Consider the following 126087-nt stretch of genomic DNA (forward strand, 5'->3'; position numbering starts at 1 on the left):
TGATATATGCCACTGTGGTGCTGTTGTCGCTCCTAACCATTACATGTCTCCCCTGAATTAAGGGTTTGAAATGCTGGAGGACCAACACTACTGCCCGTAGCTCTAGGAGGTTGCTGTGCCGTGTCTCTGTTAGAGACCAGCGCCCACCTATAGCTCTCCCCAGGCAGGTCCCTCCCCATCCTGTTCCGGATGTGTCCGTAAACACTGTGATGTAGGAGGTCACCCGTCCCAGTGGAGACCCCCTCCGGAGGTGATCCAGGGACCCCCAGAACCGGAGGTTGCCCTCCACTGAGGGGGGGATGGTCACCAGGCGCCGGGGGCCCCAAGGTGAGATGCGCGCGCATTCAGGTAGGCCCGCCTCGGGGCCGGCTACGTCTAGCAAGTCTCAGTGGATGAATGCTTGCATGATAGGATCAAGGGGAGTACCCATAGCGTCCAGTAGAGGGCGGAGCCTGTGAGAGATATAACATACAGTTGTACTGTGTTTTCCACTCAGACAGACTGTAATGAGGTTTACAGCATCTGTTATATGTTAACAGGTTTTATATGCTGTTGCTTTTTGAAAACTGCCAAAATAACTGACAGCATTTTTGACGAGGACAACTACGGAGGATATATATTCGGAATATTCCGAAAAAGAAAAACTCTGTCTGTTTAGCTGTGAGTCTCTAACTGTTCTGTCTGTGGTTTGCTGTTACAGGTAGTGTACTGTGGCATTATAAAATAACAATAGCTCTTAAAAACTGGTTTGGTTATAAGCATTGTGACGACACACTTTGCAGACATAATAAAAACTGATAAGCTAATAGAAACCAAATGAAACTGAAATCAAACCTCCATTGTTGTTTAAAACATCACACTGTTGCACCTCTCTGAAGAACCAGCACCTTACCGTGGTAGAGAGGTTTGTGTGCCCTGATGAACCTGGGGGCTGTGTTGTCTGGAACCTTGTGTTCCTGGTAGGGTCTCCCATGGCAAATTGGTTCAGGCAAGGGGCCAGACTAAGATTGGTTCAAAAGACCTCATGAAAGACGACACAGGAAGTGACGATACCCGGCCCGGAGGAAGCCCGGGGTCCCCTTCTGGAGCCAGGCCCAGAAGGAGGACTCGTCGGCGAGCGTCTGGTGGCCGGGCTTGCCACGGAGCCCGGCCGGGCACAGCCCGAAAAGGCAACATGGGCAACACCTCCGCTTCTCCGTCCCGCGGACCCACCACCTACGGGAAACAGCGATGGGGTCGGGTGCGCTGCCAGAAGGGTGGCAGTGAAAGCAGAGGGTCTCGACGGACCAGACCCGGGCGACAGAAGCTGGCTTTGGGGACGTGGAACGTCACCTATCTGGGGGGGAAGGAGCCGGAGCTTGGATCTGGTTGGGCTCACCTCTACGCACAGCGTCGGCTCTGGAACCTTACTTCTGGATAGGGGTTGGACTCTATTCTTCTCTGGAGTTGCTCAAGGTGTGAGGCGCCGGGCGGGTGTGGGGATACTCACAAGCCCCCGGTTGGGTGCTTCGTTGTTGGAGTTTACCCCAGTGGACGAGAGGGTCGCCTCCCTACGCCTGCGGGTTATGGGGGGGAAAACTTTGACTGTTGTGTGTGCTTATGCACCAAACAGCAGTTCAGAGTATACAGCCTTCTTGGAGACCCTGAAAAGAGTCCTGTATGGGGCTCCTGAAGGGGACTCTTTAATCTTGCTGGGAGACTTCAACGCACATGTGGGCAATGATGGAGACACTTGGAGGTGCGTGATTGGGAGGAACGGCCTCCCTGATCTGAACCGGAGTGGTGGTTTGTTACTGGACTTCTGTGCTAGTCATGGATTGGCCATAACAAACACTGTGTTCGAACATAAGGATGCTCATAAGTGTACGTGGTACCAGAGCACCCTAGGCAGAAGGTCCATGATCGATTTCGTTATCGTATCATCGGACCTGAGGCCGTATGTTTTGGACACTCGGGTAAAGAGAGGGGCGGAGTTGTCAACTGATCACCATCTGGTGGTGAGTTGGGTCGAGTGGCGGGGGAAGCCTCTGGACAGACCTGGTAAGCCCAAACGTGTAGTTTGGGTGAACTGGGAACATCTGGAGGAGGCCCAAGTTCAGGAGGCCTTCAACTCACACCTCCGGCGGAGCTTTTCGGGCATTCCTGTGGAGGTTGGGGACATTGAACCAGAGTGGGCGGTGTTCAAAGCCTCTATTGCCAAAGCCGCGGCGGGGAGCTGTGGTCTCAAGGTCTTAGGTGCCTCAAGGGGCGGTAATCCTCGAACCTCCTGGTGGACACCGGTGGTCAGGGAAGCCGTCCGACTGAAGAAGGAGGCCTTCAGGGATTTGTTATCCCGGGGGACTCCCGAGGCAGTTGCAAGGTACCGACAGGCCCGAAGGGCAGCAGCCTCAGCCGTGGCCGAGGCAAAGCAGCGGGTGTGGGAGAAGTTCGGAGAAGACATGGAAAAGGACTTTCGGGTGGCACCAAAGTTGTTCTGGAAAACTGTCCGACACCTCAGGAGGGGGAAGCAGGGAACCATCCAAGCTGTGTACAGTAAGGATGGGACGTTGTTGACCTCAACTGATGGAGTGTTAGGGCGTTGGAAGGAACACTTTGAGGAACTCCTGAACCCGACAACTTCGCCTTCTATGTTAGAGGCAGAGCTGGAGTATGACGGGGGATCAACACCAATCTCCCGGGGGGAGGTCACTGAGGTCGTCAAACAACTCCACAGTGGCAAAGCCCCGGGGGTGGATGAGATCCGCCCAGAAATGCTGAAGGCTCTGGGTGTTGAGGGACTGTCATGGTTGACACGTCTCATCAACGTTACGTGGAAGTCTGAAACAGTACCGAAGGAGTGGCAGACCGGGGTGGTGGTTCCCCTTTTCAAAAAGGGGGATCAGAGGGTGTGTGCCAATTACAGAGGCATCACACTACTCAGCCTCCCCGGGAAAGTTTACTCTAAGGTACTCGAAAGGAGGGTCAGGCCGATTGTCGAACCTCAGATTGAGGAGGAACAATGCGGATTTCGTCCTGGTCGTGGAACGACGGATCAGCTTTTTACTCTCACAAGGATCCTGGAGGGGGCCTGGGAGTATGCTTATCCGGTCTACATGTGTTTTGTAGACTTGGAGAAGGCGTATGACAGAGTTCCCAGGGAGTTACTGTGGGAGGTGCTGCAGGAGTATGGGGTGAGGGGGTCTCTACTCAGGGCCATCCAATCTCTGTACTCCCAAAGCGAGAGCTGTGTCTGGGTCCTCGGCAGTAAGTCGGACCCATTTCCGGAGAGGGTTGGCCTCCGCCAGGGCTGCGCTTTGTCACCAATCCTGTTTGTAATATACATGGATAGGATTTCGAGGCGTAGTCGTGGGGGAGGGGGTCTGCAGTTTGGTGGACTAAGGATTGCACCACTGCTTTTTGCAGATGATGTGGTTCTAATGGCTTCATCGGTCTGCGACCTTCAGCACTCACTGGATCGGTTCGCAACCGAGTGTGAAGCGGCTGGGATGAGGATCAGCACCTCCAAATCTGAGGCCATGGTTCTCAGCAGGAAACCGATGGACTGTCCATTCCAAGTAGGGAATGAGTCCTTACCCCAAGTGAAGGAGTTCAAGTATCTCGGGGTCTTGTTCTCGAGTGAGGGAACAATGGAGCGTGAGATGGGCCGGAGAATCGGAGCAGCGGGAGCGGTACTGCAGTCGCTTTACCGCACCGTTGTGACGAAAAGAGAGCTGAGCCAGAAGGCAAAGCTCTCTGTCTACCGGGCCATTTTCGTTCCTACCCTCACCTATGGTCATGAAGGATGGGTCATGACCGAAAGAACAAGATCGCGGATACAAGCGGCCGAGATGGGTTTTCTCCGCAGGGTGGCTGGCGTCTCCCTTAGGGATAAGGTGAGAAGTTCAGTCATCCGGGAGGGACTCGGAGTAGAACCGCTCCTCCTTCGCGTCGAAAGGAGCCAGTTGAGCTGGTTCGGGCACCTAGTAAGGATGCCACCTGGGCGCCTCCCTAGAGAGGTGTTCCAGGCACGTCCAGCTGGGAAGAGACCAAGGGGTAGACCTAGGACCAGGTGGAGGGATTATATCTCTTCGCTGGCCTGGGAGCGCCTTGGGATCCCCCAGTCAGAGCTGGTTGATGTGGCCAGGGAAAGGAAAGTTTGGGGCTCTCTGCTGGAACTGCTACCCCCGCGACCCGACCACGGATAAGCGGGAGAAGATGGATGGATGGATGGATGGACTGTTGCACTGGGTGACATGTTGCCTTCATGAACACACACACTGAAGTTTATTCAGACTGAATCAAATGGTCCTCTACCCACTACTAGAGCACCAAATGTGGCATAATCAGCCGCTGAAAATAGTCCCAAACAAATGCACTTTCCTCCTCATTGTTTGATAAACACTATGACAATGAAATTGCATTTGTTGAGCTGAGAGCCATAGACAGGAAGTCAGAGAGGATTTAAAGACAAACTGAAATGTTATTGATTTTGGTCTTTTCATATTTCAAAATTATGAAATAAAATCAGCCTTACCTCAGCCCTATAATGCTTCACGATGGGTGAGGTATCTTCTACCTCTATCCTTGTGAGGCCCCTGGGCTGCAGGAGAAAGAAAAGACAAAACAAATGAGAAACTGCTTCAACACAGAGAGGAAATTGTAATTCTTCATGTGATTTTTCCTTTTTGTTTTGAAACTAAAAAGCAATTTCACAACCATTGTCCACTGAAGAGCCTTTCATCATTGTCTTTTGTCTTCATACGTCCCCTCACAAACACAAAACCAACCAGCTGTACACTCACACTCACAGCTATAAATAGTAGGCTACGTGTTTGTCTTCAGATGCAGATACATAACATTTCTCCTTCTTGTCAGCTCCCTGTTTCTAGCTTTGCTCTCACCTTACGTCTCCTGCTCCAACTCCTCTTTCTTGTCTTTCATTTCCACTCTCAGCCAGAATACTAATATACCTCCTTCTCTTCTCTCAAGTTTTTTATTCTTAAAGAAGCTCATATTTCCTATATATTTTCCCTGCTTGAATTCGTTGTCCTCATCTCTCAGCATGACTCATAGACGTATCCTCCTCCTCCCTTCATCCCCCCATTTCCATCCCTCCTTCACTATTTGAAAAGCATCCGCTGATGCCTGGGTTTTACCTCCTGCTCTGTCTTTGTTTCTTCCCTCTTTTCCCTCTTTATTCTCTTCCATACAGACACATTACTGAAATACACCCGCATGCTCTCCATCTCTTCCCCAACTTTACATTTGAATCACCATTTTAACTTTGATATGTGAGTAAAGTGCTGGATTTGCAACTATTCTTTGAGGCGATGTTATCATGGTGAAGTCTGTCTGTGAATTTAAAGTGTTTGCAGACTCATCACGTGACTGTCTTTATCTGCGATTTGAACATTTTTATTCATAAATAAATCCACCCCCCCACTACATTTATTTTTGTCTCTGAAACCTTAAACTGAAATGACTCATTCCTTTTTGGACAACTGCAGTCCATTGTTGGACTCTGAAAGCAGGTACAGAAAGTGTGATTGCTTAAAAGTTTTAACTCTTCACAGTCTTTGTCAAGTCTTAAAAAAACTTTAAAGACTGCTTGAGATCAGCAACCTAGTATTTATAAAATGTAAATGCTACTTTAAAATAGGCAGTTGGTAACTTTATTCAGATTTTTATTTGCTAAAACTGTCACTTGTTTTCTTAACAGAAAGCTACCAATCAGCAGAGGAATGGCTGCTGGTGAACTCTGTTCAAACTGTCAAACTAGGCAGTGCAAAATTCACTATAAATCAAGATTTTGGTACTGGATTGCTTATTTTCCACCTCTAATGTTGCGGAAACATATTTAAGTGTACTGTGTAGATGGAAAATGAAAACGTTGCTTTATCTGATGCTTGGTTTTGGATCGATTGCTTTCAACATGGCAACCATGGCATGTTCTTATATTTGAGGTACAGTAAACAGTAAACTAAAATGTGTTTCTGGAACATTGAGGAGAGAAAGATGCAATTCAGGAACATAATCTTGCTTCTTATTTGATCATGGCTTCCTATAGTGTGGCAGTTTGATTGAAGTTATTGCAAGGGACAGAGACTTCATTTCCCCCCCAAGATTCTCTATCTCATTCACTACGGTCAGGATATTGTGACAGTTATTTTTTAAATAAAGTAACCAACTGCAGCCCAAATGGTCACGAATAAATAAATATGATGCACAATGGTGTGGGATTACCATTCAATATGAGTGTATATCAACGTTTTAGTTTAGTTGTATGATAAAATCACAAAAAAATGACAAAATCACAACCTAAATCATAAGAACTGTTACAGGATGTGTATTTTTTTTAAATATGTAACTTTTTATTTTTTATTATATTTTTTATTATATCATAACTTAGTACTTTTTTTAATGCATGTCACATATTTAACATACAGTATGTAACATTAAGCTGTCTGTGGCTTTTTTTCCTGCTGTAATTACGCAAATTTCCCCTCCGTGGGACTAATAAAGGTATTCTGATTCTGATTGTGTTATTATTTACAGACAGTCTGCAGTGCAAATAAATACTACTTGATTGAATCACTCAAATTTAGTGTGACTTGAACAAGAAAAACAGGTCAATACACTTAAACATCTATTTAGTTATTTCACAGAACAGACTTCTAAATATAAAGCTGCTATTGTTAATGTATGTGTGCATACGCTTTCTGATTAGATTATCCCCTTTTTGAACAATATAACCTCTACGTGTTTAAAGAAATGGCTGCATTCAATGGAGCAGAAGCAAATGGGTTTTTCTCCTCATCAGATGACGTCAGCGAGGCAGTGGAGACTGTACATCTGTTGAACCTCTCAGACTGTGCTGGTGTGACGACAGATAAGGATGACACATTCACAGTTTGGCACCGCGTGCTGGCGTTAAGGTGAATTATACTGCCTGATCTGATGGGCCAGCTGTAATTAAAAGTCCAGATGAAGAGCTGCCACAGCAACAGGCCGCTTTTAATAAAACCTGAGGGGATGATGCAGCTTTTTACAGACGTGAACTAGTTCAAGGCTGGACACTTTGTTTCAGCTGAATTTAATCTACAAAATGACTTAAAGAACATACAAATAAAAGCAGGATCCAAGTCTTCAGCCATTAACATTATTATTTTTTAGGTCATGTTTACTATTTTTCTAGTAGTGACACAAGTCTCATTCATTACATATGGTATATATGTGAAGGTATATATAAGTGTTATTTTGGGGCTTTTTTGGTTTTATGTTATACTTTCAAATCATAAATCTTCAAAAGTAGTCATTTTAAATGTTTCTGGATAACCTCATGACATCAATGCTCAAAACATTTGACTCAAGGCACATTCATTATAGTTTATTACACAGTTTTTCTCATTCTTCATGGACCTGGCTATAATTTTCATTGAATTATGTGATCACCAAGTTAACTACTGATGTTTAGGAACAGGGAGCCATTGCTAAAAAGAAGACTTGTCGGGTAAAACAGGTTGGATCCAAGTCCTCTAAACTAAAACACAAAACGTGTTTTTCTTATCTCTCATTGGGACCTCATGTCTAGGAACAAAAGCTTATAGATTTGTGAAATCAATCAATCATCATCATTTATTTACTCTGAACTCCTCAAATTCCTTATTCTGTGCTCTAAATAAATATGATTTAGATGTGTTAGCTTTATAACATTCTGTGATATTGCTTTTTGTGTCTTACTCTTTCTTTCATCCTTCGTTATGTTGCGATGTTCCGAGATCTCAATGACCTAAGTGAGAGCAATGACACTATAACAATTTAAATTGAATGTCAAAACTACAAAGCCAATGGCTAATAAATCAGAAATACTCATTATTTGCACATCATGGTTCGCTATGTGCATATTAATATTGTCCTCGCCCCCAAAAAAGACCCTGAAACAACATGCTTAGTGACAAAACTCGAAAATGTATTGCTCTCGTGCAATAGGTCAACATATTGCTTAACGCAAAAACGATCTGCCTTTGACTACTATTTCGTTTCTGTTCCTTCCTGACAGTTAACACTAGATGATTGTTCAATAACCCAGTCATTATTTGAACCAATCCACCATCTTTTCCTAACCTAGTCGTTTTTTGTGCCTTTTTGTACCATTGCAAACCCATATCAGGAAATTGTTTTATGCTTGCAACAGTGATTTGTAACCGTATGGAAGACACACATGTTTAGTTTGTGTTTGGTGTTGTGCTAGAAGGAAATTGAAAATAAAGTGTGCACTGTAATCTGAGTGACATTTTAAGTCTTTCAATATAAAGAGCAGAGGTCTTGTATGCTTTAAACTCTCTAATTTGGTTGTAAAAGCTTTAAAACTGTGCCAGGCTCCAGTCTGCAGTCAATCCGTCTGTGTATTTATGGAGTGTGCAGTTCAGAGTAGAGTTCAGCTCTCCGTCTGAGATGGAGTTAATAGAGTTAAGAGCGCCGCCCTTCCTCGCCTGCACTCCTTAGAGCTGAATCACTGTGTTTTCATATTCATATTGTGTGAGAGAGAGATGGAGGGAGGCAGAGGGGAGGGCGGGCATGTTTGGAGAACAGCTGTAGTTCATTGTTAGAGAGGAAAGCCCAGCTGCAGACCTTAACAGGCTGAACGGTGACACAAATGACATGCATCAGATATCGCTCGCATCAACACTGGTTCGCTTTTACTCAAGCATATAAAACGTTCAAATGATACATTAGACTGTTTATCCGAAGGCCGCTCCTGAGAGGGTATGATGAATAAGGATGTAGGCACTTGGTATATTGAGTAAATGAGGGGATATTCATAAAAAACAACAACATTGACCTCAACTACAACCACAACAGGAAAACTGAAGGTTCAAACGGTCAGATTTTGTTTCAGAACCCTGTAAGAAGTGGGGTAAGTGCACCCCTAGTGGTATATTGTAGTACTGCAGAGGGCAAGTTCGTTTAAACATTTTTTTTTAATAAAAAAAACAGGTAAATGTTATATACCAATTGGCAATGCAATCATTAACTGCCATAAAGTTGAAGTTCTGCAGCAAACGCAATAACGTAACGATTAGGTTTTTTCAGCGTGGCCGGGAAGCTATAGTTTTAATTTGAATGATATACGAAAATCGTGAAAATCGTTGAAATGTAGTAGATTGAAAAGAAAAAAGGGGCCCATTTATCGCAATATTTTGTCAGACTCAAAAAGACATAGTTCAATGCAGCTACAGTATGGCGTGATAGTGACATTGCATAAAGACAACAAAAAGTGTTTGCTATGAACTAGATATAGAAATTTAGCAATGATTTTTGTTACAAGATTGTAGTTGAGTAAATCAGACACTGATGGAAAAGCGCTGAATAGGGTTTATTTCCCAAAAGTTCACTCAGGGAATGCTTGACTGAAACAATTATTGAGGGAACAACATTTTCAAAGTTTTTACTTATACTTATAACTTTTAAATTACAATCTGCAAAATCGTTCAAGAATGCATGTTGTCATTTATCCATACTGTTAACATGCTTTTTGCATTGTAGGCCATAAGATATCTATTTGTACATGTGCATTCGACTCGTTCCACTTAATATTGCAACTGCACAGCAAATTCCCTCTGGATAAATAAAGTTGTATTTGATTACAGGGGCGGAATCCGACCGGCCCACTTCGGCACCGGCCCACCAGGAAAACTCCCGGTATTCCCAATGGCCAGTCCACCACTGTTTGATTATTAAGTAAACTCTCAGTGAGCTCTCAAAGAGCTGTACACTCCACCCAGGTGCTCATGTTATGAGTGCATCTAATCTATATTTGCATTGTGCTCATGCATGTGCGTGTCCAGAGAGAGAGAGAGAGAGAGAGAGAGAGAGAGAGAGAGAGAGAGAGAGAGAGATAGAGAGAGAGAGAGAGAGAGAGAGAGAGAGAGAGAGAGAGAGAGAGAGAGAGAGCGAGAGAGAGAGAGGTAAAGCGACATGGACAATGACTGAGGGGAATCGGTGTGTGTGTGACGGCGGCAGCCAGAGAGAGGAAGCGACGCGGATGACACGCACACACACTCTCTTTCTCACACACACAGGAGAGGACAGCGAAGAAGAAGAAAAAGACACTGAGAGAAGGAGGAGAAGAAGAAGAAGAGGAGGAGAGGGGAAAGCGCAGAGAGACAAAAGAGGAAGAAATCCGGGGAGAAATGCCCGCTGGACGGATGGATTTTATTTTCCCCGAGCTGTACCAGCCTCTGTAAGACAACATGGGCTGCATAGGATCCCGGACCATCAGTAAGCACCCCGCTTTATATTCTGCCATGTGGAGGTAGAGATGGGTAGACATGAAAAGATAGAGGAATGCGTGACCGTGCGTTTGCAGGGTGGAGATGTTGAGGAAATTAAAAAGGTCAGAAGGAGAGAGGAGGCACCGGCAGATATCATACTTTTAGGAAAATTCCTGCAGGGAGTTGCAGCGCTTTTAAATGTAATTCTTTTGCGCTTTTTCTGTAACACCAGGGGTCTTTTTTAGGGTGTGTTGTCTACTGTCTGCTTAGTTTACTGTAGGGATTAGATCTCAGTCTGTGTGTTGAGAGAAGAGGCGGGACAGACAGGGATGTGTGAGCGGAATAAGATGCTGTTTGACGTCCTCGTGTCCACATGGATGACACCGGTGTGTGTGTGTGTGTCTGAGAGAGACCTCCGCCTTGAAATAAAACTAAGGTCATTGCATGCTGGGTGTCTGAGAAAAGTCCCCTCTCCTCCTTCCCCTCCCCCCTCCCCCTCCTCTCCTCTCCCCCTCAGCCCTTCCTTCTTTCTATCCTCCCCTCCATCTTCTCCTCCCTCACCTCTTGTCTCTCGCTACTGTGCGTCATGCAGCGACGTAATAAACTGAAGACGCAGGCAGGCAGTGCACACCGGGTTTCACACACACACACACCCACCCACCCACACACACACACACTGACTGACTCGTGCAGGATGAGTCAGAACCGGGCTCGGTAAACTCAGGTGTCTGAACGCTGTGCACATGTAGGTCAATTTTGCAAAGTCAACGGTGCCGGCAGCCACACACACACACACACACACACACACACACACACACACACACACACACACACACACACACACACACACACACACACACACACACACACACACACACACACACACACACACACACACACACACACACACACACAATTGTGAGGACCGTGTTCACATAATGCATTGACTTAAACCTAGGTCTGTTGTGTTAGCAACCTATGCAACAGGTTTCACTTTCAAAGGGAATATCAAATCCTATATCATTGGTCCACCCAACTGATTATTGTTTTTGTTTTTTTGTGACCAACTTTTTATTCTTTTTTTTGGTTGCCCTCACAGAGGGACTTATATACATAGATACAAATTATATAGACAATAATACAAAAAGACAAAGAAAAAATATAGGGAATCCCTTCCCCACACCACCCCGTCCCTCCCCCTTCCCACCCATCTTGCCATTTCACAGAAAATCCTACCTGATCGTCTGAGTTCATCTATTATATTATATATATTATTTATATTATAGCATTACAATTCATCCACATTTATCCAACTGATTATTGTTGATGTTGTACATTTCAAATTCCAATGTTAGAAGAGAAAATCAACCTTGTATCACACCCATATGGTAAAAACAGCTACGATGTGCATATGACCAGAAAAACATTTGGCAACACCTCTACTTCAAGCGGATACTTCTGGTGCTAAAAAAGTGAAGCCAATGCAATAGTGTAAAAACCTGCAGTTTCTCGAAAAGCGAGTCCCTAAAGTCCTTCAAAATAGCCAACTGTATAGAATGAATAAAGATGTTTACAGCCTGGAACAAATAACGCTTTTGGTATGCTATTGCTAATTTCCCCAATCGTGGTAACTATGTGCTATGATTTTTTTTACAACCATCCGTTTATTTATTTTTTGCTTAAAGTTGTGCATAATAGGAGCTTACAGACAGGTGCCGTCACAGCTGTTAGCCACTGCTTGACTGCGTTACAAGTGCCCACATTAGCCCTAGAGACGATTTACCTCTTATGGCGCGTTTCCACTATACGGCCTCGCTCGGCCCCGCTCGGTATGGCTGGGCCTTGTTAGGACTGGCTCACTTTATGGCGCATTTCCATTACAGTTTAGGAACTGGGGCAGTATCTATAGTAACGCAGTGTAGGCGGAGCCGTGACGTGATCTTCAGAGGACCCCAGAAAAACAACACAGCCGTTAGCTGTTAGCACTCAGAGCTCCTCATATATGTTCAGAAACTAGACAAAAGTTAAACAATTACAAACCACAGACTGCCTGTGTCATGGTGAATACAGTCGCTGCTTTATTTATGTCTGTATAGGCCGTTGTTGTGAGTGTGGACGGTCGGGGCATATACTGCGTTAGCTTAGCCAATCTCCATTTAGAAAACAAGCATTTTAAAAGGTTTTTCCCCTGCCGTCTGTCTGCAGACTTGACAAAGCATTAATTCATGGTTTTTACTAACCGGTATCAGTATGTTGTTACTTCGGCATCATTTTGAAACGTGTATTACAATTAAATCACGGTCAAATATGTCCATCTTGTTGTAGTTGTTGCCCCCTTGCCAGCGACGCTCTCTCTAGTTTAGCATACTCAGCCCGACTCAGCCTCGTTGTCTCTGGCCCTGGCCCCACGATTTTATGAGGCCAGAAAAACTGTGAATTAGGACCCGCCAGCCGGTACTAGGCCAAGTGGAAACGCAACCAAAGACGGGCCGCTGACGTCACAGCCCTCTTAAACCGGGCTGCGGGCTGTAGTGGAAACGCGCCATTAGCTCTTTTTTCAAGGGGTCATCTCTATCAACGACGGCCATTGCAAACCACATTGAGCTTTACAACACTTCTTCAGAAACCCATGGGTGACACGAGGAAGACCAAGCCCATGAGTTGCTCTATCTGCAAATATGTCCCAAAACTGTTTTATCCTGCTATGGAAAATGACTCATGATAGCTGCAGAACCATTATAGTTCATATTATACAGAAAGTGAGAATTAAAATGGTTGTTGAACATTAACCCCCAAAACAATAAGTGTTTCTGATAGGGAAGACCGGAACAAAATGTCCTATCTTTCAAACTATGTCTTTGCTCTCAAGGTCTAAAACTAGTTCTGAAAAAGATGAAAGCACCACAGCACACACACACACACACACGCACACACACAGCTGTTAGTCTTTTACACAAACCTCTTCCCAAGAGACACACTTTAAACTGCTCTGCTGTGTTTCAGGGAAAGCATGGTCACTCCTGTGTGAGCATATCATCATTTGCAATTAAGTGAAGCATGCAGCTGGTCACACACACACACACACACACACACACACACACACACACACACACACACACACACACACACACACACACACACACACACACACACACACACACACACACACACACACACACACACACACACACACACACACACACACACACACACACACACACACACACACACACACACACACACACACACACAATCACCTTCTTCCACTCCATCAAAGCCTCGTCAACTCCTTTATGTGAACAAATAGAGGCTGCTGGGGAATTGCAACAAATAAAAGGGAGGGGACGTTTGACCTTTGATTGTCATTGAGCTGGGCAGGCGGATGGAGAAGGATCAGGGGAGGGATGGAGGTCGTTGCTGAGGAGATAAAGACGGGAAGAGGGCGAAGGGTTTTCTGCTTGCTGTGGTGTGATGAGTTCCAGGGCTTTTTGGTTTCATAAGTGGTTGTGTTCCCCTTTGTGTTCTTCATCTTATCTCTCCTGGCTGTCTGTCCCTCCTTGTCTCTGGTGCTCCTCTCCATTATTTGCAGTGTCAAAAGTAGATCAGAGCATATTACGCTACGTGTGCCGGTCAAGTTATCTCACTCCGGTTGATTTTCTCATTTTTGTAAACGTGTTCTCCAGTGAGCTGAGAGTGAGGTCCACTGAATCGACAGCGACCCTTTAGGTTTTCTTTAAAAAATCACAGGGACACAGCAATTAAGTGCAATACAGTGTTGTTCAAGGAGGGCAAAGTAAGAATACAGGTTGTCGCTAACAATCCTGGACATTGTATGCAAATGTTTGTTGACAGAATCTGCAACTTGATGATGTGATTCAATCTGTTTCTTGTGTTTTCATGTTGTATTTTAAATGTAAAGTTATAAAGAAATTCAAAGGCAGAGGACATCACAGTCCCATCCTAAATGTACGGTTATTTCTTACATCACAACAGCACTTAGGAACAGAGGTGTAGACATAAAACAACTTTTATCGATGGATTGTTATGTGACCTTGATCAGGGACACAGTGGCAGCATTGTTGAGACCAGCGCATAAAGAACTGAAGGAGAACACAGCCGGTTGTAGGTGAAGGCACTGAGGACATCAAAGACAGGAGGGGGAGGAACATGGATATGAACATTGTTAAGATATTTTGAGTGACTTTCTGTCTTAAAGAGAAACCAGGAAACCTACTCACAAAAACCCAGATGATGTTAACCAGTGCATTGGGCTTTCCAGATATAAATAATTGAATAATTGTCCTATTCTGCTGTAATTATGTCTAGGGGGAAATCGGCATTATGGGTAAAGAAACTAACATTGTCTATTGGTAGGAAACGTAGTACGGTACTTTTGAAACCCAATCTCAGGTTGTTTTACATTACATGTTACTTTTAAACAAACTAATGCTTAATATCTCTTACATTTCTTTTTTCATTTATATTTAATATATCTGACTTTAAGCTGTGGCTTTTTTTTAACCTGTAGGATCAATGTCTAGCAGTTTTCCTGTGAGACACATACGGTGGCCGACAGGTGGAAAACGTGCTACACCAGCCCAAATTCACATTGTTTTTTAAACTGCAGTGCGTTTCTCCTAATAGAAAATGTTTAGAGCGGTTGTAAAGCGTTTGCACCTATCGGCCACTCTATACACATCCGCCAATGATGTCACACTAGTGCTCAGTGATCTACAGGTGGTGGTTAGGCGCACAAATATGCATGCATTCACCAGCAAGGGCATACAGGAAGAAGAAGTGCTTTATGGGGAATAAATCATCCCAGTTGCTAGACCCAAAAGATACACACAATTAGTTTGGGGGAAAAACCGTGAATGTAAACATGACATTTCATTCAACATCCAAACTTTTCTTTTGTGCCTCGATAAAACATACTGTTAAAAAAGCACAAGGTCATATATTGGAGCAGAGGGACTAGTTGTTCTCACTAAATGTTTAATACTAGCCTTTAAAGTTGTTGTTTATTTATTGTCATTTGGAGCAAATAAAAATAAATAAACAGGGTTGCTATTCTCCCGTAGCAGATTATCATATTTAAAGTACTTAACGCCTAAGTCAACATTAATAGACCATTCTAGGTAACCGAACCAGAATGTATTTGAATGTTCATAAAATGCCCATAAAAATAAGACGGCAAATAATCAGTAAAACAAAAACAATGATGCAAAGATAGGGCAAAGTGTATTGATACTTCATTCAGAGCACAAACAATGGTTTATATTTAGAAAACAATCAGCACGGAGTAGAGACTAGTACTGTCAGTTTGCAGCCAGCCTTATGAGAAAAATAAATATTGATGGAAACGAACCCGTGCATCAAAACTGACAAGAACGTGGAAGATGTAGAGGGAAGGTGACAGAGCACAACCATCTTGAGCAAGAGGGAGTTGTAAAGTGTGTTTACCAAAATCAATAAGCTGTTTTATCGTTCAATGAAACAGTTAAAGGACCAGAGTGTCCCTCAAAGTCAGATGGAGGTATTGAACAAAAGTGTATCACGGATCAAGAGTGACGTACTGAGTGTCAGAGCCCCATCCCTCCAACTTACTGGCTTCCTGCTGCGTTTCTTGCAAAGAGCGTCTATTCTTATATTTGGCCCGAGCGAGAGCGGCTGCTGCTAAAAATAGATCCGGGGTAAAAGAGGGAGGTCAATTAGAAACGGAGGGAGGAGTGGGAAGAGAAAATGTTACAGTAAATATAGGTCAACAGCTCTCCGTTTATTTTTTTGTCTCTCACTTCTCACCCTTGACTTTGTGCAAGTGAATCAAATGTGTGCATGAATTTCTTATATTTCAGTTGCATTACCTCTGTGATTTTGTCATGGTTAGGGTCCCTCAGTGCTGGTTGGTTTCCCTCAGCTGTGTGTTTCCTGTGGAGTGCAACTTAACCAAAGAATCAGCGCCCGCCATTGCACTCAATTATCCTCCTGTTACAGCAGAGCTGATGTTCAGTAGTCATCAGTCAGACAGCAGGGCAGTGACACAGAGACACTTTCAGGCTGACAGTTGCATCTCCACGATTCACAATCAGGGCTTGAGAGAGCTGACAGAAGCTTACACAAATAAGAACAGTCACAGGAGAAGATGGAGAACTTTGATTGATTGACCTTGGTTTGGTGTGCCCTCTGTGTGACGCCATTCGACTAAATGGTGTTATTCCAGGCTTGAAAGGGGAGCATTAATACAAAGCTCCTCCACATAAGAGAGTCTTAGACATTGGACTGAATTGTGACTGGCTATGACTATAAGAAAACCACAACATCCTGCACATATGCCATTTTATTTACATCATTTAGTTGATCTTGAAAGTGAAAAATGACTAGATTATACCATTTGTGAATGGGCTCATGTTGGTATACTTACTGAATGCAGCTGAGGGTGACGTGAAATTCAGATGAAGCAGCCTTTTGAAGGCAGTCGGAGCAGCCACTGCAGTTTACCTCAGCAGGAGCTAAAGGTAGCTTTCAGGTACGTCAGGTGGCAGGAAAGAGTGGTGTCACCTGTCAAAGGGCTCAGCAGATTCATGACGCCCCCGCCTGAACGTTTTGGCACATATGAATGTGTATTGATAACCATTCTGAAACAGAATTCAGTTTTGACCGTGGTAAAATGTTCATTCGAGGTGCACTTGCTAACTTTTTCTGTGACTTTCAACAGCATTTCTTGGTATTTCCTCAACTGAGAAAACCCAAGAGATACTGTCGAAAGCTTGGATGTTTGTGTCAAACCTGTCATTTTCATTCAGGGTGCAACAGTTTTCTTTCTTTTAAACTAAATTAAGTGTAATTAACCGCCCTGACCACACCACCACCCCATTACCTGGGGGACATTGAAAAATAAATGACACAAACAAAATTACACAATGACATCATCTGACCTTTCCCTGACTCAGTGGGGGTTGAACACAGAATATAGCGATTACTTTTCAATATTGTCTAGTTAAGGAAACGGCTAGATAGTGAAATCAAATCCTATGTTCCAAACAGGATGGACATTTTTATCGTGTCGACATGAAAGGATTTTAAGGAATAACACAAAGGAGGCAATCATTGAATAATAACAATGAGTTTGTGTGAATTTAGCAGCAAATGTTAACCTGCAGGCTAAAGGGAAGGTAGCAGTTTGTTTTTAGCACTGTGAAAAGACTAATGATACCTCTGTGTCACAATAATTCAAAAAGGTTGTTGACATCTCTCTGGAGGGAATAAAGATCATGGATTTGATTTAGCTGTCTCACTCCCTCCACAAGAAGAACTTACAACAACTGTTTTTAGTCCAACAGATCTCCCTCCAAACCCAAGCCAGTGGCAGACAGTGGGAGGAGTGGCGTGGAGGTTGTTTGTGGCTGCTATTCTGTTTACAATTATTGTGCTGATTTAGTAAAGCTGGAGTCTGACGCTGCAAAACAGAATCTCACAGATGAATACGACATTTCATTCAATATCAAAACCTTTTTTTTGTGCTTTAAAAAAAGAGAGGCCTCCATAAAACATACTGTTAAAAAAGCACAAGGTCATACATTGGAGCAGAGGGACTAGTTGTTCTCACTAAATGTTTAATACTTTAAAGTTATTGTTTATTTATTGTCATTTGGAGCAAAGAACAAATACATTAACGGGGTTGCTATTCTCTCGTAGCAGATTATCATATTTAAAGTACTAAACACTTAAAGGTGGGGTAGGTAAGTTTGAGAAACCGGCTCGAGATACACTTTTTGTTATATTCCATGGAATGCTCTTAACATCCCGATAGCAATGAATATCTGAAGTGCTTTGACAAAAAATCCATAACAAAATATCATCTGTGGAAGCTGTAGTACTGTAAAAAGCACGACCAATCATTTTAGCCGGCCCGGCTAAAATAACTGGATGGCCTACCTGCCTGTCAGCCTTCCATCTGTGCACAAACTTATCTCGTGCCCTCATTGGTCATGTGCGTGTTCGCGTGTGTTGGAGGAGGGGCTCTGTAAGGAAGTGGCAGATTTTCTCCGGCTGTGTATTTTCAAATTCTTGCGCACTCGAGCTGGTTTCTCCAAAATTACCTACCCCACCTTTAAGTCTAACATTAATAGACCATTCTAGGTTATATAAGCTATTGGTATGATTTGACTGAGTGAATAACATAACCTATAATTTTAACTACTTTAAGTCAAAAGCACGATTTAGACAGCAGTATTTCTCCCTACAGCTGCTCTAATAAATATTTTTTACATTTACAGTCATTGAAATGACTATGATTAATGTGAAATATGTTTTCCAGTGATGAACCCACAGAAAAGAAAGCGATTAGCTTGTGAACATTGGAGCATTTAGTAGCTAAAAAATAGCTACTAAAAATGAGGTAAACTGTTCTATAAACAGAGGTCACAGTTCACACTGTGTCCTCTATGCGGAGGAAGCCTTTTCTCTATGTGCCTAATAAGTATATTTTTAGTCAAGGCTTTGTGGTTCCCTCTTATTTGGCGTGAGACAGTGTGAGAGTTGTTTTGAGGATGAGACTCACCACTTCACACTCACGATCAGTCGTTACTCTGCCAACTTCTGTCTCGCTCACAACTTACTTAGATATTTATAACAGAAAGAGGGAATGAAAGTCTGAGCCTAATATTTGTGATTTGTTTCCAGTGCACTGATATTTAATGTTTTGTTCAGCTCTACATGTCAGTTAGTCAGCTGTTTCAGTCCTCTTCCTCAAATCGTTTCTTCGTGTTTATGAAAAGACATGAAACAAGAAAAAAAATGTCACTATTGGATTGGCCATATTTGTCCTAGCTAACTATTGTCTGCTCGTACGGCGGATACCACCGATTACGATGTCCCCCAACCCGAAACGCTGTTGCATTGTTCTTGCTGTTAGCATTGTTAGCTTCTAGCGGCCAGATCAGCCATCACCATGTTGAGAACCATGTGGAAGCTATACCGGGACAAGACTCTTAGTAACAGATATATGCACTTCTGGAAAGAGCTTCTTTTAAATAATTACCTGTAAAAAAAATATATATTTTGGAAATCATGAACATTTTGTTAGCTCAAACTGATTTCCTGCTTCAGCGTGGTCATTATACAGCATTGGCTAGCTCAATGAGCAGTTATATTGCTATTAGGGTTAGTTGTGTAACAATTTACATTCACATAATGCTAAACGGTGCATTAGAAAAAAAGATTCAATGACACAGCAATATGAAACTATTATGTCTCTCATTCTATATTCGCTTCAAGACAATCAGCTGCACAGATTTACTGTCATGAAATATCAATCTTATAATAATGAATTCAATCTTTACTTCACACAGACGTGTGTTCGCCAATGTTTGTGCAATCTGAGATGTAACATGATCCACTGGTGTGTAAGTGTAGTGTTGTTTTGGCTTTGGAGTTTAAGTTGGCAGGAAACAGAAAGGAGTAAAGAGCACACTCACAGTCTGGCAGACAGCAGCTCCGTTTCCACATAAATAAACACAGGTTGGATAAAGCAAGTCGCATGTGATGTGACACTTGGCCTGTGTGGTCATCCGTAAATGCAACGTGATCACAGCGGAGTCCTGCATTATTTTTAGCCAAATCGATTCAGGCCAGTAATGGAAAAAGGAGGTGACGATTCCTTCAGGCGTTTCTTTTTCTGAGTGTCTTGTTTCCAGTATTCCCCTCTAAATTTACATCACAAAGGTGCTGGGGCCACATCCGAGCCTGGAGCTGCCATGCCACTGGAATTTTTAGCAGTGATTTGAAAAGAGCCTTGATAAGTAACTAAGAGCTGCACTCTGTAATTTCACATTTCCTAAATGGCACTCAGAGGGAACTGCTTTAATTTAAGCACTCAATGGTGATATCAGTACCCTGAACACGGCTCATGTTTACCCTCTCAACTTGTCAGTGTTGCTTTAAAAAAATCGACAGGTTGTATGTAACTTACTTTCATTACGTACAATGCATAATTGTTATTTAGTTTGAGAATTAGAGAATTTATATAAAAGGTTGTGGCTCAGTTGTAGACTCTAGCAACCAATACTGTCCTCACACATTGGTTAATTAATCTTCTTAACCCACTGACTCTCCAAGGTCACAGTGGGGCTGGAGTCTGTCCCTGCACACGCTGTTCCTTTATAAAAACCTTTATCAACGGAAACACTAAAGCTTATCTATTGGCTCTCCACATGCTCGGATAGCACAGAGTGTCTCTCTCTGTCACACTGTCCGGTCTGTTGTTCACTACGACAAGATGATCCCATTTCTCTGGTAGAATGCAGGAACACAATGTTACAGACTTTAATGTGTTACGGCCACAGCCTCTACTCCGCTGTAGTGGCTCGCGCTGAGACCCGCAACATGAAAAATACATGCAACAACCAGTACTTAGTAACCAACATTTATTATTATAGAGCCGTTTTCTTACAAAAGCCAAACGGGAAATGAAAAAGGTCTGGAGGACTGGCCAAAACGAACAAAAGGAAGGAGGGAGCCCGAGCCAGCCACACCAGGGGCCGTAGGACCAAGAGCTTCCCCCCCTAACCAAAAGCCAGGCGTAAACCCTATGGAAACAAAAGAAAGCCGCGAAAACTGGACTACCAGGTCGTCCAGGCTAAACATAAACACATCTACAAGACACAGTATAGCTCAAGCCCCACTACATAAACAAGGGTCTTCAGAAGAGAGTGTCTCCCGGCGTCAGAAAAGGCGAGACATCCTTCTCCTCCAGCTTCTCTTTATATATCCGCGACTGAGTGGAATTGGGAACACCTGGGCAGAGGCGGAGCCAGGGGCAGACCAGGTGCACCTGGGCAGAGGCGGAGCCAGGGGCAGACCAGGTGCACCTGGGCAGAGGCGGAGCCAGGGGCAGACCAGGTGCACCTGGGCAGAGGCGGAGCAAGGGGCAGACCAGGTGCACCTGGGCAGAGGTGGAGCCAGGGGCAGACCAGGTGCACCTGGGCAGAGGCGGAGCAAGGGGCAGACCAGGTGCACCTGGGCAGAGGCGGAGCCAGGGGCAGACCAGGTGCACCTGGGCAGAGGCGGAGCAAGGGGCAGACCAGGGTTGCGTTCGAATACTCCAAAAAAACAGCTCCTAAGTTCTAACCCTATCGTCTATTCCTTGACCTCGGAGTGAAACGTCATGGGGTTAAGGGATAGTGGATAGGAGAATTCAAAAGGATTTAGGAGAAGAGACTGCGGCACTTTAGAGAATCCGACTGCACTTTCACTATCCGACGTGTTTATGATGCGCCAGCAGAGGTCATAAATGTGCGCCTGCTGCTGTGGGGAAACTATGGAAACTACAGTTTTCTATACAGCGGACTACAACATGGATGTTTAATAAGAACGAGGGACTACTGTAAACTCATCTAGAGACTCTGCACCGTGCTCTGATGCTGTTGTTTTATGCTTTATGAACGGGGACAACAGAGAAACATATTCTTCATGACCAAAGTTGGAATTGAAATAAAAAAGGAAAGTGAAACTTATGCTCGTCACCCTCTCCCTCCGGTCCACATTAATACAAATGATCCCAATACATATGATTGTATGAAAAGATCTTAAAATCAATACAAATGTATTTATTATAAACGTTAGTCCTTAACATCTATCACTGTGTATATCACCATTCAAACATCTTTTAAAAGTTGAACAAACCCCACACAGCTCAGTAAAGACTGTGAAATGTTGACTTTATTTGATCATTTCAGTAAAAACTAACGTTCATATTTCTCTTTTTGATTATAATACTGATGAACGTTCAAAACAAAGCACTTTGGCAACTTACCACATACGTTTTAAAAATGCTTAATAAGCACCGTAACTTTCATGATATCATTTCTCGTTCATAATCGGTTGTTTCCGTGAACGGCCGACTGTTGTGTGACGGCAAATGCTGTGGCCGCAAGGCATTGTGGGGCAGCATTTTCTCCTCTCCTTTCGGTTAGGGAGGTCCAGTGGTTCCTAGGCTAAAGGAGGTTATAAAGGAAGTTTGAAACCTCCTTTCCTTTTAATTTAGAGAATTCGAACGGCACTTATCATGGCTGCCACTGAGGGACTTCCGGGTCATTTCACTCCGTTAGGAAGGTTCCTAAGCTAAATGGACTATTCGAATGCAACCCTGGTGCACCTGGGCAGAGGCGGAGCCAGGGGCAGACCAGGTGCACCTGGGCAGAGGCGGAGCCAGGGGCAGACCAGGTGCACCTGGGCAGAGGCGGAGCCAGGGGCAGACCAGGTGCACCTGGGCAGCAGGGAGACAGAAAGAAAACAAGGAGGGAGCACGTAACAAATGAAAGTTATAGGGGATTTTTGATGTGAATAGTACCATAATATATACATTTGAAATCCACATTTTAAATATTGCTCACAATTCTTGAGATCGTAAGGTTTCCTAAGATATATATGTGTCTATCGAAACAGGCCAGAGATTTTTTCCAGGTATCATAACATATTTCGATGAGCCAAGATATTAATTTGCCTATTGATGTTAACGGATAGGGTTGGGACAATGCCATGTTTCCCTTAATGTTAAACAACTCCGCTGAAAAGCCCCAAACCAACAATGTGTTAGTCAGACTGTTACAAATTAAGAAATGGACTACGTTATTTAATAAGACAACAGAAGAAAATATGTCCTTTTTTATTAGCGGATTAATCGACTTTTGGTGCTATTTGGTGCTGCAGAACAGTGTTTGCTGGATTGAGTCTCTAATCAACCTTTGTGTGTGATCATGGCTACGAAGGAATATTTTAAGGATAAATATATGAACTCTGAAATGGCATTGCACATACAGGTGGTGCTAAAACGAATGGATAGATAAAGAGTAAATAACGCTTTACACCCAAATTCCCTGAAATTAGTCCCTTATTCCACTAAAGCTGCAATCTGGTTCAACAACATAACACTCCATGGTGTTTGTCCTTCCCTGTGAGGTGTGTTTGACGTATCCCCTTTCACAGGAAAACACTTTCCCCTCCCCAAGTCCAAAATATTGACTGCAGAGTGACTGACGGATGTCCTGTGTACTAAGTGGTGTGCATGTGTGAAGAAAAACACATATTTCAGAAACCCTCTTTTTTTAAGTGCATTTTAGGATCTTACCAGTCAGAGGTGAGCCGATAACACGGAGTAAGGCAACTGGTCAATATTTTGACTGACAGGTGTCTGACCTGAAGGGCAGAGAGAAAACAAACAATTTGATATCCAACGGTTTCATAAGAAAATAAGTAATTTATCCTTTTTATGCAGTCTGATTTGGTCACACCAGTCGCGATGAATTTTTCTTGAGCTTGAAGGGTAGGGGCCATGCCCTTGTTCAAATTTTAATCTCAATTACACATTTGTAAAGATTTGTGACTGCATCTTGCAAAGGTTGCGACTGGGAAAACCAATTCTCTCTGAGCTAGCTTTGTGCACGGGGGGCATTGCCCTGTTGAAGCAGATAAGGGACACACACAAACTGTTCCTGCATAGTCTAATCCATGTTGGAAAGGTCTTTCTTTTAAGAAACCCCACAAATTTGCTCAGCCATCAGCATGGACTCCAAGTCTTGTTAAGCTGCTTGCCTGGATAAAGCTTAGCTGTTTTTTTAGGGTGAGTTTAAGGAACAGATTACAGTTTGCCATGAGGAAAGCTGAATAGCAGGCTGAAATATAAACTTGAGAAATTGACTAAAACTGCATTTTCTCCACTGGGTGTGAAAATGTTTCAACAGGACCTCACACTAAGAAGACTTTAAAAGATACAATCATATTACAGGAGATAAAACTGGAAGCCAGCGCATGCAGCTTACTCTTTGTGTGGTATTCGCTCTCTGCACTGCTGGGAATCAGATACGAAAGGAAGCTTGAGTAAACTGAATTCAGGACACAAAACATCCAAATGAGTTCTTTAACTGTAAAAACAAGGCTTCTGTAAGTGTGAGGATGTAGCTGTTAAGTTTAATAAACGTTGTTTTGTCAAGTTCTCTTCATGGCTGTTTGCATGCTGTGAAATCCTCATGAGGGCTGCTCGTATTTTACTATTCTGTACATTCTCAAAATTGAGAAGAACCAGGAACATGGTTAATTGAACAAAGGACTAATTATACTTGAACATTCATTGAGTCCAGATAAAAAAGACCCCAGTGTTGAAGAAAAGGTAAACAAAAATGTACCAGAAGTCTAATTTGAGTTATTACAACAGTTATAATGTTATCCTAAAGGCATTCGTGGTTAAGGTGTTTCTGGGCATTTTTACTAGTATTTAATGGATGGGATGAAAATAAACTATAGGAACTAAGAAAGACTTGTTAGATACTTTAAAACTACTATAGTCTTCTTTAAATTCATAAGGAAGGAAAGAGAGAACATTGAGTTGGATCACAAGGGACATCAAGTACGAAGGAGAAACCTCCAACTAGGCCTGTCACGATAATTAATTTTGTTGGACGATACATTTTCCCGGAAATTATTGCGATAAACGATAATATTGTCGGCACCGTTGTAAGACCATTTTAGACCACTGACATAATGATAATATATAATAATAATTCAAGTACATCCTTTCAAACAGAACTTTTTATTGAACATCCAACAATGCAAATGAAATGTGAAATAATATTCAAATATATAAATTATATATAATAAATAAAAAAAATTAAATAATTTTTTTTTAATTAAATCACACACAACCAAAACAATCAATGAAATAGACTCATGCTGCGTTCACACCGGACGCGATGCGATGTTTGGGGGCGGCGCGATTACATGTAAAGTCAATGCAGAGACGCGGACAGACGCGAATTCGCTCCGACGGCGCGCATGAAGCGGTGAACGCGGCGCGAATCACGCGATTGAGGCGATTGAACGGTGCCGCGTTAAACGCGAGAGTTCAATTTTTTCAACTCGAGCGTCAAATTCACGTGACGCGTTCTCGCGGAAGCCAATCAGCGGTGAGGATCTCAGCCGCCGTCACTGACGTTCAACCACACAACATCAGCCGTTAGCTGTTAGCAGTTAGCACACAGAGCTCACAGCTCCTCATATCTGTTCAGAAACTGGACAAAAGTTAAACAAGTACAAACCACAGACTGTCTGTGTCATGGCGAATACAGTCGCTGCTTTATTTATGTCTGTAGGCCGTTGTTATGAGTGTGGAATGAGCATAGACAACGTTAGCTTAGCCTGATCGACCCGATCTTCATTCAGAAAACAAGCATTTTAAAAGGTGTTTTGCCTGCCGTCTTGTCTGCAGACTTGTCAAAGCATTAATTCATGGTTGTTACTAACCGGTATCAGTATGTTGTTACTTCGGCATCATTTAGAAACGTGTATTACAATTTAATCACGGTAAAATATGTTCATTTGTTGTAGTTGTAGCTCCCGAGTCAGCGCGTCTTGTTTGAATGATGCGAGTAAACACAGCTGGCAGCCGCGGTGAAACTCCAGCGTTTAGAGCGATGCGATAGGAGCGATTAGAGCGAAGCGAATAGTCGCATCGCGTCCGGTGTGAACGCAGCATCAGGCTGGAAAACAGAGCTCTCTCTCTCATATATATATATATAAATAAATATGAGCACACATTGTCTCACAAGCAAAAAAACCCTCCTTAAAACAACAGTCAAGTGTACAGTCCACTGTCCATACAAAGACCCAGATGCCTCAACATGTTTGCATTGTCGGGCAAATGCATCTTTGATTGTAAACTGTAGGGAAGGTGGGGGCTCTCCATCTCCAGCTGCCGTGTTTGCTCCCAGCTGGGAAAACGGAATGGGGTGGTTGTGTTTCAGGTGCAGTTTAAGGTTGGTCGTATTGCTAGCTTTTGTTGCTACCTTTTTAAAACAAATGCGACACACCGCCCGGCTCATTCAAGTCCGTAGGTTCGCCTCGTTGATTTGGCTTAAATCCCAAATATTCCCACACCGGAGATGTGGCATTAGGTTTTGCAACCAATTCCATTTCAAATTCCCCTCGAGTAAGTCACACGTTGTCTTCTGCTTGTCTCTATATTATTAATTTGGCTGCTACACTGTTGCACGTGGAGTTTCCTGACTTGGCTGTGTGTGAGCCCCACCCCTCACAGCGCGCCGGGCTAAAATGCTGGTCACATCCTTATGTAAACAAACACGCATGTAAACGGCAATTTATCGAGCTCAGAAAAGTTATCGAGTCCATTTTTATTTATCGTACGATAAGTCAATTTATTGATTATCGCGACAGGCCTACCTCCAACAGCTCCAGGGAATATGGGTTCGCCCAAGACATCTTATAAAATGACAATGATAAAAACACACACAGACACACAACCGTCAGAGAGGAGAATGAACGGATGGATGGATGAAGGTGCAACCCCGGCATGCCGTAGTGAGCAGGACTCCCTCAGTGTTTGGTGTCGGCTCGGGGCGTCCGCCGCTGAAGCAGAGGTGATTTAGGCGCCGTTTACACGAGGAGAAAACTGCTTGTATCTGCATAGTTTCGCGTGCGTATAGCCCTATTATTTACACAAGGCCGATAGAAACTGACCCCACAAACAATAACGGGTCCCAAGGTGGATAGATTTGCAAACGAAACGCTCTGGGGGGTCAACCGAGTCCGTGTAATCACCTCGATACGAATATTTCCTGAAAAAATAACGATAGCCCCGCCTCTCCCCACCTCTCCTGCTCACTGCTGTAGCAACTATCAAAAATAGCTGTGTTCATTAAACGCACAAGGGGTTCTTGAATGAAATAATATTATAAAAGGCAAACCAGAATTGTTAACGCCCAATATACTCCTTAAACAAAATAAACAGAGTCAGATTTCATGCATTGATCCATTATATTGACAGAGGAGGATCTCACCCGGTGTTTGTAGAGAATATCTCTCTTTCTGAGCCGTCCTCTCCACAGAGACGCAATATCCACAGATTCGGTTTCTTTCAGTTTCAGTTTCAGTTTCGGGGCTTAAACAGAAGGGTAGCCATGGCAACATTGCAGCGGGGCTGCTCGGTTGCTCTTCTTCGCGGCTTTTGGTGTATTTTGGCGGAAGTTACAGCGCCACTTACAGTCCCAGCATATGTACTACAGCGTTTCCAGCGGTCTCGTTTGAACAGACACGTTAAATGAAACAAATGCATGTGAACGGAAGACTTTTTTGAATACGCATACTGTGCATAAACGCAAACGGTCCCGTGTGAGCGGGGCCTCAGACTCTCGACTTCACTTCGGATCACAGGCCCTGTGTCACCTCACTCTCCCACACACACACACTCATACACACAGAACACACCAGTGCTCAGAGCGATGGCAGCAGACAGGCGAGGGTTTGCCAGAGAGAGCTGTCAGGACCTATTGTTGCATTGTCCCACAAAGCCACCGTTCCTTACACACTCACGTGTATGCATGTGTGTGCCAGCATACATAGGTGTGTATTGTTGTGAGTCTGCATTCTTGTGTAGCATGTTGTGCAGAAGGCTTGTTCATGGCAGTTTCCTTTTTTTCTTCCCTGCTGATCATTTGACCTTGGCTGGGGTTGAATAGTCAAAAGAATTACGCCCTATGTCTTTTCCTATACTATAGATGTGAAGGTAATTCTCAACGTCTGAGAAATACACAACCCAGGAGCTCAGAGAATCCCACTGCACTATGGCTGATGTCATTTATTTTTCTTCAAAGGTCCTTTGTTTAAAACACATAGAAATTGAGTATAGTGAATTAAATGATGAACTCTATAAGGAGCGTTTCCTGTCTAATCCAGAATCACACCTCCATAGAAAGACATTTTCATCTTAGTTAAATGTTGATGTTTTTATGCTGTCTAGCTATAAATTGTGCTGTAAAAACGGTCCAGTGTCCCCTATTAGTAGAAAGGAAAGGAAGCGTTGAAGCACTTTACCATTTACAGTAGAGAACGTTCCACCAGCTCGTATCATGGCTCCCACTTAAATACTTCAAGGTCATTTCCCTCAATAAGGAGGCTTCCAAAAAAGATTACTCCACTGTAGCTCCTTTCTCCTCCTCTTCCATTTTCCTGTAACCCCTGAATTTACCTCCTTTTTTATCTTAACCAATCACCTCCTCTTTAATCCCTAATTTCCCAAACTGTCCCCCTTGTTCCTTCCCTCTTCATCATATTATCACCCTCACCTCTGTTTCATCTCTCACTCCCTCTCCCACCTGTGTCCCTGTGGTAATGTAGCTGTATTGGTCCTTGTGGAGCAGCTAAATCGATGAACCACTTCATATGTAACACATTTTCATGGCACAAATCCACCCTTTCAATCTTTTTATCCCCTCATCCTCCTCCTCTGGTGCCTTTCACCATCCTCTTGAGCCTTATTTTTCTGAGATAACATGTACAATTAAAGCTGAACTAGTTCATTTTGTACCTATATGACAGCAAGGACATACAAGTTGACGAACAATTCAGGTGTGTGTTGCTTTAAACCAAAGAAGCACAACATGGCTCCTACAGGGACCTTTGAGGACAAATGAATATACATTATTGAGGAACAGATAATGACCGCTTTGAAGTTAGTTGTTTGAGGCGTTTGCTAAAATAACTGATGCATTTTTTTTTCTTATGAGGAAAGTCTCAGATTAATCAAGATAACAACGTTGTTTCGGGAGTTCATTTTTTTTTTTGGATCAACCAAAGGCGGTGTCACGCTTGGATTTTTTATTTCACGTTTTGATACCTAACTTACTTTGAGCAAAAAGAGATGACCACTAATATCTCCATAGTGGAATATTATTGGAGCAAAAAGTTGAGGTGCTGCTTCCCTTCGTGTTCAATTAAAAAAAGTGTATTACATGAATATCTTTTCTGGTTTGACTTTGAAGACAGATTACATAGAGTTGCGGGAAATCAGTATTTCACAGAGAATTTGAATATATTTCATCGGTCCGAAAGAAAAAAACACAACTACATCGCCCAAAGTGTCTCGCAGATTGACTGATGCAAAAAACAATTTTCTGGGCTAAATAAAGCGTGATGTCCTAGCAGGCTTTTTGGCAGGCGGCTCTCCTCTGTCATACTTTGATGTCTCAGATTCATTTCCCTGAGACCTTCTGCTTCGCTGCCAAACAGATTAGAGCGAGCAGCGCCAACGTTCACACCAATGGCTTTGTAATCTGCAGACTACAGAAGAATAGCCCGTGAAACATTTGGCAGAGGCTTTCTAGGGACAGGAGCATAACTAAAAGTATGCCATTTCATACGGTTGGAAATTATACAATGGAAACTTTGCTTGATCCTTTTCAATTACGCAGTCTGTGAAGTGAAGTTAAAGTGCTCTCAGAAACAATACGAATCTGTTTAGGAGTTCATTTCTTTTGTTTATTTTAAGATGAAATCCAAAATGTAATTCAGCTTCGGTGACTATGATTTATTAGTCTGAATTACCGCCGTTCAAATGAATAGATAAAACTACACTTCTATTCAAAACGGATTGCTTTCTAAGTATAACAGCATTAACAACCACAGCAAACAGTTGGAAAAACTTCCCTCAAAATATATTTTGGTTTATATTATAATGGTTATCATAGCCCTTAACTATGTTTTAAACTATCATGACTGTATATAACATCTGAGGTAATCAGGAACAAGGCCTTTTATATATGACGGTCGTTTGTTTTTGTTGGACTCCACTGCAGAGACTTTGTTCACGAGCACAAACAGAAACAACCTTTTACTCAAAGGTCAGTAGCCACACACACACACACACACACACACACACACACACACACACACACACACACACACACACACACACACACACACACACACACACACACACAACACACACACACACACACACACACACACAACACACACACACACACACACACACACACACACACACACACACACAACACACACACACACACACACACACACACACACACACACACACACACACACACACACACACACACGTATACTTTAGCACAGCACAGACGCTCAGAGCTGTGTTTCACAGTCTAACAAGCAAACATTACACTGCAGACTCCCAAAACACCATTTATAATCACAGTCTGAATCAGATTAATTACCAAGTTCAATGAACGGACAAGAATTAGCATCTTTCACATCAGAGTCATGCCAGTCCCCCCCCCCCCCCCACTCAGTGTCGTTAAAACAAGTCACATAATTACACAGTATCCAACTCTCATTTGTTGGAAAAAATCCTCTGCTGAAAAAGAATGCCAGTGGTTTGATTAATAATCTGAAACAACTTTATTAATCCATTAATTGAAATAGAAAATGCCAAACGGTTAATTCAAGATTCTCAATTGTGAGGGTTAGCTACCTTTACTTGTCTGAAATGACAGTCAATTTAATATTTTTGGGGATTGGATTCAGTAATCGAGCAAAAAACAGCAGATTAATTCACAATTAAAATAACTATTGTTGTAGTTGCCACTATACATTCTTTATAAACAATTGTCTGATCATTACGTAGTTTTGAATCACGCAGTTACACTGATGTAACACTGATTTTGGGCCTGACCCAATCCAAAAAATTAGACCGTAAACATTTGTTCAGATTACTTTCAGTTTCCACATTGGGTTTTTTTGCATACAAGGACATGTTCACATGTCGTTGGCAAGAATGGCAATATTGTGCTCATGAGGAGTATTTGTAATGACCCATGCGTTACGGGAAAGTTACAAAATGTAAGTCACAAAGCCCCCTAGGTCTCGCAGATGTGGAATTGGGCTTTGCCAAACAGTTGTCAATTTATACGCCTAATAAAAAAAAAGCAACTTTAACATTCATTTGGAGTCGTGCTAATGGCCACCTGACAGATTCAAGTTAAAGATTGTGTTTGTATCACCGGCTCCTGATGGAAAATATCTCTTTAGTTTCTAAATGCTCCCCTATGATCCCAATTTATAACTCAAACCATGCAGTTCTCACTTTCTTCTTGCGACATACAGTAAGTGGTGAACAAAGACCGGTAGCTAGAGAAATTCAACCTTTAAATCACAGATTAAGAGTTTGATTGACAGGACACCTCTTGGCAGTAAAGCGCTGATCATAAAAAAAGATTGAGGGAGAATCACATTAAAGACTAATGATAAGAAGTCAGCCAGAGTTAAAACGGTCATTAGGTGGCCTGACACTGAGTGACAGTAATGACTGTGAAGCAGGCTGCATTTCCTTCAGGTGCTGCAGGGAACTCTGGGTAAATGTCCATCAAATGGGAACCGAGTGATCAGTGATGCTGTTAGCTGTTAGGACTTTCACTTATTAGTCCAGACAGCTGTTGCTGTTTAGCAGGATGTTGCTGGGGGGCATTTTAGTGAAAGATTATATCAAATGTTCTCTCAAAGTCTCTACTAATACAATGTTTTCTTTCTCTTTGGTTATAAATCAGTTTAATATATTACCTGCAAACCTAAGAAGACAAATTAAGAAGTGACCTTGGTGATGCTATTATGCTAACAAACTGGAAGCAGTATTTAATGAAGTGCTTCTACACTTTCTTCTTTTTTTATTTGGGGGTGTTAAACATTTAGAAAACATATGATAGATAAAAAAAAAATGTCACCTCTTCTAATTTGCTGACAGAAATGTCACAAAGATAGTGGTCAAGAAACCTAAATTATGACCAAAACTAAAAAAATGAAATGTCCTTGCTTTGCATCACTGTGTGCAATATTCACAACATTACTGTCCTTCTCTCTTACTGCTTTTCTTTTCCTCAACCACTCCTTCTCATCTTTTTCTCAATTGTATTTCCCAAAAGCCCTTGCTGTTCTCTGCTCAACATACCCTCTGCCCTGTGGTTTCTAGCTTCAATCAATCCCTAGGTTTTGTTCCTCTCCTTCGTTCCCTCTTCAATATTTCCCCCTTTCTGGTTTTGAGAGCCTTCAGCCTCCCTCTGTGTCTCTCTCTCAACATCTCCTTCCTCCAGCGTGACTTCGGCGGGGAGCTCCATCAGCTCCAGAGCTCTCCGGTGTGACTGTGTGTGTGTGGTTGTCTTGCTTGTGTGTTTGAGTTTGTATGTGCCTCAATGCGTGTGGGTGTGTTGTGAGGAGTAAATGGCCTCCAGGATCCCCCGGGTCGCATCTCGAATGTACTCACAGAGAGCAGAGTCATGACTAAGACTGCATGTCTCTCATTAACAGAGAGAGAGACGAGGAGAAAAAGAGAGATGAAAGGTTTAACATTGTTGAAGGACTCAGCTGAATTCACTCATCTGGTGGAAATGTTGTCCTTCACCCAAAGTACAGGGTCAGGCCTGAAAAATGTGTCATTAATGATTTGTTTTTTGTGTGCACACTCCTACATGTGTGGGTGTAGCTAACATAATCTGTTCAGGAATCAGCACCTTTGAAACATCTTTGATTTTGCTTCTGAAATCAAATCTGATTACGTAATTGTCAATTAAGACGTAGTTTGAACAAAAAAACTGCATTGTTGTTTATTCAAGCAAAATATATTCATTTTGAGTAGTAGGGCCAAAAGTAGTTGTTATACTGCTGCAAACAAATCCACAGCAAAAGACCAACTGAAAGATTGAGTTACTGTACATTATGTTCACCATGTCTCACTCCTGTCAGTAAGAAGTCAATGCTACAAGTAGCCAAGCAAACATTATTCAAAAGCTTGCTAACAACACTTGGCATGACTTTATCTGATCTCAAGGGCAACAGACACACAAATAAATCCTAGAAACTATTTCTAACAGACATGTACAATCCACAGCAGCGTAAGGCTAAACATACTGTGCTACCACTGTATCAGTTTTTTGTCAAATAACTGCAGAGCTTCCAGACTAATTCTACCATCGTTAGCATAAAGCTACATCTGTTCAACAGTCAATCCCGTTCTGGTCTGCTTTCTGTGTCTCTGTCACCACCTGACCTGATGGATTTCTTTGTTATTGAAGTTGGCTCTACATTAACTGGTGACATGTGAAAGAAGCCCTCTCTCTTTGATGCAGAGGGACTGAAATGGCTGCTGTCTAAAACCTTTTCTCTTATCAAGCCCCGCTGTGGCTTTACCCAGCAGGCCTCCCCATTAGAAAAATATAAGAATTGAGTGGCCCAGCCTGGGGAAATAAACCTAAAATGAAAATGTGTTGCATATAGCAGCCTCACTGGTATCTGTAATAGCTGCATCACCATGCCATAGATATTTAGTCAGCCATCAACGAGAAAAATACAACAAATGAGGGTAGGAATGCAAAAGGTGTTCATCTACTGTTTTTGAAAAAGCATTCAATTCGTTTTTCAATTTTCGTCTTGAGAATAAAGCATTTTATAAAATATAGATAATAGTTTAGAGTATTTTTCTACGAAATGGTAGTAAAAACAAGTTTGAAACCAAGCCTTGCGTGTATATTAACAGCAGGTTCTTCTACTGAAGGCATCGATTGCTTGGAGCGACTTTGGCACAGAGCTGTCATTTTTTATCCCTTGAGATGAAGCACATCTCCAAACTGCATCTTCTGCCGCTGCACAGTGACGACGACTCCCCCCCCCCAACCCCCCCTCCACTCTTTGCCTAGAAGGGTTTTATTGATATTGATTTAGATGGAAAGCTTACGTCTCCATTGAAGGGAGTATGAAGGCTGAGATATTTTTAGGCTCTGTCGATATGCAGCGCTCCCTGGCAGAAAGCACCGGATCAATGTGGACGCCATCGATGAGGATGTTCGGACCATATGTTGAGAATACAATAACAAATATCGGCTCTTGGTGCGAAGTAGACTGATAAGTGAGTCCAGGCTGTCCTATTGATTTCAGCTGTTAAATCCACTTCAATCAGCCTCATCAAAAAGGGAGATGAAAGAGAGTTTGTGGGCTAAAGGAGGATTTTTAAATCTTTGAACAATGAACTGTTCTTCTGATGAGAGTGTGGAAAGCTCAAGAAGATTTCCTCTTGAAACAATCTTGAAGTGATACTCAACAACTTGAGCAATTTTCTACACAAGCACCATTATCCTCACTAGTGTTATTTTTTAGGTGAAGTTGATCTAATTATAAACTTGCCTAAAGTATTTGAATGTCTCCTGAGGGAGTATGTGTGGAGGAGAAGCAGCTTCTTATCTCAGCTTTCACCACCAGATATTAGAGATGTTAGTTATAATTTGTGTTAACATGGGGGAGGCCTCTCCTTTCATCCCCACTTAGATCTAATATCCTTCATCATCCCGAGCCTCGCTGACTCATACAGGTCGTGGCCTCCTGTTCTGAGGCATGGTGTGTATAATTAATCTAATTTTAGCGTTGGCAGGGTTATACTGGACAGATATTTTAGTTTTCATTCAGCTTAATGATGCGTTAAAAGATAGTGATTCCAAGGAGAAACGTTTGTTTCAGATCTTCTGCAATGTGAACATGTGCACTGCTTTCCCGATTAAGAGTCATTGGTTATATATTTAGGATATAATCTTCACATGGAAAATCTTTTCACAAATTAACTGAGAGAGTGAGGCACAAAGTAGAAAGAAAAATGAAAATAATGTACTGAAATTAAGCGTGAAAGCGAGCTAAAAAGCAGTGAGAGCCGTGCTGGAAGCATTTGTTAAAAATGGAACAAAAAAACATGATAATCCTGCAATGTTTTAAGCAATTTATGCAGAAAAATGCAAATGATTGCCAAATCTGTGGATTTACTGCTTTTTCGCCGTTTGTTGTTTGTGTTAGCACAATTTCCAAGGATGTGTGATATAGATGCTGGGTAGGAACTGAATGGTGCCAAATCACAAGAAGAAAGCATACAGGGTGGATGCCATCTCAGTAGCACCTGAATAGCCCAAACCTTTAAGAAGGAACTTATTTTTGCATACCTGATATAGTTGAACGCTCTGTTGTATGGAAGCCTGTTTGCGCCACAGGAAAAAGAAAATCCTGTAAGTCAATATAATTACTTAGCTATCTCAATATATTGACTTACTATCTCAATATATTGACTTAGCTATCTCAATATATTGACTTACTATCTCAATATATTGACTTAGCTATCTCAATATATTGACTTACTATCTCAATATATTGACTTAGCTATCTCAATATATTGACTTAGCTATCTCAATATATTGACTTAGCTATCTCAATATATTGAGTTATATATATATATTTGTTTATATGTCAAATACAGAATAAGGCACATAGACATCAATGTTCATCATATAAGCGGTACAACTTCATATTAAGGTACACAAATTAACCATCAACTAGTTGTTAATTAACATGCATATTAGCAGTATATTGGCTCTTTATTAGTCATTATAAAACACTTATTAATGCCTTATTCTACATGACCATATTCTACAAGTAATAGGCCATTAGTTGAGAGTTTTTCCTCAATAACCCTCTAATTAGACCTTATTTATTGCAAGTAAGGAAGTTGTTGTACATGAGCTTTGGTCTTAATATGCTCTCCTCAATATGTCTAAATAACTCAAAATTAGGTATTTCTATCTAAGAATATGTTCCCTATTTAAAGTGAAGTCTTGTTCATAACCAATAAGCTAGTAGTTTGACTCTAATTGACCTGAACAGGTTCCCTATTCTAAAGTTGCCTCCTCTTCACACTTTGTAAATACATTATAGCACACCACTACTGAAATTAACCTCAACAGCACATGAACAAAGTAGGCCCATGTTCAAATATCTGTTTTATTAATGAACCACTAAAGAGAGGTTCAGACACATCCCAAAACATGTCAAGTTTCTCCAAGGCTGAGAACATATATGCAGCCTGTACTTTTTAATAAAACTGATTTTTAACAGATTGTATGTATTTGTGATCATACTGTGTGACCTGCTTGTATGTACTTACACAATAGGTGTACTGTTCTCTCTATGTGTTGTACTGTCTCAGTGTGAACATAGATTAAACAGCCAGCCAAACTCTTTTGAGAGCCAGGGAATGAGCAGCCATGCTCCTTTATTGACTTATTTGCAGTCCACTGACATTTAACCGGAGTGAAACTATAAAAAAAGAAGTTACAAGGCACTTAATGATCTCATACATGCAAGTGTAACATACACAGATTACTTGTAGAATATGGTCATGGAGAATAAGGCATTAATAAGTGTTTTATAATGACTAATAAAGAGCCAATATACTGCTAATATGCATGTTAATTAACAACTAGTTGATGGTGAATTTGTGTACCGTAATATGAAGTTGTACCGCTTATATGATGAACATTGATGTCTGTGCCTTATTCTGTATTTGACATAATTGTGTCAATAAAAACATATATATATAACTCAATATATTGAGATAGCTAAGTCAATATATTGAGATAGCTAAGTCAATATATTGAGATAGCTAAGTCAATATATTGAGATAGCTAAGTCAATATATTGAGATAGCAAGTCAATATATTGAGATAGATAAGTCAATATATTGAGATAGTAAGTCAATATATTGAGATAGCTAAGTCAATATATTGAGATAGCAAGTCAATATATTGAGATAGCTAAGTAATTATATTGAGATAGCTAAGTCAATATATTGAGATAGCAAGTCAATATATTGAGATAGCTAAGTCAATATATTGAGATAGCTAAGTCAATATATTGAGATAGCAAGTCAATATATTGAGATAGATAAGTCAATATATTGAGATAGCTAAGTCAATATATTGAGATAGCTAAGTCAATATATTGAGATAGCAAGTCAATATATTGAGATAGCTAAGTCAATATATTGACTTACAGGATTTTCTTTTCCTGTGGCGCAAACAGGCTTCCATACTGTTGTGCCAGTCATTGGCCACAACAAGTAAAACTGATTTAACCTTTTCTACACAGCTGGCCTTAGATATACATATGTTGTTGGTTACAAAATTACATTACAGTTGTAGAATATGAATATCGAATACTTTGACTTTGCTTTTACTCAGCGATATTGGGTTGTTTTTATTTATCTTTCATCTTTTCCTTTGTGTTTTTTCTTTGAGAATTCATCCAGAGACCTCAAACTTAAAATCCAAATGTCTCCACTGATGCCAAGTCATTATCATTGCACTGCTAACGCTCACCACACTAATCCTGCTGCCACTTCCTCCAGACTGAGTAGAATTACCCATCTGTCTACACCATCTATAATAAAACCGAGCTTAGTCATTGTGAGCTTAGTGACAGAAAAGCAAAACAATGTCACATTTGACAAAAGCATACTTGAGGTTCGTGGTCTGGGAACTTTCTGCGATACAACTTTTCATACAGGGCAGAACATATATGTTATCCCATACAATACACAGGATGTACAGGAGGGAAAAGATAAAAGAACACTGGGCTTAAACCGAAAGAATATACACATATCTTAGTCTTTTGAAACGGCATTAAACCTACTGTTACGCCACAGAGCAGCATGTGTGCAACAGCAGCCAAAGCTGACCAGCAAATAGTTAACAAGGAACTGAAACGATAATCACAGTAACATCAGAACTGTATGAGAAGGAGAGGCCGAGGGACAAGGACACAAATAACTGACCGTCATAACCTCACAATACATTGATTGAATCTATTTGATAGTACTTCTGCAATAAAGCAAGTTTTTTTTTTAGATTTGCTGAGATATAATATCTATGAATTCCTTTGTAGGTAGAAGGCTAACAATTTGGCCAAAATCAATTTCTGATGTTATGTTATTTTTTGTTATTATAATTGATTCCCCTTTAATGCCACGTAAACTACGGCATATAATAATACGAATAACTGAACTAAGACGCAGAGCTGAACTGCCTCTTAGACCCCATTTACATGCAAATGCAAACGCATACGAAACGCAAACGAACCGAATACGATATCAAAAAAGTATTCCGTTCACACGAGACCGCTCGGGAGCGCTGGAGACGCTGTAGTACATATGCCGGGCCTGTAAGTGGCGCTGTACACAAAATACACCAAAAGCAGCGAAGAAGACCCCCGAGCATGGTTGCCATGGTTGCCCTTTTGTTTATGCCCCGCGGTGGATTTAGCAACATGTAGTTCATGTAATTCTCCATGTCCACTTGTTGCTGATGGTTGTGGTAGAGGAGCTGTAGATTTTGCACTAACATCTGTAGCATGGTCAGTAGCAGTAGCAGTAGCAGTAGCTACTGACAGTAGCTACTGAACATGCTACAGCAGAGAGCAGCAGAGATGGGGAGAGGCGGGGCTATGGCTACATCGTTATCAGGAAATGATCGTATAGGACGTACACACAGAGCGTTCCGTTTGCAGATCTATCCACCTTGGGACCCGTTATCGTTTGCAGGGTCCGTTTCTGCGTTTCCGTTACGGCCTCGTGTGAACAAACGGGCTATACGAAAGAGAAAAGTAGCGGATACAACCGTTTGCGTTCTTGTGTAAACAGCACATTAGTGCCTGTGCCGTCACATTGAGTAAATAGTGCTGGAAGATGGAAGCGATTCATTTTCCAATTTTAAATAATCATAAGTGAGCAGAACGTGGTAATAGTCATGTCCAGCCTGTGTCTTCATCTCTGAATCAGCAGCTGAGTATGCAAGATACTGCCAGCACAATAAAAATGACATGAACGCCGACCATAATGACATACCATGGAGACATTACAGCATTTACATGTGGGCTTTCACAAGTTGCATTGTATTACCTCATTTACTGTTAAGGTCAGACTGAAGGTCGTCGTGTAGTGAAAGGACAGGTTAAGTCGGTCCTCATCAGAATCTTCAAGCTGTGGCCAGGCAACAGCACATTTTCAATTTTCTCACCGCTAAATTATTAAAATAGCACTCGATTACTTATGATAATAACTTACAGAATGGCTTTCATCACATTCAAATATTAAGAGTAATCTCTGGCCTTAATGACTCAGACGGGTGGTGCCCTGTGTGCCAAAGCTTGGCGTGGATAATTAATCTAATTTTAGCGTGTGAGTGAGAAGTAGTGGACAGCGCTGACATCTTCCCTTAGTGAGGGTGTTGACGGCTGCGTCAGTTTGAAATATTGTTTCACTGGTCACTGTCCCTCACTCACTCCTCTATCTTACCCTTCTCCTTCCCTCGCTCGGCCTCTCCTATCATAATATTCTTGCACCTGTGTTTCCTGCCATGATCTGATACCTGTATCTAGAGAAGCACCTGTGATAATGAAATTATCTTTAATTCATCTCTGTTTCTCTCTCTCTCCAGCAGTGGATGCGGTGCCGGTACAGAAAGATGGGGATCAGGTAAAAATTGTATTATCTTTTTTTTCTTCCTATTTTCTCATTTCTGCACATCTCAATCTTTTTTCCCATTTTGTTGAAAGCCACTGTGACATAATTGAAAACACAGCAGGGCTGGTGTCCTCAGCTCTCCTCTTTACGTCGGAACAGACCGCAGACAGAGAAATGGCGATGTGTGATTGTGTTTTTTTTGTCGCCTCAAATCTGTATGGAGGTGATAAAAAGCAGAGCTGTTACTCACCCAGAATGCCCTCCTGCTGTTTGACGGCCAGGCCTCTGCCTCATGAAAGGTCGCCCAGATCTAAACTCTGGAAAATAATACATTATTCACTTTGTATTATTTTATTTTTCACAGACAGTGTGTGCAGGTGTGTATCGTTTTACTGCAGTACAGTACAGAAAATATACAAACAGTGAGAGGGTTTCATTGTTTTGCCTCTGCCCTTCAATTCCACCAATTTGCTAAATCAAAGTCTGTTTAAAAGTACTCCTGCACATGTGAAGACAAGTATTAAAACGCCTTCCATGTCTCCAGAGGTGGCTGTGTGATTATATATTGATATCTATTTAATATATAATATGATAAATTGCGTTATGTGACATGACATGAGTCAGCGTCGTTTAAGGGTGAAGAAGACAAATTCTAAATTGAGAGAAATCTATGGTTGTGGACAGCGGGTGTACGGATCAGGAGTGGTTGGCACACACACTATAACCACAATGTCCCCGAGTCGATCTATCACGCCACATCCGTCTCTCTAGAGCCTTGTGTCTAATTTGCCTTTATCCGACGAACTGTCCAATAACATACAAAGCCAGTTTATGTGAATGTGGCCTAGCCAGGCACGTGCACACATAGACATCAAAGTGGGCTTGAGCCCCTGCCCTTTTTCTTCCTCCAGAGAAAGTGCCCTTTTTAAAATTGTTATAAATGAATATATATCTACTGCTGTTTGCGCACAGTTTCCCTTTACAAAAATATATTGATTGAATACAAAATAAAAATATCAGGTCGGGAGATTAGACTCTGATGTTCCGATGCTCTCTCTACCCTCCCTCCCTCCACGTCTCGCGCACAGCGGTGCGGACATCGGCAGTCACTTCAGACAGACAGGTAGCAGCACCTCCCACTTTACTGTCCCATGTTATGCCGGCTTTTCTTGGCTTATTTTGAAGGTGAGTGGTGATGAACAAATGACTAAGCTTCCAGTGCCTCGAGTTTACAGCTAATTAGCCAAAAGACAAAAACAAATATAGTTAACTAAGGTAGGCTACTAGCTAATGGATAAGTTAGCTCAAGGTTTAGCTAAGGCAATTTATCATGGGCATACAGGCTAATGTACTGTACTTAAGGGGAGAGACTAAGGCCCCGGCTCCACGAGGACGAAAACGGGTTGAATCCGCATATTTCTCATGCGTATAGCCCTCTAAGCTCGACGACGCCGTAAGGGAAACGTAGAAACAGACCCCGCAAACGACAACGGGTCCAAAGGTGGATAGATCTGGGAACGGAGCGCTCTGGGGGGTCCAACGGGGCCGTGGAGTCGCCTATACGGTCATTCGTTTTCATAGCCCCGTCTCTCCCTGCCTCTCCCCCGCAGGGTTGCTATCGTGCTCCAGTCGCTACTGACCATGCTACAGTTCTTTGTGCAACATCTACAGGAGCTCCTCCTTGAATTCAGATTATTTATCTTTATCTCGATATGGACATAAACGCGAGTGAAGTCTAATCTGACAGGACGGAGACACGCAGCTCCTCCCGCTGTGATGCAGCGGGAGCAAAACACACACTTCAAGTCAGATCATCACCCTTAGCTATTTTAATTACCTCTCAAACTACCTAAACTAGTTATAAATATGTTCATTTTTACTGTCGGGTCACTCATTACAGGATCAGCTGCTGCATGAGACAGACACTGACGCTGTCAGAAGAGAGGAAAAAGAGATGTATTTGATGATTATATATCATTATATCGTCATTATTCATTTGTTTTAAAGCTCAATAAATAACAATGAAGACCTTTGACTGGCACTTTTATCATTTTGTCCGGAAGATTTAAACTTTAACACACGCTGACCGGCGAAAAACTCTGCCCGGTTCTGTCGGCCCCCACCGCGGAGAATACACAGAAGTGCAGCCATGACAACCATTCTTCTTCGCTGCTTTTGTGGAGGAAGTTGCTGCTTTTGTGGAGGAAGTTACAGCGCCACGTACAGGTTCGGCATATGTACTGCAGCTTTTCCAGCGTTTGGATGTAAACGGAGCCGTCTCGTGGAGCTTGACACAATCCGGTGTATATTGCGTGGGGACGGAAGGTTTTTTGCGGTTGCATTTGCGTTACTCCGATGCGTTTTGCCGTATTTCTCCTCGTGGAGCCGGGGCCTCAAGGTGAATACAGTAAAATGTGTATCTAATAACGTCATCACAATCGCCACATTGATATGCAAATGAGGCGTTAACTAGGCCTAATTAAAATGCGCTAATTTGCATGCAGTTACCAAAGCATTGCAGGTGAAAAGGATAAAACAAAAAACAAACAAAAAAACATATCACGTCACAACTTCCCCAGATAGTTACTTACGTCAAGTCAGTATTTTCCCCTGAAATGTAATGTTTAAATGCAGATTAGCTTTGAATCTATAGATGAATTCAGACATGGTAGTAAGGCAAGGCAAGTTTATTTATATAGCACCTTTCAACACAAGGCCATTCAAAGTGCTTTACAAAAATGAAAGACATTAAGAAAATGGCATTTAAAAACAGTCATTAAAAAGAAAAGATAATAAAATAAACATTAAAAGAAAAAATACATGAATAAAAGTTACAGTGCAGTTTAAGATATGAATAGTTCAATTAAAAGCAGCGGCAAAAAGAAAAGTCTTCAGCCTGGATTTAAAAGTAAAACGAACACCATATGTGTTTTTGGAAGTTTTCTTTCCATTAGAGTGAAAGAAAACATGGAAGCAAAATAGACCAAAAATAACAACATTTACAAGAACATGAAAAAACGATATTTTTGCCTGTAATGTCCTTAAACAGTAACTTCATAATTTTGATTGTTGGCTGCTCATTTAATAACTATTGATTTTACTAGTTTGTTGTCTGCTCTTGTGCGTAGTGAATACTAAAGAAGACTGTCTCTGTGTTAGCTGATTATTTTGTAGAGTTCTGTTGAGTATTAAACAATTGCGTGAGTGTGAGGGTATTAAAATACATTGGTCAGTAAGTCAGAGATGTGCAGCTATATTTAACTTTTTGTTTTAAAACATTTTTTTATAAATGATTATGGGAAGTGCCCTTTGTCTCACTTGAGCTCCCTCCCCCTAAAATGTCTGTGCACGTCCCTGGGCCTAATGTATTAGCCTTGTTGCCTCACAACAGGACACTCCTGGGTGTGAATCCTTCATCTAGCTGGACTTTCATTTTTCATGTCAGAGGCAGATGATTAATTATTATTCATCATCATTGAGTAATTATCAAAACAGTTGATCGTTTTCTGTAGCTCAATAAACTGATAAGGGTGTATTTGCTGAGTTATTCTTATCTTAAGAAGCAGTAATGTATCACATATTAACCTTCCTTTCCTACTAAATGAGTATGGTGGATAACCATTCAAAAGTTGTATTGTCCCATGAAAATGTAAATGCTTTTTTGGAGGACTTTTAAACCACATAGCAGAATGTTATTTACAAATGCTGAATATGTCTCAATATCCTCTCAAATCTTATATCTGTATCAGGCTTCAGAAAGGTTATATTAGCCAAACCTGTGTGTGTCTGTGTGTATGCCTGCACTCTCATGAATGTGTGTGTGTGTGTGGTGTGTGTGTGTGTGTGTGTGTGTGTGTGTGTGTGTGTGTGTGTGTGTGTGGTTGTGCATGTCTGTGTGTGTGTGGTTGTGTGTGTCTGTGTGTGTGTGTGGTTGTGCGTGTCTGTGTGTGTGTGTGTGGTTGTGCGTGTGTGTGTGTGTGTGTGTGTGTTGATAGTCTCTTACCAAGGCCACAGAGCTGCTCTCCCCAGGGCTCAGACTATTACTGAGCCATGTATCACTTCTCAGCTGTGGGCCCTGGGGAGAGAGAGGGAGAAAGACACAAACACAGACATCCATCTTATTGTCTCTCCATCACTGGCGGCTGCTTTCTGTTCTTTAGTCATTTTTCCTCATACACAAGGGTTGGAAGGCCAACATGCACCTGTCATTTTATAACTTATAGATATTATTAAGGTATATTTGTTGAAATGACTGCTAAGTTAATTACAATTTATAAGTTAAACAGCAAGATGGAAATTACATGTCGTATATATCCCACTGATTTCTGTCCGCTTCCCTCCTGCCTGGAGAAAACAGGAGGGGATTTATATGAATATTGCTTATATTTCTGGTTCCGTGTTTGCATTCGGTGGGCACGGCATCATTAGTGGAATTTTTTATTTTTATTGAGTGTTGCTCCTCTTGAGTTCTGATCCCATGGCAGCCCTCAAGTTGTTTACTTCCACAAACACGACTCCTCTGCGTAATTTATAGACCTCCAGAGAGGGAGGCCTGCAGGTGGAGAGGGATAAAAAATATATATATATAATACAGAAGCTCAGGGATGATTTAGACTCAAATGGGGGGCTAAGGACCATGTGCGACAAACAAAACCAAAACTGACAGACAAAGTAAATACTCTCCAGCCAGATTCAGAAATGCAAACACACTAATTATAAAAGTTGAATGAAAAAATTACAGGCTGTGAGAAAACACAGAGAGATCTAAACATCAAATAGAGTTAACAAAATAGTACAATTTAAGAAATCTAATCTTCAGAAAATACCTAAAAGATAAGGCTAAGTGTCTTAATTCATGCTAACCAACTGTGCTTTGAGCTAAATGCTACATAGGCATGCTAACATTCTCAAATGTACAATGCTAACATGCTTTTTCTTAGCAGGAATAATTGTTTACCATAGTCCTCGTCTTAGTTTAGAGTGTAAGCATGCTAATGGTTGCTAATTAGCACTAAACAAGTGCATCTAAGGCTGGTAATGTTGGGTTTTGCAGGTATTTGGTTATAATTCAAATAGTCTACTGTACACATATTGAACTTCTATATGAAAAGTTAAGGGGTCACAACTTTAATTACAACGTTCTGGAAGGGGGCATGAATGTGTGTAGTAAACCTCACAGCAATCCATTCAAAAATGAGGTCAGCTTCATGGCGGCACCAGTGAGAAAGTCAGGGTATCTCTGAAGTCAGTATGGATTCATCCTCTGGACACCATGAATGTCTGCAAATTATTTGATTGCAATATGTCAAATAGTTGAGATAGCGTCAAAGTTTGTCAACAGATGTTTTAAAATGTGTCCTTGTTTTGTACTGCATTAAGCAATAATCAACTGAAAAGTTCACCACAGACACAAACAACAGCTCAAGTTTTACTAATGATTGGGAATCTAAGCTATGAGCTCATCATGCTGGACCCACACATTACAACGCTATCAACTTCAGCGAGGAAACGCCCCTGCAGCACAAGCCTCTGGAAAAGGCACATTAACTGAAATATTAGCCTATTTGTGGTTCCACTAAAAGTCTGATCAATAGAGAGTGCTCCTCTCAGATCTCCTCTGAGGATAAACGCCTGCCAAATTCACAAAAAAGCCTGACCAAAAGGATGGAAAACAGATCTAAATGATATAGGGTGCAGCTTAACTAAAGACTTAATGTTCGGCCATTAGTGTTTTTCCTCAGTTCAGGGCTTCAATTTAGTTTCTAAAAAACAATACTATAAAGACATTTTCTTGAAAGCTGTGGCTAGACATTTCGTCATTATTTGATTAATGTTTTCCATCAGGATTTGAATGTTTCTGAATTGTAAAAACATCTGAAACCGCATTCAAATCATGTAACAGCAAAGCTAATGAAGTTCATAAAAGATATTCAGCTCTGAAAGCAAAATAATCCCACAGTGTTAAATGTTTTAATTCAGTTGCTTATCTTGCATGCATTACAAAATCACTGGTTTCTATTATACACTTTAATAATACTACTTATTTTATATCCTTATGTCACGTATTGTTCCACTGAACCACTGACATGAAGCAGCCAAAGAAATATGAAATTAAAAAGACCTCCTAACCGGCAAAATTCATCCGCCACGGTGTTTTTTTTTGCCTCCCTGAATATATTCTTAAGCGTTTAATGAATACCTGTTATTATTGTAAGTTCAATGTTTTGTCAAATACACGATTTGTGTATATATTATTATATTATTGCAGTTGAATGATTGGTAGTATTCTCCTGCTATCACACTACATTATATTGTAACAAGGCACTGTTACCCTGAGAAGGTAAACAGGTATAGAAAATGGACAGATGGATAGGTAGTCATTATTTTGTAAACTGCCTTCTTCAGGAAAATGCTTTATGATGGCATAATTGTGATTCAACCAGCTGGGCACAGAGTTAAATGTTGACCTGAGAGACCTCCAACGTTATCGTGGCTGAATGGATTTTTAGTTTCATTGGCATTATGCTGCCATATTTTACTTCCATTCAGGAAAATACAATATTGGCAAGGCTACAGGGAGAGGCGCAGCTGTTGTATACTTTATGGAGTCGATCTGAATACAAAATATGAGCAAACACTTATTACAAAGACGGCGATGACGCCTGATTTTTTGTCCAGGAGAGCTTAACATTCACACACTCAGGGGGGTGTCTGAGTCCAAATCCTGCAACCTCTGACGCAAGCTGTGTTAAACACACACAGTCCAAGGACAGAGATGACACCTCTATTACCAGCTCCTCCAACCCAGTCTCACATCTAAACGTGTAATCCTGATTAAAACCTTCTACACTGTTTTTTTCCCATTCATTTAAGATACTATGACCCTGAACATTGTTGCGATTGCCTTTCCTGAATAAATAACTTGTAAAGGGCAACACACAATGTTCGTCCATCAAGCACAACATAACAAAGTATCTGCAAAGGCTGACAGGGTTATCCAAGACACGGATTGACTGATCAGCTGGGCCAGCTGCTGAGATTATTGATGGATGTTTAAAAGAAAGCTGGATGCAGCTGAAGGCTCTTGGGACTTAATGATGAAAAAAAAGGGTATTTATGTGTTTGTAGTGGAAGGTAGAATACATCTTTCCGAATGATTCGATGGGAAAAAGTATTTCTAGGCTGTGTGGCATCACAAGATGGATCAGGAAGTTGTATAGTAATTCCAGGGTTTGGCTACTATGTACATTTATTACAATTTTCGATAAAATGTACTGGGATAAACTCACTGTGCTATATCCTTACCTCGTATTGAATAAAGAAAAGGTATTTTTTAAGCCATCCTAATGGCGTAACTCTAGCACTCACTCAGTCCATCACTTTGATCCGGACTTAAATCAGGGTTCTTACACCTTTTCCAAAGTCAAATTCAAGCACTTTTCAAGCATTTTCAAGGTGCATTTTCAAGCTTTTCAAGCATCTTACAGCTGTTGTAAATTACATATTTATATACACATACTTATACTCAAATGATTATTTCCCTACCTCACATTAAATCAGATGTTCTTTATGCTATAAACAACCAAATGTGTGTTTCATAATAGCATTCTACATGAGGATGAAAAATTAAAAATGTTAGAAAAGAAAACTAAGTTTAATATTTCAAAATGTGTGACCCATCTGTACGTAGACTGGGCATCCCATATAACCTGGCTGAGCCAATATAAAACAATCAGCCAAATAACTTTTCAATATATTATTGATTACTATTTTTGAGGTACTTTTAGGTTGGCAGTAAACACAAGTCAGAGGTAAATGGTGTACTTTGACTCCACTACATGTATTTAATACCTTTAGTTACTTTACAGATGTGGACGAATGATGTGAAATATAATCAAGTGTTAAATCAGACTTTAGTTCCACCTGGAGTAAATCCACAAGCTACCCTGCAGTATACAAAGTCATTCAAACTAGCTGCACCTTTACCAGCTTTGAGAACACTTTCATGATCAATCATTATAAAACATATCATATACAATTATTAGGGATGCTCCGATCGCCAATTTTGGGGCCGATCGCCGGAATCAGTATCGGCCGATACCGCTCTCTTTTCCTCTCTCCCCCTCTCTCTCTCTCTCCTGACAGCCCGTCAGTATCTCCTGCAGCTCACTGATCCAGTAATGAGCGACCCGACAGTGAAGAATAAATATATGTATAACTAGTGTAGCTTGTTCCAGAGGTAGATAAAATAGCTAAGTGTGTTAGGTCTAACTCTATGGCGCATTTCCACTACACGGTCGGCCTCGGCCACACTCGGTACGGCTCGGTACGGCTTGGCCGCGTTGGGCCTTAACAGGGCCGACTCACTTCATGCTGCGCTTCCATTACAGTTTAGGAACTGGGGTAGTTACTATAGTAACACAGTGTAGGCGGAGCCGTGACGTCATCTTCAATGAGAACCCCAGAAAAACAACACAGCCGTTAGCTGTTAGCACTCAGAGCTCACAGCTCCTCATATATGTTCAGAAACTCGACAAAAGTTAAACAAGTACACACCACAGACTGCCTGTGTCATGGTGAATACAGTCGCTGCTTTATTTATGTCTGTATAGGCCGTTGTTGTGAGTGTGGACGGTCAGAGCATATACTGCGTTAGCTTAGCCAATCTCCATCTAGAAAAACAGGCATTTTAAAAGGTTTTTCGCCTGCCGTCTGTCTGCAGACTTGACAAAGCATTAATTCATGGTTTTTACTAACCGGTATCAGTATGTTGTTACTTCGGCATCATTTTGAAACGTGTATTACAATTAAATCACGGTCAAATATGTCCATCTTGTTGTAGTTCTAGCCCTCTTGCCAGCGCTCCTCTCTCTAGTTTAGCATACTCAGCCCGACTCAGCCCTGTTTGTTGGCCCCGATAGAACCACAATTTTCTAGGGCCAGAAAGAGGTGAAAAAGTGGCCCCGCGCCGTGCCGCGCCGGAACTAGGCCTAGTGGAAGCACAACCAAAAAAGGGGACGGCACGACACGGCACGCTTAAAGCGAGCTCCGCGCTGCAGTGGAACTGCGCCATAAGTGTGTGTTCTGCTCCGCTCACCGGTCCGTCACAGCGGGTGGAGCTGCAGGGTTTCTGCTTCACACACACGTTGCATACCGCTATTTTATTGTCATTTTCGGACACTTAAAATACTGCCAGACTAGTGAAGCCATTTTGGCGAGCTTGTTTTGCCGCGCACAGAGAAAAGTGTCATGTATTTTACATGCAACGATAGCCTAATCTAAAATGCTCTACTCTGGCGTACCTTGTGTGGTGTGTGGCGTCAGCGCAGACTCTCGCATCGTTATTGTTGCACACTTTGCAGGAGGCTACTCTTGGGCTTCGCTTGACCCTCGTCTTAGCCATGGCTTGTATTTGTCTTCTGCTAGCCAACGCTCGTTGAAACGGCAACCTCCTGGCATACTGTCATCTATCACTCTCATCAGAATGCCCAGGTCACACACGTAACAAAAACACTTGCCGGTCACGCGCATAGCGCGGGAAGGCCGGAGCGGAGCTGTTTTATGTAAAAGCGAAGCAATTAAGCGCGCTCCGACTTCTTTATTTTCTTTTAATCTAAAAAGTGAAGTAAAGCATTTACAATTTCAAGCACTTTATCCCAAATTCAAGCACCATTCCCAAAATTCAAGCACTTTTCAAACCTTGAAAACACCTCGTACAATTTCAAGCATTTTCAAGGATTTCCAGCACCCGTACGCACCCTGTTAAATATCTCATGAACTGCGACATTCATTGTCCCCAGAGGAGGAATCCTGCTGTGTTATCTCAGCAAAAATATCTGAGCAACTATTGGATGGATTGGCATTAACAACGGTCCAAAAAGTAATGTCCCCCGATAAAAATGTAATGTCTGACTGACTGGTCATCGTCTGTTCAAACGTACTTCGTGTTTGGTGCTAATAATCAAATGGAGAATGTGGTACGGTTAAATGGCATCAAATAATGTTTAATGGATCAGTAATGAGCTAAAAAAGCTATAAATTAACTAAATCTAAATATTTTTGTTACCATTAATTAGCGTTAATTCTGCCCAGGTTAATCATTTTATAGGTTTTCACTTTCACAATATGTTATTAAAGGTAGGGTAGGTAAGTTTGAGAAACCGGCTCGAGATACACTTTTTGTTATATTCCATGAAATGCTCTTAACATCCCGATAGCAATGAATATCTTAAGTGCTTTGACAAAAAATCCATAAAAAAATGTCATCTGTGGAAGCCGTGGTACTGTAACAAGCACGACCAATCATTTTAGCCGGCCCGGCTAAAATAACTGGATGGCCTACCTGCCTGTCAGCCTTCCATCTGTGCACAAACTTATCTCGTGCCCTCATTGGTCATGTGCGTGTTCGTGTGTGTTGGAGGAGGGGCTCTGTAAGGAAGTGGGAGATTTTCTCCGGTTGTGTATTTTCAAATTCTAGCGATCTCGAGCCGGTTTCTCAAACTTACCTACCCTTTAAGTAAAGTTTATTTTATTATAAAAATGCATCAAAGACTACAGTTGTAAATCTAAACAAGGTTTAAATACCATATTAGTCCATAGCTTCTGCAGATTAGGTTAAGTGGTCTAAAAGTAGTTTTACTATCAACAGGACACCATCGGGTCGGCAGAGGTTATAAAGTACTAAATATCTCTTTTACATTGAATACATTAACATTTCATTAGACAATTCCTAGACACACAAAAATGAATTGCTCTTTATTTAAGCAGTTTTCTCTTGTGAGTGACAATCGAAACCATTATTTTTCAAACTAATAATGAGGTGGTTCCTCCTCGTATCTCTGAGTGATTTATTCTAGTTGTTGAAAAATGAATTTGCCTCGTTCAAAGCTGCAGGCCTACTGCTGAGCATGTTCATTAGCTTTAGGGATTATATAAACCATTATTCAATTATACAGTTTAGTCTGTCAGCCGTCTTATTGATTATTGCGTTAAAAATGTCACTAATGTTAATTCTTATGATATAGTTTTGCTCCGGTTTAGTTGTGACGCAGGTGTGCATGCCACTGTATCTGTATAAATGATTCCCCAGATATTTCCCTGCACTTGTTAATAAGGATCACATGACACAAAAACCCAACAAGACGATTGGTGACTTGTAAAAGGCTTCTCTAAATCCCTCTGCAATCTCAGCGGCTGCTTTGTTAGAGGAGGATTATTCTTATTCCTCAATCACATGTCATGAAAATAAACATCTCTGACATGAATATTACATCGATGCTTCCCAGAAAGCGAAAGGGGCCTTCAGGAAGTCAAATGTAATTCTAGCTTTCAGCTTTGGCTCGCCCATGGTTTCAATTTGCTAACCATTCGCTGATTTGACACCAGAGGACAAATGGTAATCAGGGCAAGAAGGCCTTAAACCAAGTCAGACCCAAATTCACATTCATAAGAAATATTCTAGTTATAGATTCTCTGAGCCCAGCAGCTGCTGATTAAAGCATGAATAAATTCAAAGACGGAGGCCGAGTTCAATCTTAATGTTTTATCACCACTGCTTTGCCGCTTTCTGAAAGGTGGTTTTCCACCAGCAATGTTATCACTGTATTAGCATTTTTATTATTATTTGGTGTGCTTCTTTGGATGGCCTTGTGGGAATGAATGATGCGCCTTAACAGCTGCTCAAGATTAGATTTTTATGTAAAAACCCATCTTTTGTATATTCTAAATCACACAATTGAAGGTTCAATAGGAGAGGAACATCTTCCCTCACAATGAAATGCGGTTAATTCATAAATCTAGGGTATGAATGTGTTATTACTGTTGGCTTTGGGCAATTCTCTGCTGACAGAAAATAGCATATCATGACAATGAGTAGTCCAAAATCATAAGCATTAGTGAATATGTTTGGTATTTAACTGATATGTATTAGAGGACTATTAAGTGATAAGTGTATATACTAAAATGTATTCAATTTTATGACAAAAAGTGTCCCTGCCAAGCTTTAAAGTTAATAGAAAAACTACACATACAGCAGAGACAGGACGACCAGAGAGTGGCGTGTGTTAGTAGGGTTGGTGTATTTTGTAAAAGCTGTATTATTGCAAGATTTTTCTTCTTAACCATCCTGAGGGCCTGAAATGGAGGCCAAACCCCGCCCAGAGAGTGATTTGTCTTTCTTTATAGCTATTAGTGGGTGTAGGACATCATAAGCCCTTCTGTTATCATTACTTTTTTCATATCATAGGAGATTGATTATTTTCATTTAATTTAACCGATGCTTTTATCCAGAGCAACTTACAATAAATGCAATAAGATACAAACTCAAACAGCAAGAACATTAGTTTTGAACAAGCCAACTCTTTTTAAGTGCTAGTGCATTGGCTTCAAATAAGCCAAACCATTTTAAGTGCTACATACAGAAATTAGAAGGTTATCAAATATAATCATCTTCAAGAATAAATATTAAATATTAAAGTGAAGTTTGTCTCAAAACTGGCATTGACTTAGATAAGTTTAGGGCATTCTCCGTGTCACCTCTCATGCAGACTAATGTGTGGCTTTGAATGTTACAACTGTGATAACAAGCTTAAAGTGCCAGCAGAGAAACTCTTGGGGTGCTTGGACAAAGGGCAACAAAAGAAATCCCTTTTGACAGCAGAGTATTTAAATTCTCTGCCAGATTTTAAAAAGTTCCCCCCCTCCCTTTGTGCTTATTGTACCGCATGATTAATACTCCTGGTTCTCTGTGTTTGTATGTATGTGCATGAGGACACACGATTGAGGCATCCAGGTTTAGTCTACATCACATTTGCCGTTGTCCCTAGCAACAGGGTCACTGCTGAATGGTATCCATTGGTTACCTAAACATGCTGGGCAGTGTCGATGGATAAAAAGGAATGGTGCAGCTGACAGCACATAAACAAAAAACTATACTCAACTTCTATGTACCTCCCGTCCCATTCCAGGAACACCCTGTCTCTTTATACACCATGACTGAAAGACATTTCACTGTTAAACATTGTGATATCAGGCTTGGTTTACACACACAAAAAAAGGTTGATTCAAACTGAAAAGATTGAACTTGCATTGAGGTTGGGTTTTTAAGTTATTCAGCATTATTACGGTTTCTTGCTTTAGACACGTTAGCCGGGAACTTAGCAGTAGCTATGTTGCTAACAATCAAGTAGATCCATCTGTTTTTCATAATGAACATCAATGGACAAAAAAATAAATGTACAACATCTACATTGTTTGGAACCAAATGCTCTGTATACTGTGTACCATAGGCCACAGGAAAATAGAAAGAATGGCACCAACAATAACACTACTTTGAAAGGTTAAGGGTTTTTTAAGATCAGTCACTTTAAATATAAATAAGTTCATATATTCATATTCTAAACTGCAGGATCTCATGAGCTTTTCTTAATTAATTCAAACTCCTCTGGACAGGGCAGCAGCAGACAATTACATTTCCAAACTATTTCCAATTGCAATAATTCAGGAATTAGGCTGAAGACTAGTTTCTATATCCCAATCCTTCTCCTCCCTTCTCTTCTCTTCCCGCTTTGCTACACCTGTATGTTTCTCCTCCCCTTCTCCCTCTATTTCCTCCCATCTTATCCCTTACCCAGCATGGCCATCCTGAGTTTTCCTGGGACAGGATCAATGTAAGTCTCTTTGTGAAATCTGCTCCTTTCATTTCCCCCTCCATCACTCACCCACCTGTGTTTGGGCTTAGCGTACACACATCAGCATCCTACATGTTTAACCACTTCACCCCTTCCTGCCGCTCTCTCTTCCCCTCTTATCTAACTCTCCCACTCCCTCTTCTTATCCTCCAGTTTGTCTTTTCTTCCTCACAAAAAATATAAAACAAAGAATCTCCATATAAAACAAAAAATCTAATATAAAACAAATCATCTTTAAGGACACTGTAATCAAATATAGTTAAATAACAATAAAATAAAGCAGTAATTTACAGCGAAATAGAATGTAATGAATTATAGAATATAAATATGAAATATGAAATAACGGCTCCATATCATAAGGTTTTCATGAGGATTGTACACCGACTACCAGCTGCTGTGCTCACCATAGTCTGTTGTCTATTGTAACTGCATTTTAATCAATTATTAATTAAGAATACATTTTCCCTTTTCATTTAATTTCAAACCTTTATTTAACCAGATTGGTCCCATTGAGATCATAGATCTCTTTTTCAAGGGATACCTGCAGCATATAGGTTCCACATGAAACATAAAACAATAAAGGACATCATACATTATATTTACAGGATACATTTACATAGTTATAGACATTTACAAGTACCCATAGTATCAACGAGCATTTCATTTAGCCTAGCTTTAAAAACATGCAGAGGAATGAGATTGCTCAGTTTCAATTCTTGCTGAAGACTGTTCCAAGCAATTGGAGCTGCGCACATAAAAGCTGTCTTACCTAAGACAGTCCTTGCTCTTGGCACATCTAACAATACTACATCATGCGATCTCAGACAATAGCTGCTTGCAACTCTCTGTGTTATCAGAGAGCAGATATAATACGGGAGTTTACCCAACAAAGCTTTATAAATAAACGTGTACCAATGACTGAGCCTCCGTACAGTAAGTGATGGCAAACCTGCCTTGGCATACAGGGTACAGTGATGTGTAAGTGCTTTACAATTTGTGACAAATCTCAGTGCGCTGTGATAGGCGGCATCTAACTTGTTCAGGCAATGGGCAGGTGCATTCATATAGAACAAGTCACCATAGTCCAGCACAGGTAAAAAGGTCACAGTGACTAGCCTTTTCCTGGCCTCAAGTGAGAAACAGGACTTGTTTCTGAAAAAGAAACCTAGTCTAACCCTCAGTTTTTTAAGCAGGTTATTGACATGAAGTTTAAAAGTAAGACAATCATCAAGCCAGATACCAAGGTATTTATAACAGGCAACCACTTCTAGTACTTGTCCTTGCATAGTAACAATATCTAAAACAGGCTCTGGTGTCTTTTTAGCTTTTGAAAAAAGCATTACCTTGGTTTTATCAACATTTAAAAGAAGCTTAAGTTCAGAGAGCTGAGTCTGAATAATGTTAAAAACAGCCTGTAATTTAACAACAGCCTCCTTAATGGAGGGACCTGCACAGTACATCACGGTATCATCAGCATAAAAATGTAAAGTAGCTTCATCCACATTTTCACCTAAACTGTTGATATATATGGAGAATAAAAGTGGACCTAAAACAGAACCTTGAGGAACACCATTAGCAATGTTTAACCACTCAGAAGACAGCCCATCAAACTGAAAACATTGGGACCTTTCAGAGAGGTAGTTCACAAACCACCCCACTGCATGGCTGGATATGCCAATACTGAGTAGCCTCTGCTTTAAGATGCGATGATCGACGGTATCAAGCGCTTTGGAAAGGTCAATAAATAGAGCTGCACAACTCTGCTTATTATCTAAAATACTCGCAATGTCATTCACCACTTTCATTGTGGCAGTGATGGTGCTATGTTGCTTTCTGAAGCCTGACTGATGTTTAGACAGGATATCATTTTTACATAAGAACACCTTTACTTGTTCACTCACTAGGCGTTCAAGAACCTTAGCCAGAACTGATAATTTAGAGATTGGCCTATAGTTATTTAAAATAGTTGCTTCCCCTCCTTTTAGCAAAGGCAAGACATACGCTGACTTCCATACTTTTGGAATTGTATTTGTGCTGAGGGAGAGGTTAAAAAGAGAAGTGAGAGGTAGAGCAATACAATCTGCAGCTATCTTTAAAAAGAAAGGTTCTACGTTGTCCGGGCCAGCCGGTTTCTTAGGATCTAACTTAGATAATGCTTCATGAACAACATTTACAGTAAAAGGAGTAAAACTGAAAGGGTTTTCCAGACCACATTGTTCAGAGTCACAGACTGTGGTGTTCACAGAAGCAGAGTTAGTCTCAGAATCAAACATAGAACCGCAGGACACAAAATGCTCATTAAAGCAATTTAACATAGTGGCCCTGTCCGATATAGAGCCAGATGCTGTGGTAAGGCACGGAGGTAGCTCATTTCGGATCTCACCGGTGGATATCGATTTTATGGCTTTCCAAAATTTCCTAGGATTATTTAGGTTTTCTGTAGTAACTGACAAATAGTACTTCGACTTAGCACTTTTGACCTGTGAAGTGAAGCTATTCCTTAGCTGCCTAAAACGCAGCCATTCTACCTCTGAGCCTGATTTCCTAGCCTTTGCCCAGGCCTTGTTTCTCTCTTTTAGCCACTGTACATCCTTAACTCTCTTCTTTTCAAGCAATGATCCTTTTAAGTCATTTATGAAGTATTTGAATAACTAACCCTGCTTTCTTATTCCCTTTATAACAATCTCCCTTCTCTTCTTCTATCTCTATTTAACTATTTTCTGAATTTTCTAATATTTGCTCTCTTCACCTCAATTTCTTTCATTCCATTTTCTCTCTCTCATCTATTCTGATGTTGTCATTTTACCTATGACATTGGAATTATTTTATCCTCCTTTCTCTTAAATTCCCTCATCTCTTTATTTTTCTGTGAACCCTCTCCGCTCCAACCACTCTTTATCTTTCTCCTTCTGTCTTTAGTTGTCCATGGAGGACACTACTTCCATTCTTCCTCGCCCCAAGAGGAAGCCCCCTCAGGCCTATGGGATCGGCGCTCTGGCTAAGTCCTCTCTGACAGGTGTGTCAGGTGTGTGTCTGTGCTGCTTGATGGTAAAACTGCCCCCATGTTGACTCCATGTACTCCACAGAGGGTCAAGGGTCAAGTTGTTGTTGAGATGTAAAGGGGGCTAAACTTCCATTCCCCGCTGTTTTAAAGATAGTTTTTGGTTTATTTACATGTGATATTCAGATGGTTATTTGGTGCAGTCGTGCAGGAGCTGAATGATCGATGTGTGGTTTGACAGAACTACCAGACAAATCTGCAACATAACTTTCCCATTTCTGCTTCAATATAAATGAGTAAATGTGGCATGAAGACCAATTTAAAAAGTTGTTCAAATACTTAGTTTTCATTATGCTTGAAATGTAAATCTGCTCAATGTTAGCACTCATTTAGCCTTACCTTAGCTTAGTGAGGTATGTATGGCTGTTGCTAGACAACCAAAGCATTCATTCCACTTTGCAGAATGGAATTTGAAAAAAAAAACCTAAGATGTAAGATAAGTTGTTTTCCTTCTTAATGAAATCACATTTTGCTGCAGCATAATGCAAAAATCCATCCAGCAGTACTTTGTGCTGTTCATTGCATGGTAGATTACTCTCTAACTTTAATATAGTACTTTCACTGTTTATATTTTTAATTATATTCAGAATTACTATCATAAAGTGAGTAACCGGTAACTAATGAAACATGCTCAAATCAAAGAAGCTGCTTCTCTAGCAAAACAAAAAAAAGAAGCAACTTAGCCATACAAATCTCTTTTAGCTTAATATCCACACTCCAGATATTCATACCATTCTACAGCTAAGAAAACAAGCTAATTAAGAATGATATCAAAGAACTGCTGATTTTCCCAAAAGGTTTTACCAACTGTATGTCATTTTAAATTCTATTTTATTAAGCAATTTTTAGGCAATGTCTTCAATTTATTACACATTAAAAAGGAACATTAAATGAGAGGCGAGATGGTCACCAGGGGAGTTTATGGCCACTAAAGGATCCCAGAGGTTATCTTACATCTGGAGTTGCTTTTACTTTGAGATTTGTTTTTAAGATACAATCCCCATTCTGCCTTTACTCTCACTTAGTTTCTGCACTCCAAAATCATCTGACACACTTGAAAAAAACAACTGAAATGATCTTTTCACCTTTGCCATAAACGGTTGATTTTCTAAATCAAACTTTGCCTCGACAACAACTTCACTCTAGAGCAGGAGGAGGAGGAGGAGCTTGGAACCAACATGGCCACCCTGTGGGTGCCCCTTCCTTTATCACTCCCTACTTTACCTTCTCTTCCATTGACACAACAACAAGAGACATCAATGACGCATTCGCAGAGTCATTGATGGAAATCCAATCAGATCTTTTTATTTCAAAGAAACTAAAGTAAGTGAGATTACTTACTTTAATGACCTACTGAAGCATCTCCACAGGTGTGTTGGGAAATGTAGTGTATTCGTACCGTGGCAGTGCTGTCGGTGGTGTGGCCCGATATATATGTGAGGCAGTGACTCTTTTGTGCAGTGTCGTGACTTCAAGTGGCCGGTGCCTCTTGTGTGTTATATATGTGTTTCTAACTGTAGGTCTCTGTGCTTTGTAGTGTTTAAGTGTAGCCCCTCAGAGTGTCTTTGTCAAAAGTGTCTTTTTGTTTTTGTGTCTGGTGCACTTTGAAGAAATCTGTTGGTATAATTGAACAGTGTTTAGCATTATTTTGTGAGCCTTTGAATAGCCAGGACCCCAACACCCTCCCTCACCCCTCATCCCCATTCTTTCAATTCCTATGTCCATCTCCAATAAGACTCCGCAGTGAGTGTTTGATTTTCAAATGAGATTGGCTCCCTTTGTCTAAGGGGAAAAAACTGTTTCTATTTATAACTCGGCCAGTAACTTGCCCCCTGGTTCGGGGGAGCAATTTCCAAATCTATGTCCCTGTTTATAAACGTCGGTTTGATTTTAATTACATTTTTCATTGATCATCCTCTCTGCGAGCGTTTGACTCAGAGTATATGTCCCTGGTTTCAATCGCGCATTTGCATCCTAATTGGGAAGATATTTGCCAGTCGCCCTTCTTAACGTGTGTTTACACCCAACGATGACTTTTCTGTGCCTCTCTCAGTCCCTGCGCGACGTTTTTAATTACGGAAAGTCTAATGAATCTCATTTATTCTGTTTACCGGGAGATGAGTAATGGCTTTAATCATTAATATGGGTTAGTCAGCGTTTCAGCCGTCATCCAAGCACCGTTCTGTTTGAATCAAGCACACAGGCAACCCTGTCAAATTCGTCACCATAGTTAGCTCATGTCACCTGGCCTCTGACCGGTTTTTGCAGAGATCTGCATTTTTATGACGCCGATTCAGATAATTTAATGTATTTGTTTATTTAAGATGTACTAATAGGATCTCCATTCATAAAGTTATTTGAATATTTCACACTTTTATTGAATAAGATCCCAGAGATGTGATATGCAATTATTAATACAAAATAAAAAAATGTGATGAGTTCAAGGAAGAACAACTTAAAGAAAACTTACCTTTGTAGTATACTCAGCTTTTATCCGAATCTCAACAGACTGAGAGATATATATTTTTTAAGTAACATTTCAGAATCCACTCGTTACTAAATGAGGTCATGTTAGATTTTATCATCATTCTCTGCACATCCATATCAGTCACATACGTAATTAGTATTTCAAATAGAATACGATGAAATTGAAATGAATAGATGGTGAGTGGTGACTGTCAAGACTCATTTTGATGAACGGCATAGGGGTAATAACTGAAAAGTGGAAAATGTAAAAGGTTTTGGTGAAGGTACTTTGCAAGTATCTGGTTGATATTCTCAGGTTTAGTTCTACTGACGGACGTTTGAAGCAGCAGTGGTTTAAAGGTTAGCTGTAGGTTTGTTCAGAACAAATACGTATTCACACCACTGTTGTGTTCTCATGGCATTTAGTAATTGAATCCTTAACAACACCAGCAGGAGGGTTCATTAAGTAAGAGGTTAAATGTTTAAGTATCAGGCAGATTTTTGCTTAAAAAGAAAAACTGTTCTTCATAGATAACGGTATAGATATTCATGGACTACTAAATGTATTTGAAATACTAGTACTAGGTAATTGCCATGTTCTCACACCCAGAGACTGTACACACATCTTTCCAGTACATTCATAACCCCATTGGCATTATTTATGACAGTTTCATGTATTAGACAGTTTCCCTCCCCCCCCCAGGCCTCAGCTGGAGGTGTCATCAACTGCAGAGGCCAGAAGTAGTTCTGACAGTGTTTCTGTGTGTCTGGTGTGTGTTGTCTGTGTGTCTGGTGTGTGTTGGCTGTGTGTCTGTGTGTGTCTGTCTGTCTGTGTGTCTGTCTGTCTGTCTGTGTCTGTGTCTGTGTCTGTGTCTGTGTCTGTGTCTGTGTCTGTGTGTGTGTGTGTGTGTGTGTGTGTGTGTGTGTGTGTGTGTGTGTGTGTGTGAATGTGCCCCTCCTGCTGCCCCATACCTGTTGTAGGTGTGCCTCGCTCCATGAAGGACAAAGTGACCAAGCCCACTGCCATGGCCCACGGTCGCGTTGCCCACATGATCGAGTGGCAGAGCTGGGGCAAACCAACCGCGGGGCCGCTGGGGAGCGCGGTGCAGAACAGCCTGCAGAAGGAGGAGAGGAGGATCGAGAACGATGCTTACAGCGACCTGAGTGACGGAGAGAAGGAGGCTCGCTTCGCTGCAGGTGAGGGGACATCTGAAAGTACACAGGAAGGTGTCATTACATTACATTTAGCTGATGCTTTTATCCAAAGCTGCTTACAAAATTGCATCTGACCATGAAACTAAAAAAGCAAAAATCCTTCAAGTACATTAGCTTTTAAAAAGCCAAACCAAGTGCTAGTGCATTGGTTTCAAACAAGCCAAACCTTTTAAGTGCTACGTCCAGAAGTTATATTTATGTGTATATTTGCCATGGTACAGTAGAAACAGGGGGTTACGTATTGTAACCCTAGTTATATAAGCACAGGCGGAGCCCTCTACTGGACTCTATGGGTACTACCTCTTAACCGTACTATGCAAGCATTCACCTATATCTATAAACGTAGCCGGCCCCTCGGGGCGGGCCTACCTGAATGCGCACGCAAGCCCACCGTACAGTATATAAGGCGGCCACGCCTCCTGACTGTCACCCTCTTCAGCGAGCAGCATAGGACAGATAGGGCCCCAAGTAGAGGGCCCCGCCTGTGCTTATATAACTAGGGTTACAATACGTAACCCCCCGTTATATCTTACACAGGCTCCGACCTCTACTGGACTCTATGGGTACAGTGGGTGGAGCCCTGATGCATAAACGCCCTGTCGTCCAACAACATCGACCCATCACACTGCCCCTGACCGGCTTTTGGTTAACAGCCACTGCACCGCAACTTCTTCTCCTCCGGCTGTGACCGTGGAGAAGTCGGGGCCGCAGTTTACTTGGCTGGTAGAGCACACTCAGACACGCTTACCTCGTGAAGAGTGTGCATGGAAATTAATGGGGAAAGCTCTCCCCCCCCCCATTATCGTGGGGATTATCGTCCTCCAGCCCTGTATGGGGCTTACTGCGCACCATGCTTCCCGGGTCCCTAAGGAGCATGGGAAAACATGGCATTATGTCCAGGGGGGGGGGGGGGGGGGGGGGGGGGGTCAGATACCTACTGTTTTCAATGATAGTGCTTTCAGGGAGGAGCGCTCCAGAGGCTCAAATGGTTCTGTGACCAGAGCCTCGAGCACCAACGGCAGATCCCATTGCGGGGAGGAGGCATGCACCACTGGGCGCTGTCTCCTGACCCCCTGCAAAAGCGGCTGACTGAAGGCTGACCTGCCGCCAAATCTCTCATGGCAGGACGAAATGGCTGCTGCATACACTTTAGTTGTGGAATGAGCAAGCCCCCTGTCCACCAGTATCTGTAAATAGGACAGAATAGAGCCCAATGTACATGATAGAGGCTCTAGACTCCTTTCTTCACACCACCACTGGAATCCCAACGACTTCGTCCTGTAACCGGCTGTGGTGGATCCTGCTCCTGCTGCCTGGATAGTCTGAATAACTTTGTCAGACAGTCCCTCCCGTCTCAGCCTGTCCCTCTCAGGAGCCAAGCCTGGAGAGGTTGGCCCAGAGTGGGTAACGCCCCTATTGCACCTGCTCCCTGAGACAACGCCCCCCAGACCTGAGGAACCGTCAAGGGCTGGCCCACCATTATCTGTGTCACCTCTGCGTACCACGGCGCCAAGCGGCGACCTGGGGCCACTAGGATGACTGGCAGACGTTCTTGTCTCACCCTCTCCAGGAGGGGGAGAATGAGACGCAGCGGTGGAAAGGCGTAGAGCAGCTATCTTGGCCATGGCTCGTGTGCAAGCGTGTCCACCCCAAAAGGTGGACCCACTTTTTGTGCTTTATTATCTTTGAACTGCCCTGATGAGGGAAGCGCTCTTAATTCTGTTATATTCCACACAATGACAGTGGCTTTCTATCTTATGATATAGACCAGGTATCTGCAAGGTAAAAAAAACATCTTGGACAATTCAATTGTCAAATAATAAGTAACAAAAAGGTTACATAACAATAACCAAAGTTGAAATTCATCACCTGATGTAGTTAAACTTTGGGAATTGTTTAACTTTTGTGTGTGTCCCAAAATGGACAAGCCTGGAAAGAAAGAATCGCACTGGTGGCCGATCTGGTACATCTAAACGGATCATTTGCTATTCATTTATTTATCTGCATCATATTTTCTGCTTGGCACTATCACTTTTTATTTTATTCCTTTCACTCCTAATTTACCTTTATATGTTTCAGCAAAGCTACGACTGGGATTTGTTGTATGCTCTGTAATTGTGATTCAGTTAGCTAAAATATCTAACAGTTATTTTACTCTTACTCGTTAGGCATAATGCAGCAGTTTGCCATCTCTGAGATGACTCTGTTTGGCTGGAACTCGATGGACGGGGAGAGTATGGGAGCCGGCTCCAACCAGGGCAGCGTCGCTCACCTCAGCGAGGTCAACCAGGAGAGCATCACCAGCAGAGGTACTGCACTTTAAACCTTCCTGCAAATAACTGTAAGACACAGTGTGGAACCATTGCGAAGATATGGTCAGGCAACGAACATTAACCCAGAATTAGAGGTTGAATACTGGGGAGGAATATTAGTAATTAGTTTACTTGTATTCATGTAACGCATTTAAACAGTGTCAACATCTTTACAGGCGTTTTTGCAGTAGATTGTAGTATAATAGGACTTCTCACAGTAATATGTCTTCAGACCACACACTAAACTATTGTGTTTTGAATTGTGCGTGGATGCACAGTTTTGGAAAAAATTGAGCCCCATTGGAACCTTAAAAAAAGCAGAGTCAGTGATTCTGCCTAGCAGCTGTAAAGGACTTATGGAGGGCGGGCACACAGCTGCACATTACCGCCTTTCACTGCTACTGGGCACTCGCTCAAAAACTCCCAAATGACAAACTCTGATGACAGCCAGTCATTTCTGAAACATCAGAACACATTCTCATTGGAGTGTGATGAGGACGCAATTTCATATCAGTTCTTTCCAAAATGAACTGCACCAAAAAGTAATGATGACGTTAAACTTGGTTGAATTAAAAAAAGACAGTTCAGTAAACAAACTCATATTCTGATTTGTAGATTAAGTGTCACTCGATAATATGCTTAGTTTAGTTGCTAATAGGATGATAAAACGAAGAGAAGAGAAGGCAAGCTAGTCTATTTCTGGCTGTTCAGAAATACCACAGATTAAATCTGAAAAGTGTTTCTTTCTTTAGTTATTGCTGGTGTGAAGCAAAGCAGAGCGCTGCCAAAGCCTGAGGGACCCTGTAGGTTAGCACAAGGACTTAGCACTCCTCTCATTACCACTGCCATACAGTATGTGCTTGGCTTTGTGCTTTATCTAGCATGCACACACAAACACACACGCTCACACAAAGCAGCAATTAAGATGTTTTTTGCTGTAATATCAGCCAGTCAGTTTCAGTTCAGCCTGAATGTGTGCACTCTATAAAACAACAAAAATGCAACTATTCTAACTATTTCCACATTAGTGGTAACAGTTGGTTGCTTTAAGATGAGGGCTGGTTCATGCTATGCCGCTCATGTCTTAATACACAGCACTGGGTCTGAGGTTGGATTCAGCATCTTCGTTATTACTCTATTACAGTACATCCTGAGCGAAACATTTTAATGCTAATGTTTTTTCGTTTTTTAAGAGATAAAAGCTCAAATATATTGAGTTGTGAACAGGCTGAGGTGTCAAAGTCTAATGTTATAACTGTGTCATGTGTTCTCTTAAAGAGGGAACATTTTGAATCCTTAAATTATGACTTTGACAGAGCAGGAAAGAAAGGCAAAAGCATTGTTTGTGGAAATCTGTAATTAATCACTACCCTTTGTTTTCCTATTATCCTAATTTGTCTCACTCCTCTTACCTCTCTGTCCCCCGTGCAGACCAGGTGCTCCACCACTCCTCGGCGGACGTCTGGCCTCACACCTACGTGTCACAGGGCCTGTACTGCCTGTCGTCCTCTGACGCCTGGGACCCCATCACCAGCCAGCCCTCGGGCATGGCCTCGCCCGCTGCAGGCTCATACATCATGTCTGCAGGTGCGTACTGAATCTATTCTCCAAACCTTTGAATAGTAGCCTGTGTCTCTAAGGCGTGAGTGTGTATTTGTTGTTCCAGGTGGCGGCAGTGGAGCGGCGGGGACTCCTGGTGAGGGGTTTGAGGGGACGGTGGGCAATTACCTTCAGCAGCATCATTACACCCTGCAGCAGCAGAACCAACTCCAACAGCTCCAACACATTCACCAGTTCCAGCAGCAACAGTTCCTGCAGTACCAACAACAACAGGTGAGTGGTACCAACACTGTTCATTTATGCAGTGTGATACTAGAGCCTGCCTCTATCAAATGAGCCGTTTGGGAAAATCTGAATTACGTCAGTACAACTACGTAACTGGATTTCAACAGAATACTTGCACTGAGTACAAAGAGCAAAATCATTACATGATGTTTAAATCTAGTGGCATTCCCACTTGTCACATCTAATGGTGCTATTAAGCTGTGGTAGCATTAAAGGTGGTAAACATGGTGAGCAGAACATTAGCTTTCAGCTTGAAGCACCACTGTGCTTTTTCAGCTTCTTCAGTAATGGACAACAATGCAGTGACAACAGTCAATCGTCCGCTGATGTCCATCTCTCAGGCTGCGGGGAGCTTTTTTGCAAATGTAGTGATTCATGATGAACAGTGACACCTCAAGACTTGTTCGGCTGCGGTGGCTGCTCCAGCACTGGAACATCTCAGAGCTCATTAAGTGCCTGAGGGTTATGAAATAATAGTTTGAAAAGGTCAGTGACTGTTTCTTAGAAAGGGTGCGCTGATCCGAGACCACGAAAGAAATGAGCTTGTTAGCTTTCTCTGTGTATCATTATGGTTTCCCTTCTGAAGGAGATATTTAATATATCACATTTCATTTATAATAAAACTTTCAATCAGTCCGCCAATTCTTGGAGCATAAGAGCCTTAGACATCGCCATCCCTGACTCATCATTGATAAGGGTATTACAAGTAGACAGAGACCTTTATTAGGGACTAAAAGGAAGTCCTTCACAAGTCTCTGGAAAAGACTGCTAAATGCTGAAGGAATACAATGCTTTGTCATTTGCTTTGGCACGACGGGGCTTTGTGATCTACCATAGCTACAATGTGTTGTGATGCAGTAGATCACTTTAGCATTTATACATTAGAAACACTGTATTCGTACCACCATGGGGGTCATTTACTATTTTACAGCAAAGGGACCGCTCAGACAAAAATAAGAAGAGTAGAGTAGAATATTAAATAAAGAGGCAAGAACACAGTAATAGAAATAAAATCAACTAGCAGCAAATAAACAAATTAATTAATTGTAGAAAGTGTATATTGTCCTATAATGAAGAAGCTGAAACTGTAAGGAGCTACAGGACTTCAATGTGTTTGAAATCTCTAAAGGATGGTTTTATTTGTATTCCAAATCAAAACAAACTGATCCTGAGTCGTTGGTTTTGATCGAAAAACGAATGAACCTTTTTGAAATATATTAAGCCTATATTACAGTAAATCTTTATTAATTATCTTTCCTTCCTTTCCTATCTGTGACTACAGTCTATGGAGCAAAGGCTACATAGTGCCTCCCATTCCCTCCAAGCCACACCCAACAGCACCATCCACAGCCTGGGCCCTCCCACCCACCCCCGGCTCGCTGACCTGTGGGGAGCTGCGCTGGTCGAGGCACACCACGTAGGCACTCCCCTGCTGAATCCAAATGGTCGGATTACAGACTTTGCGGACTAAATGGTGCTTTAATGTATTCCGATGTAGTTCGCAGAGGTGTGTGACTGTGTAGACCGTCAAAGGCAAGCAGGACAGGCGTCTCCATTTAGGAGTGAGACACGAATCATCGTAACAATGACAGCATGTCCTATTATGCATTTAATACTCTCTTGTTATTGTAGGAAGCCGAGGTTTATCTTCTTTGATGTCAGGCGCGTGTCTTCAAAGGTGAAAATAGTGCACTTATCATAGTTATATTAAGCTGATGTTCATATACTGCACAGGAATAGCCTTTTTGAGTTATTTTCCATCATGTGTGACACTCATTTGTTTTTGTCTTTTGGATCTGGATTTGTTTATATCAGCAGGCGTATTTAGCACACATCTGTAGTGCAGTGAATGATGGGACAAACTGCCAGGGAAATCGGCAAGGTAGGAGGCTGAATGTCTGCATGGAGCACTGCCAAAAGCCTGCATGACAGCCTTTAGCGGACCTGATGAATTCTGACAAAGGGCGTCCTTAAATCTGCCTGCTCCTCGGAGTAGCATGCTGTAAAGTCCGCAAGTTTGCAACTCTCGGCATTTGGATTCAGCATCTGTGTCTGTTGTACTTACCTAAGTATGTGTCTTGTCTCTCTGATGTCCTGCATAAACAAATCAAGCTGGGGTCAGGACATGGGAGCTCATATTCTGCATCTCTGACTTCCCTCTTTTCTGTCTTCTGTCTCTGTTTCTGTCTTTTTGTGACTAAAACTAAAGGGTAGATGTCAGTCTGCGGTCTAACGGGCCATTCACCTGTTGAATCCTCTTCCACAGAAATAGACAGGGAATTAAATCCGTAAACTGAACTTGTTGCAGGGGGAGATCATCGGCCAGCTGAATGGACAGATGGTTGACATGATCGGAGGAGTGGAGACGGTTGGAGAGGAGCCAGAGCCCGAGTCTGAAGACACCCCTGAGCAGCACGAAGAGGAGGAAGAGGAGGAGCTGACAAAGGCGAGTTCTTTCAACTGGAACTGACCCAATCCCTGGGCTTTGGTTTCTGCTGCAACCCCAGAGTCCTAAAAACTGATACGTCGACGAGATAAGTTTAAAATGAAAGACAATTGGGCAATAAGGGCCGTACTTACCTCCGACAGAGCACAGTTGTAGCCACCCAATCAGTTTTCAAAATGCTTTACTTCCTGTGTTTCCAGGTAGAAGAGGTAACATTAATCCTGGAGCCGGAGCCGTGCTCTTTGACCCCATCACCCCTGAAGGAGGACCTCCCCTCCACCAGAGGCTCCAGCCCAGGATTGCCAGCACAGATCGCCCAATCTGTCCCGGAGAGGAAACCGTTTGAGGTCACACCCTGCATCGTCCAATCAGTAGAGGAGTAAGAGGCAAAGGAGGGCTCCATTGTTATTGTTGGACCAACTGAATCAGAGGGCCGCAAAGAAACGGACAAAATAGGAAATAACTACTTCAATAATCAATCAAGCTATTCTATCCCAACCCCTCCCTAGTATTTTACCCACTTTGAGTCGGAGGACAAGACTTTTGGAGACGAAATCGTGGGATGTAATGTACACAAACTAAATGCCAAGAAGCCCCCCTGAGTTACTGCAGGACATGTGGAATCCTCCGAAGAAAAAGAGGAGAAAGGTAGGACTGAAGTGGAAAGAAATGCCCAATTAAAAATCAGTATCAGTGCAATACAACAAACATGGACATCACATTACAACGTTAAACAGTATTTGCAAATAATTCTGAGTGGTTGGTTCAGGTGAAGCGTGTAACATTAGAGAAATTCAGCAGGAGCAGAAACTTTACCTGGTCTTAGTTCACTGTTTGATTTGCTAAGTAAAGATGTTTCTGATGAGGTCCAATCTGATACTTAGAAGCTACATTCACACTGTAAGCCCCAATGCTCAATTTGGGATTTATTACTCAGATCCGATTTTTTCTTTGGCTGTTAAAATGTTTAAATTGTGGCCAATAATCAGATTCCAGTGGGAACTTGTGGTGGTAACAGCATGCGCAGAAGAGCAAGAATAAAGATGTCACAAGCAGCATTTTCTCCTACACAAGTAAACATGCAGGCCACTAAAGTCAGTGTCGTGGTAGCTTTAATAAGTACATGTAATGATAATAAGGATGAGGAGAAGGAGAGCCATTTGGTAAGCAGGGAGTTTGTCGAGCAAATGTCGCTACTTCAGTACGAAGATGTGTTGGGATACTGAGTCTGAGTGGTGATTTGTTTGAGATTGGGGGTCTGCTGCTAGAGAAGAATTGTGTTTTAGTCAACCTAGAGTGACTTCAAAATTACTTAAACTCCAAATTGGTATTGACAACAAAGTCTGACTGATGGAAAAAAAAGGTCTGCAGTCCGAACGTAGCCTGAACTGTGGCAAACACTTGTTATTGCACAATTATTTGCAAACGCTTCATCTGGACACAACCTAAAGAAAGTGCATGCTTTTTAACAGTGACCTAGCCCTTACAGTATAACACCGTATACAAAGTAATAATATATCAAATTGCTTTTTATTATAAAAGAAAAAAATCCAATAAACTGATATGTATTTGTATGAATGTAAGACTGTATGTATGTATGTATGAATGTAGCTTTGTTTGTGTGTTAAATATATATATTCTGGGAAACACATTCTTCTTGGTATTGTTCTTTTCCACCATGTGCCATACAAGTGCACAGACATGATGACCATCACCAAGATAACACATTGCCTAACTTACTGTATCTAACAAACCTTAAAAGGTGACATTTGTAAGATATGATCCAACATTTTAGCTTTAAACTATAACAAAATGAACATTATCAGATTATCAGAGAGTGAAGAGGTTACTGTGTTAACAGTTTATCCAAATGTCTATGTTATTTGTTCCAGAGTTATCAACTGAAACTAGCATGCTAGCTAACTTGTAATATCACTTGTTCCTTGAGAGGCGATTGTGAGGCACTGAACCTTTTACTGCCACTTCCGATTAAGTCCAATACATGTACTATCAAAATGTAAAGTAACACAGACCATACAGCCCTGGGGCAGTGGCAAAGTACACACATATAGCTAATGTAAACTCAAGGTCACCACCACACTTAAAGTTAACAGAATGGCATTGTTATTTCAATAAACTATCAGCTGTTCAGCCCTTAGGTTACATCTTTTCCCTGCCGTTTGTAGGCTTTTATTTGGTTAAATACCGCCCTCTATGTGACTAGGCATTACAAATTGCACCAGCTTTAACCTAGACTTCATTCTGAGCTTAACTGCCAAACCAATCCTTAACCATAAAATCAGCATCAATCTGAAGTGAGGGCCAATTAAAAAAGCCCTCCCACTCAAGGTCACACTTTGGTCCCTCTAAGATAAAAATATATGAGCGAACCCAGACACATATATAGCGACTTTTGGCATATTTTCTTGTGCATTGATAAGTGCGGAGGCTTAACTTGCTATGTTTTATGCCTTTTCCTAACCTTAGATTTGACAGCTAAACTTATTGTATATAATACATTACACACAGACACAATGGAATGCAAGAAAGGGTTTAACCTAATTGTCCAGCTGTATCATTTTCTAACTGCAGTGTGAAGGTCAGAGTTGTTTCTCACTGAGCAGCAGCAGTTTCCTTGTAGTCATCAATTCCACTAAAACACAAACAAAATCCTTATTCATTGAACCGAGTCGTGTAGACTCTATGTCTGGAGGCAGAGAAGTGCCCTTGTACGGTCAAGTGCTATTATCCTTTTGATCTTTTTGAAGGCTTCCTGTGTGTGTTTGGCTGTTGTGGTCGGTGGCTAGCAATGTGTTTTTTCTTTACTGCTAAATAAAGAAATGCTGCATAATACAGTAGAAGAAGTCCTTAAAAGCAACATGCTTTAGTGACTTCATTTGAATGTGTAGAAGTGTGTGTGTGTGTGGATGCCAGTGCAAAGACTTGAAATAAGACAGACTATAACAATATATGTCAAAAGTCTGCATGCGTGCTAGAGATGGTCAGCCACAAAACAGAATTGCTCAGAACAGTGTATTTTATAAATGTGTGTTTGCCTAAGGAAACATAGAAAAGAATCAAGCATTTACATCATCTCATCTAAAAGATTCTACCTACAGCTGCTGGAGAGGACGATTCCCTCGTACACTCCAGTGATCACAGCCCACGATGCCCCTGAGCGCTGTGATAACCATCTGTCCTCTGTTTGTCCTCTTGTTGCTCTTGTAGAGCATTTAGTGTCCAAACACACAAGGCACACATCTGAAGGCCGAGAGATTTAACAAAGAAAGGTGATGCCTGGCGAGGAAATGAGGGCATTTTGAGAGAAACTTCTTTGCTTTTTTGGGAATAAAAACAAATGCTGTCACTCATGCTGTCTGATGTCACTCGTGTTCATCACTTTGATTACTTCTGTGGAGGCAATGCAAAAATCAGATAATAGAATATATCTCTCTGTAATAAGATTTAAAACCTCTTGATTCACAATAGCTGTCAGAAAAGCAATACATAAATGCCTAAAATGACTTTCTGTTTAAAGGACACATCTAGAAAAAGTGACCCTTAGTCTCACAAATTAACATGAGAAAAAAGGCAATTCAGGTAAGAAACAGCAGGTCGCTGCATAGATCCTGTCATCCTGGCTGTCAAATGTTCTTTTGATGTGTCAGATACAAATGATTAATCACCATTTATATTGTTATTAAGTGGTTATACTGAAAGAGAAAAATAAATCATCTTTGTAGCCAAGTTCGAGATAGCCATGCTGATTATTTTGGATATGTTTTGTCATCAGAGCAGCTTTTTAAAAAAAAAAAGTGACTTCTAAAGTAAAAACTATATTTCTGCCCTACCTTCACTGAGTTCAGCTCTTGTTCCAGGTGAGTATAGGAGAAACTCTTCTCTCTGTTTAAATGTGGCTCTTTCCTCCAGGTCAGCCTTTACCCTGGATGAAGGAAGATCAACACATGAGGATGAACAATGCAACAAAGACTAAATAAAACTTTATTTCGCTACATCTTTCACAGTGTTATACATTTCAGATAGCATTTGACTTTGCTAAGAGATACATTTAAAAAATAAATGTACCACAACCACAGACAGAAGACATCAGCACTTAGACCAGTACAGAGCTCTCTTAAGAAATGGACACACACATTTTAATTCACACACACACACACACACAACATGAAGAAGCTTTTCGTTGAATCTGTAAGTTTGAAAGACTTTTAAGGCAGTACCTGAGAATTTGAATCCAGGAGATAATAAGGAGATATAAAGTGGATATGGAGGGATAAATGAAAAAAAGGGGTTCACAAGGAGAAACGTTCAAAAATAAAATGTTCAAGGTAGTCACTTCAGATCAAATTACTTTTTTAGAGACAGTATTATGAGCCTTAAAGGTAGGGTAGGTAAGAATGGAGAAACCAGCTCGAGTGCGCTAGAATTTGAAAGTACACAACCGAAACAAATCTGCCCCTTTTTTCAGACTTCCTTACAGAGCCCCTCCTCCAACACACACGAACGTGCACATGACCAATGAGGGCACGAGATAAGTTTGTGCACGAGATGGAAGTCTGACAGGCAGGTAGGCCATCCAATTATCTGCCGCGGGCCGAGGCAGGTGATTGGTCGTGCTTTTTACAGCACCACGGCTTCCACAGATGAAATATTTGTATATATTTATTGTCAAAGCATTTCATGTATTCCTTGCTATCGGGATGTTAAGAGCATTCCATGGAATACAACAAAAAGTGTATCTGAAGTGAATTACCTACCCCACCTTTAACTGAGTTTGAGAAAGCAAATAACTTCAACTCATCATCAGGATTTCATTTTGAAGGAGTTAAGAAAAGAAAGCTTCATCTTTCACAAGTCTACTAAGAGGCAGGAGGGAAGCTTAGTGAGTGACTTTGTGATAACTTTGGTTCAACTTACATTATGTGACTGTTTAGACATAAACATCTAATATAAAGAGTGCATACTTACTGACTTATGCTGACCTCAACAGGATATAACCCCCATCTCTAAACCTCCACGCAGCTTTCAGCCTCTTTCGGTTAATTGTTTTGTTTTTCCATTTGTTCCTGAACTCTTGAACCACTTTTCATTGGTACACTAATGTTAAATAGCTAATTGGATTTCTCTGGTTGCCTGATCAGCTCTCATAATCACGCTGGCAGTCCTATATTTAATAGTATTGCTAATGAGGGAATTCATTAGGCTAATTAATGTAGTAATTAGTAAATATCTCTATGTCAACATACCTCTTCATCTTCATTAAACGTGTTAATGTTATGTGACAAAATGTCAGCTGTCATTCACTGTAATGAATGTCACTGTTGTTAGCAAGATGGATTTCAGAATGAAAAGCTTCTGTCTATTTGTTTGAATTTCTTCTTGCAACATTATTCATATTATAATCATAATCCTAATTAATTAAGAGAAGTCACGTGTGAACAACATCTGGACGTTTTCTTTGTTAGGGAACACGAGGGGGAAATAATCTCCAGGACCTCCAGTTTACAGCGGTTTGTCCCTCGTTAGCCGCCTTTAGCTGCACTTTCCATCAACCTGACCGCGATGAGCTGTGAGGCCGCAGCCACAAGGTCAGCACACAATGTGGAGGTCGTTTTCAACACAGACTGCACAGCTCCTTAAGTCTGCTGCTATACAGATGGTCTGCTGCCAGTTTCAAAATCAATAGCTCCTGCTATATAGACACAGGTTACGAGAGAGCTAGTATTCTTGTGTGAATACAAGAATAGATTACTGTTTAAAGAGTATATTGTGTTTATAAAAACTAAAATATGCAGCATATGTTTTACCTGGAGAGCACTGTGGCATAAAGAGGTGTCTAATCCATCAAAATGCAACATATAGAAGTGTATTCTACATGTATTCCTCTGTAGAATGACTTTATCATGATTTAAAAATGTTATTCGAAAAATGTAATATTGAATTCTGGGCTTTGTTTGGATAAGAAAAAACAATGACATCAACTTCAGTCCAGAGAATATAAACTCAAATTGGTTGAATCTTGAGAAATGAAAAACATTGAGAGAGAAAGAATAAGTGAGGCAGGTTAAGTATTTGTATAGTAGAAGTTTTTTGGTAGGGAGGGATAAACTTACAAAATTAAGAAATGATGCCTGAAATCTTTACTCTACATAAACAGCGACAAAGAGAGGTAAATGAGTGTCCAAAGACCAGAGCAACAAGTTAAGAAACTGAAACAAAACTCAGACCATTAAAAAAGTTTTCCATTATAAAAAAAACATGACCATCACTCTTTTCTACTCTACACCATTGGCTCATCATCACTGTCTTCATCCCCCTCAAGCAGTCTCTGTAAGGGTGTCAGGGTGGAGGGAGGGATGGAGGTGGAAGAAGGAGAAGGAGAAGGAGAAGGAGAAGGAGAAGGAGAAGGAGGAGGAGAAGGAGAAGGAGGAGGAGTGGAGGGGGGAGGGACCGGGGGAGGAGGGGTGGATGGAGGGAGGGTGACGTTGCTGTTGTCGCTGCAACTGGTTCTGGGAGAGCTGCAGGCCCCGGGGCCGCTCCCCGTGGTGTAGCTGCTGCTCTCCTCCACCTCCAAGGTCACGCCCTCGATCCACACCTCCGTCTCAGTCTCGTGGATGTGGAGCTGATGGTGAGGGGGAGACAGGGGTGGAGGCTGGGGAACAGGGAGAGCTAAGGGACAGGAGGTGGAGGTCGGAGAGGAGGGAGCAGTGGAAGAAGAAGGTGGAGGTTTAGGGGCAGAGCTGTGTTTGCGGAAGCTTGCGAGCGGAGGACGGAGCCGGACGCCAGAGCGGGTGGAGCCCTCGATGGCCTTCTGGAGCTGGAGGGGCGGAGGAGGGAGGGAAACGGTGGAGGAACAAGATGGAGGGAAGAAAAAAGGGAGTGGTGACATTTTAGGAAAGCAGTATAAAGACAGCAACAGTTTTTAGTCAGAGGGAGGAAGAGGTAAGTTAAAGGATGAAAGGATATCTAAAGTGAAGAAGAAAAGTAAAATAAAATAAGGTTTAGGAACAGAGGAGTGAGACGGAGACAAAAAGGGGGAAAGACAGAAGGAGTGGAGTAGATCAAAGAAACCCTGAGTCATCTAGAGAGGATATTGATTATGCTAACACAAAGCTTTATGAAACTCAGAGTAAATTAGTAGCGAATGCCAATTGGACTCATCAAAGTCAAAGGAAGCTTTTTAAATGTTGAGTGAATTAAAAGGAAGAAGGCTTTCTGGACTGAGATCGATGGGGGTTTAATCAACTTTACTGCTTGCTTTTGGTTCAGTCATCAGATAGTGTTTAGAAAGAATAAAAAAACATAGACAGCAATAAAAGTTTCTTACCTCTTTAAGTGCCACCACTCCCACCAGTTTGCCAATACTGGTCACATAGGCGTGACTGAGCCCCAGCAGTGAGAACAGGGTGTGGGTCTGTGGAGAGGAAGGTCACGTTAGGACAAATGTAGATTTTTACCTCTCAGACCAGGACAGCCTTTTGACTCTCTCTGTAACTCCAGACATTAACATGAAAGATGAAAGCTAACGGCTCCGAACGAACCGGGGAAAGAAAAAGTCCCCGAGTGTGTTTCAGTGCTCAAAGAACTCTGCATATTCTGGCTAAGGTCGCACTTTGTATGACCTAATATTGTAATGTAACTTACATAAGTACATAAACTCAAGTACAATTTTTAAGTTCTTTACTTACTTGTAAGAGAGAAATCCTAAACTGTGGTATAGCTACTTTTTATTGAACACAAGATCAGAGGACATCTTTCACCACTGTGAATCAGCAAACTTCAATTACAACGCCTCCTTTTGCGCAATCATATTCTGGTTATTAACTGGAGAGCTAAATCACACTGATGAAAAACCACTCACAGCAATATCACAATCTCTTTCACGCTTTCTGCGAATCCTTCATCGCCCTCAGATGTGTCATTATGACATTGTTAGCATTTCACATTGATTGTATAACGAAGGAAAAAATGAATAATAATTCCTATCATTGGAATGGTGCGCATGTAAAGGCTCCCAATGTTCGGCATATTTTACATTTTTGACATTAGATTATATATTGTTAAAATCCCCAATGTGGAAAGCTCAACCACGCAGATACAGACACAACTGAGCATGCTTCTTTGGTAAATAGAATAACTAACATCTGAACTCTGGTGGCACAGAATAGCTCTGAAAGTATCTCCATTCTAAAGAACTGTCATGCAGTTTTGTTGAAAATTTAAATATGATCAAAATGCTGACAGGAATTTCTCGTAAATGCCAAGCGATCTAAGAACATTTAGTGAACAATTGGTTAGCATAACTACAGTGCTATTTGGATCCAGAGGTTGACATGTTTAGAATTGCTTTTATTGACTTACAGTCTAAAACCAGAGGTATTTAGTTTACTAATATAAACATCTGAAAAACAATACTTTTGTTTACATTTGAGTAACTGAATAATCAATATTGTGCCCAAACCTATTGCTGAGCGGTGATGGAGCAAGACGCTCACTATGCCTAATCTGTGTTTGCACTGATCAGGGAGTAAATGAATTGTGAAGTATAACAGGTGCTTGTTTCTTTCCTTCACGCCTCTGGCAGGGACAATGGTTAAAAAAACGTTTCCTCACAATGTAGATTAATCACTGAAAACGTACTTCATCCATAACCGTCAGGCACAACTCCCACCGAAAAAATGTTGAATGTTTATGTAACAACCCATCCGCCTACTGCCTACTGTAAAAATGTGTGGTTCTTTGTTCAAAAATGTAAATGTTGATCTTTTAGCTGTTCAGTCTTTACTGTTTTTCATGTAGCACTTCCCTTTCAAAGTCAAGGTTTTCCACATCCGCAGCCGAAAGAGAAGTAAGAATTAAACAACTTGAGGAGCAGAGTGTGGGAGCATCAACAAAAGACTTGTTGCTGCCTGAGGAGCAGAACTCCATGTACTCTATATATACACTTTGATTATATAATACCTGTGACAGAAAAATAACTCTTGACAAATGTACATACAATTCAGCTGGACTATCCATCCAATAACTTATTACATGGCAACTACAACAGACGAGCAGGTCCCAAAAACATGAGCTGATGAAAGTGAGGCTTGGTGTGCACAAGGGAAGATTTAAGTCAGCGAGCGTTTCATACACTAAAACATGAATCAATCTTAATTTCAGCAGCAAATTCATTAAAGTGATACAATGGAGAGCAATGAGAGAAAATAACCTTCAAATCACCTTTAAGTCAATATGAACAAAATAGAAAAGGACATTTTCCTTTGTTGGTGAATTGCTTATTATGACAGATTTACTACCAAACTAATTAATCTATGTACATTTTGTTAAATAATGTTTATACTCATATAATTATCTCCACCAAAGAAGTTATGTTTTGGTTTATTTCATTTGTCAAACTTGGGATTTCTAATCATCTTTGTGACACCTGTTCCTTTCCAACCTTGTGTAATGATGTTCTCTCGACCAGCTGGAAAGGGGAGGGGTCTATTCGTATCTCATCGATTTCCATCGGCTTGTCCATCTCCTCCTCTTCCCACACCGTGATCTGCAGCAGAAACAAGAAGAAGGTCAACAGAGGCGGAGCTTCGTGGCTTCAGTTCAGAGCTGCTCTCATGACGGCAAAAACTCCTCAACTTATACTCAAATGTTTTATTACAGTCAGAGGGAAATATCAGGATTTGTGTGAATGATGGGTAATAGCCAGAGGTGGAAGAAGTACTCAGATATTTAACTTAAGTAAAAGAAGAAATACTTTATTCTGAAAATACTCCAATACAAGAAAAAGTCCTGAATTCAACATTTTACTTAGGCAGCAGATTTATCAGCTAAATGTGTAAAAGCATTTACATGCTGTAATGTCGAGACACTTTTATATAATTGTATTTCATAAATACTGGGTATATTGGTAGTACAGTACTGCTTCATTGAATACATAAGAAAGTTAAGTGTTTATTATGTTAAAAGTAGCTGGTTAAATAAATAGTAAAAAGTAGAATAAATGCTTCTAAAACGTGGTGAGGAAGAAGCATAAAGCAATTAATCACAACAAGTATGTACTCAGTTACTTTCCACCACGGGTCATATCCATGTCCACTGTTGATGTAAAAGTGAAGGTGTGCAGGAGGGGAGGTAAACAGCTGTGAACGACCTTGAAACCTGGTGTTCTGTCCTTGCATGTCACCGGTCTCCCCTCTGAGATTTAGGATGTCAGACAGCCCTATTAGCCTCTCTATGGATTACCTAGCAGCCTGTGCCTGATGTGACAGGGCAGCAGTCCTGTAGAATGTACAGGCTGAAGCTATGGGGGCCTTTTGGGAAAGAGCCAGGCGGGGTAAACGGAGAGCAGCTGACAGAGCAGGACTCGGAGGACGCAGTAATGTTGTTGTGCTCTCCAATGAACACAGATGTCTCATTTAAGATTCTGGCTGCGTTCACAGTGCAGTTAAAAAGTGCCCCAATTCTGAGTCGTCTCCTCAAATGTGACACATCTCTAAAACCTGTGACCTACATGTGAATAGATTGAAATGGATTTGCCAGCAGTGAATTCATAATGAGTTAATGGAGAAAAACTAAATAAAATTGTTTTTGTTACGTTGCAAATAGATTTTAAATATCAGTTCACATTGCGGACAGATAAAGGAAACATTTTTTTCTTCCGATTCAGCACATATAAGGACTAAGAATCACAACATAAATCTACATAAATGCAAAACTAGGGTATTCAACTTAAACTTTTCATCAGCATGCGGGTTGATTATTTAACACCATGCGCCAATCATGTGCCAGTGCGTCCAGTAGATAATGTTATCTGGATTGTTTTTTTATTGCATGATTCCGTCTTTGAGCTTTCTGCTGCCAACCTGGGACAAGCGAGACAACTGGAAGGTTGTGTGAGTATTTGATCACCACTCTGCAATCAATTATCAGACTTTTGTGTAAAACCATGCAAATCACCCGGCCCTCCATCATCACCATACCTCGTATGGTGTCATTGGGTCTGACAGGGGAGCAGGACAGGGCTCCTGGGGACAATTACAAGGAAGAAACAGATATAAGATGAAATGTTGGTGAACAATTTGACAGACTTCTGTAAATGTGGACCTGGCTAGATTTCATCTTTAAAATGAAAAACCTGAACCTTACATTAGGGGAGCAAAGGGAAAGTAACTCAAAGCACAATGTGTTTCTATAACTTCAGCTCAGTTATACAATTTGTTTAATCAACATTTACTCTTAGATGTATGAAACACTTTCACCTGTGATTTAACCGTCTGCAGAAACAATAACTACTTTTCCTATACTCAGAACCATATTTGATCTAGACATATCTTGAATTGGATTTAATGTCTCTTTCACAGCAATGATGACAACATGCAGTAACACATTGATTGTAATCAGGTTGCTTTCGTCAGGTTTTCTTCAGGGCATCACTCCCACAGCACAGATGCTCTGTGAGTAAGCTGTAGGCGAAATTCAGGCCAACACCTGCTGTGACTTGTTCTGTAAAACTACATTTATGAGCAATAGGTCCCTCATCTACTCACTGTCATGGCAGATTGGCTGCTACTGCTCGTTAAACACCAACACAAAATAAGTGTGAGGTTTCTATAGCCGAAAGCGGGGGGAGCTTTCTTTTTTATCAACCAACCAAATAGACAAGCATTGTTTCAAAGGTTTGAAATGTTTACAAAGTCCCTTGTTATGTTTATCTAACCTGTACAAATCACTAATTGCATTCTGTGTAGCTGTATTACAATTGTTGAGTTTATCACTGCAACCACAGCCATTGTACTAATAAATTAACAAGATGCTGACAATACTACACCAGCCAGATAATATTCTAAAGGTCAGTAGCTGGTTACCTGCCATTAGAGGCTGGGAAAGTAGACAAATACCTGATTCACCAGCAGAATTCAGCCACGGTTTGGCTTCATTTCCTACTGTGTGTCTATTTGATATTCAGGTCTGTAGAGCTGCTGTATAAACAATTCCCATGCAGGAATAGGATTGCATCCAAAAACATAATAGAAAATCAGACTGGTAATACACAAGGCACAGCAGTAGGCACAGGAATCTAATTCTAATCTTGCAAGCTTACACGCATATGCTTATTTCTAATGTGTTTTTTATTCCTGCTTGTGTAAATAGATGACATGTATTGCTTCCCCCGTGAGCCAGGCTCACCGCCAAGCTGAATAATAACTCCACCTCCAGTATCTGGCTTCCCCATTTCCATATGAGAAGGTGGTGCTCCACTTCGGGGAGTTTGACTGTGGATGAGGAAGCAGTTGTGTATGTATGCGTGGTCCGTCAATCAGATAAGTGTCTTTCTGCCTTGGATAAATATTGATATCCCTATCAGTGTCAGCGTGAGCATGTGGGATGGCTTTTCTTAAGGGGTGGGTGGCGATTTGCATTTCAATGGCTCATTAAGGAAAACAATATTTCTCTACAAATGTCTTCATAGTTGGCTTAACAAAAAAATAGAGATGTTTGTGAGCAAGATGACAGAGTAGTAACAGACTCTATTGAAGAGGTTTCCAAACTTTGATCAAAGTATCCCTATGTACCAAACCCAATTTACCAAGTACCACTTCAGATACCAACACAATTGCAATCAAAGAGATATTGCAAGCCGTTGCTATTTACCCCAACCATCAGACAGTAGATCCTGGCAATGTGATTGTTTTTTTAATTAAGGATTTTTGCCAGTTGGAGTGCAACTGTTTTATTTTAACAAGGCTCTTGGGTACCACCAGTTGGAAATGACTGAGCTGTTGTATAAATTCACGCCCAGTTATTCCTAGGAATGGACAGATGCAACATAACACATGCATAAACACACCTGCGACTGTCCTTCGGTCTGTCTGCTCTTAGAGGTGAAGAGGTTCCTGAGTGTTTTCCTCACAGACTGGAGAGGACCTTTCTCTGGCAGAGAGAGAGAGAGAGAGAGAGAGAGAGAGAGAGAGAGAGAGAGAGAGAGAGAGAGAGAGAGAGAGAGAGAGAGAGAGAGATGCAGTCAGTGGGTGAAGGTCGGAAATCTGAACAGCTGCAGCTTTTTGACAGACTTCAAGCTGAAGAGGGAAATAACCATCCATAACTGCAGATGGAGTCTGCCACGACCCATGCAACTCCCTATTGTTGTTGCCTGGATACCGTTTCACTTGGAGACTGTTGTGTGTGAGCGGCTACCGAGATGTTTTCTGTACCAAGATAGATACACACATGGCATCTGTTTATTTGCATTAAACATGCTGCCAAACCAAATTCAACCCCTTTGCTGCATGTCGCCCCCCCTCTGTCCACCTTTTCGTCTATCATTGGCCTTACTTTGTAATAAAGGCAAACAAATCCTCTATCTTAATCTCACTTAACACAGTGTTACGGTCAGAACAAATCAAAACATGTATTAAATGGCTACAGATATGATAAAATAACACTGTTCCTTTTCCTATATTTGTTCCCATGGTCTTTTCTTTCATAGTTCGTAAGCGCTGACAAAATGTTCCATTGTACTTTCGGCACAGATGTACTTAACACATATTAGAAGCTGGTGAGCTTTATACCCCATCTGGGTTCAGAGTAAATGCTGAGTCATACATGTTAACAAATTATTTTCCTGAGGAGAAGTAGGAGAGACAGAGCAAAAAATAAAGCTCATTGCATCACCCTAGTAAGCAAAACTTGTCTGAAGGAATACAAATTACTATGACAAGCCCCATAACGCTTTCATTGCACAGCCTTGACTTCATGTCAGACGGCTGTAATGGAGCAAAGGAAGAGAGAGCAGAAAACGTGTTTGTTCTCCAAAGAACAAATGGGTCCAACCAAACCCTGAGACCAATGATCCTTGCCTCTCTCTTGTTCAGGTTCAGATCCATGGTATATGCAGTTAAATGGGTCTGTGTCAGGTCCCGTACCAGTTTAACGATACACATTGATGTGTAATAAGCCCCTTCCCCCTCCTCCCTTCTTCCAAGCGACTTTGTTAACTACTTTGAAAAAAAGGTTGATGATATTCGCTCTTCTTTTTCTGACTCACCTTTACTCACCGCTGGGTCACCAGACCTACCTTTCACCCACACAATAACCTCCTTTTCCCCTCTCTCTCCAAGTGAGGTTCTTACCCTCATTACCTCTGCCCGTCCTACCACCTGTCCTCTGGACCCTATCCCCTCAAACCTCCTTCAGACTATCGCTCCTGATATTCTACCGTTTCTCACCCATTTCATCAACACTTCTCTAACTTCTGGTCACTTTCCAAACAGTCTCAAGGAGGCAAGAGTAAACCCTCTCCTAAAGAAACCCACTCTCAACCCGTCCGATGTTATAAACTACAGGCCTGTCTCTCTCCTCCCGTTCCTGTCTAAAACACTTGAACGCGCTGTCTTTAAACAACTCTCCTGTTATCTCCATCAGAACAACCTTCTGGATCCGCACCAGTCTGGTTTTCAAGGCAGGTCACTCCACAGAAACTGCTCTCCTTGCTGTCTCTGAGGAACTGCACACGGCTAAAGCAGCCTCCCTCTCCTCTGTCATCATCCTTTTGGACCTGTCAGCTGCATTCGACACGGTGAACCATCAGATCCTCCTTCGCACTCTCCAAGAATTTGGAGTTTCAGGCTCTGCACTTTCCCTCCTCACCTCATACCTCAAAGACCGTACCTACAAGGTAACTTGGAGAGGGTCCGAGTCCGACCCGTGTCAATTAACTACAGGGGTCCCTCAGGGCTCTGTTCTTGGTCCCCTTCTCTTCTCCCTGTACACAAACTCGCTCGGATCTGTCATTAGCCTGCATGGTTTTTCATACCACTGCTACGCTGACGACACCCAATTAATTCTGTCCTTTCCCCGCTCAGAGACCCAGGTCGTCGCACGCATCTCTGCTTGTCTAGCTGACATCTCTCAGTGGATGTCTGCTCACCACCTCAAGCTCAACCTTGACAAGACTGAACTGCTTTTCCTTCCGGGAAAAGATTGTTCCACTCTTGACCTAACAATCAACATCGGCACCTCTGTTGTTTCCCCGACTCAGACTGCAAGGAATCTGGGTGTGACCCTAGATAACAAACTGTCCTTCACTGCAAACATCGCTGCTACAACCCGCTGCTGCAGATACACGCTTTACAACATCAGGAGGATACGTCCCCTCCTGACCCAGAAAGCGACACAGCTTCTGGTCCAGGCTCTCATCATCTCACGCCTAGACTACTGCAACTCCCTCCTGGCTGGTCTACCTGCATGTGCCATCCGACCTCTGCAGCTCATCCAGAATGCAGCGGCTCGCCTGGTCTTCAACCTTCCAAAATGTTCCCACACCACGCCGCTCCTCCGCTCACTTCACTGGCTTCCAGTAACTGCTAGAATCCACTTCAAGACAATGGTACTTGCGTACCATGCTGTGAATGGATCTGGCCCTTCCTACATCCAGGACATGGTTAAACTGTACACCCCAGCACGTGCACTCCGCTCTGCATCGGCCAAACGGCTCGCTGCACCCGCACTGCAAGTTCCCATCAGCAAAAACATGTCGGTTTGCTATCCTAGCTCCAAAATGGTGGAATGAGCTCCCCATTGAAATCAGGACAGCAGATAGCGTGCACATCTGAAAACTCATCTCTTTCGACTCCGCTTCGAGCGATCGAAGCACTAACAAAGAATTGCTAACAAAGCACTTATATACTAATAAAGGACTGGCTTATCTAAAGCCAGTTGAGTAGCACTTGAAATGTTTTAGCTCTATGAAACCTGATGTACTTATATGATTCTGTTTTCTTCAAGTTTGTATCTTGTTGGTCGAATGCAATTATTGTAAGTCGCTTTGGATAGAGCGTCAGCTAAATGCAATGTAATGTAATACCCGAGTGGATCCATGCAGACCAGGCTGTGATCAGACAGCAGCACTGATCATGTCGGAAGTGTTGTGTGTGTGTTTGTGTGTGAGTGTATTCAGAGAGCAGTGAACAAACTCAAGGAGCAGAGTTAATAGCAACCTAGCAATGCTAAGATTAGCAGTGGTGGCAGAAAGTTATTGTTATTATGGGTCAAATAGACCAACTGTCAAAGCTACAGTACGTTTATGGGTATAGATCAACAAAATTGCAAAGATGAATGTTGCCTTTTTTCTTGGCAAGGATAATGGATTATATGCTGTAGGACTAGAAAAAGGGGACAATAGGTAAATCAAATGTTTTGTTTTGGCATCTAATTCAACTTGTTAATTGCAATCAGCTATGAAATGAGTGCCCGTTAGGTCTGTGCCTCCCAGGCCAGTTCAGGTCTGGGGTCTGAGTAGCAAGGGCTAGAGAGAATTACATAACTTCCGTCCATAACTAACCAGGTAAAGACAACACTTGTGCCATAAAACAATATAACAATATCCAAAATCCCACTATATCCTCATATCAGAATATAGATATAATAAACATATATCTGCCAGCCCTATTTTTTACTAGTTAAGATCTTAACGGGTGGCGGCGGGGGGTGTGTGTGTGTCTACAGAAGGTCCAGTTGTGATAGACACGGTTCTCCACTGTGACCTAGTAAGCTCTTTATTCTCTGCTAACCTACAGAAAGTTGTCCAAACGGTAATAACATTATAACCAGAGTTGGGTGTAACGCGTTACAAAGTAACGCGTTACTGTAATAATATTACTTTTGTCGGTAACGGAGTAGTGTAACGCGTTACTTTTATAATTCAGTAATCACACTACAGTTACTAACATTGCCCCGACACGCGTTACTTCGTTACTTTTATAAAATCAGTCATAATCACACTGACAGACAAGAGGGGTTTCCGCCGCAGGTTTATATGTACGTAATCTGCGTGACTTGCGCGTCCACATCTCCGCGTGCAGTGCTGCATAAACATGGCAGAGTCAGCGATAACTTTCGAGGGGTGGAGGTATGCCCATTATTTTGAGTTCGTCCGAAGAATAGACAGGAATGTGACGGTGAGGTGCAAACTGTGTCCAGGCCAGAAGCTGTTATCCACTGCTGTAAACACCACGTCAAACCTCAACAAACACCTGCAAAGAACACATGCTAAGGTGAAGCTAATAGCTAAGGACCCCCGAACCCAGAGTGAGGAGGATGTTGTGAGTGCGCCGCCGCAAGAATTTGGAGGACCGGTAACCAAAGCAGAGATGGACAGGCTTGTAGCATCCTTCATAGTAGAGGTAATGTTGCCCATTTGCACAGTGGAATCACCATCGCATCGTTCAGAGATATACTGCGCAAAATACAGATAGCAGGAGACAGAGGACAGCCATGGTCAGAGCTATCTGGATCAGTCTTATGCGACAATGGAAACTGAACTAAAGAGAACATTTGAAACTTTAGCAGTCTGCGTGATCTGCCTGCAGGGAGGGGCTGGCCGGCCCTGCGAGTAAAGTAACGAGTAAAGTAACGAGTAAAGTAACGAGTAAAGTAACGAGTAAAGTAACGAGTTACTTTATGTAGAGAGTAACGAAGTAGTGTAATATATTACTTTTTTTTAAAGTAATATGTAATATGTAATATATTACTTTTTTTTAGTAACGACCCCATCTCTGATTATAACATATCTATCCAGAAATATCTTGTGCAGACATAAAGAATAACTAGTTAGTATATCACTGAGATATCAACTACAAATGTACTCAGGAATCTGAAGTCCTCTCAGCTCACCAGGGACAGGAGCAGTGTGGTTGGAGGACGGCTCGTGAGGCTTGGGGGGGGGGCAGGGGGCCGTTCCTCTCCTCCTGCACCGGGCTGCCCTGCACACCACAAGTAAATGTTACAAAGTAGCCATTTTTAATAAATGTCCTTTCAAAATAAATGGTAAAATAATAGTGTTTTATTTATCAATGAGTAAAATACAAAAAAATGGTGTGTACTAAAACCAAACTTATGGCTTAACAAGGATTGTAGCACATCAGAGCCCCACCTTCTCTCCGTCCTCCTCTTCCTCCTCTTCCTCCTCATCTACATAGGCGAAGGACTCCCAGCTGTGCTCCTGGGACTGGTTCTGCTCCTGTATGCTCTGACCCTGAACACACACCCAGGAAAACAGATCAATACAGACTGCATCAGCAGTGTGAATACAAAACTATTACTCTGTTTAACACCCTGATTTATTTCCAGTTGTACTGCCTCCCTCTTGTTTTATGTTTACCCCATTTGGGATTCTTAGATGAAACACAGTACAGTATGCACATTTCCTCCTCATGTTACAAAGGCCTTTCAGCCAGCACAACACATTTGCTTACACTAAATGATGCTCCTATGGTCTATCACCAGATCAAAGGAGCCACATGATGGACATTTGACAAACGATATACAATACAGTCATATTCAATTACTCTAAATAGGGTTTCCTTTTATAGATGTTTCCTTTATCCAAATTACAGGTCTAAGGGTAGGTTAAGATCCTATTAAGGATTTTTGAAGTTCTTTTTTGTCATATAACCATCATAGAAATGTTTAATAATTGATAAGTAGGTAAAACGTTTAGCTGATCATTGCATTATCAATTACTTTTATATCTGGATATCTGCATACTCAAATTTAGCCTGAGACAAAGCACAGATGCAACAAAGTAGAAGATTAATTTGACTAAGCATTATTATGTTAATGTTTACCTTACCTGCATCAGGAGTCTTCTCTCTGGCGATAACCACCAATCACAGAGAGCGAGGAGCTCCAACCTGTCAATGCTGCCCAATAGGATCATAGAGTCTAGAAGCAGGAAGAGGAATAATTATAACCACACTAAATTCAACAGTGGCAAAACTGCCATGCTCAAAAATATTCTTTAAAAACATGAAGTGAGTTCAACTAAGTTAAATATTTGGTTCTGTAGATTAGTGTTTAGATGATATTTACTATACAGCGCATATTAGATGTAACAAAATACATATTTTCATTTCATTTTGTATTATGGTAGTTCCGTTTACAATGAACTTTTACCTTTTGAGTCGACCAGTGGGATTGAATTGATTGAGGAGGAGTCCAGCAGATGTTTGACTTCTCTGTACGAGGACTGAGATGAAATAAACTTCACCCTTCTCACCATGATGTCTTCTACAAAGATGTTGTACTGGCTGTAGGACAGACACACGGTTGTCCACTCAAACAACTTGTAAACACACAAGCAGTGCACAAGCAAATTGACTTTTACCGTATACTTGGAAGGACAGACGTTTTTTGATATGAAATTGTAAATGGGAAAAAATCCTTACTTCTTGACATAGCACACATTTGAAACATTTGAAACAACCCTTTTTTAATCTAAACTCCTCACGCACCTCATGTGTCCGAAGCCGAGCTCCGGCAGGTACGGCAGCTTCTTGACCTGGATGATGGAGTCGTACAGGGAGGGCTGCAGGCCCTGGGCCACCATGTTGGCCAGGATTACTGCCACCATCATGGGCAGGATGTGGGAGATCTGACCTGTCAGCTCAAAGCAGATCACCGCCGTGGACACCGTGTGAGTCACAGCCCCGGTCAAAGCTGCCGCTCCTGTCAGAGATATGGGATGGGGTGAGGAGGGGAGGGAGTGGGTGAAGGATGGATAGAAAGGAGAGGGAGTACAGAGAAATTAGGTGGAAAGGCAGTGAGGAAGCAATGAAAGGGAAGCAAATGAGAAGGTTTGAGAGGGGAAGGAAACAAAGTTCAAGAGAAGAATACTGAAGAGCGAGTAGGAGAACATAAAAAAGGATAAAAAAAAGGATGAAACAAAGGACTAAGTGGGAAGAGAGGGAGATTGAAGGAAGGCAACCTTTCTGGGTCGGCGGCTGAGGTGAGGACGGCGGAGGGAACCCACAGTGACATTTAACTGTCAGAACAAAGTGGCCACATGCTCTGATGGAGAGGAGGGAGAGGAAGGGTGGAAAGAAAAGGGAGGGAGACGAGGAAGATAAGGAGGGGAGGACAACTTGATAACAAGCGTAACGCCCATATTTGCCTATAAATAGTCAGTGAAACGACCACATATTAATATTCCTTTCGACTGACTGCATGAAGAAGAAAGTAGGAAATGCCGACAGAACAGCTTAAAAAACCCATTCCATAACGTGTAATACTTTGGTTCTTGTTGGGGCGGTTGAGCCAAGTTAATAATATTGTTTGGTAGAGGCAGATAAAGAGTTGCAGCATGTGGAGCACGCTGTGAACGGCAAGAAGGTCAGATCGTCACCAAAATAATGCGTGTGTTTGTGCCACGGGCCACAGGCCAGGGACAGCCCCCCCCAGCCCCCCCCCCCCCCCTTGATGAGAAACTTTCAGAGATGATCGGGGAATCCCTCTCTAGTGGAGTCATGACAGGGGGGGGGGGGCGGGGGCGGGGGATGCACAGGATAACTCAGATGTAACGCAATATTCTACCCTTTTAAGAAATGATAGTAAGCAAAGTGCAATCAAGCTGGGTTAGCACATGTATGTACAAACAGTTGGGACTGTGTACAAAAACAAAATCCATTTATTTCGTGGTTCGTCTTACGGCTGTCAATCACCTGCGTCTCCACTGCTTCCAGTGCATAATTACTGTATATAGTATATCAAATCATGCACACGTATCTATACAACCTATAGAAATGCCAAACGCCATCAGTTTAAGCGTAATTCTGTCCTTCTGAATTTATGAGAATACATTTCATAACAAATAACTGTTCGAGGGGTGATTTTCAATAACATATCTGTATTTGTTTAATGTTTTTGTGTGCACTCAGGAGTATCAAACGGGTGTTTGTTTCATCATTTGAAGATTGGCTTTTTATCCATTTTTGCAATAGATGAGGCAGACAGCTTTGATTAATATGTTTTTTTGAAATAAGTGAATTGCTAGGAGGTGGAAAGGGAGACTAACCAATGACTGCGTACCCTCCTGGGATGATGCGGTAAAGGATGCCATCGAACACAATCCCATGAGGAAACAGTGTGGCCATGATCTCTCCCACCAGCCTGCCGAATGCAGCTCCTACAAGACCAGAGAAAAGTGAAGAAGGTAACCTTTCAAACAGATACAAGTTAATGTACTTTCAACATCAAACAATTAGGCTAAACCACACAAAACACACACAACAATGTTATGCTTTCATACTGATGTTAATAATTGATGATTTATTTATTATGTATAACCATGTCTAGTCTCCAAAACAGTACAGTTGTGCATCTGATTGTAAAGTTTTGTATATTTACAGAGACGTTACAAAAACAGCTCATAAGATAAGATTTAAAAACAACAAGAGATTATCAAAAAATAAGAATTGCCACTTTAGTTTCATTTCATTTCATTTCATTTCAATCTTTATTTCGAACAGATTAAAAAAATAACAAATAAAAAATAACAAATGTGAAAAAACAGAATACCGTATTGTTAAAATACAGTATTTATCCACATTCACGATAATATTTATATATTCAACAAAAAAAATCTTCATATTAATAATAATAATAATAATAATTAAAAAATTAAAAAATAAATCATATGTGTCCGAAAGGGAGTAGGAGGAAGCAAATGCTTATTAATTCCCACCCCTTACTTGATCAATGATTGTCCTTTAAGTCATTGTGCAAGTTATTCCTACTTACATTTACATTTATACATACATATACAATAATTTCTCATCTTCAATCACCTCTCTTCATTCTCATAGTTTTCCAGAAAAGTGTTTCTGTACATCCTTTTAAACTGAATTATGCTTGTGCTTTGTTTTAACTCCTGCTCCAAACCATTCCATAAAATCACCCCACAGATTGTTATACTCATACTTCTCAGTTGTTCTGACCTTGAGTTGTTTAAAATGTAGATTTCCTCTCAAATGATACCCACCCTCTCGGTCTATGAACAATGTTTTTAATTTCCTCAGAAGTAGATTATGTCTTGCTCTGTACATGATTTGTGCCGTTTTAAATTTAACCAGATCAGTGAACTTCAATATGTGTGACTTCAAAAATAATACATTAGTGTGTTCAAGTTTCATTTTGTATTATTTATGAGGGGGGGGGGGGTGAAGGGGTCCGTTTGGATTTGGGCCTATGACCTTGAAGTGGCATTTTAAATTAAATATATGTAATGTAGCAAGGTAATCTGTTACATGTGGAAAACAATTATTAAGATTGTCAGCCTCCGTTCATCTCTAAACAGTTTTCTTTCCAGAGCAAACAGACTTCAAGTCATCAGTGTTTGTTGTGGGAGCAGATGGTGACAAGGCTGATTAAAGAAATCATTCCAACATGATAATGGCCAAAACATCATTAGTCAGAGAGACTTGTCTGTTAAGAAACTATCTTGCTCGTTCATTTTTCATGAAGCCGATGTAATGGTCTCATTTGCATGTTTGGAAACTGTTTGCTGTTGTTTTGCGTGATGAATAGCACACACAAAACATGACACTGCCTATCTGGAGCTGAATTGATCCATTTCAAGTTGTTTGCAGCTTGTAATGATGAATAATTTAAAGTGAAGTATGTGTAAAGGTCACTACAAAAACAACAGATGAACTGCAAATAAACAGATTCCTAAAATGTTGATCTGAATAATAAGAGCGTAATATCTCAGGGGAAAGATAATAAATCAACGACTGTGATTCCATAAAAACAGTATTTTGAAATATAACTGATTTGCAGGCAGCTCAATCAATTGAAAAATGCCGTTAACTGGCTACTAATGGGCAAAAACGTGCAAATGAAAGCTATCAAATTATTGATACCGAAATGTATTATCATTTAATAACCACCCACACAAACCTTGCTTCATTTAAAGCTTATAGGTGTAAATTCTCACCCAGTATGAAGACAGGCATGAATGCCCCAGATGGAATGGGCATGGCGGTGGCCACAGCAGACATCCAGAACTGCAACACAAAATCATACAACATGTTAAAGAGAACAAAATAGGAGCTGTTGATGGAAAACAATAAAACCAAAGTGTGCAGCCTCAAATTAACTTCAGATCAACATACTCATACTCATCAACTCATCGTTTGATTTAAATATGAGTATTCAAGGCTTTCCCCTACGGCTGCAGACTGAAAATACAATGGCATTTCCCACTTTTGAATTTGAAACACTAGTAAACGTATAGGGGAAATGCTGCGCTTCGTTTTTTGATTGTTTGTTTATAAACATTTGGGGAAAAGCATGATGTGACCAAACTATGTGTTCTGCATTCTAGGCATGTTAATGTGGCTGACAAGATGTCAAATTGCTCCACAGTCAGCGTGAAAACAAGTCTCAATCAATGCTGTGATTTCTTAAAGAGCAAACAGGTCGGAAGCTTTTGTTCTTCTTCCATGTTTTAATTTCCAATATGATCTATTTTCTTGCGGCAGCTTACCCAGCCCTAAAACTAGTAGGATTGCTTATTAGTTTATTGCTCGTGTTGCATAGTGATATGAAGTCCATGCGCTATTAAGACCTTTTGTTCTGCGTGGTTGTGTTTGAGTGGGAGAAAAACAATCCATTCATTTAGTCACAGCTTAATGAGCCACAGAAGTGGATAATCTGGAAGGTGTGTGTGTGTGTGTGTGTGTGTGTGTGTGTGTGTGTGTTTGTGTGGAGGGGACCCAATCACCCTTGGGTGTCCTTGAGCAAGGCACTCAACAGCTGCAGCACTGAAGCTGCGGAGGATGGTGCTGTAGCTCAACTTGTCTCCCAGAAGTGGAGGCTGATGACTAGTACTTCTCTAAAATAAACTCACCCTTCAGATGTTACTTACAGTGTTTGTCTCCAAACAATATCTGTATTCATCAAAGTGTACCTTTGAAATAGCTCCCTTAATAATACCCTCTGTTTTTGGCTGCAGAGCTCATCAGCGATAATGATTACCTTTACCAACACTTGGGATGTTTGGCGGAGAGAACGACTCCCCAGCTTTCTGTCCCCGGCACAACATACTCAATTGGATTTGAAGGGATTGGGAGACATTAGCATTTTAGCGGTCCAGATTACCATTCTACACACATCGATTATCATCGTCGTTTGAGAACTTAATTACTGTGGTACAAGATAAAAGCTCATTACGGCGTCTCTCACAGGGTGGCTGCCGTCCTGATGGCAGAGAGGACTGCACTCACAGTCTTTTTCTCTCCGTTAATCCCAAAAGTCAAACACAGTCACGCAGAAACACACAACACACACAAACACACACAGGCCTTCAGCACACACTTCAATTCAGTGTCAGAAATCCTAAAATAGATTAGTAAAATCACTGTTTGATAAAGGACAAGTTGGAGATGGAGTGACAAGGTGCTGTTAATGTGCCATAAAGGGATAGAAGTACAAATAGTTATAGGCATAATAATATGGACTGAACTTAAAGCTCCAACTCACCTTTATTGGTCACTAAAAAAAGGTAACCGTTTGACAGATAAATCTATCCAATACAGAAGCTTCTTGTGGTTTATGTTTAAAAGCTGCCTGAACATGGAAAAATAAACTATAAAAACAACAGTGTATATCTATACTCCTATACAGAAAAAATACTGTGTACTGTATGTGGTTTGACAAAATAATCTGATAAACTAATACTCTCAAATGTTTCTTTCACAATCAAGTACCTATGTTTTTTTTATAAATATAATATATATTTCAACCCTGGTTTGTTAGTCAAAACCTGATTTTGAGCCCAAAAATCAGGTTGTGCATTATACATTTAAACTATTGCTAACTCTGATTACACTCAATTACGTGTTATATTTTGCCACTTTCTGCAAAATTGTCAATTATGAGTTTTTCATGGAAAGTTTTCTTCCTATTGTTTGGATTACAATACATTCGACTGCATATAGACCACATCAGGTTTCTGAGTCTGCATTCCAACCTGGAAAAAATGCTAATTTAACAAAAATGTTACCGAAATTCAAACAAAAGTACACTTATATTCAGCATGTGTAATTCTTTTTTGCTTCATTACAGTGCAGCTGCCTAGCACATCATTTGACAGTTTAAATTAAATGAAGACAAACTCAAAAGTATAATTATGTGGTGGACTAAGAGAGAGAAAAAGGAAATCAGAGCCAGAGAGAACCATAAACACAGGGGAGAGGAAGATCAAGAGTGTGTTTGTGTGTGTACTGTGAAAGAGTTTTAACAGCCAGCTGCTCTCAGTTTTGGTTACATTAAGTGTTCACTACAGGGAGCCGCTCTGCTCATTGAGAAACACCACGACTAAACTAATGCAGCCTAGGAAGCTGAGTGACAGACTTTGATATCCTGTTGATAGGATTATTTATGTGGCATTTATGCCTAGATGAACTGTAGACAATGCAAAAAACAGAATAGGCCGGCATTGACTCTTTAAAGGGAAATAGAATTTCCAATAACAGAGTGGAGAACATTTTTAATGTTTTTAATCATATCTTAAGCTTCAAACTCACAACACTGACCAATAAAACATGTAAGTCAGACATTGAGAAAGACCATCAAGCACATTTGAGTGTAAATGGAATTGAGTGTAATGTGGCTTCCATGTCTTCTGAACAGTTTTCTTCTGTATTGACTGAGAATCTTATCTGCTCTTGCAGTTTCTCACTTCTTCACTGTGCTCTGCATGAGCTCTTGAGAAGCTGCAGATTTTCCTCAAACATGAGGCAGCAACAGCTTGGTGCCGTTCCTTCAGCAGCCAACAGACTGTTTGTGGGTCAGGACTCACAGTATTTAGAGACCAGACACTGTTTGACTGTGTTTTTCATACATGAATCACTTGAACTCAGAGGCTCTGGTCACAGAGGAGGAACAATACGGGGGAGGACAGATTGACAGGAACACAAACAGTTAGAATATCAGGAGGCTAAACACAGGGAGGGCTACCTTTTGACTTCAGAACAGCTTTGATTTTTAGAGACATGTGTTTCTGTCTAGATTACATTTCAAGTCTAACTGATGGTGGCAACACTGTTGTTTCCCTGTAGGTCAGTATTTTAGAACTGGATGACAACTAGGTCTCTCACAATAATTGGTTTATTAATATATTGTACAAAGAAAAGACATGACCTTGATCATTCTTGCTGACCTTGACATTGCATGGTATGTTTGTATACAGAAGAATGTCACCAACATTTTAGCCAACATGATGCTAAAATAAACAGAAAGGTTTTCCCAACCATTATAAAACTTAACTTAACAACCCTAACAGTAACGACCTAACAACAGTAACAACCCTAACAACAGTAACGACCTAACAACAGTAACGACCTAACAACGGTAACGACCTAACAACAGTAACGACCTAGCAACAGTAACAACCCTAACAACAGTAACGACCTAACAACGGTAACGACCTAACAACGGTAACGACCTAACAACGGTAACGACCTAACAACAGTAACGACCTAGCAACAGTAACGACCTAGCAACAGTAACGACCTAACAACAGTAACGACCTAACAACAGTAACAACCTAACAACAGTAACAACAGTAACAACCTAACAACAGTAACGACCTAGCAACAGTGAGAGGCTAACTACTTTACCGTAAGACATTAAAACATGAAATGTCAAACATGAGGCTTAAAACAGTGCTGGAGTTGTTGTCCAATCCTGCTTTATTAAATCATTTACAAAACGGCATTTTCAAGTTCTTAATGATGTCAATACAACGTACTGTAAGTAGGTACTGAATGAGGAGAAGGATTAACCACCAGCTATACCGCCTGCATACTAAGCTTGGGTATGAGATGTAAAAATGTTCAGTGAAGGTAAGATCTACCAAATGATTCTGTCTTGGTGTCTTCACAGATCCATTCATTTCCAATATTAAAGGCCAAATTATCGTCTCTTCATGTGGGTCTGGTAGGGTACCGCTATTTGTCCCTGCACGTCTAACATTTGTTTGTCAGTGTGTCCAAAATTAGATAGGACCCAGGAGAACATGTGTTTGTCATCACAGAAGGAAAATATTTTTTGAGGTTGGAGGAGGCCAGGAAAAAATGTGCACGCATTTTGAAAAGCATTGCCAGTGGGCAACGATGATTACAATAAGCATCATACTTCCACTACAGGAGAGACTTGATGCTCTGTGCAATTGGATATTTAAAAAAGATTGCATATATTGGCAATTCAGTCAGACAACTCACGTGTTTCTTTATATGTTTATCAGAAGCAGCATATAGTTTGAGTTTGGCGTCCAGGCTCGGGCCTCATCACTCCACAGATTTACAAAGAACATTGAGTGATGAATAGATAACTATCCCCCCGAGCCACTGGGGTGGCGGTGGGGCAGGCAAGCAGCAGCAACATGAAACACAGCAGCAGTAGCAATGTGAACGCAATAGCAGGGCACAAACGCAGCAGCAGCAATAGCGAGGCAGAGGCAGGCAGATCTGGCAGCTTAAATAGAGCGGCATGTTTAGGAGAATGCGTTGGTTGGTTGTAAGAGGGACAAGGTGCGTCACGTGTTAATGTATCATTGGTGCTCGAGTTGACTGCCTGAACTAGCTCGCAGGCTTCGCCCCATTTGGCCTAAATGAGTTGGACAATATTGGAAAAATCACATTTTTTGTGTGTGTGATCTTGGATCTATTGATTATTCTCAGCTCTATTCAATTCCAGTCGGACTGTCATCTAGTTCTTTCAGATGAGGTCCTCTGCACTGACATTGTCTGGGTGGTAATGACACCACCCACTCATTGTATGGGCGTGGGCAGTTGCAGCTCTTCAGTGGGAGGCATTAGGTCTTACCACATGCTCAATAAATACACAAGAGAACGTTCAGTACAAAGGCACCAGACAGCTCTCAGGTTATCCATATTCATATCAGTTAATTGCCTGATTTTATATACCGGTCCGTGCTAGATTTAGTTACTGAGGCTACAAGCTCTATGACACTGCTTGTTCTCTTCCAACCTGTTAGTTCACTGACGCTGCTTTAAAGATTCAAATATCTAAACTCTTGAAACTGTCATCAATGCTTTCATCACCATTAGATTAGATTACTGCAATTGACTCCTCCTGGTATAAGTAAAAAAATCCCTCTCCCGCCTCCAGCTCATCTAAACTCTGCTGCAAGGATTTTAACCCAGTCCAGGAAATATAACCATATCACACCGATCACGCCTTGCATTGGCTACCTGTTGCTTTTAGAATCAATTTGAGATTCCATTGCTGACTAGTAAGGCTTCGCGAGGCCTCACCACAAGCTATCTATCTGACCTGTTAATGCCCTATGCCCAGTCCCGCACCCTGAGATCCTAAAAGGCATCGCTGCTGGTCGTTCCAAAGTCCAGATTCAAACACAAAGGAGACAGAGCCTTTGCTGTCAGAGCTCCTGGACTTTTTAACAACCTGCCTGAGGAGATCAGGGCTGCAAAATCTGTCAGCCCTTTTAAGTCACTTTTGCTTTTTTGTGATGTTTTTTTTTGTCATTTATTCTTAATATATGCATTTTTGTTTTATTATTTTCTATGTGTTGCTATGTTAAGATGCTATTGTTTAGTTCACTTGCTCTTTGTGTATTTTTATGGCAAAGCACTTTGTAGCTATGTTTCAAAGGTGCTATATGAATAAATGTAATTATTATTATTATTATTTTTAAAATGATATATGCTGCTTATTAAAAGTATTGAAGCTGCTTTGTTATCGTGGGGCAGTTATCAACATGTATTTGGGTAGTTCCTAGTCTGTTAGTAGTCATCTGTCCCCCTGTGTGCATGCACATTCAATCCAGAACCTCCACCATAATTCTGGTCATGTCACTGCTGATAACTACTAAGATAGAAGGGATGTGTGATTGTCCAGTGTGTGTGTGTGTGTGTGTGTACACAGCTGCTTACAAGAAAACACAAGACTGCTAGAACTGCTGGCAGCTTGCCAGAACTGTTGACCTTGGCCAGAAAGACAAGAGGAAGACAAAGGCACACACACACACACACACACACACACACACACACACACACACACACACACACACACACACACACACACACACACACACACACACACACACACACACACACACACACACACACACACACACACACACACACACACACACACACACACACACACACACACACACACACACACACACACACACACACACACACACACACACACACACACACACACACACACACACACACACACACACACACACCCACACACACACACACACACACACACACACACACACACACACACACACACACACACCACATGAGTGACCTGCAACAAATGTACCCAATGAAGAGGAGGACGATGATGACGTCGATGCTTACGTCAGGTGGAGAAAGCCAAGTACACTCATTCACACTTTTTCCCAATCCAAACACAATCACACACTTAAACGATGACACACACTCGACCATCAAACCAACCCCTATCCAATCCAGCAAAAAAGCCTACACTTTGAGCGAGCCACACACCTTCATGAACAGGAAGAGCAGCAGGATGACGAAGACGCTGACGTCAGGGTGAAGCCAGGCGGCGGAGAGGCCCAGACCCACCGGAGGAGAAGACCCCGAAATCTTTGTCCACGTAAAGTTGTCAAACAGGGAGTTGATACACTCTCTTGGCATCAGCTGGAGAGGGGGAGGAGAGGAAGGAGAAGCGGATGGGATGGATGAGAGAAGTGGCAAATAAGGGGATAAAGGAAAAGGACAGGGTAAAGTGGGAGAAGGGGGGGGGGGGGTTAGAGAGGGAATTAGATGATAAGTAAAGAGGAAGTGAAGAGGAGAAAGACAGGGATGAGCGAGTGATAGAGAAGGATGGGAGGAATAGAGAGGTTGTGGAAGCAAAAGAAGAAAATAAGGGAGGGATGTGAGAGGAAGCGTTGGGTAAGGAAGAGTTGGGAGAAGAAGCCAAAGAGAGAGGAGTGATACAAAGAAATCATAGAGGAGAAGAAAGAATGCAAGGAGGAAATGTATGAGAAAAGAAAGAGTAAAAATAAGTGAAGGGAGGAAGAAAGTCAAGTGGGACAAACAGACAGGAAGTCATCCGTAAAGCTGGAAGCAGACGGGTACGGGTGGCCGTGTCCAATGACTCATTCTCTTTAGATGACTCATGAATGACTAATTCACTTTTGCAGCGTTTTGCAGCACATTTGCATAGATGCCGCTGACTCGCTCACAGGCACAAATCACAGTACATCTCACATCTGCTTCACACAACGCCAACTTCATTTCATTTCTTCTGCTTCCTCCTTGAGCTACGCTTGAATGGAGAGCCTGGAATTGATGGCTCGGTGTGTGAGAGGGAGATGTTGAGGATCTGCTCTGTGGAAGGCTGCTGTGGGCCTTAGACGGAGCTGGATGTAATAATAGGCTTTCCTGCGCCTTTTTGAAGTCCTGGGTTCACGTCTGGTTCACAACTCATGTAGCTTTTAATCTCCTCTCTCTGAGCTGCCGCTGCTGCTGTCACTCTGCGCTGTGCTATCAAGTTGGATTGGAAGCATTTCATTTCCCAAAATATATGTGGGATTACTTTTCTTAACTGAAATGTTTTAAATGTATCACTTTACTTAACAGCCAATGCTGTTATAAAAAGGTGTGCGACGTTTATACAATAAGGGCGTGAAAGATATGCACTAAGGGCAAGGGGAAAGGGAAAAAACATGTTAAGGTGTCGCTGACTGGCATATGCACACGGATAGATACACATGCAGTTACAAAAGCAAATGACAAACGCCTAGCTCATACTAGGTGGGAGCTGCACATTTTATCGACAATCAAAATCGTTATATGGACTAGTGCAATTTTCAAATGTCAGGAAGTATTTGATAAAAGGCAAAATATGTTAAGATACATTTCTCAATTTAATAATGTGGTGCTGCATTCTACTGACTTAATAAAACAACTTTGTGAGGTGCAGATCCTCTTTTCCAAATTGGGCTGCCCTACACATGGTTATCTATAACTATAGCTGGAAGAGCTTTCACCTTAAAACTCCAGGTGTTCACGAAAAAGGGAACAAGCCATCCAATCAAGGATAAGCACAGACACTGACATCACAGTAAGGCCACATATGCATATTAGTAAGCTGATGGTGCTCAGAATATTCAAGCATAGATGTGGTTCTTGCTTTAGCAGCAGAGCTTACAGCTCCTTTCCTAATACCAATTATTAGAATCATTTTGGTGACACACTTTATCTAGCTCGTTGTCACACTTTGCCAAACACTGAAAATAATGAGGCTTTCGGCAAACCGTGTTAAAACAGCCCTGTAGATTGTGGTTTTTCCCCTCAAAGCTGCACAAGGTAAATGTTCATGTTGGTGTCTCCCTGTGAAGCCGGTAGGTCACAGTTTGAACTTCGATAGGCTTTGATCCTGTGATGTAGCTTCCGTAAATTGAACACAGCAGGCTTATATTTATTACGCCTACAGCTCTGTGATGATGCCTCACACTGAAGGAATCCAATAACATAAAATATGATATATAATAATGTTGGTAATTTTGCTTTCTGGATATTTTTCATCATGGCCTGCAGATGGATACTGGACAGCACAACGTTGATCTGTATTGTTTGAAAGCAGGCATACTCTGCATTAAAACAATTTCAAAATAACACAAATGTACTGGTAGATATACCAATGAAATTCCACAATGTATTTCTATAGTCCTCAGTTCAAAGTTAGACACAAGCCCATAGCGCACTACAGCTCCTACGGTAATGTACCAAACCAGGTACTGTGTTGTGTCCAGAAATGTGGTATTGACTTTTTTCATGACATCCCTAGCTCCTGATAATTGCTTCTTTGGGTGGCATTTCCTGGTGCTGTATGTTGATAAACTGACAAAAAGACGACAGATTGTCCTTCCTTGTGGTCTCCCTGTCTGAATGACTCTGAGTACTGACCTCTCCTGCCATGAACTGTCCAAACCCAGGTGGGAAGGTCAGGGTGGCGATGACCAGTGTTACCACAGCAGGGAAAATCAGCCGGCTGGGGGGGAACAGAAGAAAATTGAATGTAAATAATAAGGGATTATTTCTCATGAACAACATTTTTGACTCAAACACTAAATTTACAAGGAAAAATGCAATTAATAGATACAAATACTGCAAACTGTAAATTCAGTATATAAACCTAGGATTAGCTGCCAATAATATTAAAGCATATAATATACTGTATATAAACTCAATAATTAATTCATATTTAATTTTGATTTGGCATCAGTCAATGTAGATTAAGTGCGTAACTAGTCAAATCCTATACCATAAGCATCCTTTAACCAATTCAATTATAGCAAATGTAAAAATGTATATCAAGCGTTTTGAGCAAAGACTCACTGTTTGGTGAGGAAGCGTGTCATGGCGTTGGGGCGTCTCATGAACAGCACCACCTGTCTGTTGAGATAGACGAAGAACGCCCCCAAGAACCCACAGGAGATCCTGCCAAAACAAATAAACTCCACATTAGCCAAGTTAATTCATTTGTTCATGCCTGTGTGTTATACAGCACGTCTCTCCATTTCCTCCCTTGAGGTAAACGGTGAACCACTAATTGGATTCTCAATGTTTTAAATGCTACATTTGCATAAAGCACACACACAAAGACGCTGCCATGAACGCCCTTGTCTCCATTATCCAGCCCCTCACCCAATGATGGCGAAGGCAGGCAGCTCCTGCAGGTCAAAAGGGAAATCCATGCGGAAGTTTGTCCTGAACAGAGCAGTGATGGTTACTGGAAAACAAGAAAAAAGAGAGAGGAAATTCACGCAATCACTTTTTAGTACAGGATAGGTACTTTGACTAAAATATTATAAAATTATTATTAAATAGAATTGTCAATAGTTATTGGTTTACAGCAGCGGCTGCCGTCGTATTTTTTTTAAAGGGGCATTTAAACAAATATTTTCAATCATCTCTGTATTACTGAGGCACTGATCAACTTCCTTGCATTACAAGGTCATTCTAGTGTGAGTGTGGGTCTGTTCGAAATCATAAACTAACATACCATTCTTACTTACTAAAATTGAGTGCGCTAAACTATTTATTCAGTTTAATTTGCCTTAAAATAGTTATGAGAATATATTCAATTTAGTAGAAGAGGTCATGTAGATTTACCTTTGTGACAAACACTTTATATTTAACGGAGGTTAGGGCCAGTAACAGTTTGATTGATTCAGTCAAGTAATGCAAGGAACACATGACACTTGAGTTGACAGTCTGGTGGTAATGACTATAGATTGCATAAAATAGCTGGTGACATTCTTGTTACTACTAATATATAGATTGAGTGTGTATTACACAGTAACATCGCATTCAATTTTGATCACAGCAGTCACTTAAACATTCCTTCAGGACCCTTGGGTGACCCATATCAGGTAATAAAATACTGCTCTGCTTCATATTAGAGGAGGGCATTGTCAATTTGGTAAATAAATGATGTGCCTTTTCATTTTTGAAGTAAGGGTGCCCTCTAGTGCTTGCTTGACAAAGAGAAAATGTCATAATATTGGCCAGTATCTCACACACCAATACAACATTAAAATAAGTATCAAAATGATGATGACAACTTTTTCTCCAACCAGTACCTGCATCTTTGTTGAACACGGATAACACTCTGAATATGAAGGCACTAAATGTAGCAGCAAAGTATCCTCTCCAGTAGTTTCTCACAGCAAAGTATGTGGATGTTACTTCTATACTAAAGAGCACACCTGGTGGAAAAGACAACAAGGAAATAAGCAGCAATCAAACAGGCAGGAACTGAAAAAAGCAAGAAGGTGCATGTAAAACAACCTGGTCTTTCCTGTGAAATGGAACACTTGTGGATACTTAAAGAAATGTTAAACCCCTTGAACATAGCTTACAATTTAAATGTACTGGGTGGGTGAGGGAAGATGTGGGATGTGAAAAAGAGACAGACACAGAGAAGAGAGAAGACTGTGTACCTCCAAGTGGAGTCCCAAAGCAGCAGCCCACCCCGACAGCACAGCCCACTGTCAGGATGTCTGTGTAACAGTATGGATTCTACTGATCCAGAGAGGAGGAAGAGGAGGGAGGATTGAGAGAACAGAAAGATGACATATAGATGAGTATACATACAGTACACATTTTATTATAATCACAGGTAACAGTTGCTTGAAAATTCAATATTTTCTTAACATCAGCTTACCTGAGCTCCTGAAAAGAAGGACATGAACCTGCTGAGAACGACAGCACAGATACTGGCGATGTGGACAAACGGGCCCTGAGAGGACATGAAGTACAGTTCATCCAAAAACGTTTTATAGCAGTGTGTGCAGTACAATACCAAAAACCAGAGGAAAGATGCAGTTGATGGTTGAATTAAATGAAAAAGGTAGAGGGAGTGTTGAAGCCATTTTACATATTTACCTGGATTACATTGTATTGTGATGTATTATCGTTTTGATTGATGCAGCTATTATTGTGAATACTGATGAATAATATGTAGGACAGACGAACAGGTATCTACTATAAGCAGGGGCAAACCATTTTCAACCTTTTAATATTTGTTCTACTTTCCTTTAAATAAATAGATGACAATTGTGTGGAAATGCACATTGATATTCTGACAGCTTCATACAGGAAGAGATTGGTTACTTAATCAATGATACAAATGTGGTTGACCCACCTCTTTGCCTACAGGCATCCCGCTGCCCAGGGCAGCCGTCAGACCGATGACTTTAGCAACAAAGGCCCTGAGAGTTAGATATTCCTTCAGCACCACGCCTCTCAGGATGGTCTTCAGCTCTGGGATGCCAGAACCTGAGACACAAGGGGAACAAAAGGTTGTTTGGAGGGGAACAGGGGAATCATTGAATCATTTGAATTATAGAATACAAAATTGTGTAGAGAAGGCCTGTAAACAAATATTTAAAATGTAAGTATATTTTCCAAAACAACATTTGAATAAGAACATTATTTTTGATTGTAGGAGCGTCAAAAAAAAGCACTATGGTCCCAACATCACTTCAACTAAATAGAGATAAATGTGATATCAGGCCAAGCTGAACGATGTTTGACAACATTGCCAATGTTGGATATTTTTGATATTTAAACTGAAAGCATTAAATAAACATACATACAAGTAATTTGAGTCATCGAGTCATGTCACAAGTCTTTTACTTCCTAGTCGAGTTATTTATTTACTGTCCAGTTCACTGGAGTGTTTTGATTAAACAACATTATTTTTGACAGCCCACGTCTGAAGCTTATGTCCCACAGCTGTACAGCCACATTTGAAAAGAAAATGCCCGTTGACTCTGCAGCGACTGTACAGCAGCAGCCATGTGAAATGTTGGACAAAGAAGCAAGATCCCATTTTAAGCACTTTCTCTACACCTGCTTAAAATAGTTAAGTAATAAACCTATTAGATAAAGAACATTCTTGTCAGTTTGAATAATGCACCCTGAAGGGATAAACTCCACAGGGTTTCATTTCAATAAAATGCTACAGCATCTCATTTCACTGAGTAGCTGAGATGACTATTCCAATATGTGATGCTGCAGACTAAATGCACATTGTCTAATATGCAGTCATAATTTAGAGGTAATTGACCAGAAACTATAGGTAGACGAGCACAGAGAACACAGCCATAAGGAGGACTGGGCTACAGACCAATAGCCTGAGGAGCGACCAGGTGACAGAAGAGGGAGGAGAACAGGATGAAGATCAGGGGATATGAAACCCAGGCCAGGTACTGCAAGGCGATTTTCCCCTTCAGCTCCCCATAAATCCATTTATAGGCTGAAGGTGGGTGGAAGGAAGATAAAGGAAGTGATAAAAAAGGGGGGGAAATTGGGAAATTATAAACAAAAGAACAATGGCTAAAAATAAATTAATGAATAGCTGCACTTTAGGAAGAAATACAAATAATGCAAGATAGATGCAGAAGATGGTAAATAAGTTATGAAACAAAGAATAACAAAATTCAGAGAAGACAAGAAAGATGCAAATATCCAAGCTATTTTGCTCCAGCTTGGCCTTTACTCTACTCTGTTAGATCTGCAATGCATTATGGGTTTTGTAGACTTACCTTGCAGGCTTTTTGCGCTGGCATAGTCCATTGTCCAGCTGACCAGCGCCATTGTGATGCCCAGCATAATGAGGAAGATCCAGTCTTCTCCCAACCTGGTCACCAGGAATCGCTGCACCCGTGCTATGCAGTCTGACAAAACCAAAAACCACAACAAAGTAGTAGTAAAAGTGTATTGACCTTCTTTTGTTATTCTTAGGGATGCTCACCTCTACACTTGGAGTAGGAGCGTTTCTTTTTCGTGGAGGACGTGGGGTCGGGTTCAGCAGTTTGATCCTGCTCTTTGCCCTCGGTGTCCATGGCGGACTGACGCCTCCTCTGCCTGCTGTAATAGCCAAGCTGATGTCTGCTGTGATATCCATTCTGACCATGGCTACGTCGGCCATGTCTTGTCCTGCCGTGGCTGCGAGGGTGGTTTCCATGTTTCTTGATCTGTCTCTCAGTCAGCAGGCGTGTGGCCTCCCGTCTCCCGGAGCCTCCCTGGTTCTCTTGGTACTCCCCATAGAGCTGTCGACCAATCCATTAATCATTCCACAAATCGTGCAAAAATGTCGAGCATTCGTTCATCAGACATAAACATGTACAGGTAGTTCCTGTGAAAGTGAGAATGAACAGTGTAGTACTCTCCTTCTGGCACACTGGTAGAGAAGAGACTAGGTCAAAAATAGACAGGACCACGTGTTGACCCAAACAGCTTTAATGGAAGCGGAAACATGGGCTCTGCTTCTAGATTTATCACCTCTGGACAGACTCCATGAAATTTGCCTTGGACATCTGCGGGAGAGATCAATCCTAAACTCTCTCACTAGCACAACTATCTGTTTCAGTAGGAGATGCCCTCTTGCACTACTTTTATCTTAACTCCTTTCTGTAGTTTATTTTCCCCAAAAAACTATGAGTCAACCAGAAATGCAAAAAAACATTGCCTCTGCCCCTAACCATGTCCTGAACAGCTAATGTGAATTGTTCACATCAAAACGGAAATACAGTGTCCAGCGAGTTAAATACTGAGTTAAATCCAAGATCAAATACATTTTAAAGGGTCTTGAACATACTGTCTTATTCCTTGTTAGTGTTGCACATCGCGCAGCTGTGATGCAAGAAAATTCTGTCTTGAAACGATAATGAAGTATCATGGTATTGAATTGTATATATTCATGCTATGGACCTGCCCAGTGTTTTTACTGGTAACTGCTGTTCAGGATCCGTTGGTGTGGTTTGGAAACTGTAATGCATATATTAGGTAGTGTGAAGTCCTCTTGACAACTACAGTAACATGAAACAAGACCATGAGGGACACCAGGGGTCACTGAAGTCATAAATCACAATTTGAAAAAAAAGAATGAATTTCTTACCCATAAATACAAATTATAGATTTGCTATGTGAGAGCTGTACTTTTTCCATCTAAGAACCTTGAGTTAATTTGATCATTCCCAATCTGTCACAAATTAGATATTCATCTACTACTGAAGCATGAATTATTCCAGCACTGTGCCACAAATGTCAGACCGGGGCTCATATATATTCTTGGTACATCATCAGCAGACAATAGAACTCCAGGAATACAACTGACGAGTTGATAAGTTGTGTCTGTTGATGACCCTTTGGACATCTATGCAGTAACCTTTCAACAGCTTCTCATTTAGCAAGTTCATGGACAGGCAGATTGATGGATAGATGGATTAACACACTGTTGTGTCCCGTGAAGTGTTGAGTTCAGTCATGTTTTATGTTTTTGTTTAATCATTTTTTGTCTTGTCTCCCACTTCCTGTCTTATTTTGGAACTCACCTTTTGTGTTTCATTCCAGGTCCATTCACTCCCTATCCTTAGCCGCTTTCACACCAAGTATTTTGCCGGCACTTAGTACCCCCATGGAACTAAGTACAGATCACGTTCACACCGGAAATAAGTTCCCTGAGGGAAGATTACGCAAATGAGCCGCTGACGTCACTTCATCTTCTTCTGCTTTGGGTTTACTGGCAGGCCGCAAACCACTTCACGGCGTATACTGCCACCCGAAGTCCCCGGCCGGAAGTACCCGGAGTTGGGGACTGGCTTCATTAGAAGCTGCTGGGACTCCCAGCAGCTTCTACTGAAGCCTTCCGAGTAAATCGCCAGAACGTCGACACCTCCTCATCACTCCACCGCTCCCATGTTTTTTTTTGTGTTGCCATAAGTTATTCTCTCTCCATTGGTGCGCGGGGCTAATGCTAATGCTAATAATGCTAATGCCAGCAAATACAATGGCGGCTTCACAAAACTTTTTACAAAAGTTTTACGGGGCGTGGTTTGCAATTCGCCCAGCCAATAGAAATTGGTACTTTTTTCTCCCCAGGATAGTACCACCTCTCTAGCAGGCACTAAAAATGGGGGTAAAAGTTCCCGGCACTAAGTACTCTTTTTGGTGTGAACGCAAAATAAGGGGTACTAACGGAACTAAACGGGAAAAGTACGGGGAAAAGTACTCCGGTGTGAACGCGCCTCTTGTGTGTGTCTCCCGCTCTCATCAGCGTCAGCCCCACCCCTGATTGCTTCCACCTGTGCCAATTACCTTTTGTTTAAATTCCCCAGCCTTCCTTTGTCTTGTGTCAGTTCGTCTTGTCCTGTCTCCATGCCAGTAGTCTTCTTACCAGCGATTTCATATCTTGTCTCAAGCCTGATTCATGCTCCTGAAACTCTTGTAAATGTTGTTCCTCACGTAGTAAGCGATTTTCTTTGTGCCTTTTTTGAGCTTTTTTGTCACCTCGTTAAGAGTGTCGATCATCTTTTGTATACATATTTTGGAAATAAAGTATATCACTTATACTTTACCTCTGTCTCCCGGGTTGTGCATTTGAGTCCTTTTCCTTGTGTTTCGAAGTTCGTGATAGAACGAACCGATCACAATGGACTTAGGCCCCGCTCACACGGGACCGTTTGCGTTTATGCACAGTATGCGTATTCAAAAAAGTGTTCCGTTCACATGCATTTGTTTCATTTAACGTGTCTGTTCAAACGAGACCGCTGGAAACGCTGTAGTACATATGCCGGGACTGTAAGTGGCGCTGTAACTTCCGCCACAAAATACACCAAAAGCAGTGAAGAAGACTCCGCAGCAGCCCCGCAGCAATGTTGCCATGGCTACCCTTCTGTTTACGCCCCGCCGTGGATTTAGCAACATGTAGTTCATGTAATTCTCCATGTCCACTTGTTGCTGATGGTTGTGGTAGAGGAGCTGTATATTTTTGCACTAATATCTGTAGCATGGTCAGTAGCAGTAGCACTAGCAGTAGCTACTGACAGGAGGAGGAGCATGTCTCCGTGGAGAGGACTCGCTCAGAGAGATATTCTCTACAAACACCGGGTGAGATCCTCCTTTGTCAATATAATGGATCAATGCATGAAATCTGACTCTGTTTATTTTGTTTAAGGAGTATATTGGGCATTAACAATTCTGGTTTGCCTTTTATAATATTATTTCATTCAAGAACCCCTTGTGCGTTTAATTAACACAGCCATGCTACAGCAGTGAGCAGGAGAGGTGGGGAAAGGTGGGGCTATCGTTATTTTTTCAGGAAATATTCGTATAGAGGTGATTACACGGACTCGGTTGACCCCCCAGAGCGTTTTGTTTGCAAATCTATCCACCTTGGGACCCGTTATCGTTTGTGGGGTCAGTTTCTATCGGCCTCGTGTAAATAATAGGGCTATACGCACGCGAAACTATGCAGATACAAGCAGTTTTCTCCTCGTGTAAACGGCGCCTCAGCCAACCCAAAGACACTTCACGCCGCCCTGTCAGCCCAAGGCGTGAGGATCTTTCACCATGAGGAACAGCTGGGCTTAATCAGCCAGGCCGAGCTCCAAGATTCCATCTCTTCACAGATACAACAGCTGACGGATCACATGCATCAATTCATCGCTCATCTGCAGACTGCTCCTCCGGAGACTCCATCAACTGCAGAGCCTTCCTTGTGCAGTGCGATCTGCATTTTCAACACAATCCAGGGGCTTTTTCATCAGACCATGCTAAAGTGGCGTTTATCCTGTCCCATTTAACGGGGAGAGCTGCAGCCTGGGCTACTGCAGAATGGTCCAGAGACTCCGAGCTATGCTATTCATTAGCCGACTTCATAGACACTATGAGTCGCATATTTGACCACTCGTCGCCTGCTACAGAAGCCAGCAGAAGACTTCTTCAGATGCGCTAGCACAACCGCCAGGTGGTTGATTATGCAATCGAGACAGCGGACAGCGGGTGGAATACTCCGGCTCTCCGTGACGCCTCTATGACTGGACTTACAGATCCGATAAAGGACCAGCTGGCTCCTCTGGAGGTGCCACGGGACCTGGAATCTCTCATCCCTGTGTCCATCCGGATCGACAACCGACTTCGGGAAAGGGAGAGAGAGCGCCGGCACACCCGTGACGGAAATCCCAGTTTCCAGGGCTTTCCTCGGAGAGCCGCTCCGCCAGGTGAAGTTATCCAGCCCGCGGCTTCGGACCGTCGGAGGACAGCGCCTCCGCTTGACACAGACGAACCCATGCAGTTGGGTAGAACCAGGCTTTCTCTGGAGGAGAGGCAGCGCCGTCTGCAGGAGGGCTGCTGCTTCTACTGTGGCCTGTTAATGCACCAACTGATCCTGGTAGGATTATTATAGATCATCTTGATTATCCTGATTTACAGAAAGTACCTCCATGTTACCACGATTTAAAGGAAGCCTTTAACAAATCGAAAGCCATGTCGCTACCTCCTCACCGATCTTTTGACTGTCCCATTGATCTCCTACCGGGAGCTCCCATTCCCAAAGAAAGACTTTATTCTATCTCAAGACCAGAGAGAGCAGCAATGGACGACTACATCAAATCAGGGATTATCCGCCCTTCATCTTCACCGGGCAGGGTTTTTCTTCGTCGGAAAGAAAGATGGGTCTCTGAGACCTTGCATACAGTCCTCTCAATGACATTACGGTAAAGAACCGCTATCCTCTGCCACTCATGTCCTCTGCATTCAAACTACTTCAGACTGCCAAAATATTCACCAAGTTGGACTTAAGAAATGCATACCACTTGGTTAGGATAAGGAAGGGGGATGAGTGGAAGACAGGATTCAACACTCAGAGTGGCCACTATGAGTATCTGGTAATGCCTTTTGGACTGGCTGTGTTTCAGGCTTTTGTGAATGAGGTTTTGCGGGAGTTTTTGAATGTTTTTATGTTTGTGTATCTTGATGATATTTTGATTTTCTCACCAGACTCTGAATCCCATGTTAACCATGTCCGTCAGGTTCTGCAGAAACTGCTTGAGAATCAACTATATGTCAAGGCAGAGAAATGTGAGTTCCACGCAGAAAAGGTGTCTTTTTAGGATACATAATCTCACCAAATCAGATACAGATGGATCCTACAAAAGTCAGTTTAGTTTCCAAGTGGCCAACACCAGACTCCAGGAAGAAGGTCCAGCAGTTTCTTGGGTTTGCAAACTTCTATAGGAAGTTTATAAGAAACTTCAGATCTGTTGCTGCCCCTCTGCATGTTCTTACTTCTCCTAAGGTTCCCTTCAAATGGACTCCCCAGGCTGACGTCGCCTTCCAGCCAGGGCTCGAGCTTAAGGACCTCCCGTCGTCCCGGGGCCGAAAAAAATCGGGTCGGGGAGGATACAAATTCATTTTGGGACGAATTTGGGACGAGAGTTAAAATAAAAATACCCTGCTAACTCTACTACGAACGGCGATGAAAATGAAACTGACTGCACGTTTTGTGTAGCACACAGTTATTAAACCTCCTTGTCAACATAAACACACACAAAGCATTTAGCAACCCGCGAAATACACACACACACAGTACGTAGCTACAGCTGTCAGCCAGCCGCACAGCTGTGATGTAACTACAATTTTTTTACCCCGGAGCGGTGCGGAGAAACGAAACTTAACTTATGAAGCAGCTTTTGACGACGCGCTATGCATGGGGCACCCTAGAGGGGGTTTCCAGACATGTCATTGCAGCTGAGATGAGAACTCTCCATCGCATTTAGTCCTTAGCAATATGCTGCGCCTCTCCCCATGTAGGGATGGGTACCGAGCCCCGGTATTAAACGGGCCCCGGGCCGGAATTATTAAAGACAGTGGTACCAACAGTGGTCTTTTTATCGGTACTGGAGACATTTAAAACATACATGTCATATGTATTATTGCTACATGAACATTACATTGCAGTTTTAGTTTCGCCAACTCCTTTTCTAATATGCAATAAGACTACAAAATGTGTCTATGATGTATTTTCCAATCCAGACGAGAGAGCTCTCTCCCCCGTCTGTGTGCGAGGGGGCGGGGCAGTTTGTAAAGGTCTCCTGACTGTGTTACAGACTGTCATCCTGGTTAGTGGTTACTCTTGGTTCTGTCTTCTGTCTTCAGGACAGAGTGTTGGATTTTTTTGTTAATCGGATGGGACTTGATTGGATTCAATATTAGAGTAACTTTCTCGCTTGTGTGTTTTTTTTAAATATATTTGGCCTTTGTTTCTGTGTTTGACTGATTTACTCAAATAAAAAGGTTGATGAATTATCATCTAATGATTTGTATGATGTTTTATTTATGTTAAAGGTCACTTTGAATGATTTTAACTAATGATAATGTAGAAAAACAAATATTTTAAATTCGGGACGGTCCACATTAATTTCGGGACGGCTTAGATTGTATTTCGGGACGGTTCCGGGAGGATGGTGAAAAAAGTTAGTCGAGAGCCCTGCTTCCAGCGCCTCAGGGAAAGGTTCACCACAGCTCCCATACTCACCATCCCGGATCCCCAGCGCCAGTTTGTGGTCGAAGTTGATGCTTCCAATGAGGGGATTGGAGGAGTATTGTCTCAGAGATCCGTGGAGGACAACAAGATGCACCCGTGTGCCTACCTGTCGCGTAAGTTGACAACGGCAGAGAAAAACTATGATGTGGGAAATAAATAACTGTTAGCTGTGAAAGCAGCCCTCGAGGTATGGAGACACTGGTTAGAGGGGGCAGAGCAACCTTTCTTAGTCTGGACAGACCATAAAAACCTGGAGTACATTAGAAAAGCTAAACGCCTCAACTCTCGCCAGGCCAGGTGGACACTATTTTTCAGTAGGTTCCACTTCACACTCTCTTTTCGTCCCGGATCCCAGAACCGAAAACCTGATGCTCTGTCTCACCTTTACGACCCAGAACCACTTGCCGTAGAGCCCAAGACCATCCTTCCACTAAACCGTGTGGTCGGAGTGTTTTTCTGGCAAGTAGAGTCAGACGTAAAACAAGCAAATGTGTTGAACCCGGCACCTAGCGAGTGTCCAAACAACCTGTTGTTTGTCCCTGTGTCTCTCCACTCCAAGGTCATCCACTGGGCTCACACGTCTGTGCTCTCGTGGCATCCTGGTGTTAAAAGGACCATGTTCAGGATCATAGGGTGAAGGAATTCAAAATGGCGTCGGCAGGTGAGGCAGGTGTAGTCACGGCTCTCTTAATATATGCATTACTTTCGAATTTCTTAAGACCCGTTGACATCAACCCGCTACAAAACATATATGCAAACAATGCTGATCTGCTGCACCAGCAAACCAACCAAAATCATGGAAACTTTGGACATGGGAAGCACACTCTAGCAGTGTCTCTCATTCTCCCGTCTCTGTACAAACGACTGAAAAAAAATACAAAGCCACCAACTCGACTTCAACAAAGCAACCCACTGATCATCACAATCTGTCTGCTGCTATCTGGAGATATTCATCCGTGTCCTGGTCCAAACCACGCTGAAGCCAACATCACAGCGGACGGCACACACAATACAACTTTCCCACGGAGTGATGTTTGGCTTACCCCGGGTGTCGGGAGAGCAGCGGAGGTCGAGGCGGCTGGCTGTGGGCTGAGCGGAGCGGCGCTGTTCGGGGTTGACCGACAACAATGGACCACCGTGAGGGGCGAGGGGGACGCTGCTGTACCACCGCATGACACTCAAAACAACGCTTTCTCTGGCTGTAATAATCCACGTGCATTTGGAAACATTAACACTCCAAATGTAAACAGGAAGCAGGTAAACCCGGCAATCAGAAAGAACCAGAACCGGAATTTCTTTCAGACCGTCAATAACTCAAGAACAGTCTGGGATCCCAAAGCTAAGCCATCAGGCCTTTTAGGGGGACATCTGAACATAAAAAGCATCAAATCTAAAAGTGAGGAAGTCCATCATCTTTTAATGGACTCCAATTTAGACTTTTTGTGTTTATCCGAGACCTGGCTTCATGAGTCCGCCCCCACAGCAGCCTTTCACGTACCGGGTTTTAACATTTACCGGAGAGATAGACGCGGCTCAAAAGGAGGCGGGGTTATGATTTATGTCAAGGACAGTATTCCCTGCAATGAAATACAGTGGTCAAATTGTAAAGGATTGGAAACTATCGGTGTTAATATAGCTCTGTCACCACAAATGTAATTTGCTCTTATTGTAATTATAGGCCTCCATCTTCAAATAATAATTTTAATGAAAATTTGAAGAAGTTATTAAGAGAATGTAATTTCAACAAAGAAGTTATTATAATGGGTGATTTTAACATTAACTGGGAGGATAAATCGGCCAGAAAGAATTTAAAACAGATAACTGATTATTTTTGACCTTGTGCAACTGATCAGTGGACCTACAAGAAAAACAAATTCAACCAGCACTCAAATTTACTTAAAGGACACCTATCATGCTATATTTAAATGATATATTGTAGGGCCATACCTATATAAGGTATATTTATACGTTTCTGTTTTCAAAATACCAAACAGATCATGCATTTTAGCCATGCCTCATTTCGCTCTATTTGCTGTTCTCCAGCCCTGTTTTTGCAGGGGGCTGATTCTGTGAGCTGCAGCTGACCACGCCCCCCTGCAGGAGAGGGGAGCGTGCTCTGATCAAGTCAGAAGAGGAGGAGAAAAATAGATCTCCGTCCTCCGTGTTTTATTATATTATTATATAGAGTCGTTATTCATTTGTTTTAAAGCTCAATAAATAACAAAGAAGACCTTTGACCGGCACTTTTCTAATTTTGTCCGGAAGATTTAAACTTTAACGGACATCTTGACCGGCGAAAGAAAACCTAACTGAAACTCTGCCGCACGGTCCCCTCGTTCCTTGGAAGAGGCGGAGAGGTGGGTGTTTGCTTTTGTGGCAGACTACAGCGCCACTTACAGGCCTGACATATGTACTACAGCGTCTCCAGCGCTTTTGAGAGGCAATGGCTGGCCGTGGCCCAACCCCACATTCCCCTGATAGGTGGAGAGTTGGCCCAATAGCCGTAGCGCCACCGTCCTGACGTCAGGACAGTGTTCAAATCTGGATCAGTTTTTATCAGATCCGCTGCAGCCCCTTTTTTAGAGATTTGGGTATGGAGGAAAATAGAGAGGGTTGTGTTTTCTGACGCTTGGTGAGTTCCCTGGAACACCGGGGACACATATTCATGTATAAAAGACGTACAAAAGTGCATTTTGCATGATAGGTCCCCTTTAATATTTAGTAACAGACCAGAGAGAATTAGTCTTTTAACATGTTAACTGGTCTTTCTGACCACAATATGACTTTAGTCACCAGGAAACTAACCAATAAGCATTTTAGCCCTTCCGTCAGGAAATATGAATCTTGTGGAATCCCCAAAAACAAATATGAGACCTTTACAAATGCTGTTGAACAGATTAAATGGGAAAATATTTTTGCCTGGAATAGACCATGAAGAAGACAGTAAAATGCTCTCAAAAACGTTAGAGAGGACTATTAACAACTTCAACTGCAAAATCAAGCATAGAAATAACAAACACACTGTCCCTTGGATAAATGAGGATATTTTCAGACTAATGAAAGAACGTGATCTAGTCTTAAAAACTGCAATCAAAACTAAATTAAGCCATGACAGAAGTCATTTTACTATGCTTAGGAAAAAGAAATTAAGGAAAGCTAAGGCAGATTTATTTTTAACTATAATAGACAAGGCAGGAGGTAATTCAAAACTGATCTGGGACCAGTTAAAAACATTAACTGGTAATCAACATAGGGAAAGAAAACAGTTTGAACTTAAAGTAAATGGTAAGCTTGTAAACACTCCAGGCGATGTAGCTGAAGTTTTAAATCACTATTTTATTAATTCTGTTGCTAACATTGCTTTTCTCCAGACTGCACAAGTATTTGTCAAATTAATACAATGGAGCCAGCTTTCAGCTTAAGAAACACAACTGAAGCAGAAGTTAAAAGAGTAATTAAATCCCTTAAACCATCTAAAGCAAAGGATATATTTGGTATGGATGCAGTTATGCTCAAAGACCTCAGTACAACTCTTTCTTATCCTATTGCCAATATCATCAACCTCTCTTTCTGTCAAGGAATGTTTCCAAATGTTTGGAAGCCGGCTGTAGTTATCCCAATCTTTAAAGGTGGAGACCCAATGTCTACCAATAACTACAGGCCAATTAGTATCCTTCCTACAGTATCAAAAGTTGTTGAAAAACGTATTAACCATCTGAATAACAGTGCTTTTTCTCTGCATCCAATGCAATTTGGCTTTAGGGGCAAATACTCTACAGAAACAGCCAACTGTTTTTTCACAGAACAAATCAAATCCAAAATGGATAAAGGTGGTGTTGTAGTAGGAGTAGTGTTTCTCGACTTAAAGAAGGCCTTTGACACAGTTAATCACAAAAAACTCATATCTAAGCTATCCAGCATTAACTTCTCCACACAATGGATAGAATCATATTTGTTCAACCGTTCTCAGTATGTCAGAGTACAGAATAATCAATCATCTAACCTCTGTCCACAGGTGTCCCACAAGGGTCAATTCTGGGTCCATTGTTATTTTCATTGTATATAAACGACTTACCATCGATATGTTCTGACACAAACATCCAAATGTATGCTGATGATACTGTAATTTATGTTCACGGAGGCAGTCTGACACAAGTGGCTAATGAACTGACGAACAAGATGGTTCATGTAACAGCTTGGTTGGAGCAATGCTGTCTGCAACTAAATGTCAGTAAAACTGTATCTATGTTCTTCACCAAAACGAAGTCCTCCTGCGTTGAGCCAGATGTGTTTGTGTCCGAGGAGAGGCTACAGGTGGTCTCAAAGTACAAATACCTGGGGGTCTTAACTGATTCAAGACTCAATTTTAAGGCTCAGGTGAAAAAGGTCTGCAACAGGGTCAAATTCAGTCTGTCAAATTTGAGGTTTACCAGAGACTGCATGTCAACAGAGGCGGCTCTGATGTACATGCACTCTATGGTTCTATCTCACATCACCTACTGCTTAACAACCTGGTCACATACCTGTACAACCACTCTTAAACCCCTGGAATCATTAAACAAACACTTAAAATAGTAGATAAGAAATCAGTTCATTCTCATCATTGCCCAATACTCACAAAATACAACTTGTTGAGCTGGGAAAATGTAATTAGATATGCAAATACTTGTCTCATGTACAAAATAATACACGGCCTTACCTCACCTCCGCTCAGACATGTTATCACCATACGCACACCTGTAACTAGGTCAACAAGAGCTGCAACAAGAGGAGATTGCGTTGTTCCATTAAGGAAGAATTCATTCAGCCAATCTTCATTTTATTTTAAAGCTGCACAACAGTGGAACTCAATCCCAGTAACGATTAGAGAACAAAACACCTGCAGTTTATTCAAATCTAATTTAAAAACATGGTTAGTGGAAAATCAGCTCTGTCAACACTGACACAATCTGCACTTTCCAACGTTTGTACACATGTGCCTTGACCTGTTGCTATCTGTCTGCTTTGTGAATATGTATTTTTGTTTTGTTTTTATGTTTTTATACATGCTTTTATCCTAATATAAGCATCTATGTTGAATGTTGTTTTATTGATTGTATTTACCTGTCATTTGAAGTGACATTTCTTTAGGATGACTTTCAACATCTGTCCAGGGCAAGCCCCCAGGAAGTGCGCCGGACTCAGATGAAAATATTCGTGCTGGCCAAACGGCGGTACTACACTTCCTTTTGGTTGCCAGGCCCGGAAACACTTTTTCCCATTGACTTACATGGGGAAAGAGTGGTCTGTAAATCGTTGGATAATTTTTTTTAAACTAAATAAACTACCCAGTATGAACACTTGTATAGCCCTTATTAAAAACATTCGTTCCTCAAGTTGTAAAAATGTGCTAATAATGTTATTCTGAGAGTTATTTCCCTCTGCATTATGAACGCGCATCTAACCCACGGGACCGCGCCGCCCGGCACGTTACGTGTTCAGCACTAGTACATGCGTTTATCTTTACCCATGGATGTACAATAAGAACGGACCCATATCGCCTTATTGCCAGCCCACGGAGCTGTAATAATGGATATATTGCACATGTTTGCTGTAATTCATCATTTGTAAAATATTATACTACATGGGCTGTATGATTAAATCTTGTACCGTAAATGTTGTATTAAATAAAGTTAATATTACCGACGTAGATTAACGTCCCTGTAGCTTCTTATTGCACTAAGAAGCTTATTGCACTTTTATATATATATATATATATATATATATATATACAGTGCAATAATTCTTTCATGCTAAATGAAGCTCTGTTGCTTGGATATCACTAGATCCTGTTACAGCGTAATATAAAAGTACATAACGATTGATGTGTAAATTAGCATAATTACTAGCTAACCGCTAGCTGCTAACTGCCGCCTCGTTTATATCAAATCTATCATAATAACAAACCATTACCATGCTGTCATGAACGTGCGGTGCTGTTACGTGTACGCAAATTGACGTGCTTGATGTGAACGAGCATTTTGGGGGGCATGGTTAAAGTTGCGCATGCGCTATGAGCGCACATACGGGTACTTCTCAGGCATGCCGGGTAATCTGTGACGTTTCGCTCTCTCAAAAGTTGGGCCATTTTATCATCATGCGCGAATGAGCAACTCTCATAGGAATGAATGAGGCCCCGCCTCCCACGCTGTATCCAGTTCTTATTATACATCCATGGTCCAGGGACTGCAGATGAAAAATAGCCTGTTGGCTAACTCGTCAAATAAAAAAATAAAAAATAAACAGCGGTTCTGGTGGCCAGCCATGAAGAAAGACGTGGCGGAGTACGTAGTGGCTTGTCCTGTGTGTGCTCGAAATAAGACCTCGTCCCAGGTCAAAATGGGCTTGCTTCAGCCGTTGCCGGTTCCCCAACGTCCCTGGTCACACATTTCTATGGACTTTGTGACAGGACTTCCATCATCCAGAGGCAAAACTACGGTCCTAACAGTGGTGGACCGGTTTTCCAAGATGGCTCATTTCATTCCCCTAACCAAGCTTCCCTCTGCCAAGGGTACCGCAGAGGTCATGATGAACCAGGTATTCAGCATCCATGGGTTTCCTAGCGACATTGTTTCCGACAGGGGTCCACAGTTTATTTCCGCATTCTGGAAGGAGTTTTGCAGGCTCATAGGCGCCACTGTCAGCATGTCATCAGGTTATCACCCTCAATCCAATGGACAGTCGGAGCGTCTGAACCAAGAACTGGAGACTACACTACGCTGTCTTGTCTACCAGAACCAGACCACCTGGAGCGACCACCTCACATGAGTTGAGTTTGCCCACAATACTCTCCCCACGGCGGCTACAGGTCTCTCTCCTTTCCATTGTGCCAATGGCTACCAGCCTCCGTTGTTTTCAGCCAACGAAGGAGAAGTAACGGCACCATCAGTCCATGCCATGATTAGACGCGGTCGCTGAATCTGGGCTGGTGCTCGCCAGTCCCTACTCAGAAGTTCGGGTCGGATGAAGGCTGTGGCAGACGTCCATTGCAGGGCCGCTCCCCTCTACAGACCGGGTCAGAAGGTTTGGCTTTCCACCAAGGACCTACCGCTTCATGTCGCCTCCAAGAAATTTGCTCCGAGGTTTGTGGGTCCATTCCCGGTGTCTAAGGTCATCAATCCTGTGTCTGTGCGCCTACGACTTCCCATGTCTATGAGAGTACATCCCACCTTCCATGTCAGCAAGATCAAACCAGTGTTTGAGAGCACACTTGTTTTCATATAGGCGGACCAATCAGCAGGGGATGGCAAAAAAAGAACATCTTGTATTTGGCAAATATTATTGATGGAGCTTTGAAATAATTAATCCTGAGATGTTTGGCAGCATTCTAGCTAAAGTTAGGTGAATAAACATTTATAAAAATATGAACATTTGATAAATATATTTTGACATAAAAAACAACTCCCTTTAAAAAGTATGTGTCTGTGTTTAGTGCCACAATATCACAGCATCATGTTAAGGTAAAAATTATAATTCTATCTACAATACAACATTCTAATTTCCAAAAATGTGTTACTCTAAAGGCCCGGACACACCAAGCTGACACCAAAGAACTGACACAGACGGACCCCCGACTGTTGTGTCGCCTCGCATCTCTGCGTCTTGGCCATGTGTCACACCGCCAATCAGAGTGATTTATTTTGCCGACAGCCTTTGGCCGACTGCAAACCAAACATGTTGAATCGGTGGGTTTTCGGCCGAAAAGGTGTTGGCACGGCTGAAAAGACACAACGGTGCGGGACACACCAATCTGAGTAGGGCGTGTCGACGCTCGTCGACGCTCATGGTCGGCCTGACGCCCATCGACGGCCAAAATCGGCTTGGTGTGTCCGTGCCTTTATAGAGCGCAGTTTAGGTGAGCAGGCATATGCAAAACTGACATCTAGGGTGTCATGAAAACCTTTGTAAGTAAAGATAAAAAATGCACTCATCACTCGTGCTGATAACCCTGGCTCAGCAGGCGGACATGTTGCTCCACCAGAAACATCTCTAAATGAACAGCAAGGCTAGAGATTATTCTTTTATCTCCCTATTTCTGACAGTAAATTAGTTTAAATCGCCTTAATATTGGCTTACAGTAGGATCAAACTATTGCTGATATATGAGTCGATTGCCATTTAGTACAAAAAGCACAAGACCTTTCAAAAAAGGTGCTCAATGCATTCTTAGAATGGAGGATTTTCTCATGCGACATTATTCCTGACATGTCCTGAAAGCTCATGTCTGCAAGTGCATCACACAGAAAGAGTGTAGACAAATGCACTCAAAAGGGGAAGACTATCACCTTACCACAATGCAATGCCAGGCAGATACATAATACCCTGTTAGCATTACACCTCGAGTAACCACACTCACTCATATTTATTTAGTCTCTACAACATTGTTTCATTCACAAAGAAATGTCTTTCTTTGCAACAGCTGTATGACAAACATACAGACAGAGACGTGTGCAGGCCCCTCGTATTAGCACACATTGTTCTAGTCTCCTGCTCTTGATGTCATTATATGCTGGGCTGTCACTTTTACCCTAAATAACAATTTAACACTTTGTGAAAAAAATCACAATAAATTAACTATAACTGATCTGTGATGGTATGATCTGTAATATAATGTGACAAAATGACATCTCAAATGTTCCCCTAATTATTGCCTGCGGTATAGCACACTGCGCATGCACCAAGCGTGCATTCAGGCTGTTGCAGTTGCTCCTGGCTGCCTTGTTTACACCAGGGAGAAACTAATAGTGCTAAAGCCTGCTGGCATGGTGGTCGGAAAAAAGGATATCCCCACTGAATCTGTAGAAGGACAAAGGGGATGCAGGGTAAACCGAAGAGACGAAGGAGGAGGGCTTAGTTCAGATGTTTGGAGAAAAGGATATATATGCGGTGTCATAAGATCACTGGCTATGCTAATAATGGTAAAGTTAACGGTATTGGCCGTCAGATGGAATAACTGAACTGTAGTTTAATGTGCTTTACGGAAAAAGGGCTGCGTCAGAATACATCTGACAAAATCCTGTGCCTCAGACGCTGTGCCTAAGACCCTGTTTCCCTGTGGCTGATACAACCTTGTTTGCACATTTTTACTTCAATTTGTGTTTATATAAATACTTATTTATTGTATTCTAATATAGTGCAACTGTCACAAAATCTAATTCTCCCCTGGGATTAATAAAGTATTTTTGATTGATTGATTCACCAAATTCACATAAATTGAACATCCTATGTTTTGAAATGGTTGACAGTGACATCCACTCTGCATGTTAAGAAATGCGATCAGCTGTTCCCTGCTATGCGGCCCTGGATGGTGGGACAGCCAACATGACAGCCAGAGAGCATGATATGTTGTCAGAAATCAATCCTGGCCACACCCTTCCACCTTTACCTCAGTCCACCTCACTTTCCTGTTTTCCCTCTTGAACAGTGAAACTCTACTCTGCACTAATCACTTACCTCTTTCCTCAGTTGCCCCCTACTCTCTGCGGTGAAACACAACTCTGGGCTAATTTTAGTCCCAGTGTGATCCAATATTGCCCATTACACTTCCCACACCTCTCTCCTTCACTAACCATCAGTGTACCTTTCAATGCCTCTTCATATCTTAGGTTCTCCTATGTCTCTCTCTCACGCTGTCCCTCTAGCTGTCTTTAAGACCCTTACGGACTTATAGACAGAAAGTATAAACTGATCAAACTAACAGCTGAGTTTCCCAGTATTCCACCAATGTCCTTTCTAAAGTGTTTGCAGTACATACTACTCATCATCAACAGCGTGTTGTATGTAGCTGGTGAAGAGTCACATACAGTGAAATGCCCTACGGAAGGATTTAGTGTGTTGCTCTAAGACACTTCTGCAGTCTTAATTAGAGCTGGGGACAGATTGTCTGACTGATTTTAGTTTCAAACACTGCAATGTTCTGTAGGAGCAACTAGCTGCTAATGTCAGGGCTTTAGCTGTTGGTAGGCCACGCTAAAGTCGGACTGAAGAGGTCACACAAATGTGGAAATATAGCAAAAGCCTACTGTAAATCTAGGAACTGATTGAAGTAATTGAACTGGATTTTAAACATAATGGGAAACCTGTGTAAAAATTGATATACATATATCGGTGTGTAGCTACAGTGTACAGCTGAATGTTAATGCATTTTGTCATTTGTAGTCAAACGTAATGCATATGTAGGTCTTTTTAAATAGAGAAGTGTTTAACTCCATACATTCTAAACATGACTGCCAACCCTAGTTGTAGACATGTGATATGCTAACTTTACTGGCAGAGTTTGACCTTAACCTCATTTTCTTTTAATGTAAGCCCATCACACAGCTCTGGGCGATGCACTCAAAATAAAAAAATAAAAATAAGTGACACAAAATTCCTGTTTTAATCTCTGCTCCCAAGGGCAATAGCATCAAACAAAAGGCTTTCCCCATCCTACACGGTCTTCAAAGACCCACTGACGCACACAGACACAGGTTAAATGATTTCGCACATCCTGGACTGCCCATAGGCATAGGGTTTCAACAACCAATTAACACTAGTGGTGACCATGACCAGCAGCCCTCACATACCAGCCAAACACATGATGATGATGATGACTATCATTCACAACAAATGAACTGTTTTAGGGAGTCACATGGTTTCTGTATTTCTGTTTATGAATTAACCTTCAACTATTCAGTAGTTTTACTTAAGATGTGCAGAAACAAATTCAGGGCTACAACTTATGCCAAAAACGTTCTTTTATTGGGGAGGCCTTTTGGCTTCCCTTTTACACTACGCATATAATCAGAGCACTATTATTGCCTTTTACTATATTTGTATTGTGTGTACTGATTCAGAGTATTGAAAACAAACAAAAAAGACACATTTTTAAAAATAAATGTCCCTGGGTTAGGGTAATCTGGAGTGTGATTCAGTTTTCCTTTCATTTTCTTTCATTTTTTCACAATTTTGTTCTAATAACAGAACATCCCATGATGGCAATCCTCCAGATGTTCTGACACAACCTTCACACCATCTTGTCCAAAAACATACATGTTACTATGTGACAGGAGAAGATTAACACCACTGCAAAGTGTGATCAGGTTTCCCTTTTTTGGAACACACAAGATCAGAACACCTAACACACACCATACCACACACACTGGGCCATAAACACAAAAGCAAACATGCAAAGACATTAAAGCACATGCAGTGTACACATGGACACAGATGTACATGGAAGGAAACTGTACACACAAAATATTAACATATTGTGTTGCACATAGCACAGAAGAAAGGCCTAGATGTGTTAAGACCAACCAGGGCTTAAGAACCGAGGCACACAAAGGTTAGCAAACAGGTGGCGTGCCAGGAAAGAAGGAAACAGCAAGACAGCAACATAGTGTGTGAGTGTGTGTGTATGTGTGTGTGTGTGTGTGTGTGTGTGTGTGGTGTGTGTGTGTGTGTGTGTGTGTGTGTGTGTGTGTGTGTGTGTGTGTGTGTGTGTATGCCAAGTTCAGGGGTGAAGGAGGTGCACAGTTTTTAAGCACCTGTTGTGTGACCATGTGTGTGACCCTGTTGTTATACATCAGCTAATTGGTCTTCCGCCTGTCTACAGCTCCCAAACACTGAACTGAATATTTTACAGGCTCACACACAATAAGATAAAGCGGCTCCATCCATGCACATACGTAAAGGTTGCACTACCAAAACAGGTGCGTCATGCAAGAACGACACGGGGGATTCAGGGAAGGAGACTGTGGTCACATAACAGAGAGAACTAAGCGTGACAGTGGAGATGAACAGATGGACATAAAAAGACAGAAAGAGCAACAGAGAGAAAAAGTAGCACTTAAAGGAATGACAGAGGGACACTGACCAGGGTTTGCTTGTATCTCAGAGCCTTCCTTTCCGACGCATCTGCGGCCATTGACACTGTCACTGACCCAAAAATAAACCCACCCGCTCACCGTCTGTCTCAGCATTACCAGGACGAGCTGGACACCCAGCCAGGAGACTCCAACACACACACATACACACACACACACATGCTGCAGGACCACACCGGGATAGACATACACACGCATGGACCCCCACAGAAACACACTTGCACTCTCTCACGCATTCTGACATGGTGAAAACTAGCTCCAGCAGGGGTTTCCCCCTACATGCCCCAAGCTCACTGCTCACCTCTTGGAAGTAAAGTAAGCAGAAAACTAAATGCCGAAGTGAATCCGTATACTGTCCAAAATACTATTTGCTGAACTTCTTAAGGGACACTGGGTATAAACTACTATTGAAATGACAGGAGTCAATCCATGGCAGCACAGCTTTAGATGAGACTGAGCTCCATCAAACACAAATACACTGTTTTTGTGTACTAAGCTAGGGTTTATTTGTTGTTGCACTAGCAACTCCTACCGGCTGCTCTGCTGTGTTGAAATGAGGTGAGGCATGGACTATTGTTCCCTGCAACGCTCATCATAACCTTCAATGGACAAACCAAACTTTATCGGGACTGTAGTGAAGCTGAGCATTTCTATAAAACAGTGATAAGCCCGGTTTCAGTTCAAACCAGAAATGAAGGTGGGAAATGACTGATGGACATGACCTGATAGATGGTATGATTATACATATAGGAGAAGAAATTAATTGAATTATGAAAATGGGAATTGTTGCAGTTTTGGTGATTTCCACAATTATTTTATTTTCTTGTAGGCCAATATTCACTGGTCTATGAGTTATCTACGCATTTATTTGAAGTTATTTACTTAATCATCTGCGAGTATGAATTGATGTTTATTAGATTTTGAATAGAGACCAATTTTAACTGGTCTCTATTGTTGTTCATTCCTCCTGAAATGTAATTTTGATGTATTGATTAGATCTAGTGTTACGAGACATTACCATGAATCTATTTCATTTCATACTATTATTTAAAAATGTTTGGGAGCTACCAGGAGGCTCGTCTAATTGAGCGAGTGAGTATGCACATTTATAGTGCACTCTTCCTTGCTGCGGTCTGCTGGGGGGGCAGCATAAGAGACGGTGACACCAGCAGGATCAATAAACTGATCAGGAAAGCTGGGTCAGTCATCGGCATCAAGCTGGACCCCTTTGAAGCTGTGGTGGAGAGGAGGACACTGAACAGGCTGTTGTCCATCATGGATAACCCCACCCATCCTCTCCACCTGCAGCTGGACAGTCAACGGAGCTCCTTCTCCAACAGACTGCTGCAGCTCCCCTGTCTCAAGGACAGATACTGGAAAACATTCCTCCCCACTGCAATAACACTGTACAACAAATCACCTCTGGCTGGAAGAGAACTCTCTGCTCCATAGTTTCTCTAGAAATAAAACCACGTTGTACATTTTACTCTATAATCTGTTCAATATTTATACTCCATATTACATGTCATATATTTTGAATATATATATATATATTTGTATATATATATATATAATATCTGCATGTATATTTTATATTTTATTTTATTTTTCTTTCTATTCTTGTAGTTTTGTTTTATTGTAAAATGCCTTTTATGCTGCTTTAACAACAACAATTTCACAATTTGGGATCAATAAAGTACGATCTATCTATCTATCTATCTATAGCAATCTATGTGCAGATAAATGTTGGGTTATGTATGTGATGGTGTGTGTGGTTGAAATTGTGTTACATGTATGTTTTAGTTCAGCTCTCAATTTGATAGGAAGTGAAAAAGAGATAACATTTAAATTGCCATCTTAATGTTGAATAAGTTACCAAGTAAAGGGTTTAAATTGGCTCATATAAATATATGTAGTCTAAGAAATAAAGTGTCTGAGATAGAGGAAATATTATCATGTGGTATTCATTTGTTAGCAATATCTGAAACTCACTTAGATGACACATTTAATGACGCTGCTGTGGACATTGATGGATATATAACATTTAGAAAGGACAGGAATGCATATGGAGGTGGGGTGGCAGTATACATTCAAAAGCAAATACCTAAAGTGAGATATGATTTGATGTCTGCTGATATTGAAGTACTTTGGTTGCAAATTCACTTACCTCACTTGAAACCTTTGTTGGTAGGATGTTGTTACAGACCTCCAAATGCAAACTTAATTTATTTAGACAAATTATGTGAAATGTTAGATAAAGTTTGTGATCTTGACAGAGAGATTTATTTTATCGGAGATTTAAATATTGACTGGAATATGTTGCACTGTGCCCTTAAAAACAAGCTGCAGACAATAACTACTACATGTAACTTGGTACAAATGGTGACTAAACCTACTAGGATATGCATAAAGAAAGATGGGTCAAAAAGTGCAACTTGTATTGATCATATATTTACTAATTTTAGCCATGTATGTTCTCAGGCAATATCAATTCCAGTAGGGTGTACTGATCATAATTGAATAATTATCGTGAGAAAGACAAAGGTGCCAAAAGCAGGACCAAAAGTAATTGTGAGGAGATCAATGAAATATTTTTGTGAAGAGTCATTTATACAGGATGTTCAAAAGATATGTTGGAAACATGTTTTTGAGAAAGTCGATCCAGATGATGCTCTTGATGTCTTTAATTTGTTATTTATGCAGGTGATTGATAAACATGCACCACTTAGAAAGCAGACAGTAAGGAACTTTAGAGCACCCTGGTTAGATGAGGAATTAAGGGATCTAATGAAACAAAGAGATGATGCAAAACATGTAGCTCTCTCATCAAGTTATGAGTCAGATGGGCACATTTATAGAAGGTTAAGGAATTATGTTACAGCATTAAATAAAAATAAAAAACAATTGTATTATGGAAATAAAATTAAAGAGATAAAGGATGACAAGAAGAAACTGTGGAGTTTAGTGAATGGCATGATGGGCCGTAAGCCGAAATCCACCTCAACATATCTTGAAGTGGAAGGGACATTTTTGACAAAACCAGTACAAATTGCTAATTATCTGAATGATTATTTTCTTGATAAAGTAAAACATTTGAGGAGAAATATGAATCAAACTATAAATAGTAACTCCACATTTCTAATAAATGATTTAATTATGAAAAATAAGAAGTGTACATTTAAAATAGCAAAAGTGACAATTACAGATGTTGAATGTCTACTAGGTAAATGTAATGATAAACCACCAGGAGTGGATCATTTAGTTGGTACATTTCTTAGATATGTTGCTAATTTTGTTGCAGAGCCTATCTGTCATATTATACATTTGAGTATTGATAAATGTATTTGCCCACAGGCATGGAAAATAGCAAAAATTATTCCACTTGCAAAAAATCCAGCTGGACCATTTTCTGGTACAAATAGCCGCCCAATAAGTTTATTACCAGCGTTAGCAAAGATAATGGAGAGAATAATTTTCAATCAAATACAAAAATACTTTGAAGGTAACAAACTTAACACTGTGTATCAACATGCTTACAGACCTGGCCATTCGACATGCACCGCTTTAACACAAATTACAGATGACTGGAAGGGCGACCTAGATAATAGGAAGTTAGTGGGTGCAGTACTACTTGATTTTAGTTCTGCTTTTGATGTCATTGACCATTCTTTGTTGTTACACAAGCTGGAACAATATGGTTTTCATTTTGAAACGCTGAAGTGGTTAGAAAGTTACCTGACAAATCAAAGTCAAACTGTTTTTTTGAATGGAAGTCTCTCAAAGATGAAAACAGTCACTTGTGGAGTACCCCAGGGTAGTTGTTTGGGACCACTTTTATTTTCTATTTTTACAAATGACCTACCATTAGTGTTAGAAAAAGCTAAAATTGTAATGTATGCAGATGACTCAACAATATATTATGCAGCATCAACTACAAGAGAGTTGACAAATGTTATGAATAAAGATCTACTACTGATATCAGAGTGGGTCATACATAATAAGTTGGTACTTAATGCGGGAAAAACAAAATCTTTATTAATAGGATCAAATCATCAGTTAAAAGGTGAATCAAAATTGCAACTACATTTAAACCATATTCAAATTGAACAGGTCAAGGAGACAAAATTGCTAGGTATAACCCTGGATCATAAATTATCTTGGTCTAAACAAATTGATAATGTTGTATGTAAAATGGGAAGGGGTGTGTCACTTGTAAAAAGAATTGTAAAATATTTGCCAATGGATGTCAGTAGACACGTTTTGGATGCTTTGGTTCTGTCGCAGCTTGATTATTGTTTGGTTATATGGTCTAGTGCTGCTCAAAAGGATTTAAACAAACTACAAGTAGCACAAAATAAGGCAGCACGATGTGCACTGCAGTGCTCCTACAGAACCAGAGTCACTGAAATGCTGGAGACACTGAAATGGTTAACTGTCAGACAGAGGTCAACTTATATTTTGTTAAATGTTGTCAGAAATATTACAGTGACTCACTCACCAGATATATTATCACAAAGGTTTATAGCGCAATATGCACAACTATCAACTATCAAACTATCAAACACGACATACAATAGAAGGAAGGTTTGTATTACCCAAATCTAAATCAAATATGGGACAGAAAACAGTCATGCTGTACAGAGCCATGGTCAGCTGTATGGGCTCAGAACAGTCTCATAATACACACATGCACACAGAAGGATTCACACTTGTATTTCATGATCCGCAAAAGGATTCACACTTGTATTTCCGGATCCACACTTGTGTTTGTCAATGCACACACAAATGTGTTCCGTTTCATATACATGTAAATAAAATCCAAATACAGAAAAAAGTTTTACATATGTATTTTTGATCCTCACATATTTGTTTTCCGTTTAAAACCGCTGCACCTGCAAACACAAACCGCTTTCTGTGCATGGATCGCTCTGCATTCGTGTGTGGGTTTTTTGAGACTCCCCTGACGGTGACCCGATTCGTACTTGTAATTTTTTCTATCTATAGCCAATCAGATGTCTCCTCAATTCTAAGCC

General features: G+C 41.4%; 2 protein-coding genes across 4 annotated transcripts; one reads left to right on the plus strand and one right to left on the minus strand.

Annotated features, from left to right (window-relative positions):
- Nucleotides 1-9984: 9984 nt before the first annotated feature.
- LOC117477561 lies at nucleotides 9985-67780 on the plus strand. 3 transcript variants are annotated; one of them, XM_034124249.1, is made up of 10 exons: nucleotides 10031-10260; nucleotides 39368-39405; nucleotides 56001-56106; nucleotides 59590-59805; nucleotides 61992-62132; nucleotides 63567-63722; nucleotides 63802-63968; nucleotides 65263-65397; nucleotides 66289-66426; nucleotides 66627-67780. In XM_034124249.1, the coding sequence occupies exons 1-10, from the start codon at nucleotides 10233-10235 to the stop codon at nucleotides 66807-66809; spliced, it is 1308 nt and encodes a 435-aa protein (XP_033980140.1). In that variant the 5' UTR covers nucleotides 10031-10232; the 3' UTR covers nucleotides 66810-67780. The 3 variants fall into 3 exon arrangements, with proteins under 3 accessions (XP_033980142.1, XP_033980140.1, XP_033980141.1); XM_034124250.1 differs by having other exon boundaries at nucleotides 56001-56097; XM_034124251.1 differs by lacking the exons at nucleotides 56001-56106; nucleotides 65263-65397 and having other exon boundaries at nucleotides 9985-10260.
- Nucleotides 67781-71856: 4076 nt separating this feature from the next.
- On the minus strand, nucleotides 71857-121095 carry LOC117477780 (chloride channel protein-like). The gene is given in 25 exon segments (XM_034124521.1): nucleotides 71857-73261; nucleotides 73772-73858; nucleotides 75887-75991; nucleotides 77424-77468; nucleotides 79292-79374; nucleotides 84115-84166; nucleotides 84168-84203; nucleotides 84374-84475; nucleotides 85073-85164; nucleotides 85396-85529; nucleotides 85734-85947; nucleotides 87293-87403; nucleotides 89213-89282; nucleotides 95790-95945; nucleotides 98220-98304; nucleotides 98652-98753; nucleotides 98961-99045; nucleotides 99899-100024; nucleotides 100259-100337; nucleotides 100483-100557; nucleotides 100963-101096; nucleotides 101950-102078; nucleotides 102368-102499; nucleotides 102577-102874; nucleotides 121045-121095. Coding segments are annotated over 25 exon segments (3120 nt in total). The 3' UTR covers nucleotides 71857-72724.
- Nucleotides 121096-126087: the final 4992 nt, after the last annotated feature.

Source organism: Trematomus bernacchii, unplaced genomic scaffold (genome assembly GCF_902827165.1).
Source record: "Trematomus bernacchii unplaced genomic scaffold, fTreBer1.1, whole genome shotgun sequence".
Taxonomy (NCBI): Eukaryota; Metazoa; Chordata; class Actinopteri; order Perciformes; family Nototheniidae; genus Trematomus; species Trematomus bernacchii.

Coding starts and splice junctions, on each gene's coding strand:
- LOC117477561 (XM_034124249.1), top strand. CDS start 10,233: ATGGGCTGCATAGGATCCCGGACCATCA. Junction 59,806..61,991: donor GGAGGCTCGCTTCGCTGCAG/GTGAGGGGACAT, acceptor CTTACTCGTTAG/GCATAATGCAGCAGTTTGCC. Junction 66,427..66,626: donor AAGAGGAGGAGCTGACAAAG/GCGAGTTCTTTC, acceptor CTGTGTTTCCAG/GTAGAAGAGGTAACATTAAT.